At 38.2% G+C, this 144179-nt stretch overlaps 1 protein-coding gene across 11 annotated transcripts; it reads left to right on the top strand.

Moving 5' to 3' along the window:
• The first annotated feature begins 2832 nt into the window (after positions 1 to 2832).
• SLC6A15 (solute carrier family 6 member 15) lies at positions 2833 to 64249 on the top strand. 11 transcript variants are annotated; one of them, XM_084876614.1, is made up of 14 exons: positions 2833 to 3128; positions 4125 to 4444; positions 15667 to 16119; positions 21014 to 21171; positions 22507 to 22633; positions 25977 to 26158; positions 34628 to 34738; positions 39605 to 39846; positions 39975 to 40167; positions 42267 to 42459; positions 54208 to 54367; positions 55939 to 56101; positions 57156 to 57279; positions 63932 to 64249. In XM_084876614.1, the coding sequence occupies exons 3-14, from the start codon at positions 15864 to 15866 to the stop codon at positions 64063 to 64065; spliced, it is 2043 nt and encodes a 680-aa protein (XP_084732740.1). In that variant the 5' UTR covers positions 2833 to 3128; positions 4125 to 4444; positions 15667 to 15863; the 3' UTR covers positions 64066 to 64249. The 11 variants fall into 11 exon arrangements, with proteins under 11 accessions (XP_084732740.1, XP_084732741.1, XP_084732739.1 ...); XM_084876615.1 differs by lacking the exon at positions 63932 to 64249 and adding an exon at positions 57717 to 58799; XM_084876613.1 differs by lacking the exon at positions 63932 to 64249 and having other exon boundaries at positions 57156 to 58799.
• The last annotated feature ends 79930 nt before the right edge of the window (positions 64250 to 144179 follow it).

Here is a 144179-nt window from a genome sequence, read left to right on the forward strand (position 1 = left end):
TTTGCAATGTGTGGCTACTAACTGTACCTACATCATAGGGTTGGTGTAAGGAATAAGAAAAATAAAGGGTATAAATTATTCCACACATTGCAAATACAGTGTGGCCAAAAAGACCAGTCTTTTCCTTGCAGATTGAAATCTTCCAAGTTCTGCTCTTCCCCTGTGTGTGCTTCCTCCTCCCCCTCCCACACCACCACCATGTGGTCGTTTTCCGACTTAGTGATGAGAAAACATTCAGTACTCATTAGCTAAATATAGTCATTAAACATAAAAAATTTTAAGGGTCTTTATTGTTAAAAATTGCAAATGGATACTTTGTACCTTTGTGACAGGTTGTCATCCTTACCTCTTGGGTTTTTCATTCCCCCGCCCCTTCTTATTTTCAAAGGGATCTAACCCTTGTGTTAATTCTCCATTTTTTTTCCGCCTGTTAAAATCTGTACATTCACAAGAGAGCATGAAAAAATGAACTCTGAGGTGTGTGGATCTGGGTTTAAATCTCCATTCTGTCATTGAACTAGCTGTGTGTTGCTTTGCATTTTTTCACTGAGAATTACGTCTGTATAATGTCTAGATTAGGAGAACCACCTCATTAATTAGTTGAAGAGATTAAATAAGCCATTTTAAAGCTCTAGGTACTTTATAGCTATTTTCCCTTATTCCTCCTCATTGGTATCAGGACATAAATTAGTACTGGTCATGTTTTAAAATACCACTCGAATGTTGGAAGTTGGGCACAATTTAACACCGGTGGATCTTGATCGGCATCTAGAAGTGTTCAGCAATCTGGAGTAGATTAAATAAGCATCCAAGAGGAAACATAATTTTGAAAGGCATATTGGGGGAGGCAGAGGAGCTTGAAGAAACCATGTTCTCCTTGTCTCGGGACCTCTTGCTTTTTATTGACACAAACTGTCCTAAGGCAAGGTGGAGATATACAGTTCAAAGGGTAAGGTTTGTACAGAAACATTGTCAGATTGTGGAATAGACTATCAGCTGTTCAGGTGTTTGGCCAGAAGGAGGCAATAACATGTAGATTAAGATGCCCTGAGCTGTCTGGCAGTAAACAATTTAATGCATCCTTTTCAGGTTTGGGGAAATGCTTTCAGCCTGTCCCAACAGGTGACAACATATGTGACAGCCCTTGTTGAGTCCCCAAGTTCCATCAACCTTATGATGAAACTCTTGCAATTATGACATGCTGGAATTGGCTTCTGGCACCACTCCCCAAACACTTTGTGACTTGGTGCTTTGTGTGTGCCATTGAGATGAGTGTCAACGATCAATGCAAAAGAGTGAGGGGGGAATACTTGCAGGCAAGTACTAGTAAACCTTCTTGTTCCTATGTTCTCCATTCCTACAAGCATGCAAAAAAAGCTTTGTTTTCCACAGAAAATCCTAATTCTACTTATCTTCTTAATTCTCAGTTGCTATTGGTATTATTTCACTATATCTCAGTTTCAATATATAAAAAATATATGTATGAACACATTATTTGCCTGTCACTAATATGTGAAGTAAAAAGCAAATTATGCATGATATTCTGAAATAAGTTTATTGAAACTTATTTTATTTCAGTGGGACAGCAATCAGAGTATTTTTTACATATGGCAAGGAGGGGCAAATCAAATTTAATTAAAAAAAACTATTTTAAAGAGACTGAGAAAAAGCTCTCTTGAATGCCTTAAAAGCTAAGGATTAGTAGCAATGTTCTGACCTGAAATTTAGGTGTTGTGATTTCTTTCCAAGAGATTTTTTTCAATGCGTGAAAAACCTGTCTGAAATGGGTTTATTGTTTAATTCATTCATAACTGGGTATGGACTGTTAAAATCTGTGGGACTGTTGGAAGGCCTAGAAGCACACAGAGGTATTTTTATTAACCACCTGGAAGCGAAAAATATCCTTTACCAAGTCACCAAAGCTTTCTGCTACAATATATTTAAGGTTCACTTTGCATTTATTTCAAATTTTGAAAATTGGAGGGACATGAAATTTAATCTCTGGAGCATAAGCCATGCTTAGGGGAAGATTCAGCCATTTTCAAAAGGAGGCTAAGCTCTGTGCTCAGTGATGCATATTTTAGGAATTCTCCACATGGCTTAATTATGATTATGTCTTGTTTGCCAGAGAGGGAAGCCAGCCTTCACCTTGTGATGAGACCCCTTGGAGAAGTGCTGGAATAAGGGGCCAGATAGGGTGCGGATCAGAGCCAGAAACAGCCTTTCCTAAGGTGGCCAGAAGCCCTGAGCGCTGTCAGGCCAAGGCTTGCTGGAGGAAGGGCAGAGTGCCTTTCTTTTGCCAGAGATGTAAATAGCCGGCTTGGAGAGAAAGCTAGGGGGAAAAGGTTTCCTGAGTCATTCACTTCTTCTAGTCCCATTGCCAACTCTCAGAGAATATTCAGAAAGTGAGAGGTAAGGCCTTTTCTATTGTTACCCTCGCTGAGACAAAGGTGGGGGTGCGGGCAACTGGTGTCCACCCTTTCGGAGCGGGCTGGGGAGGACCTGGTGGCCAGGGATTCGCTTGGTTTAGCTTTGGGGAGGGCTCCCTGGCCCATCCAGCCCCGCCAGGTCCATCCAGCCCCACAGGGTCCAGCCCAAGCGCTGGGAGGACCTCCTGGCAGCTGCAGGGGCCTCCGCATCCAGGGGCGGTGGGATGTGGGGCGGGGAGGGGCGGCGCCCGGCCCGGAGCTCTGGCCCCCGCCTCCCGCCTCCTCTCCCCGCAGCCCGTGCACACGGGCGGGTCTGGCTCCTGGGCGCCTCCATCACACACACACACACACACACACACACACACACACACACACACACACACACACACCCCACACACTCCTGGGCGCCTCCATCACACACACACACACACACACACACACACACACACACACACACACACACACACACCACACTCGCCTCGCGCGCTGCATCTCGCGCTCCTTCCCAGCGGCTCACAGGCCCGGCGTGTCCCTGGGTGCCAGCCTCTGGGCAGCGACCCGCTACCCGCCCTGGACCCGCCCCTGGCAGCGGCCAGCCCGCTCCCTCCGCCTCCATCGCAGCCACCGGCCCCGACCGCCTGGCCCGCCGCTCCGGTGGGACGTGGAAGCCGCACGAGGAGCCGGTTGGACCCGCTAACGGTAAGGCTCCGACCGCCGGGTGGGGCGGGGGGGGGGCACCCTGGGCGCCGGGACGCGGGGGAGTCGGTGCGGGACCCGGGAGGCGGTGTGCCCGGAGGTGAGGGCAGGAGGGAGACGCCGGGCTCTGCGGGGGCCCCTCCAGGCTCTGCGCCCCGCACCTCATCCCGGCACCCGGGGCGGCGGGCGGCGAGGAGCGGGGCGTGGGGGGCAGGAAGCACGTGGGTGGGAACTGCCCCCGGCCTCCCCGAGAGGCTCTGGTTCCCAAGTCAAATCTGGGTTGGCCGAGGGCGGGGCCAAGTCGGGAGGGTCGCTGCGGAGAAAGGCGCTTCCGAGGCTCTAGGTGAGTTGGAAACCGACGCCGCGAGTGTGAGCGGCGAGGCCGGGAGAGGCCCCGCCCGGGGCTGTGCGCCCTCCCCGCAGCCGGCACCTCGGCCCGAGGCGCGCTGCCATCCGTGCCCCTCAAGGGAGCCTGTCCCGGAGCCGGGCGCGTGGCCACCCGGACCCACAGCCCGGCCCCGGTGCTCCCCGCACCCAGGATGTGGAGAGTGAGCCCGGAGGGTGGGGGTGCTGGGATTTTAGGAGATGACGGGGGGACCTGGAAACCCAGACCATTTCTGCGTTTCATTTTCAGGGCTGGTCTGCGAGTGGCCAGCGGACAATTCTGAGCCGAGAGAGCCTTTCATGAAGGCACTCCAACCAGCCTTATCATATGAGCGAAGGAGGGAATGAAGAGTGAATGGGAGGTCTCTGAGACAGTGGTCTCCCTCTGGGTCGCAGAGGCCTCGGGCCCGGAATTAGTTTCTTTTAAGCAGGGAAGCGGCGTTGGCCATGTACACCGCCCTAGGCTCTGGCTCTCAGTTTCCCTCCTTCCTCGCCCCGAACCCGGGAAGGCTGGAGGGGGACCCGCGGCCCGCACTGGGGCGCGGTGACGTCACAGTTTGGGTGCTTCTGCAAAGGACTGCGACCGTTTCTCCCCGCTGACCGTTTTCCTTCCAGGTCTTACAGGCAGACCCAGCCCCCAGTCTGCACCACCATTTGTGTGGCTCCCTATGCAGAAAACCAGAGGAGTGAAGGCTTTGCTTTATGCACTTGGTTTTTTAAAGCGGTTGTCCAGCCTCAGGAAACGTCATTCTCTGACCAAGCAGCCCCGCCCAGATCCTGACCCCGCCAGGCCCCCTGCTGCCAGAACTAGCAGGATGCTGATACAGACCTAATTGTCTCCAGAGCCTAGTACTGGGCTTGACTTGTAATAGCTTCCTAACTAGTACTCCGAAGCCTGGTTTTTCCTGGAAGGTACAGTACCAGCATTGCTCTCAGTAAGTTCAGAGTAGTCGATTTCATTTTTGTGAGTGTGAGTGCCATCTTTTACCCACATGTATCTTTGTTGCAATATATTATCCCACCTACATGCATATGCATGATTGGATATAATAACATATTCCTATTCACAGTAGATTTTAAAATAGTTTTTGAACAGATGGCTTTATTAACAAAAATCATAGGCATCGTCTGATACATGAAAACACGTAAGGTTATATGGCATGAATCTTAGATTTATTTCCAATTTTTCTTATAACAAAGTCCTATTTATTCTTCTAGATATATTTAGTGAATATTTTTAATTAAAAATTTATCTGCTTAAATATTAACTTTGATCAATAGCGATTCTCTCATATTTCTTGGTGAAAAACAAACTCTTATACTGGGATGCAGAATGCTTTTAAGTGCAAAATATCACTTGATAGAGGATAGAGCTGTTTTCAGTCTTAAAGGTCACTTTATTTCTTCGTGATTACTAATGTGTCCTTTCACATAAGATTAATGGATTATTATCTTTGAGTAGAATGCTTACCCTGGGAGCTTTACACCTATCAGACTGGTAAGGTAAAAAAGATTACTCACTGTACTGACGAGGTCAGAGGGAAACAGGCACTTCACATTGCTTGTGGTAGTGCACATTGAGACAACTGTTATAAAGGGCAATATTTACCAACATTATATCACAATAAAAGCACATACCCCTTGATCAAGCAATTCCATTTCTAGAAATTTATTCTACAGATATGCCCATACCAGGTAATACAAAGTTAGTTGCATGAACATTGTAGCAAATGATCAGGATTGAACAAATTATAGGATATACTCATACCGTGAACCATCTTTATAACCTCTTAAAAAAAGAAAAACATGCTATTAGAGCAGTGTTTTTCAACCTTTTTTGGGCAAAGGCACACTTGTTTCATGAAAAAAATCACGAGGCACACCACCATTAGAAAATGTTAAAAAATTTAACTCTGTGCCTATATTGACTATATATATAAAGTAATTCTCTTGAATAGGAATCAAATAAACACAAAGAAAGTATTTTATAATTACTTTATTATGAAATATTAAGTAAACAAAATAGTGAAAAATTATAAAATTCTTGTCTTGTCTGCACCTACGGCACACCAGGCAACATCTAATACAGCGGTTGAAAAACGCTGTATTAGAGCAAAAGTTTTTGAAGACTTTTTGAGTGAAAAATCAAGATGCAGAATTATGAATATTATTTGTAACATGGGTTTTCTCCAAATAGCATGTTATAGTAACATGTATAAAAGATGAAATAGGTTGGGTATGTGAGGAAAAAGCACATTAACTTGAATATACCTGTTATCTTCAATATACAAATATCTGTAGAGAACTTTGGTGCCTTAAGGGAATATATGTGGGGGGCTGGTTATGCTGGGGTGAAAGGTTGAGAAGATATATTTTTCACTCTATACCTTTAATACCATATTATGTATTAAAATATAGATTATAATTATTATAATGTGAAAACAATAGCAAATACCCTTGGAAGAATAGTATCCAGGCATTATATTTTGTGAAATGAAATTATTAAGGTAGAAAGGTGAGTATTTTAGCTCCATGATTTTTAAAAACTTATTGTCTAACGTTTTACATATGTCTCCTTTTTCTCCACTTAATTCCATGATTTTTATAGTTTCTGAAATTACAGCAAATTTTTCTCTTTCAACATTTTTAGTAATAAATTTACATTAGAGCAGCAGATGGGATCTTGTGTGCCCTTCAGTCACTCTTCTGCAATGTAACATCTTTCTTAAAGAATTAAATTTATTGAGGTGACATTGGTCAAGTCATATCGGTTTCAGGTGTGGGTTTCTATTTTGCAAGGTCTGGATACTGCACCGCGTGCCCACCACCCAAAGTGCAAATGTAACTTCTTGCAAAGCTATTCTACAACATCACTATTAGAATGTTGACATTGGCAGAGTCAAGGTACAGACCTGTTCTGTCACTATAAGGATTCCTCTGTTGCCTGTTGATAACCACAATCATTTTACCCCTGCTCTATCCCCTTAATTCCTTAATTCTTCATATTTATTATTTTGTCTTTTAAAGAATGATGTAAGAATGGAATCATACAATGTGCAATCTTATGGAATTGGCTTTTTTCCACTCAGCATAATTGTCTATAGATTTATCCAAGTTGTGTGTATCAGTAGCTCACTTGTTTGTATTTCTGAGTAGTACTCCAAGGTATAGATTTATCAATTTTTTAAGTATTCACCCATTGAATGGCATCTGGCTTGTTTCCAGCTTACAGTGATTATAATAAAGCTGATTTTTGTGTTATGGAACATAGGTTTTCATGTCTCTAAGATAAATGCCCAGGAGTACAATTGTTGAGTTAGATATTGTCTGACATGTTTAGTTTTCTTGAGAGCCGCACCATTCTACATTTTCTTTTCACCAAATTTTAGTCATTCTGATAGGTATGTAGTGACATCTCACTGTAGTTTTAATTAGCATTTCCCTAATGGCTAATAATGTCCAATGTTTTTGTTAGAAATACATGATTGAACTAGTTTCTTTGCATCCTTACTGACATTTTTTTCCTTACTAACATTTGGTATTATTATTAAAAAAATTTTTTTAGCCATACTGATAGGTGTCCTATAGTACATTTTTGGACAAAACCCATGTTACAAAGTGTAAGTTTGTGACTTTGCATTGTCGTTTATTAAAAAGATTCTTTTTCCTCTTTTTAAAAAATATATTTTTATTGATTTCAGAAAGGAAAGGAGAGATAGGAACAGCAATGATGAGAAAGTATCATTGATAGGATGTTTCCTGTACACCCCACACTGGTGATTGAACCTGAAACTCAAACATATGTCTTGACTGGGAATTGAACAGTGCCCTTCATAGGTCATAACTCAACCTTTAAGCCACACTAGATAGGCTCTTTCCCTCTTTTTGATTGGCCCTGTGATTTTTATTGTCTTTGTGCTTAATGCAAACATTTTACCTAATAAAAGAGAAACATGCAAATTGACCGCACCTTTTCTATACCCCCAAGCCCCGCCCACCAGCCAATCAGGGTGAGCATGCAAATGAACTCAACCAAGATGGTGGTTAATTTGGATATCCAGGCCAGAGCAAAGACTGAAGACAGTGTAGAAAGAAGCCAAACACCAAGTGCTTCTGAAGGGAGCAAAGCTGCGGAGAAGCAAGCAAGCAAGCAGGTCCAAGGAGAAGGAAGGGAAGCAAGTGGGGCAGCAACCACTGCAGGAAGCCCTATTGCAGGAATCTTCCTGCAATGGGCCTCTAGATTTACATAAGTGAGAATATAATTTATAAAGGTAATGTGTAGGTTTCACTGTATACTGTTGAAATATCCTACCTAATAAAAGAGAAATATGCAAATTAACCACCACCCTGTTACACCCACCAGCCACGCCCACGAGTCACACCCGCCAGCCATTCAGAGCGAGTATGGAAATAAACCCAACCAAGATGGCTACAGCCACAGAGGATTGGGTTTCTCTGGCAATGGAGGAAGCCAAGCTTTTTGCCTGCCCTCGCCAGCCTCCACTCCAGGCTACAAAGTTTCAATTATAGAAGGTTAACAAATCCAAACAGAAATAGCAGCAGCTATGGAGCAAGCAGTAGGCTTGGCTCCGCTCTAGGCCACAAAATTTCAATTGTAGAAGATACATAAATTCAGATACCAGGGCCTCCACTTGGGACTCCAAGGGATGTAGCCAGCCTGCAAACCATCACAGCCCCCTCACTCGGGCTGTCCCATGCCCCAAGGGAACACCCACCCTGATCCAGGACACCCTTCTGGACAAACCAGCTGGCCCTCACCCATGCACTAGGCCTCTATCCTATCTAATAAAAGAGTAATATGCAGATTGACCATCACTCCAACACACAATAGCTTCCCCCATGTGGTCAAAGATCCTGCTCCCAGATGGACAAAAGATGGCCACCACAAGATGGCCAGCAGGGAAGGGCAGTTGGGAGGCACCATGCCTGCAAGGGAGGGCAGTTGAGAGGGACCAGGTCTGCAAGGAAGGGCAGTTGGAGATGATCAAGCCTGCAGAGGAGGGCAGTTAGGAAGGAAGTTGGGGGGCAAAGAGGCTGGCAGAGGAAGGAAGTTGGGGGGCAAAGAGGCTGGCAGGGGAGCAGTTAGACTTCAATCAGGCTGGCATGGGAGTAGTTAGGGGGTGATCAGGCTGGCAGGCAGAAGAGGTTAGGGGCAATCAGGAAGTCAGGCAGGCGAGCAGTTGGGAGCCAGTAGTCCTGGATTATGAGAGGGATGTCTGACTGCCCATTTAGGCCCGATCCCGGTGGGATCCCTAGAGGGGTCCCAGATTGGAGAGAGTGCAGGCTGGGCCGAGGGACACCGCCACGCCCCCACCAGCCCCATGCACGAATTTTGTGCACTGCGCCTCTAGTTTTATAATATTTGTCAAGGTCATTATTTTAGTATTTTATCAAATCTTTTTTTTTTCTTTTTTTTTTTTAATTATCTTATAACTATTAACTTTTCAACACATGCCATATTCCTTGGGTCTTGTAATATTGTTCAAGATTTTGTTTTTATTCAGATAGTCTTCATATTTTACCCTATACATTAGCATTAGAAAAATATGTTTTATTTTAATCCACAATGAATTTCAGATTCAGGGTTCAGAATTGGTTCATAATTAAATAAATTTTTGTTCAATAGAATTTGAATTTATCCAAGTCAGAGATAATTTACTGTTTTTCTAATTCTTTATTATAGAATGATAAGTTTGTGGCAAATGCCAATAACTAGCCAGTGCAGTCCTGTCTATTTGAATCATCTCTCATCTCTAAGATGCAAGTGCCTGCCTGCTCTATTAAGTCTTTGCATATCTTCAGTGGAAACATTAATTAAATTTAGTATAGCATAATTTCAAAAGAATTTATAACAATAGTTTAGGAGCTAAAAAATCTTGAAAGTTGGAATAAGTTTCACAATATTTTATATTAATTATATAGTGAAAATATTCATAAGACAATCAAAACAAAAGCATAGAAAACTCCTATTATGGATATCAGGAATAAAAATGAAATATGCCTGTCAATTCTACAGATATTAAAAAAAACAAAAACCCTGTGAAATACTATGAATCACTTTAAGCCAATAAATTTGGCAACTTAGATGAAATGGACAAATTTCTTGAAAAATAGAACTTAATTTATCACAATGAGAAAAAGAAAACCTAAGTAGCTGTATGTTAAAAAAAAAAAAAATTGATTTTTAAATTTAAAGTATTTCCTAAAAGAAAACTCTAGACCCTGGTTCCTCTATAGGGGAATGCTGCTAAATATTCAAGATACAACTAATTCTTTAGATATTTGCACAACATAGAGTAGAAACCACTTAAAAACTCAGTCTACCCAAATTAGAGAAGCAAAATACAAAAATAAATAAGTAAATAAATACACATCCACATTCCAATGTATATAGTTGAAAAAATCTTTACCAAAATATTAGTAAATTTATTTCAGTGCAGTGCTTTTAAAAAATGTAATAAATACATTATTACCAAGTGGGGTTTATCCCATATTGAAAGATTGGTTTAAGATACCAAACCAATCACTTTAATACTCTGTATGACCAGATTAAGGAGTTATATGATTATATTATCAAAGGCAAAAACTGTGTCAAAATTTAACAGTTATTTATGATTCAAACAACAACAAACAAACCAAATTCACTGAACTAGGAATAAAAAGAAACTTTTCTAAATTCATAAAAGATATTTGTGAAAAAGTCTATACCTAACATTGTACTTAATAGTAAAATATTGAGTACTTTTCACTAACATTGGGGCATAGAGGAAGATGTCTGCTCTTAACACTCACATTCAAATTTTAGTGGATGTTCATACACTACAATAAGTCAAGAAAAATTAGTAAACAATCAGAAAAAGGTAAACTATATTTATTTACTGATGATATGTATTTAAAGATCCTAAGGGAGCCCAGCTGGTGTGGCTCTGTGATTGAGCATTGACCCAGAAACAAAGAGGTCACCATTTCAATTCCTAGTCAGTGCATGTGCCTGGGTGCACTCTTGACCCCTAGTAGAGGGCATGCAGGAGGTAGTCCATCAATGATTCTCTTTCATCATTGCTGTTTCTATCAATCCCTCTCTGAAATCAATAAAAATACATTCAAAAGTTAATAAAAACATACCGGTATTAAAAATAAAAATGTTTTAATAGTGGTAATTGAATATCCTGAGAAGTCTTTTCATTTTTCCTTCCCACTTCTGCTTACCATCCCTAAGAAATTTTATCTCAGTAATTTCTCAGACTTAACACTTTCACAGTAATTTTATTATGTGAAAACACAAATCTAAGCAAAACCTGTTATTTTATCATTTAGTATTTTGTGTTTTATTGCCTGAATACATCCATTTTAAGTTTGTTGAATCACCTTTATCTAATTGAAGTTTCCACTAATTGTTTCTCTAAACTATACTAAAACTAGTTGCTCAGTGCACAGATCCATGCACATTGAAAGGAAATTAATTAGAAGAAATATTTTAATATGGCTATTTGCCCTTTCTCTATAATAGAAGAGTTAACCAAATTCATGATTGACAATGACAGATCAAAACACATGTGTGCAATTGGTGCCAGAAAAAACTTTATATGTATCATGCACGTGCGAGTCAACTTAACCTTTTATATGTATAGATTTGGCTAAACTTTTTTCAGCCCCGTGAAGCACCCAACTTCTCTTTCAGGTAATTGTCAGCTATACAGCTGTAATTATCAACATGAAGAAGATTATTATTATAGATCATGCAGGGAGAAACAGGGTTAAATATTTATCTGCAGCCAAGTTTGATTATATTCTGCACATAGTCCAGCCAAGCCTGGAAATGGTGGCTGTGGGTGCCAGGTAATGACATCATGTAGCAATGCCTGGCTTCCTCTCCCTCGCAACTAGCCTCCTTGTAATTTCTTTAGCCCAGAAACATGACTTGCTTTATAGCCAGATTCAAACATTTTATAGTTTAACCAAATGTTTGTGTCACATGCCTCATCTCATTTGATCCTCACAGAAGTTCTGGAGTAGTTAGATAGGAGACTTGGTAGAATCCTATTTTCTCTTAATTAACTGGAAAATGAAGATTTAGAAACTTGACCCAACTGACAAGAAATAAGAAATGGTGGACCTTGAAAATGACTTTAGGTTTCCTGACTGCACAGAATATAGTCAAACACTGCTGCAGTTAAATATTTTACTCTTTGTTCTCCCTGCATGACCTACAATAATCTGCTTCATGTTGATATTTACAGCTGTGTTGTTGACAATTACCTGAAAGAGAAGTTGAGGTGCTTCATTGGGCTGGAAAAAGTTTAGTAAAATCAGAAAGCAGGTTTATTTAAGCAAGTTTATTCTATTTATAATAATAAAAGAATAATATGCTCATTAGACCAGACAGCTGAATGACCTTCTGGACTTTCTTCCGGACAATCTTCTGGACAACCTTCTGGATGAAGCCAGGGCTGTGAGGGCCAAGGCAAGCCGCCACAGTTGTATGGGCCAAGCCCCCTTGCATGAATTTCATGCATCAGGCCTCTAGTCTATACTAATAAAAGGGTAATATGCTAATTAGATAGGATAGACTGGATGTCTTCTGGATGTCCTTCTGGACAAAGTCATGGTGGTGGGGCCAAGACAGAGGTGGTTAGGGGCAATCAGGCTGGCAGGGAAGAGTAGTTAGAGGTAATTAGGCTGGCTGGCAAGGGAGAGTGGTTAGGAGCAATCTAATACACACACACACACACACACACACACACACACACACACTCTAGAGGCCTGGTGCATGAAATTCATGCATGGGAGGGTGTCCCTCAGCCCAGCCTGCACCCTCTCCAATCTGGGACCCCTTGAGGGATGTTAAACTGCCTGTTTAGACCCGATCCCAGTGGGTCTAAATGGGCAGTCTGACAACCCTCTCACAATCCAGGACTGCTCGCTCCCAACTGTTCGCCTGCCTGCCTTCCTGGTTGTGGGGGATGTGCCCACAACCAATGTACATACCCGGAATCGAACCCGGGACCCATCAGTCCGCAGACTGATGCTTTATCCACTAACCTCTTCTGCCTGCCAGCCTGATCACCCACTGACCTGGTCACCCCTAACTGCCACCCTTTGCTGGCTAAGTTGACTCCCACATGTATGATACATATAAAGCTCTAGCTGGCACCAATCTCATGCTTGTTTTGATCTGTCATTGTTGATCATGAACTTGGTTGACACTTCTATTATGGAGAAAGGGCAAAGAGTGATATTAAAACATTTCTTCTAGTTTCCTTTCAATGTGCACAAATCTGTCTACTGGGTCACTAGTTATTCTGTCTACTTCCATTCATTCACTTGACAGATAAGTTTAAGAATACATTGAGAATATTAGGTGGATTGGTAAAATACAATTATTCTCCAGGAAAAGTTTATGGCCTAGTAAAGAAAACAGATACTTTACCCCTAGATGTAGTATGTTTTTGTGTTTTTTTTTTTGAAATTTTAATATTAAACTGCAATGCTATGCCATATTTTTTTGCAACCACCCTGGACTAAAGCAGGAAGTAGCAGAGGGTAAGAAATGGAAGGAGAAAAAAGAGCTAAAGTTATTTTACTTGTAATATCATCAATATATTATCACTTTTTTAGAACTTTAAAAAGGAGCTCTACATTCATGCAAATATACACTTAACATCCCTTTCTGATACATTCAATTTTATAAAAATTGGCTAGTGTTGCATTATACAATATACATGTATAATTACTAATATTTTGGCATTTTTAAATAGGAAGTTGCATTTAAACTGTTTACATTCGATGTTTTTGTTTTTTTAACAGAAACTATGAACTTTAGTTTAATAGGAATTTTTAAATGTAGATATTGTCAAAGATTATTCTATGTAAATTGGTATTATTATTCATTGGATATGTAAAAAACATGCAACAGTGTCAAAAGGTATTATTTTTCATTTTGATTTTTTTGTTTTTGAATTTTCTTCAAAACTATAAATATGTAAAAAACATGCAACAGTGTCAAAAGGTATTATTTTTCATTTTGATTTTTTTGTTATTAAATTTTCTTCAAAACTATAAACAATAATTTCTGAGATAATATGGTGGAGGTTCATGAAAAACACTATCGTTCAAATTTTTCCTTTATGAAATGATGGGTATTTTTTACTGTAATAGAATCTCTAGTTTTTGATACATTCCTCAGCTTTCTATTTGTATGAAAAAAAGCAAAAGGAATATCAGACTGTTAACTGAGGAAACAGCATAAAGTTGATATAACTAGTAGAAGTTATGCAGCTGATAAATAATTGACTGAGGATGCAATTCCAAGTTTGTCAGATTAAAACCAATGCTGTTATCCATATATTAGTTAAATTACTACGTCAACAGTTTATCTTTAGATAATTCAATTAATGTAACTTTTAGATAATTTTTAAAAATATATATTTTATTGATTTTTCACAGAGAGGAAGGGAGAGGGATAGAGAGTTAGAAATATCGATGAGAGAGAAACATCGACCAGCTCCCTCCTGCACACCCCCTACTGGGGATGTGCCCACAACCAATGTACATACCCGGAATCGAACCCGGGACCCATCAGTCCGCAGACTGATGCTTTATCCACTGAGCCAAACCAGTTTCAGCAACTTTTAGATAATTTATGTCTTGCAACTCACAATTTCTTATCTTTCAGGTGTTTCCTTACAGCAAAACTAATTTGGAAAATTAGCTTATTTCAGTTATTCAATGGTTATATTTATTCAGTTAGCCAACTACTATTAATTAAGCTTTAGGGGGAAATAATGGAAATTAAAACTATTTTTTTCTCAAAACCTTTTCCATAACAAAACTTGTTGGACAGTTCTAAGCAGTCACCATGAGCAGTCTTGTGCTTTTTCTAGAGATGTGTCTATTATCTACATATAAAGAGCCAGGGTCTATAATGTTCAAAATGACCAAAGGCTCAACCAAGAGCATCTCCTTCTTCTGAAAAAGGCTTTACCTCCCCATCCCATTTAAGCAATTCTATCCTATATAATTTATATATACTAATAAAAGAGCAATATGCTAATTAGATCAGGTCAACTGGCCATCTTCTTGACATCTGACTTCCTTTCAGACAAAGCCATGGTGGTGAGGGCCAAGGCAGAGGCAGTTAGAGGTGATCAGGCTGGTAGGGGAGGGCAGTTGCGGGCAACCAGGTCATCAGGGGAAGGCAGTTAGGGGCAATCAGGCAGGCAGAGGCAGTTAGGGGTGATCAGGCTAGCAAGGGAGAGCAGTTAAGGTTGAGATCAGGCTGGCAGGGGAGGACAGCAGCAATCAGTAATAAAATGAGAGCTATATTTTAGTTAGAAATGAAAAAAAAGGAAGAATCAAGAAAAAGAGTCACAACAATTTAAAAATATATATATATATATATATATATATATATATATATTTTTTTTTTTTTTTTTTATTTTTATTGATTTTTTACAGAGAGGAAGAGAGAGGGAGAGAGAGTTAGAAACATCAGTGAGAGAGAATCATTGATCAGCTGCCTCTTGCACACCCCCTACTGGGATGTGCCTGCAACCAAGGTACATGCCCTTGACCTGATTCGAACTTGAGACCTTTCAGTCCGCAGGCCTATGCTCTATCCACTGAGCCAAACTGGTTTCGGAAACATTTTTTAAAAAGGAAGGAAGAGGGAGAGAGAGATAGAAACATCAATAATGAGAGAGATTCATTGACCAGCTACCTTCTGCATGCCCCTCAATGGGGATCCAGCCCACAACCCAGGCATGTGCCCTTGACTGGAATCCAGCTTAGAATCCTTCAGTCCCAAGGCTGATGTTCTATGCACTGAGCTAAACCAGTGAGAACAAGAGTCATGAAATTTTAATTATAAATGAATAGAGTATATTTTATGCACTGAGTTTGTCCTATCAAAGTGGAATTTTGAAAGAAGGAAAATGTTAACAAAAAGAAAATGTGTATGAAGCTCATGGGAACTGTACAATTCCTACACTTGTGGAAATATTAAGCTCTGAAAGGCCAACAATCATGTTTTATGTTCTTTAGAAAGATGTTTTATCCTATAAATTAATAAATGGTTTTGAGTAATTTTAATACTTTCCTCATTAAATGCTATCATTTTTAATTTAAAATTTTACAGATACCTGCAGCATATTGGACACACAGATCCAGGATCCATAAGACTTTATCACCTTGAAACAAGTATTTATTTGATATCGTCCTCTACCTTTTGTTTATATTAACTAAATTATTTTTTAAGAGAATTAACAAATTTGCCATAAGAGAATTTAAGAAAAATAATACAATCCGCACTTTTCAATTCCTAAAAATAGCAAGATGATAAAAAATGAATTAGAAGATGAGGTTATTGAATCTGCCAAAGACCTTTCCAATGAAGACGCAGCTGATGATGCTTTAAAGAAAAGTGAACTAGCGGTTGATGACCAAAAAGAGAAACATACAGATGCTAACATCACAGATGAAAGACGAGGTTGGACCACTAGGCTACAATACATCCTGGCCCAAGTTGGATTTTCTGTAGGTCTAGGAAATGTGTGGCGATTCCCATACCTATGTCAGAAGAATGGGGGTGGTAAGTTTTATTTTTTTCAGTGATACATTGCTGAATAGATTTTAATTGGTTATCTCAAATAGCTGCTGTTGTTTCTGGAGTCTGATTATTTTAGAAAATATGAATTTTATTATAAAGCTAGGGAGACTCCTTTGTTGAAAATGAGTTTAACTGTTTTCAGAATAGGTTTCCATAGAGCAGATGGCTTGCTGTGAATACACAAGGATTGATTTAAAGGTAATACATTCTCAGTGTCTTTCTGTGGATCCTATTAATTACTGACTTTTTAAACAAAGGCTGCAACTCTTGTGCTTGTGAGTTATTCTCTCTGGGGAAAAAAAACTAAACTTTCTGGTATAAGGCAATATTTATGAAGAAAAAATGTTCTTATTAAATCTGAAAATTTTAAGTTGTTTTACTCTCCATAAAAACAAAAATTACATATAATTTAAAGTGATTATAGTATTCAAATGCTGACCAGAACTTTAAAGACTTTGGTAGAAGAGATTTAATGGGATAATTATTATACACTGAGTGTCCATATTATTATGATCTCTGAATACATAATAATCTGGCCACTCAGTGTGTGTGTGTGTGTGTGTGTGTGTGTGTGCACGCGCGCGTGTGTATTAGAGGGGCCCGATGCATAAATTTGTGCATACATGGGATTGGGCCAACCTGGCCGGGGGTAGGGGGGTGGTGACATTGGCAGTTGGCCAGCCTGTCTGCAGGTTGAACTCCTGGTCAAGGGGACAATTTGCATATTAGCCTTTTATTATATAGGATATACACTGAGTGGCTGGATGATTATGAGTTCAAAGATCATAATAATCCGGCCACTCTGTTTAATACCGACATTCTTTATTCTTAAACTTGAGGTACATGAAAATTCGTGCATTTGGGAGGGGATCCCTCAGCCCGGCCTGCACCCTCATGTTGTCCAAGACCCTTCGGGGGATGTCTACCTGCTGGCTTAGGCCCTGTCTCCAAAACTGACAGTCAGACAATCCTCTGGCAGCCCAGGGGGAGTGGGCCTAAGCCATAGTCAGACATCCTTAGTGCTGCTAAGGAGGCAGGAGGCGGCAGGAGAGGTTCCCACACCCGCAACTGTGCTTGCAGCTGTCAACAGCTTGTGGCTGAGTGGAACTCCCGCTGTGGGAGTGCACTGACCACCAGAGAGCAGCTCCTGCATTGAGCATATGCCCCCTGGTGGTCTGTGCACATTATAGTGACCTGTTGTTCCCAGTCATTCTGCCCTTAAGGTCAATTTGCATATTACCCCTTTATTATATAGGATATCATACATATTTGGTTCCCAATTTTGTAGTATTTGGGGACAATGTTTTGTTTCAAAGAAAACTGTAAAGAAATTAGAATCCTTAGTTTTAAACAAAAATATATACATTTACATGATACTGTATTTTTTTGTATTTTGTGCATATAAATACCAGGGATTATTTAGCAAACATTTCTTAAAAATTAAGGGGGATGGACACATACAAAAGAATAGATTGTTTGTGTAGGACATACGCTTTACAGTTCACCAAAATCAAACTGATTGTTAACTAACATTTAGTTTGAAGCTTTATTATTTATATACATGGAAATTGTTAAAATAAGCATGGCTAAAAACTAAATATTTTATGTGCCTAATTTCAGTACCCAAAGGGTAGAAAAAATATTTTGGTATTTGACTCCAGTTTGGGATAGTTTTGTGGAGTGGACAAATATATGTCTTTATTTTTTTTATGTAATTGCCACCTACAAATCAAATGAAACAATATAACCAATGTGGAATTTCTTTTTAGCCACTAAAAATAGAAAAGATAAAAGTGTTATGGTGACAAAATAAGGTTTAAAATCTTGCTTATTAATTCAACCAGGCACAAAATAACAGGTTTGAAAAATTAGCCTGTTTGACAAATCTTCCTGAGAGGTCGGACTCAATACATAGTTGGTGATGCACTACAGATCACATCATTCCATGGAAATTGTGAGCCCCTTAGCTAGTCGGTAACATAACGTTAATTATTTACCAAATCAGCTATCAGCTGCTGTGCACTACCCTACTTTGGGTTTCTCAGAAATCACTTCATTTGTCAAGACTTTGAGAAGATGAAACCTAATTTTCAGACCTCTCCCCTTATGAGCCTTATTCATAATGTAAAGGAAGACAGTTTTCTTGACTGCAGAGTCAGGTTGCCGTCCATTTAATATTGTACAAACTCTGCCTTGATGAAGAGCTGAAAAAGAATTTTGTATTTTGGAATTAGCAAAATGTCTCTTCTTTCTAATTTTCATGTGAAAGTAGTCAAAATGCCCTTCCTAATCTTGTTTCCTTTCTTCATATCACAAATACTAGGGAGTGACATTACAAAATGCCAGTGGACTCTTCTCATTTCAAGATGGCTGCTAGAGTAGAAAAGATTTTGCTCAATATGCAGTATAGCATTGAGTCTTCTAGGTGTTCAAGTAATATCTTCTGGATGCTGAGTCAAAGAGCCTTACTACCTAAATCTTACTTATACATCTTTATATATATATATAGAACATATATAAAATATATAGTATTGATTTTTTACAGAGAGGAAGGGAGAAGATAGAGAGTTATAGATAGAAATTATAGATAGAAATATCAATGAGAGAGAAACATTGATCAGCTGCCTCCTGGACACCTTCTACTGGGGATGTGCCCATAACAAAGGTATATGCCCTTGACCAGAATCGAACCTGGGACCCTTCAGTCCACAGGCTGACTCTCTATCCACTGAGCCAAATTGATTAGGGCCTTATTCATCATTTGAGGCACTTTATAAATAATAGAAATAAAAAGTAACAAACCTAATGTAAGTTGATTTGTCTGAAAATATACTTAAAGAACAATGGTTAATAAGTAGTATAACATAGAAGCTACCAGCTCAGAGTTAAAATCAATTTGACTTTGAAGCCTAGCTCTTTCAGACATTAGCCATGTGGTCTTTTACAAGTTAACTTACTTTTTCTGGCTTATTTCTCACACCTGCAAAATGAGGGAAATAATGGCACTTACCCATTGGATTCTTGTAAGGAATAAATGAGTAAGTAACTACATGTAACAGGCTTAGAAATGTACCTGACAAATGGTATATAGTGATATTTTAGCCATGGCTATTTTTAATTTGGAGACTAATATTAGAGTAATTTGAGTATGTAATATAACTTCTAACATACATAACTGAGGGGAAATATCCAATGAGTCCAGTCTTAATTAATTCTCTTTTTTCTCCCCTGGTCATTCACTCATACATAAACCCATTCATATTCTAGGATTTGACGCAGGTGTTAAAATGCACTTTTATATCTTTTGGAAACATTTTCAGATTATTAGTGTCTGAATGTTACAAATCATTTTAGAATTAGAAATTTGGTAGTTCTGTTTTATAAACTATGCATCCATGCTTTACAGTATATACTCCTTTGAACAATCAATTCAAGTCTGAAAGACTGAAAGTTAGCCATAATACAGTAATTATTACTGAACACTGTATTAGGAAAATTCTTGCATATGGTCATTATTTCAGCACTAGATAAATAGTGAGGTAAATAATTTAAAAAAATATTAATATATTAATATTTAACTCTTCATCCAAATACCCAAAAATTTTGTATAGCTTCCCAAATCTATTTAATACCACTTAACACTTTTTAAAAATTGGAAAATGTAATAAATGGTCTTTTATTTAAAAGGGTAATTGGTACAATTGATTGCATAACTCACCTGACAGTATCTGGTTGGACAAAACTCCAATAAGAAATTTGAATGTAGGTTTTACAGGTTATTTAAGGAATGATTTGTATACATATTTTCATGTAGAAGTGAGTATTGGTTTCACATTTAACTATTAATTAATAGTCTAATATTAACTTTGTCAAACTGGTACATTAAAAAGTCACTATTTATATATCTTAATTTGCAATTTAGCTATAATGTATTTTTTAAGCATAGAAACTATACTAAAAGGATAATAGCATATATTTTATGATAGATATGAATTGTCTTTGTTTCTTTTAATCTCACCGTTCCATCCTAGAATTTTGGAAAATAAAAAATTGATTGTTTCCTAAAGTGTACTTTTTATATGAAATATATATGGGAAAATGACATTTCTCTGTGTTAGAGGTTATTTTATTTTTTACATTTTTAGTTGAAGCAACATTTCTTCTTTATTGTTACTTAAGAATATTTTAGTAACATAAAATTTCATTCATTTTAATTTATCTGATTTGGAGTACATGATTTATATCCATAGATGAATATGAATAAAATTTAATAAAGTACTTCATAACCATCGTGTGAATAAGATTTCCATGATGCCTGGTCCGTGTGGCATGGTGTTTGAGTGTCATCCTGTGAAACAGGAGGTCATGATTTCATCCCTGGTCAGGGCACATGCCCAGGATGCAGACTCAGTCCCCAGTGGGGGACATGCAGAAGGCAGCCAATCAGTGATTCTCCATCATCATTGATGTTTATATCTCTCTCCCTCTCTCTTCCTCACTGAAACCAATAAAATATATTAAAAAAAAAAAAAAAAAGATTTCACGAGTTTGTGAAACCTACTTGAGAAAATAATTAATATTAAGGAGTCAATTATTTTTATGAAAAATTAAGTTGTTTACCCTTTCATTAAAATGAAACCAAACTATTCATTGATACTTTTACCATAATTATTTTTTTTTAATCTGAATTCTTTGTAAAAGTCAAATTGAGGTTTCAAATACTAGAAAGTTTAAAGTAATAAAATTTCATTTTTTAAAAGTCCTTTATACTTATTATATATAGAAGTTCAAATATAATATTTTATGAGATAATGAGAATTAGTGTATTCTCTACTGTTAAAAATATAATGTATTTTATTTGTTCTTGTCTCTGTAGGTGCATATCTTTTTCCATTTTTTATATTGCTTATGATAATAGGTATTCCACTTTTTTTTCTGGAACTTGCTGTGGGGCAAAGAATTCGGCAAGGAAGCATCGGTGTGTGGAATTACATAAGCCCTAAATTGGGTGGTATTGGATATACAAGTTGTTTTGTAAGTTGCCTGATATACTATATGCCATATAAATTTTATGATGCTTGGATTTATATTATTTGTATTTAAATAAAATAGTTGACTGTGTATTTCTACTCAACTGTTTGATTATCTTTTTTAAAAACACAATGTACACATACAATATCTTTTTTTTTTTTAAATCAATCTTTATTGTTCATATTATTACAAAGGTTCCTCATTTCTTCCCCCCTCCACCAGGTTCCCACCCCATCCTCCGCCCCCTCCCCATCCCCCATTGTCCTCATCCATAGGTGCACAGTTTATGTTCAGTCTCTTCCTCCCTCCCTTTCCCCGATAGTAAATCCCTTTTCAGATAGTAAATCAATTACTTAGCATTTTCTCATGTCAATAATACCTCCACATGCCCAATGATACACTTCACACAAAAGACATTTCCAAATAGGTCAACCAGCCTCATCCAGGCCCCACCCAAGGCACTCACAGATCAACACCCCAGTGCTATATTAACTCAACACATCCAGATCTAAGCCTTCATCACTTGATTCAGCAGACCCTCAAGTTCCCGCAAAAGTTTCCAGCCATGTCTGAGAGGCAGCCGTGGGCAGGTACATGCGAGGAGCGAGCTGTTTCGGGCCTGGCTGCTCCGGGCCTGGCCTCAGTTGCTCTGGTTCATTCCACAACCAGCTGCTCCGGGTCTGGTCACTGCCGCTCCCGACCTAGTTGCTCTGGACTTGGCTGCTGCTGCTCCGGGCCTGGCCGCTCCCAGCCTGGCAGCCGCTGCTCCGAGCCTGGCCGCACCAGACCCGGCTGCTCCGGGCCTGGCCACGCGTGCGTGCGTGCAGGCGCGCAGCATATCTCCGAACCTTAGGCTTTTTTTCAGCTCCTCTGATTTTCCTTCTGGTTTTCTCTTTCCTTCTTGTTGTAGAATTTTCAGTCAGTCGACTACCTGTAGCTCTGGGCAATGTCCACTCTACATTTTAGTTGTATTCCATTGAAATTGTTGTGTGCTGCTGCGGTTAGATGTCTAGCCGAGCAGCCATCTTGGATCCTCTCTCAAAAACACAATGTACACATACAATATCTTAATAAAAAAATGGAAAAAACACTATAGGAGCTTTTACTAATATACAAATCAAGGTGAAATATATTAAAATAGTTCAATCTAATTAATGCATGTTCTTAAGACTGTGAGAGATCTTTTTTTTTTTTTTTTAGAAGAGATATTGTGTTTTAAATGAAAATAAAACGAATGAGATTTTTAAAATGTTAAATGGGGTCATATACATATCATCTCATTGTTTCAAATGAAGGAGCACCAGAGGTTTAATGTAATCATATTATTTTATTTTGCAGGTGAGCTTCTTTGTGGGTCTCTACTACAATGTCATCATTGGCTGGAGTGTGTTTTATTTTTCTCAGTCTTTTCAGTCTCCACTACCTTGGCATCAGTGTCCTTTGGTGAAAAATGCTACACATACTTGTAAGACATGGACAATATAATAATCTTTTTATATTTAATGATGATTATAAAGTTGGAAAAGAAATGAGTTTTCAAGATTTTAAAAAATAATGTAGAAAAAATTATTATCATAACAATTTTCCTCACATTTAGAATTGCCATACTCAGAGATAGAACTTGGGCACCATCTAAGTTTACTAGCTCTTCCCAAGTTACCTCTTCTCAGTTAAGTATCATTGGTGTACAATATATTACTCTCAGGTGTACAATGTGGTGACTCTCTGTAAGTTACTATGTAATAACCTACTAATTCTAGTAATCACCCGTTATTGTGCAAACCTGTCACAATATTATTGACTACATTCTCCTTCTCGAGTCCTTTTGTTGTGCCCCATGATTTTAGGTGAAATATGATTAACTTTGACAGTCTTTAATTTTGTACAACTCTTTTAATGCTTTATAGTTTTTGTTAAAAGAAAACAAAGGACAAAAAAGTTCTATTGAAGAAATTGTTTTTATTTCATAGTTTTTCTATCATTTATTTTTTATATCTCAGAATATAATAAACAATATTTCCTTATAGTGATGTCCAGTAAATATAAAATATGCCTAAAATTTTCTTGTAATCACAATTTAAAAATAAACAGGTGAAATATTTTATTTAATCCTATGTATCCAAAATGTTAACATTTCAACATATAATTAATATAAAATTATTAATGTAATAATCTGCATTCTATTTATCATACTAAGTCTCCAAAATTCTCTTTGTATTGTGTATTACAACACAGGCCATTTTGGGCTAACTTATTGCAAAAGTCACATATGATCAGCTGCCAGTGCTTTTGACAGCTGTGCCCCAATAAGATAATTCTGGGAGTGGAAGGGACTATACATTTAAAAAAAAAAAAATCTTTATTGTTCATATTATTACAAAAGTTCCTCATTTTTCCCCCTCCATTGCTCCCCTCCACCAGGTACCCATCCCACCCTCTGTCCTTTCCCCACCCCCCATTGTCCTCATTCATTGGTGCACAGTTTATGTTCAGTCTCTTCCTCCACCCCCCTCCCCTTTTCCCCAAGAATCATCAGTCCACTCTTCTTCCATACCTCTGATTCTATTATATTCAACAGTTAATATTGTTCATTAGGTTTCTTAATTCCCTTGGTTTTTAGATTCACTTGTTGATAGTTGTTCATAATTTGTTGTTCATAATTTTTATCTTTATGTTCTTCCTCTTCCTAAAGAACCCCCTTCAGCAATTCATATAATTCTGGTTTGGTGGTGATGAACTCCTTTAGCTTTTTTTAATTTTATTTGTGAAGCTCTTTATCTGGCCTTCGATTCTGAGTGATAGCTTTGCTGGGTAGAGTATTTTTGGCTGTAGGTTCCTGCTATTCATCACCTTGAATATTTCTTGCCATTCCCATCTGGCCTGCATGGTTTCTGTTGAGAAATCAGCTGACAATCATATAGGTGCTCCTTTATAGGTAACTACCTGCTTTTCTCTTGCTGCTTTTAATATTCTCTCTATGTCTTTAGCTCTTGGAATTTTAATTATGATGTGTCTTGGTGTGGCCCTCTTTGGGTTCCTTTTGTTTGGGGTTCTGTGCGCTTCCTGTACTTGTAAGTCTATTTCTTTCCCCAGGTGGGGGAAGTTTTCTTTCACTATTTCTTTCAATATGTTTTTGGTATCTTGCTCTCTCTCACCTTCTGGGATGCCTATAATTCTGATGTTGATTCGCTTGAAGTTGTCCCAGAAGTTTCTTCACTATCTTCAACTTTCTGGATTCTCTTGTCTTCTTGTTTCTGCAGAGGAGTGTCCTCTGGCTCTTTGTGTTTCAAATCTTTGACTTGATTCTTGCAATCTTCCATCCTGTTTTTAGGACTCTGTATAATATTTTTTATTTCAGACATTGTATTCTTTATCTCTAGTTGATCCCTTTTCATATCCTCATAGGTCTCATTTATTTGATCGGCCTTTTCTAGGAAATTCTTAAAAAACCTTATAAGCATGGTTTTGAACTCTATATCCAATCGCTTTTTGCCCTCCATTTCTTTCGTTTGTGATCTGTTTCCTTCTCTCTGCATTTTCGCAGCTTCCCTGAGTTGGTAGGGTGGCTTTGTGTGTTAAGGTGTCCTATATGGTTCAGTGGGTCAGCCTCCCTGTAATCTGAGGTGGACACTCTGTTGCACCCCTTTGTGGATTGTGTGTACAGCCTTTTGTAGTTAAATCTTAATTGTTGTTGGTATCACTGGGAGGAATTGACCCCCAGTCCAATTGGCTGCGAGGATCAGCTGTGTCTATGTTGGGAGATAGCCTTATTCAAAAGCCTCTGTGATCATCTTGGATGGGGCGGAATTTCAGGGTGGAGCCTACAGTCTTGGCTTCCTGTCAGCCCCACCCTATGAGGTTCCTGAGTCTCTTTTTTCCTTAGTGTCCTTTGGTACTAGGTGCTTTGGTACTCACTGCAAACACCTCTGAGAGAAAGGTGCCCTCGAGTTTCACCCACTACCAGATAGTCTAGTCTCTCCCCCTATGAGCCCGGAACTGGGGTTCAGTGCAGTTGGAAGTGGGGTTCAGTGTAGTCCAGAGCTTTTGTCTCCTTCCCACTAGGGCAATCCAGTAGCACAGTCAACAGTCTGTCCTCTGCACGAAATGTGCACAACTCTGGGACTCTGCCTTTTGCGGCTCCCCTGAGTTTGTGCCTTACAGCCTAGAATCCCTCTGTATGAGCCTGGGACCCCAGGTCTCACCCAGAACTGGCGTTCAGTGCAGTCAGAACTGGGGTTCAGCACAGCCCGGAGCTTTTATCTCCTTCCTGCTAGGAAACGCCAGCCAGGCACTCAGCCATCCCCTCCTCTCCAGCTCCATTCTCTCCCCAAGTGTGGACTGTGTCTCCGTACCTTAGGCTTTTACAGTTCCTCTGATTTTCCTTCTGTTTTTCTCTTTCCTTCTAGTTGTAGAATTTCTAGTCAGTCTACTTTCCTGTAGTTCTGGATAATGTCCACTTTATATTTTAGTTGTACTTTTTGAAATTATTGTGTGAGGCTGCAGCTAGTCATTTACATAAGCCGCCATCTTGTTTTTTTCAGGGACTATAAATTTTATATGTTTTAATTACTTTGATAAAAAGCTCATGTGTTTTTATTAATAAATGTGTGAGAAGAAATATCAAAGAGGATACATGTCTGTTGACATTTCACTTTTTGCAGTTGAGTTTTTATTGTGAATTTAAATGCTTCTGTAGAATAGTAATACTTTCCTAGGAAATGTTGAGAATTGATTTATAGGCTTATTGGGAAAAAAATTCTTATTACTCTTTATAAACTGAAATTATTGTGTTATCTTTTTTTCTACAGTGGTAGAGCCAGAATGTGAAAAAAGTTCTGCCACCACCTATTACTGGTACAGAAAAGCGTTGGATGTTTCTGGTTCCATTTCTGAAAGTGGGGGCTTAAACTGGAAGATGACCATCAGCTTGCTGGTTGCCTGGTCCCTGGTTTGCTTCGCTATGATCAAAGGCATTCAGTCTTCTGTAAAAGTTAGTATCTTAGAGACCCTCCTGATTCTGTAGTCTCTGTGGGTAAACTGCAAGTAGTGCTTCATTCTACGTAGTTAAAGATTGATTAAAAAAATGGTGCTTTTATGATGTTTACATTAATAAAATGACATAAGCAAAGAGATAAGTATTTTATACCGAAATATAAAGAAATGTATGATCTTTTCTTATTTCATCAAGAGTTTTGAAAATTTTTTGTCAATATCATTCCCCCCCCTCTATTTATTGAGTTTACCCTAATATTTTGGTTCTCTGATTATCAATTAGTTCCAAAATTGGAAATTGGGGAAAGTGGTAGAATAAAGAAATTTTTCATTTTAGTTGTCTTATATCAATTATTTTTCTCTATTGTAGTTATTCTAAGGAATGCTTGCATAAGATATTTTAATATAGTCTCTAGTGTGGAAGGCTTCTTAAAGATCTGAGCAGCACTAGGTAGTTATGATAATCTCCACAACACACTCAGAGTAAATGTAAAAGACTAAAGGGCATGCCTTCCAGAGCAAATGGAAAATGTTAAATGACTGTGGTTGAAAAAGACATTAGAATTCTAGAAACTTCAAATTCTTCTTCTTTTTTTTTTAAAAATAAATACATTAGGAAAGTAATTATTATTCACTGTTTTGGTTTTATATTGCACTTTTTCATTATTACCGTAATTGTTTTAATGCTCTCATATCTCCTGGCTGGGCCATAGCAAGAATTTATTACTGAGTCTTCTTTGCCTTTAATAATCCATCTCTACTATTCTTTTTTCTTTCCAAATCATAGATCAGATTATATATCTTTCCAAGCTAGTATATTACCAATCACCAGCATATACCAGTAAAAGTGGAGATAATAGAAGTAGTAGTGATAAATGATGAAGGTGAAGGTGACTCTCACAATGATCAGAGCAAGAACAATAACAGAAGCCAATATTTATTGCAAGTGCTTTTTGCTCTAGGAAATGTGATAGGTACATTATATATTTTATCCCATTGAATTCTAAAGAAAACTGTAAGAATTAATTACTATTCTCAGACCTTCTTTACATATATAAAGCAATTTTGAGAAATCATGTAATTTGCCCAAAGAATCATGGCTAGTAATTGCTACCTGGAGTTACACCTAGCTCTTGTCTAAATGTAGAGCCCACATTATTTAATTGCAATTTTACAATGCCTCTCACTGCCACCACCCAAGGCTTTCCTGCACCTCGGGCTGGCCCTGGGTGGCTGGGAGGCTGAGAAGACTGGGGGACTCTGGAGGCAGGCACCCCAGTATGGCTGAGGGGACTGGATGCCAACTTCTTGTGGTGTGGGCACAGCCAACTTTAAGGGTGTGGCCGTCAATTAGCATATTTTCTCTTTTTTTGCTGTGGGTGCCATCATCCTTTGACGATCAATTAGTATATTTCCTCTTTATTAGATAGGACTAGAGGCCCAGTGTATGAAATTTGTGAATGGGGGTGTGTGTCTCTCAGGCCAGCCTGCAAGCTCTCCAATCTGGGACCCCTTGAGGGATGTCCAACTGCCCTGGATTATGATAGGCAGTCGGACATCCCTCTCACAATCCAGGACTGCTGGCTTCCAAACTGCTCGCTTGCCTGACTTCCTGATTGCACATAACTACTTCTGCCTGCCAGCCTGATCTCCCCCTAACCACTCCCCTGCCAGCCTTTTTGCCCATAACTGCCCTTCCCAGCAGGCCTGATCACCCCTAATTGCCCTCCCCTTCAGGCTTGCTTGCCCCCAACTGTCCTCTCTTTCAGGCCTGGTCCCTTCCAACTGCCCTCTCCTGCTGGCCATCTTGTGGTTGTCATCTTGTGTCAGCCATTGGACAGCCAATTTTGTGTGTTGGAGTGATGGTCAATTTGCATATTTTTATTAGATAGGATAGATGCCTGGTGCATGGGTGGGAGCCAACTGGTTTGCCCTGAAGGATGTTCCAGATCAGGGTGGGAGTTCCCTGGGGCATGGGGCAGCCTGGGCAAGGGGCCTGTGGTGCTTTGCAGGCTATCCATGCCCCCTCGTGACCCAAGCAGAGGCCCTGGGATCTGGGATTTATTTATCTTCTATAATTGAAATTTTCTAGCCTTGACTGGAAGCTTGAGCTGGCCAGTGTGTGTGGAAAGCTTGGCTTCCTCTATCGCCAGAGGAAACCCAAGCCTCCTATTTGCAGCCATCTTGGTTGGGTTAATTTGCATACTTACCAAAGAATCATATTTCACGATTTCATTTCTCAGTTCTACAAAGTGTTTATTTTCTGGAAGAGGTAGTCAATCATTCATTCAATCATTTAATACTTATATATTGATTGAGCACCTATTATGTACCAGGCACTGAGCTTGTTCTGGAGATAGATGAACAAAGCAGACAAAATTCCTGTCCTCATGGAATTTCCAGACTAGTGGCAGAGGAAGACAATAAACATATTTGAAACATAATTTCATTTAGCAAAGCATAAAATAAAGTGTTGTAAGGAGAAAGTGTAGATTTTTACATATGATGAGGTAGATTAACCTATTTTTAATAATAGTAGGCAAATATGTTGTATGATAAGATTATACCCATATGATTAAAGATAAATAATTTGACTTCAAAAACACCATCCAGACACCCCACTCCTGTAAAGAGCTGGCTTAGGATTTATCTTAAATCTCAGAATTTAATAATTAATGTGTGTGGTGTGAGTGTGTGTGTTTTATCTCTGAACTACTTAATACTACTTTAGCTTTTAAATTTTGGGCCATTATTTTTTTTCCATGTCGCATTAAATATAATTTTTAAAAATATATTTTTATTGATTTCAGAGAGTAAGGGAGAGATAGAGGCATCAATGATAAGAGGGAATCATTGATCGGCTGCCTCTTGCATGTTGGACCAATTGCCCTTAATCAGAATTGAACCTGGTACCCTTTGGTTCACATGCCGACCTTCTATCCACTGAGCCAAAATAGCCAGGGCTAAGTATAAAGTTTTATTGTTCCTTTTAGGAAGCTGTGCTAGAGTCTTTACATTGAATACAAATCAGGGTCTTTAAGAACTCAAATACTTCTTGAAATAGTAAATGAAAATTGAAATGATTCTGACAATATAATTAGTTCTTAATTTTAAAAATACTTCAGAATAAAGATGAGTTTACTTTTTCGAAAATGTATGCATAAAGGAAAACTTAACTTTGTATAAATTCTATACAATTTTTGAGTATTTATTATATATTACGAATTAATGACTATGAAAATATGAATAGGGCACAGTTTTGTCCTCATGGAACCCATAATTTAATGGGTGAGACAGATAATTACAACAGAATAAATGCAATAGTAGAGGAATATAAAAATATACATGATAGGCCATTGCCGGGTAGCTCAGTTGGTTTAGAATGATATCCCAATATGCCAAGGTTGTGGGTTCAATCCCCTGTCAGGGCACATACAAAAATCAATCAATCAATGAATGCATAAATAAGTGGAACAACAATAAATTGACTTCTTTCTCACTCTTTCAAACCAATAAATAAAAGTTTTAAAAAAGTATGAAACAAATGACTGCATAAATAAGTTGAACAACAAATTTCTCTCTCTCTCTCTCTCTCTCTCTCTCTCTCTCTCTCTCTCTCTCTCTTTCTCTCTCTCTCTCTCTCTCCTCCCCCCTCCCTCCCTCCCTCCCTTCCTCCCTCCCTCTCTCTCTCCCTCTTTCCCTCTCTCTCTTTCAAATCAACAAAAAATTCAAAATTTAGAGGTAGTTACTGAAATTAACATGGATTTGGGGGACATTTTCCTAGAGAAGGTAACTTTGGGGCTAGAGTATGTGTTTCAGGTGAAAAAATAATGGATGCATGGAAAACAGCATGTATAAAGCACAAAGATTGCTGAGTACACATATCTTTGTGACTTTTACATACAACTTGTGCAGCTCTTGAGAGATGAAACTTGAAATGTAAGTTGACTTACATTCTAACAGCAAATGGACTGTTAGAATGATTGGCTATTACATAATAAACAATGTAGACCATTTGAGGATCTTTAGCTGTGCATTGACACCATCAAATCTTTAGAGAGAAATCTTTAGAGAGATCATTCTAGTATAGTTGATGGATTTCAGGAATGAAGGAAAAAATCTGGAGGTTAGATAACCAGGAAAGTATTCCAACTGATGGAAATAATGAGATATATGTCTGAATTCAGTGGTAGAATCAATAATTTTGCTTGATGTGTTGGTTATAGAACATGGACAAGAGGGAATTATTATGGGTTTGATTAGCCTGGATAAATAAAAGTACAAGAATAGTCATTTTTTCTCTTAGTCTCTAGTTTTCAGTTATATTAAGAACACGCTGATAATGTGTCACAGTTATTAAAAAAAAAAAATCACCTATTCAGACTACTTTATTATGTAGCTTTCATTTTCACTTTTAAAGTAAGTTGATAAAGAGCACATTAAACAGAGAAAAAAATAAAGTAAATTGAATTAATGATATTAGTGAGGCAGCAAATTTGAGTTCTGTTAAAAAAAAAAACTCTTTTGCAAAGTAAATTCTTACTTTTGGCTAGCATTAAGATTTGTGAAGAACAATCATTAAAAAGAAGAGCTTTAATTCAAGTGAGATCAAGACTAAAGTAGATACATAAACTGGCAAATTTAAAGAATGCTAAAAGTAGGCAAGAAGAATAAGAAAAAGTACTCCATCTGAAGGCATTCTGATCTCAAGGAATTAGGGAATTAAACCAATTTGAAATAATTATAAAATTATGCTTTATTATAACTAATTAAATTTAAATATTGATTTTTAAGTATGTTGAGAGTTTATTCATAACTGGAAGCCTGGTGTATGACATTTGTGCACTCAGGGGGTAAAGGGATCCCTCAGACCAGCCTGGGACCTCTAGCAATCCAGGACCCTGAGGGGTCCTTAGCACTGCCACAGAGGCGGAATAGGATCCCACCACAGCTGCTGTGCTTGTCAGCCAAGAGCCTGGCTTCTGGCTGAGCAGTGCTCCCCCTGTGGGAGCATATTGACCACCAAGGGCAGATCCTGTGTTGAGCTTCTGCCCTCTGGTGGTCAACACACATCATAGCAACCAGCTGTTCTGCTGTTTGGTTGATTTGCATATTAGCATTTTATTATATAGAACTAGAGGCCCAGTGCACAAAATTTGTGCACAATGTGGGGGTCTCTCAGCCTGGTCTGCACCCTCTCATAATCCGGAACTACTCAGGGGGTGTCTGACAGCTGTTTTAGGACAACCCTCTCACTATCTGGGACTGCCAGCTCCTAATTGCTTGCCTGCCTACCTCTCTGATCACCTCTAATCCCTCTGCCTGCCTGCCTGGTCATGCCTAACTGCTTGTCTGCCTGCCTCCCTGATCACCCCTAACTGCTCACCTGCCTGCCTGATCGTTTGTAACAGCTCACCTACCTGCCTGATTGCCCTTAACAACTCGCCTGCCTGTTGATCACCCCTAACGATGTACCTGCCTGCTGATCGCTCCCAACCCCTCTTCCTGTCTGCCTGATCGCCCCTAACTGCTCACTTACTTGCCTGATCTCCTCTATCCACCCCTGCCACAGCTTCATCCAAAAGGACATCTGGAATGACATTCAGGAGATCGTTCAGCTGACTGGTCTAATTAGCATATTATGCTTTTATCATATACTAGAGGCCAAGTACACAAAATTCTTTCACAGGGAGGGGTGTCCCTCAGTTCGGCCTGCACCTTTTCCAATCCGGCACCCCTTTAGGGATGTACAACTGCCATTTTAGGCCCAATCCCGCAGTTGAACAAATCTCTCACACCCTGGAATTGCTGGCTCCTAACCACTGGCCTGTCTCCCTGCTTTCCTGATCACCCTTAACTGTCTCTGCTTGCTGGCTTGGCCACCCCCTAACTGCCCCTCTGCCAGCCTGTTTGCCCCTGTAACTGCCCCCCCTGCCACTCTGGCCACCCATAACTTCCCCCCTGCCAGCATAATTGCCCCCTAACTGCCTCTGCCTCAGCCCAAGCCACTGTGGCTTTGTCCAGAAGGATGTTTAGAAGATGTCCAGTCTAATTAGCATACTACCCTATAGACTAGAGGCCCAATGCACAAAGATTCATGCAAAAATGGGCCTTCATTTCCCAGGCTGCTAGCAGCACCTTTGTTCTGTCCAGAGCCACCTTTCTGCCTTCTCATGCTGCCCAGAGACCCAGAGAGGCTGGGGTGGTGCAGAATGCCTGTGTGTGCAAATTAACCCTCCATATTTGGTGGGTTAATTTGCATGCTCACTCCTGATTGGCTGGTGGGAATCATGAAGGTATAGTCAATTATCATGTTGCTATTTTATTAGGTAGATAATTTTTTTCTTAGGGTATTCCCTATGCATGTAAATATAAGTGCAATTAAATGCAATTTCTAAAAATAATATATACAATTTAAAAGTAATAAAAAAATGCAATTAAATAACAATGGGTAGAACTGTAGAAGTACAAATTACAATATTGACTTGAACGTTATTTGTCTATAGTTATTATTGGATTCAATATTTCTTACCTGCCCTACCCAGGTTTCTCCTCCATTCTTCCCACCATCCCCTCCATTCTTTCCCTCCACAGATACATATTGTACAGCTTCTATGTGCCAGCAATTACATTAGGTGTTTGGGTTATGACAGTTAACAGGAGATAAAAGGCCCCTGACCTCACAGAGCTTATAATCAAGTAGGAGAGACTGGAAATTAACAAGCAGACATGAAACAAACAATTTCAACAATGCTGAGTGCTATAAATAAACAAAACAAGATATTGTCACAGATGGTAAATGGGATGTAGGGGAGGACAGTTAGGGATATTGGATGGAAAAAAAAACAGCTGCTTTAGATTGGTCTGAGCAGACTTCCTGGAAAAGATAAAGTTGAGGCATAAATAGCAAGGAGAAAACTCCTGTGCATATAAAGGAGGTGACTGCAGCCCTGCTCTGGCCTCAAGCTTGAAGAGCTTGGTCTTAGGACAGGTAACAGAGTTCAGTGGGGAGTGAGCGGTGGGGCAGGCAGCGAGGGCTCTGGTGTAAGACTTTGCAGGTCCAAGGGAAGAATTGTGATTTTATTTCAACTGTATTCAAAGTGGTTAGGGGATATGCTAAGCAGGGGATGAACTAATCCAAGTCATCTCTGGTTAAACACCTGAAACCAGTTAGGAAAATATTACAAAAAGTGCAGGACTACTTCTGAACCTTTAACTTCAGCCATTGGATGGATGGGGTGCCATTTACTGAGATGGAGGTGAGTGAGGATGGGTCTTGGGAAAATTGAGAAGTTACCTTCTGAATCTGAAAAATTTTAGAGACCTACTAGGCTTCCCCCTGGAGATATCAAGGGTGAAGTAAATGTCTGGATAGGATATTATTTTTCTGTAAAAAACATTTGCTTAACTTAAAGCAAAACTTCTGAAACAGATGGTTTTTTGTTTAAGTTCCTTGGAAGATTTAAAAGGGACCATTCTCTAGTCCAGAAGCTAGATAGAATCATAGTGAAAGTTTGGTTAATGAAAAAAAAAATGTTATTTTTAATATAAAACAATAAAGTAGGAATTTTTAAGGGAATTAGTGCTTATTTATTTTTCTTAAATATTGTTTATTTTCCTATCTAATAAAAGAGTAATATGCAAATTGACTATCACTCCAACAAACAAGATTTCTGCTCCCATGTGGATGGACACTAGATGGCCACCACAAGATGGCCAGCAGGGAAGGGCAGTTAGGGGTGACCAGGCCAATAGAGGAGGGAAGTTGGGGGTGACCAGGCCTGCAGGGAAGGGCAGTTGGGTGGGGACCCAGGCCTTCAACAGGGAGAAATTGGGGGGACCTGACCTTCAGGGGAAGGCAGTTAGAGGTGACCAGTCCTGCAGGGGAGGGCAGTTCGGTGTGACCAGGCCTTTAGGGAAGGGCACTTAGGGGCAATCAGGCTGGCAGGAGATTGGTTAGGGGGTGATCAGGCTGGCAGGCAGAAGCAGTTAGGAGCAATCAGAAAAGCAGGCAGGTGAGCAGTTGGGAACCAGCAGAACTGGATTATGACAGGGATGTCTGACTGCCCGTTTAGGCCCCATCCCAGTAGGATCGGGCCTAAACGGGCAGTCAGACATCCTTCGGGGGGTCTCAGATTGGAGTGGGTGCCAGCTGGGCTAAGGGACAAATCCCCTGGGCACAAATTTTGAGCACTGGGCCTGTAGTATAAACTATAAAGAATCTACTCTATTCAACTTACACAAGTAAAGGAGACTGAGTAGAAATTTCTTATTTCTTAGTACATCTCAAACAAGACCTTTAAGTCATTAAATCAAGACTAATCAGCCATTCTAAGATGGCTATACAAATTATTAATCAGTTTATTAACCATATAAAAATAGTAACTGCCGAGGTATAGAACAGAGCACAATCTGAACTATAAACAAGAATATGTCTCACTTATTTTTGTTTCTTTTTTCTTTGCAGATTGTGTATTTTATTACTCTGACTCCATATGTGGTACTTATATGTTTCCTAGTCAGAGCACTCTTTCTAGAAGGTTCAATTTATGGCATCCGCCACATGTTTACCCCTCAGGTATGTACTTTGTTTGTATTTAAGGTTTATGATCTTGAAAGCATTATGTTTGTTGTTAAAATTTTCCCACAGTTTGATTCCAGGGATAATTGTTCTAATACACACACACACACACACACACACACACACACACATTAGGCTTTCAAAGTATAGCTGTTATGTTATCTAGCCTAGATAAACCAGAGCTTCATTTACTTCAATTATCTCTATCTAGCTCCAATTTTAAATGTACCATTTTAGTTCTACATTAAGGCTGTCACTATTGAAACTTTAATAATTTCTCTTTTATATTAGATTAACTTCCAATTTTTACACTTGTAAATTTTAGAACTTTTCAATCTTTATTTTTCTCATATTTCAGTGGGTTCTTAACATTTTATGGCATAGACCCCTTTAAAAAAAACAATAATAGAAACTTCTTACCAGAAAACATATTTATTTGCTTAGTGTCTCAGGAGGTGGACAAAACATACACAATCCATGGACCCAGGTTAAATCCCTTCTCAGAGAAAATCAATCTTGTATTGTTTTGAGATTTTGTACTTTCTAAAATAATATTTACCTGGCGAGTTTGAGAAGTTCTGTAACTTTTGTAAATAAATGTACATGTTAGGAAAATTCTCATTTGATTTCATAAAAGGCTCAGCACCTCAGTATGCTCTGTCATTTAGCTTAGAGCTGAACTCAATGCTGGGCACATTGAACATGCACAGCAATCTTCGTGGACCCGTTATTTTGATTTGACAGGAAAGGAAACCAAGTTTTGAGATGTATGTTTACTTGGTTAGTCACTGAAATGAACTTATACCTCACTGCTACTTTGATAATACTATTTAAGGCAGATACTGAGTTATTAAAATACAATTTCAAATTTAGGTCAGCAATTGGAAGTTATTTGAAGAATGATCATGGTGTGAGATTTGGGCAGAAGATACTAGTTTCCCTAGAATATTTGTCAGTGTTGTAGCTTCTTTGATACTGTGTAAAAGGGGCTGTGATTTTTAGGTATCTGGTTCTAACTTGGTATTCATTCTCTAGTAGTGAAAATATTGACATTGGTCTCTGGTCTTCTTAAGTGGTTCGTAAGTCCTGTTTGACATTTATCATTGTTGGGACACTTTACTGAGTAACTAGTTAAGATCCGTCAGTTTTAGCTACATTGTAATGCAAATCACCTTCAAATGGGATACACCTTAGGGACCAAAATTATTTATAATATTAAAAAAGAAAAGTGTCCTAAGTTTAAAACAACTAACTAGCTTTGGTATGAATTTCTGGCATTTCAACTTTTTCTAAGTTAGCAATTGCTTGAGACATAATTCTAAATTATTGATTTAAATTTAAATTGATTTAAATAGATATTTGGGAATTTAAACACTTAGTTATGGAACTTTTTACATGGACCCTATATTCAAGTCTGCAGCATTATTAACATTCTAAAGCAAGTCTATGGATTACATTAAAATATAGTTAATTCTTTGTTCAGCTCACTTTTCATTGACTGTAGATAAGATTTTGTGTTAGTTCACTGTACGAATGATAGTTGATATAATAAGAACAAGAAGGTGTTAATTAATTTTAATTTACATTGCTTGTATAAGGAAAAAGCACCTAAACACATGAAATATTCTTTAAACTGTGAATGGAGATTTAGTTCCTGAATTAGAAGTATAGCAATCTGAATAATGTCCTTAGTAAATAAGTGCTTTCTGCCATCTAGTGGGCGAAGTGGAGATAGGCAGTTGATTGTAGTATTTTAGTACATCAACACAGAATTACCCTGTTTCCCCGAAAATAAGACAGTGTCTTATATTAATTTTTTCTCCCAAAGTTGCGCTAGGTCTTATTTTCAGGGGATGTCTTATTTTCGGGGAAACAAGGTAGCAAGATAACAAGTCAATAAACATTATGCATACCTCAGTTAATTATACATACATTATAAATATAGTAATTATTAGGTTATGAAAAATCCATAAATCTTAATAATAATAACTAAAATTAATTGAGCAATAAATTCTAATATTTGAGAGAACCATGGATTTTGTCATCTCTGAGTGTGTTTACATTTCTGTTCCACCCTAGAACTTCTGTGCAACCTTAGGCAGGTTCCTTAACCTTTTGAATATGTAGATAATAACAGCAACAATTTCATAGATTATTGTAAATATTAAATCAGATAATGTATACAAAGTGCTCATCAATGTGCCTGCCACTGTCGTCTACATATGTTAGCAGCTGTGGAGCAGTGAGAGTGTGGTAGGCAATGTGGCAAGTTGTATGTCTCATTACTCCCATGACTCAGCTGAGGAAGCAGCAATAGAAAGGACAGGCCACTTACCCTCGGGGGCACTGCTCAGATTATTTGGGTTATTCAGTGGCAGAACCTGAAACTGTCTATGGACCTCATGTTCTTACCTATATTTGGCATTGCTCCCACAAAAGGCAGTTTCATCCCAATTGAAAAAAAAAAAAAAAAAAAGGCAAAATGCCAGTTAAAAACACTACTGTTGCTAAAATCTATTTTAACTATTTATTGTGGTCTTTGGCATAAATGTCTAATTTTAATTGTTCCATTTGAAAGGTTTGATAATTATTTAAGAAGTAAAGCAGAATTACTTGAAATACATGCTCAGCACAGATTCAGAACTTCAGAACTTTGGATCTGAGGGAGTCTTAGATACGATATGAGGTGTGGGCAGAAGTAGGTTTAATTTACCAGCCAATTTTACTTAAAAAGTAAATCATAAGTAGGGATCTGAAATGATAGCAATAATAATAATAAGACAAGTGAATAATACAATAGTCCTATCTAATAAAAAGGTAATATGCAAATTAACCATCACTTCATCTCAAAGATGGCTACACCCACTGCCCTCAGACCCCAAGTCCTGGGGGGTGGCTTTGAGAGTGGGCAGTGTGAGCGGCCTGGCAGAATGCTTGCTTCATTGATGCAGCAACAAGGCAAGCCTTCCACCCCTGCCGCGTATGGCCTCTGGGCAGCACGCATGCGTGGCCTTCTACATGCAAGCTCGGCCAGCACATCCCTCCCGGGTGTCCCTCAGGCTTGTTGCTTAGGTTGTCTTTCCTCCTGTGTCTGAAGGGAGGCTGAGGATCTGCCATTGTTGGGTGTTACTGTCCTGGGACCACAGCACCACAGGCTGCAGGGCGCTGGCACCCTCTGGAGCTGGGCGCTGCTGTGGGGAGCTGTGCCCACTCTCTGGGATCCACCTGTGCTGGAATGTCTGGGGGAGGCAGCTGGGAGCAGACAGATCCTGGGCTCTGGGAGTAGGGGGTGGGTAGGGAGTAAGCTAGGGAAGAGGAGATCAGGGCTATTCATTCCAAAGGATCTCACTCCAAGGCTTCATTCAAATGCAGAGAGCTCTCCCGTGATGTCAGAGCTTTGGACCTCACCTCAGGCTTCTCAGACTCCCTCACTCTTAGGCCACAGCTCACCAACTTCCGGGAGGAAGGATGTTTGAGAAACTGGCCTATGTGGGTGGAAAAGGGTACGGGAGCATCCCTCTGTTCACTTCTGTCTGTTTTCTCTTTGTAAATCCCATTTCTGGTTTTCTACACTCTTTCTAAGGGTGACCTGGCTTTTGACAGCACAAAAAGACTCCTCTAGTTTCACAGCAGACCTCATGGGCTGATTCTGTTCCCTCACCCTCAGAAACCAGCAGGTGTATACGTCATGTTCATGTAAAAACATTCAAACCAGTAGACAACTTTTATGAGTTTACTTGAGCCAAACTGTCCACACTTGCCAGGAAGCAGAATCTCAAGGGGTTGGGACAATGATCCAGAGAATGGCTGTTTTTTGCTTTGTTTTATTCATTTTTCTTTTTTAAAATTTAATGTATTTTCTTTGATTTCTAAGAGGAAGGGAGTGGGAGAGACATAAACATCATCAGTGAGAGAGAATCCCCAGTCAGCTGCCTCCTGCACATCTCCAACTGAGGATCAAGCCCACAATGAGGCCAGTGTCCTACCCTGGCCATGGAGAGCCTCTGGGCAGCAGGCGCAGGGCAGCCAGGCCCAGCACAGAGCAGAGAACCAAGGGGAGTGGGCCTAGGCCACCAGGGCTCCCAGATTGGAGAAGGCTTCCCTGAGGGCTCCCGGATTGGAGAGGGTGCAGGTCAGGCTGAAGGACTCCTCCCCACTCCCAGTGCAGGAATTTCATGCACCGGGCCTCTAGTTAATAAATAATGACACAAGATTAAACTGAGTTTTGCATACTCACAACTGTGAGCCTACTTTTGCCTACCCCTGTAGGTGCATTTCTCTAATTATGAAAAGAAGGCTTTCAGGGAAATCTATTTGAATGAATGAATAATATATGAATTAATACATTTGTGAATATGAAAAATATAAATAGTTTAACTCTACCATACTCATCATTATTATTTGCTTTGACTACTAGACTTCCACCAGAAAACACAAAATAGGGTTTTAGCTAAGTAATTATTTAACTTTTATTGATAATCGATTTATTTTGCTTTGGATAGAAAACAAAGACATAAATAGGAAGTAATTGAAAATAGTTCACTTCTCTTTTAAATAGTCCTTTGATGATTTGTCTTAAAGTATTTAAAACAAATACTTTTGTTTTAAATTTAGATTTCCATGTAGATAGAAAATCTCCATGTAAGTACCATCCTCATCTGTAAGCTTGATAGACTCTACAGTGTTTCTTGTTCATATTCCTTGTTTCATTTTCAAATGAAAAAAACTATTTCTAATTAAGGACATATTATCTCCCTGATTTAAATATTATGATGATATATTTAACCAATACAACTAATTCCATGTAGATTATTCTGAAATATTATTTTGAAGCTGTTTTCTATTATGTTTCATTTTAAACAGCTTAAAAAAATGTTGGAGGCCCAAGCCTGGAGGGAAGCTGCTACTCAGGTGTGCTTAGCACTCGGCCTGGGATTTGGTGGTGTCATCGCCTTTTCAAGCTACAACAAGGAAGACAACAACTGCCAGTTTGATGCTGCGCTGGTGCCCTTAATCAATTTTTTTACTTCTATCTTGGCCACATTGGTGGTGTTTGCAGTTCTGGGCTTCAAAGCAAACATTGTAAATGAGAGATGCATTGGAGAGTATGAATATTTATTACCTTTAGCTTTCAAATGCACAATTATATAAAAATTACACACACACACACCCCCCCCCGCCAAAAAAAAAAAGCATTTTTAAGTGTTCATTAACATGTTGTTCTCTTTTTCAGAAATACTAAAATGATTGGCATATTTTTGAAAATGGGCAACATTTCTCAGGCTATCATTCCCTCTCACATCAACTTCTCAGCTATTACTGCAAAAGGTTATCACGAAGTTTATGACATCATTAAAAGCGCGAAAGGGGAGGAGTTTTCTGCTCTTAATCTACAGTCCTGTTACGTTGAAGATGAGCTAAATAAAGTTAGTACCTATGTTTAAGCAATAAAATAGGTATCATTCAGTTAAAATATTTATTCTCCAGAAGAGATTTTTGGCTAGGAAAATGACCATGACAGTTTTAAAATTTACATTTTTTTTTTTAAATATATTTTATTGATTTTTTACAGAGAGGAAGGGAAAGAGATAGAGAGCCAGAAATGTCGATGAGAGAGAAACATCAACCAGCTGCCTCTGCACACCCCCAACCGGGGATGTGCCCACAACCAACATACATGCCCTTGACCAGAATCGAACTAGGACCTTTCAGTCCACAGACCGATGCTCTACCACTGAGCCAAACCGGTTTTGGCAAAATTCACAATCTTTATTTCAGAGGACAACTTTCTTAAATCATTAAAGGTTTCCTTTACTTTGAAAAGCATTGATTAATCCACAGTAATTTAAAATATGAATATAAATGAAGTGATTTTTATCACATCAAATGAAATCAGTCTGATACATTTCCTTGTATAATATTTAATATAAAAACTGTATTATGATTAGCACATATTGCATGATTATTTTGGTACATTAATGATTGTTGGCCATTTTAATAATTGTGTTCAACAAGTTATGATGAAGTTCTTTTTCTTAGCCAGTGTAATATATTTTAATAAATATAAAATAGGTGAACATTAATACATATTTTTGTATTGCTTGTCACATTATCTCTGGATTGTCAAAAATAAAATGTCATAGAGAAATTGCCATTCATCACTTGATTTAAGATACTTGAGACTTAAACACAAAGAATCATATGCAGGATGATCTTGCTCATATGTAGAATCTAAATAACAAAATAAACTGATGAACAAAGTGGATCCAGAGACATAGAAGCATGGAACAGAGTGCAGAATCTGGAAGGGAAGGCAGGGGAAGGTGGATGGGTGGGAACTAATGAACCAAAGACCTTGTATGCATGTATGCATAACCCATGGACACAGACAAAAGGCTGGGGGTAAGGGGAGTGGGTGGGCTTGAAGGGATCAATGGGGGGGACATATGTAATACTTTCAACATAAAGAATCATTTAAAAACAAACAAAAAAACATACTCCTTGTTCAGCAGAGTGAAGGACACTCACAGCTGTTGGGTTGGGGGCTCCTATGGCATGATTATGTCACTTCCTGATCCCATGCCGCCCTCTCACAGAGCATGCAGCTTTGGGAAGGAGGGCTACTGTGGTCCTTGGTCCCCTGTGCCCTGCTGACATCAGGTCTCAGGCTGGGTCTGATCTACCTTTTCACATCCCCTCTTCACTCCTAGTGATTTTCTGCTAGGACCCTGCTTCCAATCTTCCTTGAGCCAGGCATCCAAGGAGTGGCATGGTGGGGTGGGGTGGGGGGGTGTGGAACTGTTACAGAGCTAGTCAGTCAGATATACACGTCAGGATATGTCTGAACATTAAAAGAATCCTGCAGGAAATTATGGATAAAGCCATCTATATTTATAAAAGTCTGATATGCTAAGTGTCTGACCAATTGGCCTACTGTTTTGTAGACTGTTGGACTAGTCGCGATGATGCATACTGATCACCAGGAGGCAGATGTTCTGACTCATAGGTTAGCTTTATGCTGGGGTCCAGTCAATCAGGGCTGGGCAAGATAGGCTGGACATGCCCTGGAGCCTCCCAGTGGTCCCTCCCCAGCTGGCCAACTCCTGTGTCCCTCCTTGGCTAGCTGGGCCCCATTGGCACTGATTGAGACTAGGCAAGATGGCTTCAATCAGCCCCAAACGCTGGCCAGGCAGAAGGACCCCCACACACGCACGAGTTTGTGCACCGGGCCTCTGGTCATTAATATAAAAACCTTGAATTCTGTATGGAAAGACAATTACTCTCTTACCCTTTAAAAGTATTTTGTTGTTTTTAAATTCTGATTTATTTGTTTTCTTTATGAGGTAACACAATCAACTTGTTAGTTGAAAGGCACAGTTCCTTAGGAGACAATAAGATTCTGCATATTTATTTCCAGTCCCCCCAACCAAGGCATTATTTAGAGTTCCTCATCTTTGTAACTGATGTTTGTAGCCATCACTTAAAATTGCTCTGTATTCATTTTGCTATTCTGTCTATTTTACAGGAGGTCCAGGGAGTTGGTTTGGCTTTCATTGCCTTTACAGAAGCGATGGACCATTTCCCTCTAGCTCCCTTCTGGTCAGTGTTGTTCTTCCTCATGGTAATAAATATAGGCCTCAGCAGCATGTTTGGAGTCGTCGAAGGGATCATCACGCCTGTGGTAGACAGTTACAAAGTGAGGAAAGAATTGGTTACTGGTGAGTTTTTATGTATTTGACTTTCCATTGATTGATATAGGCCATTTTACTCTTGGTGAGAGATCAGAAGTGGAAATAGGAATGTGTTGTTTGGGGTTTTATTAATGTCTATTTGTAAATATGTATTACTATTATTTGTTATTATATTTATAAAACTGTATAATCACATAATTATTTAATGTATAATTGCAAATATTTTTAGTGTTTACTTATTATTCTAGAGGCCCGATGCATTGAATTTGTGCACTCAGCGGCCAGGGTTGGGGAGGGTAGATGTCTCCCTCAGCCTGGCCTGTGCCCTCTTGACCTTCAGAGGAGATGTCCAACTGATAGCTTAGGCCTGCTCCCTAGCAGTCAGACATCCTTAGCACTGCCACAGAGGTGGGAGAGGCTTCTTCCACCACCTCTGTGCTGCCTGGCTTCTGGCTGAGTGGAGCTCCCCCTGTGGGAGTGCACTGACCAACAGAGGGAAGCTCTGCATTGAGTGTCTGCCCCCTAGTGGTCAGAGGGCATCATAGAGACCATTTGTTCAGTTGATTTGCATGTTAGCTTTTTATTATATAGGAATGCTCTTTATTAATAGTGATGTCATCATGAATTACTGGCACTAGAATAAAGTCATAACTTGTTCATGTATTAATTTTTATACAAGTCAAATAGTTAACTATAACAAGTCTCAGAACCAAAATTCCTTTTCCAGAAGTGTGTAGCCAAAATTGATAAATCTAAATTTCTAGTGTAAAATGGCAGTTGTGGTCTACTAGCAGTTCATAGCTCTAGGTAGGAAAACAAATAAAACAACTTATCAATATCAATGTTAGTTAATAAGCCAATCAGCAAGCACTTTAGTAAAGTACCAGTTTTGTACTGCATTTGAGGGACATAAAAGATATGAGAAATTATAACAGAGAAACAAAGATATAGGCAAGCCCTTTCTCCAAAATAATAATAATAATAATAATAATAATAATAATACTGTTAATTAAAAGCAAGCTGGATGGATTACAAGACTTGTACCATGTAATATACTTATAGATAGCATAATAGAGACTTCACATGTTATACAAATTAAGAAGAACCAAAAGTCATCTAAGTATATGCTTGAACTGACAATGAAAGAGATGGAAATTGAATTTGAAAGAGGAGAGGTCTTCTCACAGGAGGTAGCACATGTAGAGATAAAGCCAACAGTAAGGAAGCCAACCAGATGAACATGCAAGAACAGTGTCAATAAGTGATGCAAACATAAGTTGGATAAAAAACATGTAGGTGATCTTGGATGCTGTGCAGCGGTGCACAAGCTTCCTGAGGCTCTGTGTTTAGCTCTGAAATATGCATCAATAAGTCTTTTATGTGTCAATAAGTCTCAAATATATACCTTTACCACTTACTGCTCTGCTAAGAGTGTCTGTGTGTGTAAAACAATTTAAGCAGTTCCTTAAATATTGATACTAAATATTCTCCACTCAGCTTAAAATAATGAGAAACTTCTTTATCTTTGTCAAAAGGCAGTCTCTACTTCTTTAGTTTCTATTTCATTTAAGGCTATCAACATTCTTCCTGATGTGCAGGCTAAATAACACCCATCTTTGCTGCTTTCCTGGTCTTTGCCTATATCCAAAGCCCATGAAATAAGAGGGCTTGCAAATTCAGGAAAAAGCAACAGTGTGGAGGGAAAAACACACACTGTAGTGTCTACTGCCTACTGAGAGACCTATTTGGGCAGAGCACAGGAGATGCACTCTCTTCTCCCATTACCTGTCTTTGGGATCTTACTTATATTCAAGTTACATTTGACCCTGATGAAGCATTCCTCCATCAACTTTGCCAGATGTGTTTTTTGTCTTCTCTAGTAGAACAGTGCGATTTAAATAAGCCAACCCCCATTATCTTTTCATCTCACATCTCCAGCAAAACTCTGCCTGTACCACCTATCAATAGATACATTTCTTCATGTTTGCCTTATACTGTGGTGTAATTAGGAGAGAGGCTATGGGTCATATTCAAGCTCTGCTACTTCCATCCTGAGACTTTAAAGTACAATATACTGTGACAAGCATTTAAACATTTCATTATATGATAGATTCCAAGTACACTACATGTTACTTCTCCTTTTCTACTCATATGTTTATATATATATTTGCTTATGTATGGTGCAGCTCATAACCCTAGCATAGTGCTTCAGAGACGGCCTAATATGACCCATACTTGTTGAGATTGTTAGGAAACCCCATCTTCAAACCCAGGGGTTTCTGTGTTCTTGCCTTCTTTTGCTTTGGCTCACCTCTGTTAACTAGAACACAGTCTAGAACACAGTCATCTATTATTATTATTTTTTTTACTGGGTATTTTATTTTATTTATTTGTTTTGCTTTTTTTTATTGAGTTATTACTTATTTTTCCTCATCCCCCCATTACCTTCCCAACCCATCTCCCCCAACTCATGCCCTCAGCCCCCTGTTGTCTGTGTACACTGGTTAGGCTTATATGCATGCATATAAGTCCTTTGGTTGATCTGTCTCCCATATCCCCTCACTCCCCTAACTTCCCTCTGAAGTTTGACAGTCTGATTGATGCTTCCCTGTCTCTGGATCTATTTTTGTTCATCAGTTTATGTTCATTATTTCCCATAGATAAGTGATATCATGTGATATTTATCTTTTTCTAACTGGCTTATTTCACTTAGCATAATGCTCTCCAGTTCTATATCTATGTTGTTGCAAATGGTAGGAATTCCTTCTTTTTTAGTGCAGCATAGAATCCCATTGAGTAGAGGTAACACAGTTTTTTAATCCACTTATCTGCTAATGGGCACCTAGGCTGTTTCCAAATCTTAGTTATGCTAAATTGTGCTGCTATGAACATAGGGGTGCATATATCCTTTCTAATTGATGTTTCTAGCTTCTTGGGATATATTCCTAGAAGTGGGATTACTGGGTAAAATGGAAGTTCCATTTTTAGTGTTTTGAGGAAACTCCATACTGTTCTCCACAGTGGCTGCACCAGTTTGCATTCCCACCAACAGTACATGAGGGTTCCCTTTTCTCTGCATCCTTGCCAGCACTTATCATTTGTTAATTTGGTGATTTGTTGATTATAGTCATTCTGACAGGTGTGAGATGGCACCTCATTGTTGTTTTAATTTGCATCTCTCAGATAATTAGTGACTTTAAGCATGTTTTTATATGTTTCTTGGCCTTCCTTCTGTCTTCTTACAAAAAGTTTCTATTTAGGTTCGTTGCCCAATTCTTGATTGGATTATCTTCCTTTTGTTAAGTTGTATGAGTACTCTTTAAATGTTGGAGTATAAACCCTATTGGTCATAACATTGGCAAATATATTCTCCCATTTAATGATCTTTCTTATTATTTTGTTGATGGTTTCTTTTGATTTTTATTTTGATGTCCTATTTGTTTATTTTCTCTTAATTTTCTATTGCCTTAGGAGCAGTATCAGTGAAGAAATTCCTTTGGCATATGTCTGAGATTTTGCTGACTGTGGATTCACCTGGTATTTCTATTGTTTCCAATTTATGTTTAAGTCTTTTATCCATTTTGAGTTTATTTTTTGTATATAGTAAAAGTTGGTGGTCTAGTTTCATTTTTTTGCATGTATCTGTCCAAATTTCCAACACCATTTTTTGAAGAGACTGTCTTGACTCCATTGTATGCTCATGCCTCCTTTGTAAAATATTAATTGGGCATAGTGGTTTAGGTCAATTTCTGGGTTTTCTATTCTATTTCATTGATCAGTATGTCTGTTCTTGTGCCAGTACCATGCTGTTTTGAGAAAAGTAGCTTTGTAATGCAGCTTGATATCTGGTATTGAGGTCCCACCTACTTTGTTCTTCTTTCTCAGGATTGCTGTGGCTATTCGGGGTGAATTTTTGGAGAGTTTTTATTCCAGATGAATTTTTGGAGAGTTCTTTCTAGGTCTGTGAGATATGCCAGTGGTATTTTAATGGGGGTTGCATTGAATCTATAGATTGCTTTGGGTAGTATGGACATTTTGATGATGATAGTACCAATACATGAACACAGTATGTTCTTCCATCTGTTTACATCTTCCTCTATCTCTCCTTTTTTTTTTTTTTTTTTTTTTTTTTTTTTTTTTTTTGGTGTCCTGAAGTTTTTTGCAATTATGTCTTTTACCTCTTAAGTTTATTCCTAGGTATCTCAATGTTTTTGGTACAATGGTAAATGGGATTGCTTTTTTAGTTTCTTTTTCTGTAAGTTCACTATTGGTGTATAAAAATGCCATAGATTTCTTGGCTTTAATTTTGTATCTTGCTACTTTGCTGAATTAAGTTATTAAGTCTAATATTTTTTGATGGAGTTTTTAGGGTTTTCTCTGTATAGTATTATATCATTGGCAAATAAGGACAGTTTTACTTCTTCTTTTCCAATTTGGATACTTTTTATTACTTCTTCTTGTCTGATAGCAATGGCTAGTTCTTCTAGTACTCTGTCAAACAGAAGTGGTGAAAGGGGGCATCCTTGTCTTGTTTCTGTTCTTAGGGAAATAGTTTTAGTTTTTGTCCATTGAGTGTGATGCTGGCTATTAGTTTGTCATATATGGCTTTTATGATATTGAGGTATGATCTTTCTATTCCCATATGGATGAGAGTTTTTATCAAGAAAGGGTGTTCGATATTGTCATATGCTTTTTCTGCATCAATTGATATAACTATGTGATTTTCCTCCCTCAATTTGTTTATGTGATGCATCACGTTTATTGGTTTGTGGATATTGTACCATCCTTGCTTCCCTGGGATAAATCCTGCTTGGTCATGGTGTATGTATGATCTTTCTGATGTACTGTTGGATCCGATTTGCTAGAATTTTGTTGATAATTTTGGCATCTATGTTCATGAGGGATATCCTATTTAGTAAAAGAGTAATATGCAAATTGACCATTACTCCAACACATAAGATGGCTGTCCCCATCTGGTCAAAGATGGCTGCCCTCATGTGGACACAAGATGGCTACCACAGGATGGCCAGGGAGGGAGAGGGCAGTTGTGAGCTATCAGGCCAGCAGGTTAGGGCAGTTGGGAGAGACCAGGCCTGCAAGCAAGAGAAGCTGAGGGTGATTAAGCCTGTAGAGGAGGGCAGTTGTGGAGGACTAAGGCCTACAGAGGAGAGCAGTTGGGGATTGACCTGGCATGCAGGGGAGGGCAGTTAGGGGCAACTGGGCTGGCAGAGGAGCAGTTAGGCATTAATAAGGCTGGCAGGGGACTGGTTAGGGGTAATCAGCTTGGCAGGCAGAAGAGGTTATGTGCAATCAGGAAGGCAGGAAGGGGATCAGTTGGGAGCCAGCAGTCCTGGATTGTGAGAAGGTTGTCCAACTTCTTGTTTAGGCCAGATCATACAGGGATTGGGCCTAAATGGGCAGTCAGACATCCCTCTAGGGGTCCCAGATTGGAGAGGGTGCAGGCTGGGTTGAGGGACACACCCTGCCCCCTGTGCATGAATTTTTTGCACTGGGCATCTATTGAAGAGTTAGCCTATAATTCCCTTTTATTGTGTTGTCTTTATCTGGTTTTGGTATTAGGGTGAGTCTGGCTTAATAGAATGAGATTGGAAGTGTTCCTTCCTCTTGAATTTTTTTGAATAGTCTGAGGAGGATAGGTTTTAGTTCTTCCTTGAATATTTGGTATAACTCTCCTATGAAGCCATCTTGCCCCAGGCTTTTGTTTGTTGGAGGCTTTTTGATGATGGCTTCCATAGTTATCAGCCTATTAAAATTTTTAGAATCTTCCTGATTGAGTTTTGGGAGGTTGTATTTTTCTAGGAATATGCCCATTTCCTCCAGGTTGTCTAATTTGTTGGAATAGAGTTGTTCACAGCATTTATTTATTTATTTATTTATTTTTTAACAATCCTTTGTATCTCTGTGGAGTCTATTGTTATTTTGCCTCTATCATTTTAGATTTTGTTTATTCGGGTCCTCTCTGCTTCTTGGTGAACCTGGCTAGAGGTTCATCAATCTTGTTTATCCTTTCAAAGCACCAGCTCTTGGTTTCATTGACTTTATTTATTTATTTATTTATTTATTTATTTATTTATTGGTCTCTATGTCATTTATTTCTGCTCTAATCTTTATTATCCTCATTCTGCTGCCTCTGGGATTTTCTTGTTGCTCTCTTTCTAATTATTTCAGTTGTAGCATTAGATGATTTATTATCATTTTTTCTTGTTTTTTGATGTAGGCTTATAGAGCTATAAACTTTCCTCTCAGGACTGCTTTCATTGTGTCCTGTAGGTTTTAGATTGTTGTGTTTTTATTTTCATCAGTTTCCAGGATGTTTTTAATTTCTTCTTTGATATCATTGGTAAACCCAATCAAGATTTAATAATATTCTATTCAGCTTCCAAGTGTTTGAGTTTTGGGGATTGTTCTTATTGTAGTATATTTATATTATGTGATCTGAGAAGATGCTTGGTATGATTTAAATCTTCTTGAATTTGGGGAGACTTTGCTTGTGACCCAATAAGTGGTCTATTTTTGAAAATGTCCCATGTGCACTTGAGAAGAACGTATATTCCTTGCCTTTGAGGTGAAATGTTTTTGAAGATGTCAATTAAGTCCATCTGGTCTAGTGAGTCATTTCGGATTGCTGTTTCTTTGCTGATTTTTTTTGTCTAGAGGATTTGTCCAGTGATGTCAGCGGTGTGTTAAAGTCCCCTACTATGATTTTATTGTTTTTGATCTCTCTCTCGATATCTTCCAGGAGGCTTTTTTTTTCTTTGTTTATTTGTTTTGTTTTTATGTATTTGGGTGCTCCTGTATTGGGTGCATATATGTTTACAAGTGTTATATCCTCTTGTTGTATTGATTCCTTTAGTAATATGAGGTAACCTTCCTTATCTCTTGTTATGGCCTTCACTTTGAGGTTTATTTTGTCAGATATAAGTATTGATATCCCAACTTTTTTTTTCATTTCCAGTTGCCTGAAAGATATTTTTCCATTCCTTCACTTTTAGTCTGTGTGATTCTCTTGTTCTGAGGAGGGTCTCTTGTAGACAGTATATATATATATGGGTCATGTTTTTTTTTTTTTGTTTTGTTTTTTGTTTTTTTTTTAATCCATTCAGCCACTGGATGACTTTTGAATGGAGCATTCAGTCCATTTACATTTTAAATTATTATTGAAAGATACTAGTATGTAGCCATTTTTACTTTTGAGACTGTGTTCCTCCTTACCTTTTTGTTTCTTCCCTTTACAGCATTTCCTTTAGCATTTCTTGCATTGTTGGCTTGGTATTGAGAAACTCCCATAGCCTTTTTTTTTTTTTTTTGTCTCTGAAGCTCCTGATTTCCTCTTCAATTTTGATTGATAGTTTTGCTGGATAGTGTATTCTTGGATTCAATCCCTTGCTTTACATCACTTTGTATATCTCCTTCCATTCCCTTCTAGCTTGATGTGTTTCTATTGAGAAATTATTTAATAACATGATGGGGGATCCTTTGTAGGTAACTCTCTGTCTCTCTCTTGCAGCCTTTAAGATTCACTTTTTGTTGATAACATTTGCTATAGTAATTATGTCATGTCTTGGTGTGGGTCCTTTCAGATTCATCATGCTTGGGACTGTACTTGTGTAACTTTTTTCTTCCCTATATCAGGGAAGTTTTCTTTCATTATTTCTTCAAATACATTTTCTAAACCTTTCTGCTTTTTTTGTCCTTCTGGAAGCCCTATGACATGTATGTATTTCATTTTGCATTGTCCCAAAGCTCCCTTAGGCTCTCCTGTTTTTTAATTTTTTTGTTCTCCAGTTGCTGTTTAGATTGGGCTTGCTTCTATACTTTATCTTCTAACTCACTAATTCGTACCTCTGCTTCTTCTAGTCTACTGTTGAAGCCTTCCATGGTGTTTTTGATTGTCGCTATATCATTTTTCATTTCTTCCTGATGGTTTCATAGGTTGTTGATTTTCTAGTCTATCCAGTGTATGAAGTGTATGACCATTACTCTGAATTCTTTTTCCCCCCAAATTTAAAAAATCTTTATTGCTCAGGTTATTTCAATTGTTTCTCCTTTCAGCCCCCATAGATCCCCTCCATCTGGTTCCTACCCACCCTCTCCCTTTACCTCCCCCCCCCCATTGTCCTCATCCATAGGTGTAAATTTTTGTCCAGTCTCTTCCTGCAACTCCCACACCCTTTTCCCCTGATAATTATCAATCCACTCCCTTTCTTTGCCCCTGATTCTATTATGTTCACCAGTCTATTCTGTTCCTCAGATTTTTAATTCACTTGATTTTTAGATTCACTTGTTGATATATATATATTTATTTATCATAATTTTTATCTTTACCTTTTTTTCTTCTTCCTCTTCTTAAAGAATACATTTCAGCATTTCATATAATACTGGTTTGGTGGTAATGAACTCCTTTAGCTTTTTCTTATCCATGAAGCTCTTTATCTGCCCTTCAATTCTGAATGATAACTTTGCTGGGTAGAGTAATCTTGGTTGTAGGTTCTCACTATTCATCACTTTGAATATTTCTTGCCATTCCCATCTGGCCTGCATAGTTTCTATTGAGAAATCAGCTGATAGTTGTATAGGTAACTAACTGTTTTTCTCTTGCTGCTTGTAAATTTCTCTCTTTGTCTTTTACCCTTGACATTTTAATTATGATGTGTCTTGGTGTGGTCCTCTTTGGATTCCTTTTGTTTTGGTTTCTGTGTGCTTCCTGTACTTTTAAGTCTATTTCTTTCACCAGGTGGGGAAGGTTTTCAGTCATTATTTCTTCAAATAGGTTTTCAGTATCTTGTATTCTCTCTTCTTCTGACACCCCCATAATTCTGGTATTGGTACGCTTGAAGTTGTCCCAGAGGCTCCTTACATTATCTTCAACTTTCTGGATTCTCTTCTATTCTTGCTTCAGCAGAGGAGTGTCCTTTGGTCTTTGTATTGCAAATCTTTGACTTGATTCTTGTGTTCCTCTAGTTTGCTATTAGCTCTCTGTATAATATATATTTTTTTTCAGTCAGTGTATGTTTAATTTCTAGTTGTTCCTTTTTCATATCCTTGAGGGTCTCATTAAATTTATTGGCCTTTTCTAGGAAATTCTTGAAAAATATTACAACTGTGGTTTTGAACTGTATATCCAGTCTTTTGTTCTCCTCTATTTCTTTTGTTTGAGATCTATTTCCTTGTTTTGGCATTTTTGCTGCTTTCCTGAGTTGATAGGATGGCTTTGTGTGTTTGGTGTCCTATATGTCCCAGTGGGTCAGCCTCCCCACTTACCTGAGGTAGACACTCTTGGTGCTCCCTTTTGTGAACTGTGTGTACAGTCTTGTTGTGGTTAAGTCTTGAATGTTGTTGGTATCACTGGGAGGAATTGACCTCTAAGCCAATTGGATGTCAGTATCAGCTGTGTCTCCTCTGGGATACCTTCTGTATTGGAGACAGTCTTATAGGATCAGACTTTCAAAACTGCAAAAGCCTCTGTGCTCAGCTTGGATGGGGTGGAGTCTCAGGGCTGAGCTGACAGTCTTGGCTTCCTGTCAGCCCTGCTCTTGTGTGCGAGTCTCAGACTTCTGCCTTCCGCGACTCCCCTGAGTGAGTTTCTGTCTGACAGTCCGGAATCGCCTTGTAAGAGTGTGGGTGCCCCAAGGGCTCACCCAGAATTGGGTTGGGTCTAAGTAGTCTGGAGCTTCTGACTCCTTCCGCTCTGGAGCAGCTGCGGCAATCCACTGTCAGACCTCTCTGTACGCACTCACTCACACGCTGCGGCCCCTGGTTCCCCTGAGTCTCCTAAGTCTCTGTGTGCCTTTCTTTAAAGTCCAGATTCCACCAGTATGAGCCTGGGTCCATAGGGGTTGGGGTTTAGTGCAGTCGGAACTGTGGTTCTATGCAGCCGGGGGTTTCCTTTCCCCTCTCGCCAGCCAGGCACTCAGCTGCCTTTTTCTCTGTGTGCAAGACTCTCTACCTCAGCAATTTGAGGCTCTCCTGTTCCATGAGCCTTTCTCCTTCTTTATAGTTGTAGATTTCTCACTCCGCCAGCTTTCCTGTGCTTTTGGATGATGTCCGTTCTGTCTTTTAGTTGTTGTTTTGAAATTGTTGTGCAAGGTGGCAGCTTACGTGTTTACCTAGGCCACCATCTTAGTTTCTGCTCAACTCTGAATTATTTTTTTTTCATGTTGCATGCTTCCATTTCACTTATTTCCTTTCTTGTTGATTTCTCATTTTCTTTCCTCTGAGGGTTGTATTTTTGTCTCCCTATTCTATCACCAGAAGGTTCCAATGTCAAATTGGAGGGGCCTGGGCCACGTGCAGTGGAGGTTTTGCATCCCCCAAGTGTCACTGAAATGCTTTGACACCAAGACATGTGGCTGCTGTGGGTAGGTGGGAGTCACACTGCTCTGAATCAGAGTCACAGGTGCTTAGTGTGGCCTTGTGTGTGCACCTAGAGTCAGGGACCCTGCTTGTGCCACATTGAAACAGAGAAGCCATTGGCATGTGCCAAAAATCAAAATCCCCTAGTGCATGTCAGGAGTTCAAGACTCTCTATGTCCTCAATGAGAATTGAGTATCAGAGTCTCTGTTGCTTGGTGCTACCTTGCACTGAGAATGAGGGTTCCTGTTTTCGCATGTGTCAAGAATTGGAGGGCAGTTGGGGGGGACCAGGCCTGCAGGAGAGGGCAGTTGGTGTTGACCCGGCTGACAAGGGAGGGCAGTTCAGGGTGACTGGGCCAGTAGGGGAGGGCAGTTGGGAGCAACCTAGCTGACAGAGGAAGATAGTTAGGTTCAACCAGGCTGGCAGAGGAGGATAGTTAAGGGCGACCAGGCTAGCAGGGGAGAGCAGTTAGGGGCAATCAGACTGGGAGGGGAACAGTTAGGCATAGATCAGGTTGGCAGGGAAGTGGTTAGGGGGTGATCAAGCTGGTAGGCAGAAGCAGTTAGGGGCTCTTAGACAGGAAGGCAGGCAAACAGATGGGAGCCAGCAGTCCTGGATTGTGAGAAGGATGTCTGACTACCAATTAGAGGGATATCAGATTGGAGAGGTGCAGGCTGGGCTCAGGGACATGCCCCCTTTCCCTGCCCCCCCGCACCCCCCTCCCTCCCCCGTCCGAGCACGAATTTCATGCATCAGGACTTTAGTTTTATTATAAACTACATTACTCTCATTGCTAATGCAGAAATTCAGAGCTTCCAAAACTATAAAATGCTGTTAAAAGTGGGAATGATCACCCAGTCAGTGTGGCTCAGTGGTTGAATTCTTGGTCAGGGCTCATGCCCGGTTTGTTGACTTGATCCCCAGTTTGGGGTGTGCAAAAGACAGCTGATCAATGATTCTCTGTCATCATTGATGTTTCGATATCTGTATCCCTGAGTAAAACATATTTTTAAAAATATAGAATGACCTATGAAAATTTTCTGCTTGAAAAGGTCACTGCTCTTAATAAAGAGAAGAAAGGTATGGGGATTTATACCTTTAAAATCTTCACAGGTTTAACTCATTTATTATTTGTGCTTGGTAAGTAAGTTTACCCAGAATAAGGGAGATAGCTGTATTATTATCTAACAGTGAATTTATATTAAATCTGTGTTAAATCCAGGTAACTACTACCACTATGTAATATTCCACAATATTAGGAAAGTTATTGCCTTTGCACATTATTGACAAGTTATAAAAGTATAAACAAAATTGTATTTTGAATATAATAATTCATAATACAATTTAAAATACTTGATTCTGAATAAGGGTTTAATTTTTCATTTATTCCTTTTGTCCAGTTATCTGTTGTTTTCTGTCATTTTGTATTGGCCTGATATTTGTACAACGCTCTGGAAGTTACTTTGTTGCAATGTTTGATGATTATTCTGCTACGCTGCCATTTCTAATTGTAGTCGTTTTTGAGATTATTGCTGTATCCTTTGTCTATGGAGCAGATAAGTAAGTATATTTTGATCTCTATTTTGGAAACATCAATTGACATTATCTATTTAATTTAGAAGGGGAGAAAAATGATTAGAGGAGAAAATGCCACAAACAAAATATTTTGAAGCTCTTCTTTATTTAACAATTTTAATAAGATTTATTCACCTATCAGGTAATAAGATTGAATTGTGTAGTGGTAATGTAGTCTAGGATTCTGGAGCTTTGATTTCCTGCTGGTTTTCAAATAGAAAGGTCCAAGTTCTAGTGGCTGTTTTCCACAAACCTTATTGTTTTGAGTTATTATTGTTATCTAAGTTTTACACATGAGAAAACTCAGGCTCCGTGAGATACCAAGTGACTTGCTCATCGAACCTGCCCAGAGACAGACCTGGGACTCATAGTCTTTTCTGCGTAGCTCCCAGCCTATGCTTCTAATTACTTTCTAACCTGTTTCCTGAGAGGAGTTTCATTTTTATGCTACATAATGCCTGTGGAACAGGCCAATATTGGGAAAATACAGTGTGTCCTCCAAAAATGTATACACAGTTTAATAGCTGAGAGGTGAGTTTTGAGAATGAAATGTATTTTAGTAAAAACTGCCTTTATAATTATTCAAAGTGTGTGTATACATTTTTGGGACACAGGATATCTACTCTGAGACATATATGGCATTTGATATAAACAAACGTCATATTTATATGGAGTCATTCTTTGGATTCACTAGATACCTTTAACCTCTGAGTTACATACCTGCTTGATGTGAGAAGTATATATATTTGCTGTGAGATAAAGCATTAGAGTAATCTCAGAAGAAAAATATTCCTGGAGACATTTTTGGCAAAATATTGTCCAATTTCTTTTTAAGTTGCTGTCTTTAGTGAAAACATATAGACTAAAACAATAAGATCATGAAGCTTGTTAGAGGTCTGTGTAAAGTAAGAATGTGTGTTAAATGAAGAACAGAGCCCTCCTACCCAACACAGAGAGGAACATATTGACATTGAATAAGCTTTGTGAGAATGTTTTTATTACTGTCAAAAGCTCCAGGTAGGGGACCTTCCATTTTATAGTCATGTGCTAGACAGAAATAGTAGCAATAGCTGTCTGACATGCACTTATTCTTAAATTTCATAAAAATACTTTGTGGTGACTATAGCTTCCATGTCACATAGAGAATGTGCCCTACCTGTACAAAAGGACTTAGTATATTAGCTGTAGAGCCAGGACTTTAACTTCAAAACCAGCCATCAGTACACTATCAAGCTACCTACAAGTTCTAACCTGCATTGTATAGAAATTTGATAAAGCATTGCTAGTGCTGTGTTCATAGAATAGGAAGTCATCAGTAGAAGAAAACATTTCAGTAGTTAGCTAAAGAGTGCTTTACCTAAATAAAAATTATAGTATGTATTTAACTGGTTCCATTTTACTTTATTTGTTAATTTATGCCATCTTACAGTGTAACTTTTTGATAAGCATAAAATGCTATATGGTATCATGTCTAATTCCCTGTCAAATCATTGGTCTAATGCACATTTATAAGATAATTCATAAAACTGAGAGATAATTATCTTCTTTTTATTTAGATTTATGGAAGACCTAAAAGATATGATGGGCTTTGCTCCCTACAGATGTTATTATTATTTGTGGAAATATATTACTCCTTTAGTGATATTATCACTGCTAATAGTTACTCTTGTGAATATGATATTAAGTCCTCCTGGCTATTATGCATGGAATAAAGACAAGGTAAAATACAAAATAAGGAAGTTTTTATCTTTTGCTTTATTCATAGTATATTTTACTACTTAATGATTGGTGTTGCTTTTATGCAAGGATCTTGAGATTTATGTTTTGTTCATTCCCCAAAATGTATGTTTTTCTTAATACATTGTAGATTAAATCAAATACTAATTTGGTTCTCGTTAAGGTAGCTTTATTCATGTCACCACATAGATGAACCAATTATTATTAAATCTTTAACTAGAAAACATTTTGCTCAAACCACTGGAAATACTTTCCTTTATCAATGTATTAAATCATATACCAGATATTATTTTCTGATGAAATGATGCATTAACCATATAGATATAATGTAAACAACTATCAAAATAATATTTTGTTATAACTATTTAATATTAGCAATAAGTATTTCAATTCTGTCATCAAGCTGTATTACCTATATCATAGCGCAACCATTACATATAGATGGGATGTTACAAAGTTAGAGTGCTTATTTTTCAGAAGTATCCCTGACCTTTATTCTATGATCAATAATTCTACATAATAATAACAACTGAATTCATGACTGGCCATAAACAAGTCTGTTATCCTTCAACAAAACCCCAGAAATGCAATAAGATTTAGATTTCAGAAAGTTAGTCTGGCATATGTAATAGGTATCTATTGCTTAATGACAAACTTCCTCCTAAATGTCACAATTGAAAGCAATGCTGGTTATTATTTCTTGGGTGCTGTGGGTGAGCTGGATGAGTCTTCTTGTCTGAGCTAACTCATACAGCTGATTAAACTCAAGAGCCAGTTTCTCTCTGTAAATTTTCATTCTTGGCTTCTTCCAACTAATAATATGACTTATAGCAGCATTCTGTGAAACAGAGCAGAAATTGCAAGGCCTTTAAAGGTCTAACCTTGAAGTTGCTTAATGTCACTTCCATGCCATTGTGTTGGCCATAGTGTGTCACAAGAACAGCTTGAATTCTTTGCTTACAAACCTGAGACAAATATTTTTTTTTCCATACTTGCAGGGAAAATCAGTTATTAATACATATCTTGGTGTTAACAGGCATCTAAGGATTTTCTGAAATTTCCAGCGTGGGCAATGGTTATCTGTATATCTGTGATAATCCTGACAATACTCCCCATCCCAGCTGTCTACTTCATTCGTTGCTGCAAGGACAATAATTCCGGTAATTTAGCCTCTGTGGCCTATAAAAGAGGAAGGCTACTAAAGGAGCCTGTAAACTTAGAGGGAGATGATGCAAGCCTCATTCATGGAAAGATACCAAGCGAAATGTCATCTCCAAGTTTGGGTAAAAATATTTATCGGAAACAGAGTGGATCACCGACTTTGGATACTGCTCCCAATGGGCGGTATGGAATAGGGTATTTGATGGCAGATGTGGCAGATATGCCAGATATGCCGGAATCTGACTTGTAGCTGGGGGCAAGGGGAGTTGGCTCAGTGGGTTTTATTTTAGTTAATTTCTATCAATCAGCATTGGCTTCATGAAGAGAAGCCTTAGGCTTCACTCATCAGAGGGCAATCTCAGGTGTTCCTTGGCTGTGATCTTGAACACTAACAGTGAGTGTAAATTCAGCTGGTGTATTCCTTTGTATTTTTCAGTTTACATCTGCACAGGAAGAGTGGCAGACAAAGCTTACAGCAACTGAGGTTCATTTTTGTCGGAATTTAAAAAAAAATTTTTGGTGATTTTTCAAGTAATTCTTTCTCTAAAAACAAACAAACAGGTGTTACCTCAGTTTCTAATAATTTCTGGATGTAATGGCGTTTGCAATTCAAAAATGGTGTACCCACTTTCAAATGCATGTTTGCCTTCAGGGTAACTCCCAATGAGCAGCTCTGTAAGTTGGTGCCTCTCAGCACATTTCTGTGACTGTTTTGTGTAGATAAGCTGTACTTATTTTGGTTGCATTGCTACCTTGTCAGGCAATTAGTTGAAGAAAACTGCAAAATATTTTCTTATGTGATTGCTGTATAGTGCAATAGTATCAAAGAATAAGAAGGCACTAATATTGGGATGAAAGGTTATATTCAGGATCATGTGTATGATGGTTATATATTTTGTGTGAAATATGTGTGAAAATGATGTGTGAGTCACTTAGCACTCTCAAGAATTATGCAGACTCTGCATTTTCCTATGCCATGTGCCTACAAAACCTACTTGATGTTTATTGTGGATTCAATATTACTCATAGTATATTTATACAATACACTTGTAATATAGATGTATATTAGTATTCTAAGTACTGATTTGAAAACTTGAAGCAAGATGGCATTTTATTTCATATCTTTCTGTTTTGCTTCTTTTTTATGCAAATATTAATCCTTTTTTAAGTGATTGTTAAAATTGTATGGCATTACATTTTAAGCTACAAATAAAAAATTAAAATTATATTTGTTTTTCACATTGATTTTTCTTGTATCACTTGAACTGGATTACTTTGCATTTCAGTCAGCACTTAAGAGTTTCATCATCATTAGCCTTATATTACAAGTAGGATCAATATCTGATTAACAGAGTTACCACCACTTTGGAGACAACAGGAAGTAGGTTATTATGGTGAAATGGTGTTTGGATGTGGTCCACAATTGTTGAAAAAAAATACTTGTAGTCTCCCAGGAAACCCCATGTACAGTTGACAGCTTGCTGGTCAGTATTGTCTTTCAAGTATAAAAATTATGATGATTTTTATGAAATTGTTGTATGAAATTACATGAAGCAGGAGAAGTCCACTGAGTACCATCTCATTAAAAGGCTTTTATTTATAACTATAAAAAAATATATCCGTTATATTTTTTAATTGATAGATAAAGCAACAAAAATGGAAGATAGTACCACATCATATACATTGATTTCTTTCTGCCAATTATTTTTGGTTTGCAATAGACATATATTATAGACTGCATCACAGCATTTAAAATAGAATTCCAGCCAAAACCAGTTTGGCTCAGTGGATAGAGTGTCAGTCTGTGGACTGAAAGATCCCAGGTTCCATTCCAATCTCAGGCACATCTTGTGCAGGAGGCAGCTGGTCGATGATTCTAGTTCTCTATCCCTCTTCCTTCCTCTCTGTAAAAAATCAATATAATATACTTAAAAAAATAGAATTCCACTAGTGATTAAAATTTTTAGTTTTTTGCTTTACATATTCAGTATATTTTGTATCTCTTTAAAAATATTTTATAGTAGGCAATAATGCACCTAATACAAATTCAAACATTTCAACAATGCAGTGTGAATTAATTTCCCCCCTAAAATTTCTTCTAGCCTCCTAGTTCCCTCTTTGAAGGCAGCCCCCCATTGCCAGTTTACTACTTACCCTTGTGGAAATGTTCTATAAACACATATTATATAACTGACAGCATTTAGTATTCTTTCTTCTGAATCTTATTTATTTCAATGAATAACTTATTTTGGACAGTGTTTCATATGAAGGCACATAGATCTGCTTCATTCCTTTAGAAGTTGAAATAACATGCATTTTATGTATCTTTTGTGCTGAAACAATATGTTTATAAGCTACCCCAATATTAAAAAGTTTATAGCAAATAGTTTATTTGCCAGCCTTTAACTTATCATGATATATTGCCAAATAAGCATCTTTTCCCCCACTCCTTCTCTTGTCACCTGGCTTTTAATTACAGTTTGGATACTTGCTTTCCACTAGGGAATTAGGTTTCCACTTGTCTAAGTTTCTATTCACAGAGTGGTAAGAAAAATATAGGAAGCCTTTTTTTTGAGAAGGAAGAGAATCTAAACTGTTTCTTATGCCCTCACTTGGCAGATGAGGAAACTGACCATAGAAGTTAAAGCTGAATAGATAAGATCTCTCCTTTTTGTTTATTTTCATTAGTCAGTTTCTTCAGCTATCCATTTATTTATTTATTTGCTCATCATTTCTTTCAGCTTCTATTCACCAAGAATCTATCTTATTCTTAATGGTAAGCCATGCACCACTGTAAATAGAATATGAATTATCCATCTTTTCCCCAGCTTATCTCCTTCCTCGCCAACACCCCTTACCACCATTTCCCAGGCAGGGTAGTATCTAATGAATGAATGAATGGTAGTATGAATTATTCATCTCTGCACTCTAAATTTGAGGCTACTTATTTTTGTATGACTTTCCACTACTTCTGTAAACTATGGTGTAAACTTGCTCCTAAACATAACAAATCCAAGTATTGTGTAGCTTCAAATATAAAGGCAGCCTGGGAAGTGTGGAGGAGGGCTAATAGAGTGGAATATAAGGACAACAGAGAAAAAATTACTATTATATATTAGAGTCATAATGAGGGAGTCTAACATATTGGTGGAATAAAGTCTTAGGATGTAATTTTATGAAAGTATACTTGCATTTCCATGTGTGTCTATTTATGTGCATTTTTAGGCAGAAATTTCTTTTTTTTTTATCAAATATTCAAATGTGTACATGATTGCAGAAAGTTTAAGATCAAGATACAGTATTATTAATTACTAGAGGCTTAGTGCATGAATTCATGCATGGGTGATGTCCGGCCAGCACACTCCAATCTGAGCTGGATGAGGTGCGCAGAAGGTTGGTGGTTGAACTCTCAGTTGGTCAAACTCCTACCCGAGGAGATAATTTGCATATTAGCTTTTTATTATTTAGGATAATTATGCTTTTGAGTTACCTGTGCCCTTTCTGTATATTTTAAGCATACTGAATTGGAATCTTTTTAGGATTGGATGCAGGCATGGATATTAAAAACAAAACAAAACATATTGTAATATTTATTTTTAGTTAGGTACCATGGGTATGAAAAAGATAAAAAGAAGTATAAGTAAAGTATGAACCCCAGTTGTCTTGAAAGAGAAAGAAAATGTGATAACTGTGATAATGGAGTAAAAATAATTTGGTGGATAGAAGTGAAATTTATACCGTATTTTCCAGCGTATAAGACGACCCCCAAATTTTACAGTTAAAACATAGGTTTAGGCCTATATTCGCTGTATAAGACTTCCCCCCACTTCCGAGGCAATACCAGTTCTTTTTTTAATAGACCGCCTCTCTGACTCTGGCCAATCTGGCTTTTTACTAGAACACAGTGTAGCTTCCGGTACAGAACATGTATAATTTGCATGCATAAAAAGCCTGCTCGGATTGGCCTGAGTCAGAGAGGCGGTCTATTAAAAAAAGAACTGGTGTTGCCTCGGAAGTGGGGGGTAGTCTTATGCAGCGAATATAGGCCTAAACCTGTTTTAACTATAAAATTAGGGGGTCATCTTATACGCCAAAAATACGGTAATAAACCCTTTAAAAGTAAAATATCTTTCTCCTTTTGATTTTGTTCTTGTCAATGTTTCCTGAATAAGCCCAAAGAGATTCCAATTTATCTTGATTGACTATGAATAAAATCAATAGCAATTGCATGGACTTTTCCCCCATACACTTTAATTTTAAATTTTTTGAGCCATAATGTATTGACAAAAAGGGAAAAAAACCCATAAAACTCTAGAAAACTGTTGGAAATATTAAAAATAACACTTTTCTTAAGCTGTCCATTACTGAGCATAGCACATTTTTACCTTTATAACTTAGAACGGAAGTAAAATGTTCCATATGCTATTTTGCCTCCAATGACTAACTCCAAAATTGGCTGATTTACTAGTTATCCTGATATGCATTCCCACCTAAAACATTGCCTTAAGAATGCTTATCATGTGGAGGTAAAAAGAGAAAAGGAACTGAGACGTTATCTTGTCCTAAAATCAATGTCTTTGGAATTCTACTAATGTGTTAGCACACCACAGTGATTCCTGGCACCATCACCAAAACACACAGATGTATGTATTACCACACCACCTCCACCAAAAACAAAATACCTGATTTATGTGAACAGCAAGAACTGTGCCATGTGGTGCCTATGCAATGCCATATGTGCCGCCATGAACATAAAAGGAGCCATGCCTGTAGATTAATGGTGATATCTCAGCTGCTATTCTGTTTCCACTGATGGCCTTTTCAGGGCATATTCACTTGGGTACTAAGGAAGGTAAAGGTTCTTTAGAAGGGATTAACATATTTCTAAGAATACAATATTCTCAGTAAAAAAACAAACAAACAAAAACACATTAAAAAGGTTGCAAAAATATCTCATTTTACTGATCTTTAAAGGAATGCTTATAAAACAAGCAAAAAAAAAAAAAGAAGAAGAAGAAGAAAAAAGCAGGACATGATACCCCAGAGCAGTTGTCGGCAAACTGCGGCTCTTTGGCCTCTTGAGTTTTTAACAAAGGCCAGCTTAGGAGTACCCTAATTAAGTTAATAACAATGTACCTACCTTTATAGTTTTAAAAAAAATTGGCTCTCAAAAGAAATTTCAATCATTGAACTGTAGATATTTGGCTCTGTTGACCAATGAGTTTGCTGGTCACTGCCCCAGAGCACCCCAATCTGAAATGAATGAGTAAAACTTACATTTGTGAGCATGGTAGCAATGATGGCATTCATTTTATCTGTTCATCACAAGCAGTTACCTATATTATTATTATTTTTAAATGGGTTTTTATTGATTTTGGAGAGAGGAAGGGAGAAGGAGAGAGAGGTAGAAATATAAATGATGAGAGAGAATCATCTATCAGCTGCCTCCTGCATGTTTCCTACTAAGAATCAAGCCTGCAACCCAGGCATGTTCCCTGACCAGGAATCAAACCTTGAACTCCTAGTTCATTGTTTGATGCTCAACCATTGAGCTGCACTGGCTGGACTCTACCCACATTATTAATCAGATATATCAAATTCATAGATGCGGAGGCCTGGCCTATATTTGTTTCTCCAAAGAACTCTCTTTTGTCAGTAATATGTTTTTTTCACTGTCATTTTAAGGTTTGCTTTATTTGGGTAAATTTTAAATGATCAAATTGGGAGAGTTGAGGTCAGTTAGATCAATAACTGGTAGAATTAGGCAATGAAGATAGTTTTTCTGAGCAGCAGAGGATCTTGATGGTCAAATTTCTGGGGGGCGGGGGAAGCAAGTAGAAATTTATTGATTGTCTGCTTTCTTAATAGACATTTGGGAGAATTATTTTAATTAAACCTTTTTGTAAATACTATATAATAAATAAGTAATATGCAAATTGACCATCACTCCAACACACAAGATGGCTGCCCCCATGTGGAAACAAGATGGCCACCACAAGATGGCCAGCAGGGCAGGGCAGTTGTGGGCAATCAGGACAGCAGGGGAGGGCAATTAGGGGTGACCAGGCCTGTAGGGGAGGGCAGTTGGGGACAATCATGCCTGTAGGGGAGCTCAGTTAGGGATAACCAGACTGGCAGGGGAGGGCAGTTAGGGCAACCAGGTTGGCAGGGGAGGGCAATTAGGGCCAATCAGGCCAGCAGGGGAGCAGTTATGTGTTGATCATACTGGCAGGGGAGTGGTTAGGGGGTGATCAGGCTGGCAGGCAGAAGCAGTTAGGGGCAATCAGGCAGGCAGGCAGGTGAGTAGTTTGGAGGCAGCAGTCCTGGATTGTGAGAGGCATGTCACAATCCCAGTGGGCAGTCTGAGGTCCCTCAGGGGTCCCAGATTGAAGAGGGTGCAGGCTGGGCTGAGGGACAACCCCCCACCCCCCTGCTCCCCCTTCCCCCAGCACAAATTTAGTGTACCGGGCCTCTAATAATCTTATAAGAGATTTAATCATCTGACTATTTTTTGTTGTTGCTATATAAAGTAATGCAATGTCAATGTAGAATACCAACCAACAAACCATTTTAATAGGGAGGGGCATGTAATAGGCAAAGAATCACAGTTGTTTTATACTTATTCACATGGAAAAGAGATTTTTCTTACAGACCCTGGAAAACTGAAGAATGTGTCGCCAGAAGGAAATCAGGGGTCAGAGACAAAGATACCTCAAAGCCCAGATGAGCCAGACAATGAAAAGAAGATACCTGTTATGCGTGGACCAAACGTAGAACCTCTCTGAGAGGAGGCAGCATCCTGGGGTTGTCTTTGCAAGGACAATGATAGAAAGAAGGCCCCGGGAACTCCCTAGAATTAGATTTTTTTACCCAACCTCTAACCTTATAGAAGCACTGGCTTGAAATGAAATGTCAGAGCAGTCTTTTCAAAGTATTACACCTGCTGCTCTCTGGGAGATGGCCAGTCAGCTGCATAATAAAAAGCACCACAAAGATTCAACCTTGTCTCTACTTATTTGACTCTGGTATTGATGGGCAGCAAGATCTTTTTCAAATTGAAATCCAGTTTCAATTTGAAATAGAAACATTTACTCCCATTTTTTTAGCCAGGTATGGTCACCAATAAAATGATTCTAGAACTAAGATTCAGTAGAACAAATCTATTTAAATAATATGTATTTTATTATCATATGGAATTTATTCTATACTTTATCTTCACCTCACAGTCATATCTAATATCCATACAGTATTGAGGGGATTTTTTCATTCAAAACTTTTTCACTTTGATTTTCCCCCCGACCTCTTCATAAAATATTTATATTCAAACAAATCCTAATTCAAACAAGTTACCCAAACAAATCCCATTTCACAAGCTACCTTCCTACTGAAGTTTACAGATGGATTACAATAACAAAAACAACACCTTTTTCTGTCATCACTTTGTAGTTTATTTACTTCTTTTCTAGAGTAGAAACTGCAGTTGTCTATATCCTGAAAATATTTTAATTTTTCAAATGCAATTTATTTAAATAATGCTGTTAGAACTAGTTCTCTATTTTCAGGCAGTCAGTAAAATGCCTCTAGGATGGGATTGATTGATAAAATAATCACTTTTGGGGGGTATTTTTTCCCACAAAAGTATGCTTTATAATACATACAATGATAATGAGCTCTAGTTTAGAAATTTTTTTCCCCTTGATTTTTTCCATGAAATGAAAACAACAAACAAACAAACAAACAAACAAAAACACAAAACTTGACATTTCACAAGCAGTTTTTTTCATGGGGATTCAATTGTTTATGATTAAGGCATAAGTATTTATTTATTTATTTTTATTTTTTTATTGATTATGGTATCACATAATTGTCCTCATCCCCCCATTCCCACCCCAAACCCCTCCCTACATATGCCTCCACCTCCTGTTGTCCATGGCCTCTGGCTGGGCCCATATGCATGCACACAAGTCCTTTGGTTGATCTCTACCCCTTACCCCCACCCTCCCCTACCTTCCCTCTGAGGTTTGAGAGTCTGATCGCTGCTTCTCTTTCTCTGGGTCTGTTTTTGTTCATCTGTTATGTTGTTCATTATTTCCTCTAGATGTGTGAGATCATGTGATCCAAGAAATGCCCTTGTACGAACCTAAACTGCAACAAGCCATAATGGTTATGCTGAGAGGCAAATGAATCAGTCTGGCCTGTAGTGAGTTCCTTTCTGGACCAACAGTTCTTTTGAGTCCCAATTTCAATGTCAAATAGTTCCTTTTGTGTACATGCCAGCCATGATATTTCAGATCCGGTTGGTGGACAAAAGGTGGTGATGCAGGACCTACCATCTCTGGCTTGGTCCTGGGCATTCTTCAGCAACACGCAGCTGCTGTCTGCTGGTATGGTGAGACGTCGTCAGCATCTTCCATCTGTGAATTGTGTCTCTTCTGTCTTCATGGCTGGAGCACTTAAGTCTATTCCTGTTACAGGATTCCAGATGGTCTCAGAGTTGTTTTCTGAAAATATACAAACATATTCTCGACCAAAAGTTAATAAAGGGATATTTTATTTAAATTTGACTTGGGATTCTTTTTCATTTTTTCCCCCCCAAATAATTTTCCTTTGGCTTGTTTTGACACCATGTGTCTATTTTCATGGGTACCTTGCTGTTATAATGTTAAAGCCATGAAGGATATTTTTTGAAATAGGAAGAGAATAATATTTCATTAAATGATGCTATTTCTGAGTGAAAATAATAATGATGATTTGCCAATAGTCTGAACAGAAATTTGTTTTTACATTGTTGTTAAGGTAATTGAAAAATAATTTATAAGTTTTTGAGTCTTATAGAAAAAAAAAGTACTACCTGTATATCATTAATAAAAAAACAAAGCGGTTTTAGTTTGTTCAGAGAAAATAGGGAGGTATTTCCAGCAAAAGGGCTTAACTGTGTGAACCAGACAGAGAACTGGACTGTGGGTATTGCTGCTTTAGCCTTCACTGATCAGCCAGGCATGGCAACCCTGACTGCTCTTATTGATTAGCTTCAGGGCTGACTTGGATCTTGTGCTGTCCAGGTTTTAGGTTTGTCCGGTTGGTTTCACACAAAGAAAATACTAGCACCTGTCACCTTAGAGTGTAGCCAGCACTAAGGGCAGCCCCATCTTCAAAGCACTAGGGAACAAGTTGACAGAGGGTTAATGTCTGAGCATAAGCTATGGGAAATCTAGAAAAATGGCCCTCACTTGTCATTCATGTTGTAAGAAGCATAGTATGTTTCAGGTAATAAGGATTTTTTTTTTTTTTAAATAGAGACTCGGCTGCTGAAAATTAGAGTCCAAACTTTTGAAACAGTAAAATAATTTCATTTAAGAGCTCTAATTTTAGGTCTGGGCAGCTAGATATAGAGAAATTAGCTATTGCATCCCCAATTCTATTAACAGCAGTTAAGTTAGGTGTTTAGAAGATTTACCTGGTTAGCCCTAAACTTAAGGTCAACTTGATTTCCCTTGGCTCTTTCCTCTCTCTCCTTGCCCATGTTCAGGTCTCAGTGCTCTCTAGCGCTCTTCTGTCCTCTTTGCCTTCTCCTTAATTCACATCTATTAGTCAATGATAAATGACTGGTAAAAGTTTTAGGTTTTTAGTTCTATTCCCAGGGACAACTGCCCCATTTGATAGAGAGTACAGTCTCAAATCAGTGCCCCCTTTTAATCCAGGGAGCCCCAGTGTGTGTGTGTGTGTGTGTGTGTGTGTGTAGGCAGGAGTGGGGGTGGAGGTGGGGGAGGGGAGTTAAGGGGGAGTGGCAGTAGAAAGGGCTCTGCTCCACTCCATTCCCCCTGTATTCAACTTAAAGTGGCTTCACTTTTTTTTTTTTTTATAAAATATATTTTATTGATTTTGTACAGAGAGGAAGGGAGAGAGATAGAGAGTTAGAAACATCGATGAGAGAGAGTCATCGATCAGCTGCCTCTTGAACACCCCCTACTGGGGATATGCCCGCAACCAAGGTACATGCCCTTGACCGGAATCGAACCCGGGACCTTTCAGTCCCCAAGCCAATGCTCTATCCATTGAGCCAAACCGGTTTCGGCCACTTTTTTAAGTTTTCATGTTGGGTAAGATTTCATTAAAAATGAATCCCAAGTTTACAAAAGGCAATATGCAAATATTTCAATTTTACTTATATGAAATATATATAAAATAAGAACTCTTTGATTTTGAATTCAGATTTATATTTTTCTTAATATAAGCTCTACCATTTATTAGTATGTAACTCTGGACAATTTATCAAGCCAATCTGAGCATCAGTTCCTTATTTGTAAAATGGATTCTACTAATATATCTACCACCAATAGCTATTATGAGAATTAAGGAAGATAAGATAAAATGCTGAATATAGTTGCTGGTCCATATTAAGTGGTAATTATATTCAAGCATCCTTCAAATGCTGAAGATGATCCTTTACAATCTTGGAACTTTCCAAAATACTTAAAAATCAAACCACGTAGAAGTATTTTCCTATATGTAAGAACAGCTGTGAGATGCCAAGACAAATTAAGCCTCTTAATTTATAAATGGCTAAGGCATTATTTACTTCTATTTCAAATACATTTCCTAAGCCAGTGCTATGTATAAAATGCAGCCAATTAGAGAAGCCAAATATGTTACAGGATCTAACCAATGAATTCAGGGCTGAAGAAAGAAAATGTAGCCCAAAAGTCAAGAGTCAGAGAGTTAGGCCCACCCTGCATGGCTTAGTGATTGGGTATTAGTCCATGAACCATGATGTAACTATTCAATTCCCTGTCAGGGCAATTTAATTCAATCACCAGTGGGGGTGTGCAGGAGATAGCTGATGATCAATGATTTTCTTCCATCATTCACTAGAGGCCCAGTGCATGAAATTCGTGCATGAAGGGGTTGTCCAGGACCTCTTGGGGGATTTCTGACTGCCAATTTAGGCCTACAAGGATTGGGCCTGAACAAGCAGTCAGACATCCCTCTTGTAATCCAGGACCACTGGCTCTTAACCACTCACCTGCCTGCCTGCCTAATGCCCTTACCTGCCCTCCCCTGCTGGCCTGGTCACCCCCAACTGCCTGCCCCTGCAGGCCAGTTTGCCCCCAACTGCCCCCCCGTGCTGGCTTGGTTGCCTCCAATTGCCCTTTCCTGCTGGCCTGGTCACCCCTAACTGCCTCTGCCTTAGCCCCCTACACCATAGCTTTGTCTGGAAGAAGTCCAGAAGATGGATAGTAGACCAGGTCTAATTAGCATATTACCTTTTTATCAGAATAGATAGATTATATAGAATAAGATTGTTTAAATGGGGGGTAAGCCTTTTTCAGCAGAGGAGATGCTCTTGGCAGACAAAAATACATAACCCCTATATCTAGACTGATAGCCAGCAATATACACTATCCTGCCAAACCAGTTATTAAAAAATTGAACTGCTTTCTTACATATGAAATAGATATTGTCCTAAAACCCCTCCTCGGCCCCCACCTTAGGTTCTGCCTTAGTAGTTCACCCAGATTAGGTTCTAATTGATTCATTTCTATGCCAGTCAGTGTCAAAAGCTCTACTTCTTAGGCAGCCACTGACTCCTCGCAATTCACCCAGATTTGGCCATGATCAGTTTCTATGCCAGTCAGCGCCAAAAGCTCTGCCTTCTACACAGCCATTGGCTCTTGTGGGAGATCCATAATGGGCCTGTCTTCACGTTGGCATCAGCCCTTTAGTCACAGCACCAGCCCACTACCAGTGTATCTCTGGCGGCCCCGAGAAGCGGCACCTCAGGTCTGTGCTGGCGGCCATTTTTCATTCTCATCCCTGACCCAGCCTTCTTACAGTGCCAGCTCCATAAGGCAAGCAATTGTCTTATTCATTCTTTTTTTTTTTTAGACATATTTTATTGATTTTTTACAGAGAGGAAGAGAGAGGGATAGAGAGTCAGAAACATTGATGAGAGATATTGCCTTTTGTAAACTTGGGATTCATTTTTTTTTTAATTTTTTTATTGATTTTTCACAGAGAGGAAGAGAGAGGGATAGAGAGTTAGAAACATCGGTGAGAGAGAATCATCGATCAGTTGCCTCTTGCACACCCCCCACTGGGGATGTGCCCACAACCAAGGTACATGCCCTTGACCGGAATCAAACCCGGGACCTTTCAGTCCGCAGGCCGACGCTCTATCCACTGAGTCAAACCGGTCCCGGCCTTGGGATTCATTTTTAATGAAATCTTACCCAACATGATCAGCTGCCTCTTACATACCCTCCACTGGGGATGTGCCCGCAACCAAGATACGTGCCCTTGACCGGGATCGAACCCGGGACCCTTCAGTCCGCAGGCTGATGCTCTATCCATTGAGCCAAACTGGTCTCGGCGTCTTATTCATTCTTAGTTCACTCATAGAATTTACCTGTGTCTATGCATCTATGCTACCACTGTATGATGACGGATTGCATGGTCATTTCGGTTGTCATGGTCACTGCTTTCTTATACATATATAGATGTTTCTATCTCTCCTCCCTTCCTCTCTAAAATCAATAAAAAATATATTTTAAAAATAAAATAGAGAGTTAAGGAAGGGAATCAGAAAACAAAAGCAAATGAAAGAATGAGGTTTGAGGGACCAGAGCTTTGAATAGAAATACGAAAATCTCCTTCATATGGGGGTAGAAATGGTTTGTTGTATTAGTTCAAATGAATCAGATCAACCTGGACCCTCTCTGCATTCTATAAAGATAATATAGCCAAATGGTAGGGGGATATATATATATATATATATATATATATATATATATATATATATATATATATATTGAAAGCAAGTTGGATGATATATGTTGACAAATTCAGATCTGAGAATCAAGAGAGCATCAAAGGAGGTGGGTGACTGGGTTACATGTCTAAATTCATTCAAAATGTGATAAAAAAACAAAGCAACATGTACTAATAAAATAACATACAGCCAAAGACCACATTCTGCTAACAGGCTGCCAATTTATAATCACATTGTATAAAATATCTCCATTATTATTACTATCACCGTGGAGTCCATATAAAATCTTGGGAATGGCATGGCCATGGAATATTTCTTGATGGACCATTATCTCAACAGGCAAATAAGAAGACATGGGAGTTAATTTATGAAAAATTTTGGGTGCTGAGACAACTGTATTTACCTAAATACATAAACATACAGACAATTCAGAATGGGGAAAATATGTAAAAATGTCCTGCAAAATATAATGACATCTGTATTCATAAGTCAACTGCCTGGTCCTTGGTAAATTCTGGAGTGCTCTGGAGTTCTCCTGGTATGAAATCTTAAAGACAGAACAAAGGCGTGAGGATGTGTTGTTTTCTAAGTGTGCCATAACAAAGTACTAAAGGCTGGGTGGCTCAATAAGAGCAGAAATCTTTCCTCTCACAGTTCTGGAGCTAGAAGTCTGAAATCATGTCATACTCTCTGAATGTTCCATACCTTTTTCTTAGTCCTGTAAGACTAAGAAAACAGGGACACAGGGAAACATGTGTCCTGGGTTCAAATGCCATCTCTGTAACTTAGTATCCAAGTGACTAATTCATATACTTCTCTATGCTTCTTTTTCCTTATCTGTATATTAGGGAAAAAAACGTTGGTGTTCCTTGACGTGCAGATGCATCACACCCATGTCTACCTTCACTGTCACATGGTACTCTCTCTTCACATGCCTATGCCTCTTCTTAGAAGGGTAGCAGTCTTTTGTATTAGGGCCCAACATGACCTTATTTTCATTTGAGTTACAAAAACCCTATTTCCAGATAAGGTCACATTCAGAGGTACCAGAAGTTAGGAAAGTGTATATATATATATATATATATATATATATATATATATATATATATATATATATATATATATATATTTTGGAGGGGTGAGGGGGAAGCAGATTTCAACACACTAAAGGGAAGTTGCACCTGCATTCCTTTGTGTTCAACTTTTTCTTGACATACTGTCCAGACTGAACTCCATTTATCCCCATCCTTTCTTTTATCGTTAGCTAGAATCAACACATTTTTCAGTTCTCAGTTTAGATGTTATTTTCGTTGTGGGGCCATTTGTCCTGTTTTGTGCTCTGATTATACTTGGACCAGCACTCATTCCACTACATTCAAAATCTCTGTTCCCCACATTAGCCAAAGGTTAAATGCTTTGTTTTATTTAGAACTTGTGGAATCAGGCTATAGTCAGCTCTCTGTCATCCCCCAAGGGTTCCTGGATTGCAAGAGGGAACAAAGCAGGCAGAGATACCCCAATGGTGCATGATCTGGGCTGGGGAGGGACATGGGAGGGCTCCAGGGTGTGTCTGGCCTGTCTTGCTCAGTTCCAATCAGCTGGATCCCACCAGCAAGCTAATCTACTGGTCAGAGTGTCTGCCCCCTCATGGTCAGTGCACATCATAGTGAGTAGTTGAGCTGCCTTAACATGTCATTAGCATATTACCCTTTGATTGGTTAAATGGTCAACCAGATGGATACTTAACATATTAAGATTTTATTATATAGGATTATATCTTCAGGACTTAGGGTTTGATACAGAATGGTTATGCACATTTTTGTGGGGGCTCAGGGGTAGGAAGAGTAGAGAAGGAAGTATTGAAAAGGGAAGAAGCATTAGAGGAGAATAAAAAAGGCTTTGTCAGATGCCCACACTCTTATTAAGTAGGATCAAACCAGACTATCAATTCAATTTGTTAAAATGATCTAAGAAGGGATGAACTGACAATATTTGGGTTTCTTTTAGGAGTCATGGATTGATTATCAGTTTTGTTGTTTTTTTAAATAAATTATCTTGGTTAGAGTACCAGTAGACTTTTAGATTGAGAAACAGGGAAACATGTGTCCTGGTTCAAATGCCATCTCTGTAACTTAGTATCCAAGTGACTAATTCATATACTTCTCTATGCTTCTTTTTCCTTATCTGTATATTAGGGATGATATAGCACTTACCTCACACGTGTGAGAATCAACAAATAATCTTTTCTATCAAAAAGAAGTTTAGACAGCTGCCATTTTGGACTGCATAACTTGGCAGCAACCATGTTGGCTGCATGGCTTGCAGCTTCCTGTGGGCCACCATCTTGAAACAGTAAAGTCCAACCCCTCTCCTTAAATTAGCCAATTGCAAAAGACTGGGCACCTGTTGAAACCAGTTTGGCTCAGTGGATAGAGCATCGGCCTGTGGACTGGAAGGTCCCAGGTTCGATTCCGGACAAGGGCATGTGCATTGGTTGCGAGCACATCCCTTCTAGGGGGTGTGCAGGAGGCAGCTAGTTGATGTTTCACTCTCATTGACGTTTCTAGCTCTCTATCTCTCTCCCTTCCTCTCTGTGGAAATTCAATAATATATATATATATATATATATATATATATATATATATATGTTAAAAAAAAAAAAAAAAAAGACTGGGCACCTGAGCTCCAATCAAGATCAAGGGACAGGTCACATATATCAGAAATTATATAGCCGAGCAGCCCTCCAGCTCAGTGTGTGAGTGCTGCCAGACCATGTGTGCGCAGACTACTACTACAAAAAAATAAAGATATTGCTTTGCTGCCTGGCTCCCAAGTATGTTTTATATTGTACCAGGACCCCTGAATTTGGGGGCTCTCCTTGTATATGATTAATGTGAGAATATTGTGGGTGAATATGTGTAGAATGCTTTTTTACCTAGAACAATGCAAATGAAATAGCACATGCTATACAGAACTATTATTTCAACATTTTCTTATTTTATTCAGCTTTTTTTCATATGGATTAACCAGCCATGGTAAGCAGCTATTTTTTAAATTCTAAAGTGAGTTTTTTATCCAGCATAAACTCAAAAGCATATATTTCAGTGTTTTTTTTTTTTTTTTTTTTTTTTTTTATGAAATATACTATTCTAACTCTGGTTCAAATTCAGAGAACACTATTTGAGAAATAAATTTGTGGAAATTCTATGTTGATTAATTTAAAGAGAAAATCATACAAATAAAAAATCTTAAATTTTGTTCTGTTCTAAGGAAGTTAAGTGACAAAAAATAAAACATTTAATTGGACAGAATAGAACACAAGGAATTAAATCATATTTTAAAACATTTTTCTCTCCACATTGAGAAGTATAAAAATCTGAGTGTTGTAAAAGTGTCTTCCATAAGAGGGCAGTAGCACATTTCGATAACAATGCAAGGTTTTCAAGTATTTTCATTTACGACTAAGTTAAATGACATTAATAATTGGTGTTTCAGATGTTGTATATTTATGTAAAAATATTGTTCTTATGGCTTAAAGCTGTATTTTTTTACACATTTATTATGATGTAACTTTAAAAGAAAAAATATTTGTATGTAGAAATACAATTTGTATAAAATATAAAAATACCAGCATAATTGTTTATTAAAAACAAAAATACAAACAATAATCACAAATCTTGTTTTCTTTAATAAAAGCAACCATAAAATTAACATAATGCTTTGATATTCCAGTAGCAATTCTGAACATTAGTAAAATATTTTGAGAATACTTTTCTCTTGTTAAAATATAAGTAGCTAAAATATATTAGCCAATTTTTCCATCATTGTATTGACACTGAAACAGGAATTTTAGGGGAATATAGACAGGCTTAGAGAATTTTTAGAATTGGGTCAATGAAAAACACAGGGTACAGATTGGGAGAAGGTACATCTCCATAACACAAGGAAGCCAGATGCAGTTACATTTCCATAAGACTAGGAAGCAGCAACAATTACATTTACATAAGACAATAGAGCTGAAAGTAGCTAAAAAGGTCTATTTACAAAAGAAAGAAGAAAATAAAAAAGAAAAGAACAATGAGGGAGGAGGGCATCACTTGTCCAAGGCGGTGTTTGACCTTTGAGCCCAGGAGTTGCTATAGTAACCGGTCTAAGGGAATAATGATGACTAATCAGAGGGGATATCAGGCACCAGGATCTGCAGCCTTTATAAGCCATAGGGAAAAGGAACTCATTGGGACCCTTTTCCCCTCCCCACGTGGGTGTCCATCCTGTGGGACTCTTTCCCTCTCTCCATGTGGGAGTTTGTGCTTGTTCTTCAATAAGTCTCCACCTTTGCTATACCACTTTCTGTCCATGGACAAAGACTCCCCATTCCAGTCCTAAAATTCCGTTTCATCACTTATTTTGTGTGTGTGTGTGTGTGTGTGTGTGTGTGTGTGTGTATTAGCCAGTGTAGAATGCCATGAAAATAAATAAATCAGAGTACCTTTTTGTAAGAGATAATATAGCAAAATAAATGTATTCACACTATTTTATATAATATGCTCACAAATATAATATGTGATATTTTTTACTGATGTAAACTCATAATGTTTCTTAAGAGAAATCTCCAGGTAGTGTAAGGATATTTGTATGATCATGATTTTGGGATACGTACTTTTTTTAAGAACTTAAATCTGAGAAATGTAAATGAATTGAACCTCATATCAATAATACTACCCCAAATACATTTAATCAACAACTAACATTTTTTTTTTACTAAGTTCTTATTTTATGCCAAATAAAGTTCACAGCAAGAACTTTGCATTTCTGATGTAAAGTTTATTCTTCACAACATCCATAGGAATTAACTATCTCAATGTTATGAGACCCTTTTTATATTGTTAACGAAAAAAAAAAAACCACATTGAAACCTGTAAAGAATTTCTGTGAGTTTATTTGAGCCAAACTTTCGACATATGCCGGGAAGCAGAACCTCAAAAGATTGAGATAATGCTCCGAAGAATGGCGGGTTACATTTCTTTATTTATACACCGAAATCAAAGGAGGGACATAGGTGGGTTACATGAAATTCATTGGTGATGGAGTAAGGAGGTGGGAGAAAGCAAAGCGGTGGGAAACTCCTGGGATTGGATAAAAAGTAAAATGATGGACGTGTACTCAGGTGAGTGCAGGAACAATTAACATGATAAGGAACGAATTTGAGGCATCTGTCCAGGCGCCCACCACATTTGGTTGCTCCCCAGGGGCTCCAGGAAAAAGGGAAGTTACAAGTTACCCAGACATCTCACAGATGTGTTATCTTAGAGGCAAAAAGGCAAATGGGCTCAGTAAAAAGATCAAAGTTGATCTTTGTCTGGGAAAATATATCTGGGACATGACTACCTACTATAACCTGTTAGATATTTAATTTTCAAACCATCTTTTGTGGTTATCTTAAGTCTCTGGGTTTGCAAGACTGCCACACAGGCCTTCCCTGAGCTTGTCAGGTTAGCATGTGGCTCTTTTCTTTCACAATACTTAATGATTAAAATCTGTTGACTAAGGTCACAAGCTACTAAGTGGCAAAGTCAGGTCTCCAGGAACAGAGATTTTAACTGGTTTGATGGAATAAAACATCAAAATTTCACACATTTGTAAAAACTAGGTAGTCTATCTTATATTTATACTTTTGACCTGTGTGTCACTGTGTAAAATAGAGTCCATTTTAAATATGATTGCATTTGAGCTAGGACCTAAGAATGAAATTGAAGTTATTAAAAGATGTGGTGAAGTCTCCTCCCCTCCCCACTTTGATTTCTCTTTTCCTCCTGAAATACTGATACATGCAAATTAGGGAGGTGAAGAAAATAAGCAAATAATTTGAAGATAATGGAGTTACAAACATAGAAAGGGGTGACTAGAATTGGAGTTAGCAGTGCAAAATTATGATTTTTAAAATAAATTGTAGATAAGTTGGTATAGAAATAGATATAAATGTACTAGTATATCTATTTATAAATGTATATCTCTCCACTGAACAGCCAATGAGTAGTGATGTACCATTTAGCACAAATAGCACTGACTGCTTTATTTACAAACACTAAAATGTACCAGGGCTATTTATTTACAAACACTGTTCTCCGCTAAAATGTACCAGGGCTAGTCCAGGGCTTGGGCAAGGAAAATGAAATATAGTGGCAACCATATTTTGGTAAAAACTGCTGTTTGAATTTTAACCCTGCTAAGTATGGCTCTTGCATCTGATTAAAACACTGGGTACTTACCTCAGCTTCCAAGTGAAGACCTGGAGGCTGAGGCAATTTTCCCTTGCCTGGGACCAGGACCACAGGAGATTGATTCCCACTGACTCAGTAGCTTCAGGGATAGAAACTGTAGATAACCTTTAGAGACTAACCGCTGAGCTCTGCTTCTGTGTTATGGCTATCACAAGATAGGGCCACATTCCAATGTCCAGCAGGATGTGACTGGGAACAAACCCTGAGGGCTGTCCCCAGTCTTTAGAATTTAGTCTTTAGGATTTAGGAACAACAGGAAAATTCTTGCCGTTTAAACCTTTAAAAGGAATTGCCTACCCCTGAAACAGTGCAGTCACGTGAGACCACCTGTGTGTGGTACTCTCGTGGCTGTCCTGGCCAGTTCAATAAGTCCTTGCCTGCTTTTTTTTTTTTTAATTAATTAATCAACCTCTGGTGGTCTTATTTTGAACCCAGGGTTCGACCCCACAACAGAAAATACAAGATGAACTTGGGACAACTCCATGGGCTGGGAACAAGGAAATGCTAAAAGAATGATGGAGATGTGTCAAAAGGATACAGCAACAACTTTGAAAAGGCTTCCACTGACCAAATTTGAGAGAATCTAACATCAAATAAATAATAAAAGTAACAACTGTTAATACATTGAGTAAACCAGAAATTCAAGATCCATGCATATAAGTAACCATGCATTAAGTTGAAGAGACAACAAGTTCTTTAAATAAAAGGAATGCTGAAGTTGAAAAATCAGCATTGGGCAACTTTTATTTATAAATATGCAAGCATCATGAATGGATGGAAAAAATTGATGAGGATCAGAATATTTACAGAGTATCAAACTATATTTCCACCAAATACCTTTAAATTACTATTAATAAATACATTAGGTAATTAATTCTGCAATGTAGAAATCAGGGAGTGTTTTGACCAAACCAATAAAGGCTAGCATCACCAGTGAAATTATAGTTAACCACTTTGTAATCCTATATAATAAAGAGCTAATATGCAAATGGTCATCACGCCCTCATACTGTAATGCCTTAATGGCTCAGACACTCAACACTGGGGAAAGAGGAATGTTGACCAGCCTACGGCCCTGCAGATGGACGAGTTGCCCGCCCCTTGGTACTGGGTCCCAGCACCTGCAGCTGAGGCCTGAGTATAGCTGCCTGCCATGGTCCCCTGTGGCTTCAGCCAGCCCTGGTGAAGCTGGCCTGGGTCCTGGGTGCCTGTAGCCAGCCAGAGGGAGGGAAGCCTGGGTCCCGGGTATAAGGTGAGGCAGAGGCAGTTAGAGGTGATCAGGCCAGCAGAAGAGTAGTTAGGGGTGATCAAGCAGGCAGCCAGAGGTGGTTAGGGGAGACAAGGCAGGCAGAGGTAGTTAGAGATAATCAGGCAGGCAGAGAGGGGTTAGGGGTGATCAGGTAGGCAGGTAGGCAAGCGGTTAGGAGCCAGTGGACCCAGATTACAAGAGGCAGTTGGATATTCCCCGAGGGGTACTGGATTGGAGAGGGTGTCGGCCGGGCTGAGGGACCCCCCAAACATGAATGTTGTGCACCAGGCCTCTGTACAATATAATGAGAACATGCATCCATGTGAAAGGTACACAGGGTGACTGCTCTGTAGTCTTTAAACCTATGAAATACATGAACTACAAGGAGAGACTGAGGAACACCATCAGCTTAAAAACACCTAATGAGACATCAATTAAGTACATCATAAAACTCTGGGTTGGATCTTAGTTCTTTATAGCAAATTATTATGGATTTTGTGGATTAGGTTTGTTGAATTTTCAGATTGTGATGATTTTACTGTGGTTATGAAAACAAGTGTCCTAATTTGGACAAAGTATATAAGAAGCCTTCGTATTACCTGGTGATTTTTATGTAAATTAGAAATTATTTCAAAGTATGAAGGTTTCATAAAAGCAAGAGGGAGGAATTCACTGGGGAGAGAGAACAATGAATGCCAAGGAGCTAAAGCCGAGAAGGAGGTAGAGACAGGAGGGCGGGGTGGCTGAGCATAGGGAGGGCAGGGGCGCACTGAATGCCAGGGAAGGCTTTCAGAAGTGTAAGGAGCCCTGTCTTGCTGGCAAAGGCCCTGGGTTTTATCACAGAAGAAAAAAGAAGCCCTGGAAATTTTATAACATGATCTGATTCATGTTTTAAAATTATACTTTGTGTGCCAAGTATAAATTGGACTGAGGGAGAGAAGAGGGGAGGAAGAAGTGGAGAGCAGGAGTAAGGGGGCAGGTCTGTGGGTGGGAGATGATTACGACTTAACCAGAGCGGATACAATGCAGATGAAAAGGGAAAGGTACATTTGAGATATATTTTTAGTTAGAGCCTGCAGCTAGAGGCTGGTGGATCGAGTGAAAGAATTAAGGCTGACTGTGAAGGTCTCTGTAAAATAAGGGTACATGTCAATGATACATTTTGGTATGTCTCAAAGTACATGTATAGCATAGGGTCTTGCATATGTAAAATATTCCATGTATATTGCATATATGCTGATTGATACTTTTTATATCATTTGGAAATCACTGAAAGTATGGACATAATTATAGGATACTGCTTCTATCGTGAATGTTTTATGAGGCACTTGTACCTTGAAGCATTTTAAAGTCTTAATGTAAGCTATCAACATGATTACCTCTATCATTCTATCACATTTTAGATAATTTAGTAGCAATTCCATAATGGTTCAGCACACCCACTTCTTAGTTGCTACCTGATGGTGCATAGAAGTACCATTAAAAGTAATTTTACAAGTGACTACTAGACTCCCCAAACAATACAGTATTTCAGTATTTTCTGATAAATGTTTATCTGATTATTCCCCAAGGATCCCAGGGACTAGGAAACCTTTGCATTCATTTCAAAGACTAATCAACAAATATTGATCTCTTCTGCCTTCTCTTTTGCTTCCTTCTGCCTCATCCATCTCTATCATGTCACTTACGAGGAAAAAAGTATGGGATAGAATGGTATATTATTCAGAGGTCATTCATCCTAGATTAATCTGATACAGGAAGGACATTTAAATGGATAACAAGAGGCTTTCCAAACCATTGCAAGAGCCGAGGATGTGGTGGTGAAGGAAACACTTGGAGAAAATGAAAATAAAACAGGAATCGTCCCCAGTGACCTCAGCTGCCTGAAGCCCTGGGGCGGGTTATTTTCAGGAGGAGTCCAGGAAGCCCAGAAAGCTTCCACTAATGATCTTACAGGCATGGACACTGAAGTGAATAATACTCAGGAAGAATTCAGTGGTGCTAAAAATACCCTTCATGTGCCGTTTGCCTGCTGATGTCCACACACCTGGCAGCAGCTGCCACAGGTTACTCACGCCTCCTCCTTCCCTCTGCCTTTCAGCTGGTGAAGGAGTCTCGAAAATGTGGCTTTTAGTTTCCTTCGCCTGGAGTCTTTGAGAAAGCTTTGAAGGGCAGGAATGACACAGAGAATCAATAAATAATACCTATCATAGGAAGGAGGTGCTATTCTTTCCTTGAGCTCGGTATACAAATTAATGGCTTCTTTCTCTGCACTTGCTCTTTGTCAGTTGAAGGTGAATATTTTTCTCTTTAGTTTTCCTGAATCTCTTATAGTTGTATAATAAGAAGCAAAATAAGGAATTTGAGAATATGAATTTAGGATTGCTCATATTTTTGTCAAGATGCCACAGTTAATTCAGTCACTTTTTGTTTTGTTCTACTTTGGCAAATATATATGGGGAACAAACAATGGGATTGCAAACCCAAAGTCATTATGTATGTCATAACTTAGTTCAGAAAACAGCACTTGGTTTAATGACAATTTGTATGATTACCCTTATAGATCGCTTTTATTCTGGTGGAAAATACTTATTGACTACTTAAATGTGTCAGTAACTCTATTAATTTTGGGGGACACAAAATTAATAGTCACTGAGCTTGTGCTGCTGGCTCACAGCTGGCTGAAGTTCTTTACCTGGTAGTAATTTAAATGTTTATTCCTGAAGGGAGTGGACCTGCCTCATTTGTCTGTTTGTTTGTGGGCTTATTTGTTCATGTATTTGCTTTTTTTCTTTTCAATTGCTTTATGAAAATAATAAGAGGAGACCCTAGAGAATCCCAGAGGTTCCAGGCACACTGCCCCCCCCCCCTTCCTCGCAAACTGTATGGAAGCAACCACAATTTGTTCTTACTAATTATGATCTATTACCCTGGCCTATCATCTTTTGCCTCTTGCTTGCATGAGATGAGGAATACAAAATGGCAGATGCTGTTTTAAAGGCCATTGCTCGAAGGCTGTGGTGCACTGGAGCAGATTCACATTGACTCCCAAGCACTGACTATGTGAGTTATTTCTCCACTCTGTGTTCAGGAACATCATTTTGGATGATGGAAGTATTTACACCACAGATATCAGCAAGTTCTGCAAGGCAAGGCCTGTATCAACTGTGGCTTCATGCTGAGACCGGTTTGGCTCAATGGATAGAGCGTCAGCTTGGGGACTGAAAGGTCCCGGGTTCGATTCTGGTCAAGGGTATGTACCTTGGTTGCGGGCATATCCCCAGAGGGGGGTGTGCAAGAGGCAGCTGATCGATGACTGTCTCTCATCGATGTTTCTAACTCTCTATCTCTCTCCCTTCCTCTCTGTACAAAATCAATAAAATATATTTAAAAACAAACAAACAAACAAAAACTGTGGCTTCATGACTGATTATAAAAACAAGTAGTGTAGCAGCTCTACATGTTTTCTCCAGCATGTTGTGTGTGTGTGTGTGTGTGTGTGTGTGTGCGTGTGTGTGTGTGTATGACTTTGCCCCACTTTTATCCTCACCTTTATTATTATTTTTTTTAAAGAATTGTCAAGGGTCACAAACTTTATATGTATATCTTTAAGTTACAGAATATTTAGTGGGACCAGGCCTGAGTGTGGAGAGTACAGTAATTAACAATATCTAGTGGTGAATTCTCTGGCCAACTGGATGTTGTGTTGCCCTTTTTAGGATGTATATGAAAACACCTTCATCTGTCAAAAAGATCACTGAATACTTTTAGGTGAAAGCATGAAATTGATATAGTCGTTATGTGGCATTCTGACCCGCATCCTAAAAAGACTGTATAAAGGGGATGAGTAGCAGAAAGGCTTCACCATGCTGGTAATTAATCTGTTTTCTGCTCTGAGATGCTGGTGCTGCTCCCGACAGCCCTATCCTAGCTGCACAATCTGGGAACAGCACTTAGTTCCAGTTTCCAGCCCTTTAAAAACACATTTCCCCAAACAGCCTCATTATGTCCCCTCAGATTAATCTGTTCTGGTTGAGAAGTTTCTCCTTAGAGATTTGGGCTCATCTCTGCCAAGCTCTGAGTTCCTGAGTACCAGCATCAGCCAGGCAGTATCTTTCATCCCAAGGCCCAGGTTTCAGCTCTGCTGAGCCTCTTCTCCCTTCCTAAGCGGACTGAGAGCTCCTCAGAAATCTCACCCGCACCCTCCCCCATGCACAAATTCATGCACCGGGCCTCCAGTAGTATTGGTGGGCTCAAAATATATGTATATTTTTCACAGACATCACAAAGATAGTAAAGGGAGTAAGCAGCTATCAGGGTCGTTGGCCTCCCAGGATAATGCTACCACATTTTCAACAGAGATGTACACATGTGAGAGGTTAAACTTTACTGTTGGTATCTTTCCCCCATTTATAAGACTCTATTGAGAAATGGTAGTAACTAGGACATTTAAGCATAAAAGGAAGAATACTAAATCTGCACACTGAATATGGATTCTTTCATAGTTTAATATGGGGAAAAATGACTTTTATGGGGTCACTGTTTTAGAGGTAGACAAAAACAGAGATGAGATCATTTCCTAGTATAGGACACATTGAGTTTTTTATTATATGATTTTCAAACATACACAGGGAAGATGTAATATATATACGCCAAGTGACCAGAATGACCGAAATGACCAGAATGTGCACTGTGGCTGGCCAACCTGCCTGATGGGGGCAGGGCCGGCTTGCCAAACTCCTGTGGCCCTTCCACCAAGCCATCCTGGCTACTATTGGGCCCCCCCACCCCTCTTGGGGGAGGGCCAGCCATACCCTGCCTGTGCAAAAATTTGTACACCAGGCCCCTAGTGGTATAATAAACCCTTATGTATTCTGTTCACCTACTTGAATAATTTTAAAGGATTGGCTTATCTTTTAAAATATATTCCAGAACTACCTCCCCACCACCTGGAGTAATTTAAAGCAAATCTCAGACATCAGATAACTTTAATTAGAGTCACCAGATTAATATTAAATATACTATATTTTCTATAGGATACTTTGCGTATCATGTAGATACCAAAGTGTTCTCACTCACATCTCTACTTCTTTTCTCAATTCCAAAACTATACACAGAGGGTTATGAGTCAGTGAAAAATAATGCTAATTGCTATGCATTTTCCAAGCATCTGTCCCTTATGAGTATTTTCCTCTACAAACAAAATCCCTTTGTAGAAAAACTAAAATATCACATTTACTTTCTTTAGACTAGACAGAAGCAAATTAATGAATGAGAGTAATATAACAATTTATTATTTTCCTGCTGGTAGCAATCAGTTTTCCAATAGGTCAAGAATGAGAAAAGAGAGAGGGTGGTTTCTAAGTTCTGTACATATTCACTGCATTATCTTTATTTTCCCATTTTATTGTGGACAGAAAAGACATCCTCTTAGACTAAGTCATGTATGAAATGTTTGCCCCTAGTATTAAAATTAGATGTGTGATGACATGATAAATGTTAATTTCTGCACATAAAAGTCTTTGAAAGATATAAATTTTTGCCTTTATAACAATTGTTTTCAAACTTTACAGTGATTAAAATTATTTAGGAAGCTTAATTAAATGATAGCTTTCTGATCTTAGAAATGGTGATTTAATACCGTATTTTCCTGTGTATAAGACGACCCCCTAATTTTACAGTTAAAACATAGGTTTAGGCCTATATTCGCTGTATAAGACTACCCCCCACTTCCAAGGCAACACCAGTTCTTTTTTTAATAGACTCTGACTCTGGCCAATCTGAGCAGGCTTTTTTTCGTTTCAAAAGTCATCTCATACGCCAGAAAATACGGTAAGTCTGAAATAGATTCAGCAGTCAATATTATTTTTTACTAATATCTCTTACAATCTGAATGCAAATATTTGTGAAATTTACTATGAGAAATATTTTTTTCACAGATTTTAAAACATATGAAATAAATTTGACTCGTAATTGAAAACAAAAAAACAGTGTAGAAAGAATATATTATGTTTTATGAACTCATATGCACAATTTCACTCTACCTAATGCACATATGTCAAACACAAGGCCCGCGGGCCAAATCCAGCCCGCCAGGCCTTGCAATGTGGCCCGCACCGCGCTGTCATCACTGCACTCCGCTGTCAGTTTATGACATTGTCAGTTTATGACTGTTCAGTAAACCATTCGGCCCGCGATTTAGGCTGGATTTTAGATTTTGGCCCCTTCTCTGATTGAGTTCGACACCCCTAACCTAATGCTTTTAGCTCCAAAATTCTATGGAACACCTGGATCTGAAGAATCTTGCTGCCTTAGATCCACCACACAGGAATATAACATTTATCTTCCTTCCTTTCTTCCTCAGAGTCTCAATCTTTATACTCAATGAACTAAAACTTATGTTTGAGAGAAAAGACTAGCTGCTCTTGAAGCAGAGGAGCGCAAAGTCATGACTTAATAAAAAAGATTTAACAAAAATGAAAATACACAAATTATCATCTCAATAAATTTTCTTGCCAGATGAGTAAATCTACTGGTATTGATATCCTTGATCACTATAACAATGTTCATACCACTTACAATTACCATTTGGCATAATTTTGATTTTTTTCTAGTTATGAAAATAATTTATAAGCATCATAGAAATTTTGGAAATAATGAAAAATTATAAAAGTAAATAAAATTATTCCTAATTTCAGCATCTGGAAATTATGAGCTTTTTCTAAACAGTCCTATAATCTCTACACCAAACCTTTTATGTTTTTGTTCCCAAGCAGAATCCTGAAAAAACCATAGATCAAACAATTTCAGAAAAGAGACTAGTAAGAATAAACATGACATAATGGAGTCTGGAAAATAATAATTGCAGAGATAGTTAGGTGTGGTTTTTTTCTTGCCTGAAATCATTGAGTTTACCACAGGACACTGGCATGAGTGCCCATTTGCACTTAGTGGTCAATATGGTTGATCTCTGAGATAATTAATAGCTTAAAGCAAGTTGGATTTAATAGTTTATTTTTTAAAAGCAATGCAATTTATCTATATTTTCAAGAAGTACCAGCACTTAAATATAATACTGGTGGATTTTTAGGCAATTATTACATATTATCTTTTATATTAGTTTGTTTATTTATTGTCTCTTTAGCATGTTCCTGTATTTTTGGCTTAGATCCTAAATCCTTATATCTAGACTAGCTCCATTCAAGTCTGTTGACATCCTCAAATATTTTTCCACTTCTGAAGTTTTACTGAATCAAAATCTGCAAGGATTAACTTTTGAATTCTATACTTTCATTAAATAAAATGAGTAACTTTAGTGGCTAAGTTTTGGAACTACTGAAATAGTATGAAAATATGCGGGTGTCACTAAGAAGTTGTTTCTCTTTAAAAATAGTTTTTAATGATTTAAACATTCTTGTAAGTGACCTAAATTTGTATATTTCTGGTATTGCAATGGCTACATTTTGAAAAAGAGATTTGATAACATTGTATAGAACTGCTAAAATAAGGCACCAATAATCAATCAATAATCAGTTTCTTATCTCCCCAATTTCCATGCAACTCAAGGAAAGTTGCAACTCATATTTTTCTTTTACCAAGATAATTCACCAAAAGTTTTCCTTTTGCCTAAATTATTCAAACTACTTTAATACCATATTAAAAAACATTCATTTTATTTTCATCTCTGCTATCAAAGCTATGTATTAGACTTTTTTTTAAGTTAAAATAAGGACAATTTAACTTAGTTGTAATAAAAAAATTCTGTAGTTATAAAAATGGAGAAATGGGGGCATTTCCTTTTTAATCTTATGTATGACATTGAATAAATTTACAGGCGTCATGTATTCTCTTCCTCCTCCTATGCCTCTTGTACCAGTGAATATTCAGAAAAATGTGGAAAGAGCTAGAGAAAAGAGTTATTTCAGAAGTGTGCACAGATAGATGGAAGATGGTTTTACAATGGTTAAAGAGTATGTTTTCCGAGAGGCAATCTTACACTTTTGTCTTTTTTAATTATAGCAAGGCTGAAATAAAATATTGGACATAAAAACTCTCTAAAATGTAGAAAAATCATGACTTGTTTTTAAATAACACATTTTTACACGCATTAAATTTTATCTAATGAAGTTTAAGTCAAGTTTGAGTTTCAAAGATGCAGGTCATTTTTAAACTCAATGACAGCATTCTAATGCTCTTTGCAAATTATTTTGCTTATTTTGCTCTTCTGAACCAATTACTTGTTTTGTTGATTTGTGGCTCAGTTAATGATATTTCATTATTAGACGTGACTCCTACCAGCAAGTGATAGTCTTTAGGATACCATACAAAAGAGGACTAAATGTCATTTAACAAATCAGCCATGCCATTTTCAAATGAACTTTCTCCCATGGCACATGGACTTTTCATGGAGAAACACCATTAGCTTCGAAATTAGGTATTAAATAAACTAACCAGTTTTTCACCCTCCTGCCAGTGCAGAAAAAGATGTGATTCATCAGGAATAGCTTCAATTCATCATCAACCACAGAGAATATTGCAATTTGCTATTTCTGCAAGGTATGCATTTTCAGATGTGATGTTTGAACCAGGATTATGTCATCTTTATTATGAACCTAAAGAGAAAATTTTTCTTTGATATATTTATTTTGTCTCTTGGTAATAGTTTAGGGATTTGTGAGACTTTACTCTGAGAGTATCATGTGGGCATAATTACATATAGTTTTGAAGTCTATTGTTTTTTTTTTTTTGCTGGATATTACTGCCTTTAAGACTACATAATTTCAATATGTACATATACATGTAAATATATTTTATGTACATATATTTGGAAAATACCCTAAATATTTCCAATTTATTATTATTATTGTGTGTGTGTGTTTGGCTTAATCCTCACCTGAGGATTCCTTTTCCATTGATGTTTTAGAGCTAGTGGGAGGGCAGAGGAGAGAGAGAGAGAGAGAAAAAAATATTGATGTGAGAGAGACATATTGAGTGGTTGCCACCCAAATGCGCCCTAACAGGGCCAGGGACAAAGCAACCCAGATATGTGCCCCTGACTGAACATCAAATCACTGGCCCTTTGGTGGGAAGTCTGATGCTCTAAACACTGAGAACACTGGCAATGGCCTTCCAATTTATTTTTTTTTAATTAAAATATTTTATTTTCTTATAGGCTATTTTTGCTTTTAAACATTTACATGTACAAAGAAATTCACAGCCCATAATATAATACTGATGTCTACTCATTGAAAACAAAAAGAAAAAAAGAACAAAATAGGAGAAAAGGTTACATTGATGCCAGATCCTGTGAGATATACTCCCTAATTTCTTTTTTTTTCTGTATGAATTTGATCATATTCAAATTTTATACATGCAAGAGGGCCTGCTCATATTTCAAGAGAGAAGAGGAATTTTCAATTTCAAGAAAGTTTCAGAGAAATATTTTTTAAATGTTTCACCAATGAATTAAAAAATAATATTATAAAGGTATCAAATTACATAGAATTACCATGATGGATTTCTGGTCACTATACACTATTTTACAAATTGTTTCCAGCTTATAAAAATACTGTGAGAAAGCAGAACAGATTTACACAAGAAGTCCCATGAAGAGTTTCTGTTGGAGAGATTATTTTATTCCAGTTGCCTACATTTACTTCCAGCTAAGAAATGGGTTTGCAGTACTGGGCTATATCTGCACAGATTAAATGCAAAGAATTGAGAATGGAGGCAGTGATCTAAAGCAGTGCATCTCAAACTCTATGTGCATACAGTCACTTGAAGCATTTGTTAAAATAGAGATTCTGATTCCACACTTCTCTGATTCCACACTTCTCTGAGCTTCTGCGTTTCTAACAGTCTTTGAGACAATGCTGATATTGCTGGGGCCACACGCTGAGTAGCAGGGATTTAGAGCAGTGGATCCTATAACTGCCTGTCTATCAAAGTTAAAAACAAAAACGAGTCCCAGGCAATATCCGAGTTCTGAATCTAGCTCACTTAATTGGGCCTTTGCTATATGTGATATTATTAAGCTCCTCCAGTGACTGAGTCTCAGCCAGGATGGTGAGCCACTGACTCAGAAGAAATGATTTATCTCGCAAGAGCGCACATAGAGAAAGGGGTGTGTTGGGAAGTATGTGTGTAGGGATTGGGGTGCAAGTTTTTTAGAGGTCAGGAGAGAGAAGGAGAGTTCCGTTTTGAGCAGGTGAGCCTCCCAAACTCAAACATAGGAATACTGATTTCTTTCCTCCCAAACATAGGAATACCGATTTGTGAAGCAAAAATAATTTGACACATTGACACAGTCTCATTGTTCAGAGCTAAATCCAAAGAGGTCTGAAATCATCTACTTCTCTTCCCTTGCTGAACTCTGCTCTGGTCATACTGGCTTCGCTGCTACTAGTATTTCTGAAAATCCCTAAGAAACCACTTCCAAAATTTTGCAGTAGATGTTTCTTCATACTTATCCCAAGCCTTGGCAGATCTCTTGCCTTTTTCAAGTATTTGACCAAATACTTCCTACTCAATAAGCCTTCCTGACATCCTATTCAAGTGACAACTTTCCATCAGCTCTTATTTGCATCACTTTAGTACATATCACATTCTATCATATTACTTATTTGTAATTTTTATTATGTTATTTTAAATTTTTATTTTAGAGAGAGAGAGGGAGAGAGAGAAACATCAACTGGTTGCCTCTCATATGCACCCCAACTAGGGATCAAACCCACAACCTGATTTTGTGCCCTCACCAGGAATTAAACCTGTGATCTTTCCTTGTATGGGACACTCCAACCAAGTGAGCCACTCTGGCCAGGGCATGTTATGCTTACTGGTTATTTTTGGTTCTCATTCTCCTCCACTGTTATTAGAAGGTAGTGATGGTGGGAATTTTTGTTCACAGATATCACCAAACTACTAGAAAAATTCCTACCCCATAGTATATGCTTCACTAATGAATAAATATATATGAACTCAAGTATCACTTCAGATACTTGAATTACCTTCAAACTTCTTACTCTAGTCACTCTTTATTATAGTAGTCTACTAGTGGCCCAGTGCACAAAATTCATGCATGGGGGGAGAGAGGGGTGTCCCTCAGCCTGGCCTGCACCATCTCCAATCTGGGACACAGCGAAGGATGTCCTACTGCCAGTTTACAGGGATCAGGCCTAAACTGACAATTGGACATACCTCTTGCAATCTAGAATTGCAGGCTCCTAACTGCTCACCTGCCTGCCTGCCTGCCTGGTTGCCCCTAACCACTCTGCCTGCCAGCCTGCTCGCCCCCAACTGCCCCATGCCACTGGCCTGCTTGTCCCCAAATGCCTTGCCTGCCAACCTGATCACCCCCAACTATCCTCCGTGCCAGTGTGCTCGCCTCCAACTACCCCCCCCCCCACGCTGGCCTGCTTGCCCCCACCTCCCCTCCCCACTGGCCTGCTTGCCCCCAACAGGCCACCATGCTGGTCTGCTCACCTCCAACTGCTCCTCTTCCACTGGCTTGATCACCCACAACTGCCCTCCCCTCTTGGCCTCCAACCACCTCTACCTCGGCCCTGCCACCATGGCTTTGTCCAGAAGAATGTCCAGAAGGTCTCCTGGAAAGTCTCCCAGTCTAATTAGCATATTACCCTTTTATTAGATAGGATAGAGGCCTAGTGCATGGGTGAGGGCTGACTTGTTTGCCCTGAAGGGTATTCCAGATCAGGGTGGAGGTTCCCTTGGGGTGTGGGCCGCCTGGGAGAGGGGCACGTGGTGGTTTGCAGACAGGCCACATCTGCATGGGGTGAGGGTCCGCAGGGGGGTAGGGGGAGGGCGTGGCCAGCCTGGGTGAGGGGCTGATGGCTGTTTGCAGGCTGGCCAGGGCCCCTAGTGGGGACTCTTACTCCATGGGGGTGGGGCCAACTTGGGTAAGGAACTGAGGGCAATTTTCAGGTTGGCCATGCCCCCAGGCGACCCAGGCCTCCAGCCCCTCCTTGAGCAGAAGTCAGGGTGGGCTGGAAGCTTGGCTTCCTTCATTGTCAGAGTCAACCCAAGCCTCCTACTCGCTCCAGCTCTGTGGCTGCTGCCATCTTTGTTGAGTTAATTTGCATACTTACTCCTGATTGGCTGGTGGACATAGCAGAGGGATGGTCAATTTGCATGTTTCTCTTTTATTAGTGTATATTATATTACTGTATTCTGTATTTTTAAGCCCTCTGTCTCTCTATAGAACATATACATATATAATTTTTATTTATTTTGCATTTATTAATTCGAACATATTATAAATTTTTTAAGGATAGTGACAATTTTTCACAGGTATTATTGAGTAAACATAACACCTCCTAGCACAGAGGATAGGGGTAATAAATATTTGTTGACTCTTTAAAAATCATTGGTGGGGGGAGGAGGAAATAAAGTTATCCCTGCATTACTATAATGTAGTGAATAATTTGTTTTACATTTCTCTGGATATAAAGCATTGTCTGATGGCTAATTTAGTGCTTTTTTATTCAAGTGAGCAAGGGCAGACAAATCAGTTAGACATTTATTCCCAACATTTATGCTATGATCTTTTCACCAAGCAAAATGTACAGTGTAATTATGTCCAATTGGTTTGCTTGCCAAAAAGCACCAGGTATTTAGATTCTTCCTCCCCCACCATATCATGTTCTTGGCTCCGAAAGATGCTTATTCAGAGTTCTAATGAAGAACTGGCACCGCAAAAAGCCTGGTTCAGCTCAAGGCAAATTCACACAGCTGGCTAAAGTAATCACATGGTGAGATGCTGTTTTACTGCTTAAATATACTTGTGGTCTATCGAGAGCTCACTGTTTCACAGTTGTTTGCATTTGACCCAATGGGAGGGTCTATATTTTCCATTATACAGCATTTTAGCAAAGCTGCAGAGGTCACCCACCCTGAGATGGCACACAGGAGGCACTGATGCCCAGATTTCCCGACAGATTTGAAGCTGGTATCTGTGTGTTCCTTACTGACCTCGGTCATCCAGTTGTGAATGTGTTGATTTACTTACATAGTTCACAGCACAAAAGACCATACTCAAAAGACCCCGAGATAATTGTGCATTTGTTGTTCCTCTTGATGTAACTATAAACACAAGTAGGTAGAAGAAGGGAAAAGAGCTTCCAATTTCACATTGGAAATTCAATGGTATTAGTTTCTAAAATTACAATAACATTTACATCAAAACATTAATTCTATAGTTGACAAGTCAGGAGCTAAATACAGATAATTTTTTTTTTAATCTCTTGCTAACCCTCTTGCTTAAAAATGAGTATTCACTTTATTCAGTCATTCATTTATTAATTTACTCAAGAATATTTACTGAATTATATAAGGTATACAATGTTGTGCAAGGCACTTTGGGACAAAACTTCAATAGTTCTAATCATGCATTATCTAATAAGAAAAAATAAACACAGAAAAAAGGACTATGAATGTGGTGATTATAATAAATTTAAATCAAATTTAACCAATATTTACTAAGGTACCTATTTTGTGCTCACATTATCACCTTCACATGCATACAGATCATTATTAGTTGGTTTGACCAATTCTTAGCTGTACACTGTGTACAGATGAATGTTAAAGCTATAAACTACATTTAGAAAAATCCTAGAATATTTAATGGATAATGTTGTGAAACCATACCCTATAAAACTATTTATTTATTTATTGCAAAGAGAGTAAATAGTAAAAATGAGTATAGGAAAACATCAATTAAAGTTTTGTATTTGGAATATATTCTTTGCCAAATTGTGTTAGGATTTTGTTGTGGTTGTGGTAGAGGAGGGATTATTTTTTTTTTTAAAAGCTTAGAAACCTTATCCTATATAATAAAAGCCTGATATGCAAATTGTCCCTTCAGGCATTCATTTGACTGAAAGCTCAACCACTTGCTATGACATGTGCTGACCACCAGGGAGTGGCTCAAAACATAGCAGGTGTAGGTGATGTTCTGCTACCTCTTGCTGGCTACAAAGGGGTAAGGGTGACAGGGACAGAGGTGCAGTGAGAATGCAGGGTGTCCACCAGGCTTGCTCTCACTACTCCTGTTACCCTCCCCCAGACGTCAGGGCTCACTTGCCAGAAAGCCCGCCCCCCTCCCAGTGCTCAGGTTCCAGGCGCCTGCGAGGAGCTCACCCCACACCCATGGGGCCTCCTCTGTGTGATCTGGGCCACAGCCTCCAGGACCACAGGGGCTGGTTGGGCTCCCTGTGGGTTCACAGGAGCCAGTCGGTAAGGCATGCCAGGAGAGAGTGCGCTGCCTGCCTGGCTTCCATGAAGCACCGCTGGGCGGCTCAGAGGCCAATGCTGCACCCTGGCCCACGGTGTCCAGCCATGCTTACTGAAGCTCTGGGTGGGGACTTGGGTGCCATGACTCAGGTGGAGGTACTGCCCAGAGCACAGAGGTCAGCTGGGACCTGCCCTTCCACACCAGATGTTTGCGGTTCAATTGCCGATCAGGCCTAAATATCGCACTGGGCCTCTAGTGGAGTCCCACTTCTCAATGGACTCACTTTAGCCCTCACCCCAAAGGCAGATATGGGAATTGCATCTCTTTTGAATTATGCTGCCAGTTGTGCAGAAACTCTTTTTAGGCTGACACGCATTCTGATATACTGTGGTTTTGTACTCAGGCGGATCAGAACAAAATCTCCTGGCCTGTCTGCCTTCCCAATTGTGTAATTATCAAGGAGAAGGTGGTTCATAAGAACAATGCTTAGCTCCCGTGGTCAGTCTGGTTGAGGCAGATCAAATGTCTCATGATCCCCATCATTTGGAGAGCAGGCCAGAGTAAAGTTGGCCTCTAAATTTAAAACAAACAAAAACCAAACAAATGAAAGCAAGCCCCACTGACCTTAAACTTCTCCAACAGTGGTATTCTACCTCTCCACCTTTTTGACTGGAACATATTTTGGAAAACTGTGTTGGGGTTCTGTCCATATCCCTTTATAGGAATAGTCTTTTTCAAAGTAGACCTTGATGGACCATTAAACATTGTCTAAATATTTAGTTTCTACAGAACAGGAAAGGGTCCATCTGCAAATACTTTCCCATTACTAAGAAATATTTCAGAGATTCTGGGATGCTATTGGTATTGGTGGGATGTTTCTCCCAGTGTGAAATTAATCTTGCTATTGGATCTTTAAACGATCATATTAACTCCTGAGAGTTGGGCAGGATTGGAATTTTGTGAAGCAAGGTTTTGGTTGTTACTATTAATTTGTACTTCCAGCATTCAGACAACTTCCGTCAGAGTGCTAGAAATGCTGGAATGTGGGACAGAGCCCAATACAAAAATAAGTTTATTGTGTCCCATGACTTTTAAACATTGACATCATCAATCTTGCTGATGAAAAATTCATAATTATTTGACACCAGGATCTCCCTCTATTTTATATATAAACACAAAGGTTTATATATAAACACTAAATTTAAAAAATATATTTATAACTATTATATAAATCAAGGGGAAGTTATATACTGTTCTGTTTGGTAATTTGCCAAGAATATTTCATATTGTGGGAAATAAAATAAATAATAGTAATTCCAATGATAAGAGTTAAGACAATATAATATACACAGTATGGGTCAGCATTTGTGGTTATGAATCCACTATTATTATTCCACATATTAGAGGGCTGGTGCATGAATTTGTGCATGGGTGGGTCTGGCCAGCCCACCCCATTGAGGGCCCATCAGGCTGGGCCAGCTGGAGGAAGAGGCCATGGGCAGTTGGCCAGCCATTCCCATCCCCGATTGGGGTGTTGGGGGCGCATCAGAGGCCAGACTGGTGGGGGAGGCGGGGGTGTGGGAAGATCAGGCTGGTTGGCTGCCACAGTGCACGTCATAGCCACAAGTTGTTCTGGTCCTTCTGGTTGTTCTGCCATTCTGGTCTTTGGGCTTTTATATATATAGATAGGCATGAGCCTCTGACTGCTTTGTACCATTTAGTATAGACTTGCCTGAGCACTAACACAGGGAAAGAAAGCAGTGCTTTATTATAATTTTAAAAATATTTATTTCACAAATGCCCAAATTTAGGCTATAGATTAATTTTAACTGTGTACAGGTAAGTTTATTTTATCTACGCATTTCATTAGAGAAAAGTAATGGAGTATTAGAAAATGATAAAAGGAAATTTTATATATTTGAAAAAATTAAAAAATCACAGTACTGATTCAGCAAACATATTTTTTAAAGTTCCATTTTCCTATTAAAATCATCGGACAGTTCACTCTTGCTACACATAAAATCTGATAGAGAATACCATATTTTCCGGCATATAAGACGACTTTTGAAACGAAAAAAGGTCAACCGAAAATCGGGGGTCGTCTTATATGCCGAGTATATCCTGAAAAACGTCTCGATATGCCGCTAAACAAATTTTCCAACTCGATCCCACACCAATCACTGCAAGGCTGCTCAGACCGCCTCTCTAACTCAGCCAATCCAAGCAGGCTTTTTATGCATGCAAATTATACATGTTCCGTACCCAAAGCTACACTGTGTTCTAGTAAAAAGCCTGCTCAGATTGGCCAGAGTCAGAGAGGCGGTCTATTAAAAAAAGAACTGGTGTTGCCTCGGAAGTGGGGGGTAGTCTTATACAGCGAATATAGGCCTAAACCTATGTTTTAACTGTAAAATTAGGGGGGTCGTCATATACACCGGAAAATACGGTACGTAACAATGGATATAGGTAACAATAAATTACGACAAAATAACATGTGTGGCTGCCATAAAGAAGGGGGAAAAAAAATAGGCTAGCAGAAGCACAAAGGAAAGAGAACCTGTCTTGAAGGATGAATAGGATTAACCTGTAGGGCAAGGAAATAGTGAGGAAAGATCACAGGTAAGACCAAGTATATGAAGTTTTTAGGAAAAGGTTGGGAGAGGGAAGGGAAAAAATCATTTTGGTAGATAAAGAGTCAATGTTTTGCTTTAAAATTTTTGGATGAACACAGATCACAGACCAGAATAGCATTTTCAGCTTTACAGATAAAATATTAATAAAATAAAATAAATGCAGAGAAAAACTACTGAAAAATGAGACAGATCATTTTCAATGGGACTAAACTATGTGAAAAGTGAATATAACTATTAGGTTATTTAAAATTAAGAATATGTGCATGCTTTTGTAACAGAAATAAAGAAGTTGTGTTTCAAATAATTGTATTTGATTAACATCCCAGGCCAATTGAATGAGTAGCACCCCTGCTTTCTACATTTCCACTTAGTACCTACTGGGTTTATGACTAGACTAAAAACATATTTTAGAAACCCAAATTTGTCTGGCTTTAATCACCTTTGGTGCCTGGACTATGCAGAGACAGTCTGGCTCACCCATGAAGAAACCAACTGCATTATGGCCATGTTTATAAGGGTAGAGTCGTTGAGTGGTGGAGAGTACAGAGTTGGAGCCTGTGGTAGGCAGAATGACCTCTCCCTCCCCCAAAAGATGATGGCATCCTAAACCCCAGAACTTGTGAATTTGTTACATTGCATGTCAAAGAAGAAATAATGTTGCAAATAGAATTACGATTTATAAACAACTGCCTTTAAAATAGGGAAAATATTCTGGATTATGTAGATGGGTCCACTATAATCATAAGCATCCTTAGAATTGGAAGAGGAAGGAAGAAGACACAGAGCCAGAAGAAAGTGTGCCAAGGAAGAGGTCAGATGAGATGTAATGTGTGAAAGGCTGAAGACTAATAGGATCAAATCCCAGAAATGCCTCAGGGTGACTGTGTAACTTTGGACAAATTGCTGAAGTTCTCTTTTCCTTTATTTCCCATCTATCAAGTACAGAGGATGGTGGTAATAGTAGATGCCTTAAACTATTGGGTTATTGCTGGGATTTAGTGAGTTATTCAAGTGCACTTTTATAAATATCTAAGACTGTGCCTAGCACTCAGTAAGCACTACCTAAATCATCGTTAGGATTATTCTCTAGTGTTGTCCATCTACGTAATCTGTGGATGCAAGAGGAAATCTCTGTAGTAAGGGTCCTGAGATTCTTCTTATCTGCCTGGTATGCCTCTAAGAATCCTCTTGCCTTCTCCCTCTGATTGTGGGTCTGTGTTTAAATGCCACACTGCCACTGAAGCATGCTTGACTGCGCACTATCAGCATTTTCTAACTCCCTATCTCACATTTTTCCCATTGCATTTATCATTTATCTGCCGTATGAAACATATATTTGTTTTTGTCAATCTTCCCCAATAGAGTGAGGGCAAGGACATTTTTGTTCACTGCTGTATTCTTCATGTCTAGAACACCAGCTAAAATAGAGTGGGAGCTCAAGCAATATTTATAAACTCATGAAAAACACTAATCAGATTTCTTACTGCTCACTCTTTTAGGTTGTATGCAGTGATTTTCAGATTTCAACTCCAATATTTTTTAGCATCGGATTGCCACAGGGCAAGGACTTGCTTAACTAAATCACAACATCCCTCCCTCACTCCCATCACTGCTTCTTTTGCTACTGCTACTGCTGTACACTCTCTTAGCTTCACTTCAACATTGCATTACCTTTGCTTGACTTGAATTGCCACATCCTGCACTCTACATCTGCTATTGAATAAGAATTACATGTGTTTTTGCCACCTGGTCTCCTAAAATATGTCAGGTTTCATGCTTTTCTTTTTGATTTTTTTCCCCACCAGGATTATAAGTCTCAGTGGCCACACATTAACCCTTTGGCTTGGGCAGAACTGCCTGTACACACACTGGAACATCCATTTTACAATAGTTTCCCAGGCTTCGTAATCTATTCTACCTGCCTTTTGATATCTACTAAGGGAGATACTTTTTTTTTTTTTTTTTTTTTTTTTTTTTTTTTTTTTTTTTTTTTTTTTTTTTATCACACTCTGATAGCTTTGACTGGGACAACAAAAGTTCCCATGTAGAATTCTGCTGGAGATGGTTTCCCCACAAATAAATCACCATTTGTTTTCTGTAATCTCTTTCTGCATCTCATTTTTTACTGTGAAGGAGAATGACCACGAACTTTGGGTCCAACATTTTGGATTAGATGTCAGGCTTTGACAGGTGTGAAATCAGCCTATTGCAGCTTATCTTCATTGGTCCAGGTGTTCCCTTGTCTTGGGTCTGCTTCTTATATCCCCATGGTTCGTCTCTCTGCACTATTTAACTCTTTATGATCCTTTGCTTCTCAGCTCAATCATTTGTTCAGGAATGTCTTCCATTAGTCTCCAAATTCAGTCAGTTAATCCCTTAGAACACTTCCACATGATACTACTAAATTACTGGATGAATGAGATCTATTGATTTTTCCCTAATTAGTGACCTTGATCAACATCAAGATTCTTCCTGAGTACCTGTGTTGTTTATTCAAAAGAAACATTTTCTTTTCTTCTTTTTCTATTGAGATTGCCATGGCTATTGCCTCTACAACCCTTTAAAAATCAGGAGAGACTATTCTCTCACAATATTGGCTTCTCTATTTAGTAGCCTCTCTTTATCTTAGGTCTTAACCTTAAATTCCCAATTCCTAATTGAATCCAACATCCAAGCAGGCCAAGCTTGAAAGTTGCCTTCCATTCTTTTGCAAGAGTTTATGCTTTCTCCCCAGTGATTTTCAGGCTCCCGCCCGCCCCCCACCCCCCCACCCCTCACCCCCCCACCCCCCACCCCCCCAGGGATTCAAAGAATAAGAACTGTACTTTGTCTTGTTTGTTTTTCCAGGTAATAATAGGCTTATAATTATTTTGTTAAATTAATTGAAGGATCCATAAATAACCACACAACTAGAGAGTACCCAGTCACCAGATTAACAAAGAAACAAATAGAACTAGCATTTCAGAAATCATTATATCCATGTATGGGAGCCCAATACTATCTCAGTTATAGTCAGTTTGAGATAATGTGTTTGTTACAGATTGGGTGTAGAGGGCCGCCTGAGAAGGCACATGGACAATCCTTTAAGTTGTTAGCTGAGCCCGAGGCACTGGCAGAGCACCTTTGTCCAGGTGTCAGCAGAGGCGGGTCTAGATATGTAAATCCAGTAATGCTAGAGCCTAGTTAAGAATCCAAATAAGCTCCTTTGACCCTATAAATAAACCTGCGTGGATTGGGGGGTAGTCTTTGTTGCCTCTCCATCAGAGAGATGGTGCCCACCTAGCGCCCAGCTTGATGAATCTATTTCTGCCTCCATGCCTCTTTCTTCTTTCTTCTAATTTCTTAATCCCCAGCTCCTCCCTCAGGAACCTATCATTTTCCATGATGGACACGGAAAACAGAGAAACAGCCCACTGCAATTGGGAAAAGCATAAATTGCATCTAAATATACATAATTTTTATTTAGTGATGCCTCTCAGTGCAGGAATTGAATAGTAAATAGAATTTTTGATCCCTCGATAAGTTTAAAGATTTCATTTAAATAGACTTCTAAATACACAGAACACATAACTTGCTATAAAATTCAATGTATAATTACAGTTAGTTACACAGGTTATTTACAAGTAGGCAAATACACTCAGGCAAAACTTGATTACAAAATTTAGTGTGTGTTATTGTTATTATTATTGAATTTCATGCACTGGTGTCCCTCAGTCCCGCCTGTACCTTCTTCAATTTGGGATGTCCGACTGCCATCCTGTTTAGGCCGGCAGTAGGACATCTCTCTCATAATCCAAGACTGCTGGCCCCTAACTGCTCACCTGCTTGGTGCCTGATTGCCCCTAACCTCTTCTGACTGCCAGCCTGATCACCCCTTAACTGCTCCCCTGTCAGCCTGATTGATGCCTAATTGCTACCCTGCTGGCCCAATGGACCCCAACTGCCCTTCCCTGCTGGCCTGTTTGCTCCCCAACTGTCCTCCCCTGCTGGCCATCTTGTGGTGGCATCTTGTGATGACATTGTAGTGCAATGCCACCTAGGCTTTTATTTTATTATATAAGACTAGAGGCCCAGTGCACAAAATTCGTGCTTAGGGGGGGATGTAAGGAGGTGGTGGTGTCCCTCAGACCAGCCTGAATCCTCTCCAATCTGGAACCCCTCAAGGGATATCCGACTGCCCATTTAGGCAATTGGACATCCCTCTCACAATCCAGGACTGTTGGCTCCCAACTGCTTGCCTAACTGCCTTCCTGATTTCCACTAACCGCTTCTGCCTGCCAGCCTGATCACTCCCTAACCATTCCTATGCCAGCCTGATTGATGTCTAATTGCTCCCCTGCCAGCCTGTTTGTCCCCAACTTCCCTTCTCTGCTGGCCTGATCACCCCTCACTGCTCTCTCCTGCAGGGTTTATCACCCCTAACTGCCCTCCCTTGCAGGCCTCATGACTCCCAACTGCCCTCCCCTGCTGGCCATCTTGTGGTGGCCATCTTGTGTCCACATGGGGGAAGGATCTTTGACCACATGGGGGCAGCTATCTTGATCTTGAGTGTTGGAGTAATGGTTAATCTGCATATTACTCTTTTATTAGGTAGGATTATTCACCCAAGGAAATTTTTTTTTTTTTTTTTTTTTTTTTTTTACAGAGAGTGGAAAGGACGGGGAGAGACTAAGAGAAGAAGAAACATATATGTGATTCAAATAGATTGGTTGCCTTCTGCATGCATCCTGACTGGGACTGGAATCAAACCCATGACCCTCAGTCCATGGGCTTACACTCCAACCACTGAGCCAAACCAAATAGGGCTAGTGTGGATTATATTTAAGATAATAAATTGCATTTGAATATTATTTATAACATTTTTAAGAAAACAGCATATGTGCTTTTTCTTTAGTTCATGTTTTCAGCTTTTTAATATTCTTATTGTTAAAATTTTGTTTTCCCTTTCTCAGAACAAGAACAAAACATCTTATTAATTATTAAAATTGGCTAATCTTTTGAAAAATTATTTTTGTTTTAAATCTGAAGCCTTAAATATACTTTGCCATTCCTTTGATCTTGTAGCAATAATGTGTTCACTGTTCTTATTAAAAATGAAAAATAATGTTTAAATCTGTAGATTTAGGTGAGACTTTGATGAGGCAAAAGGACACAGGGAATATGGGTCTGAACTACTAATTTTTCTTCTCTCTGTCTCTCTAGAGGAGAGGATAACTGCAAATTTGTCACATCTTGTTCTTGTGGATTACTGAGAAACAGGAAAGGGCGGTTGCAGTGATTAAACATTGGGCAATCTCTGGGTGAATCTTCTAGAATCTAGATCCTGGAAATATGGCGTTGAAAAGTTGCAGATGAGAGGGTGACACACACAACTTACCCTTCTTCTTGGCCCAGCCTTAATTTTAACTCAGTAGGCTTTAATATGAATTCTAAGCAAATGCATTTTGGAAGAAGATCCTGTTCATTCTGCTGTTTCACCACATGCCTCATCCTTCACTCTTGGATTGAAAGATTACATGCTTATAATGAGGATAGAAAAGTTGATGGCCCAGTAGGCATGGCTCAATGGTTGAGTATCAACCTATAAACCAGGAGGTGACAGTTTGATTCCCGGTCAGGGCACATGCCTGTGCTGTGGGCTGTGTGGGGCATGCAGGAGGCAGTTCCTCAATGATTCTCTCTCATCATTGATGTTTCTATCTCTCCCTTTTTGAAATCAATAAAATTATATTTTTAAAAAAAGAAAACTTATAAGTACTCAATAGTTTGCCATATTTATAAGTTTTTAATTGCAAGTTCCACTTCCTTGTGTATTATATACTAATAATTGTAATGGTAATACTATAGGAAGCACTGTTGTAAGCACTTTACACACACTAACTTTACAATAAACATATGAGGTAGCATTATTATCCCCATAGTATAGATATAAAGCTGTGGCATAAGGAAGTTAAATAATTTGTCAGAATATTTGGAGACGAGAGTTAAACTCAAAAAGTCTGGTCCTATAGCTCAGTAGGCTTTTCTCTTTGCAGCATTCTATACTACACACACACACACACACACATATATATATATATATATATATATATATATATATATATATATGTTGCTTTCTATGCAATAGAATCTGTTAGACTAGTTACTAATTTACATGCAGACACTTTCTAATTTTTAGTAATAGTAATAACTTATTTTAATTATTACAAAAAAGAAAAGGAACATTTGAATACAATAATTTTTATTTTGTCTTTGAGAGTTTTTTTACCCTAGCATCTTTCTATGCTATGTTTTCTTATCTAAAAGTCAAACTGAAGAATAAAACAAAATATTTATTACATAGTTTATCTACTCTAGGTAATGGCTCTAAGGCAGATCCATAAATCAAATATAGACAGTACTTACTTGGAAATTTAAGGAACACATGTTAAATGCCAAGATTTTTTTTTTTTTTTTTTTTTCTGGTAAGAACCAAAACTCTCTAAAGGTCTTTCAAAATGGAACACTTTTTGTTTTATTGTTTTCATTATTTGACTAGGTTTATTCACTTTTACAAGTTCAAGATAGAAAATTCCACTCAATTCTCTTAGGATTAGGAACTTCTTTAATGTCACAGGCTAAAATATATGTATATATTGCTTAATATAACTTCATTCCAAATATATCTTAACCACAGGTTCTCATGAAAAAAAAAAGTGTGTTTTTTATTTAAGTTTTATACATGAGACAAGGAAAATAAATATTTTATAATAAAGATAAACTTTGAAAAGCAACAAATGTCAAATGGTATTCTATCAGGTTTTTAGTGAGAGCATATCTTTACACTGACAAATTCCAATTTGTACTTTTTGGAAGAGGTGTATTTCAAGTACCATTTATTTCAACTTGTTATAAGCCATTTATCTTTGGTGAATATCTTTCAAAATTATATTCTAACCAATTTAATCTTAATTATTTTTTCCAATTTTAACTATAGATATCTGTTTACTGAGCACTTACCTCAACTAGACTTCACATTTAAGTGGCCTGTGACAGGCCTTTAGATTGTTAGAAACATGTTCTGTAATGTTTTTCCTCCTTACGAACATTCTTTCTGACCAAGCTGGTTCTGATTTGTATTTCATTTATTTGTATTTCATTTTTTTGCCCTTTAAACTTTTTAATCTCATAACTTCCCATTTTCTAATTCTTTCCAAATGCCAATCTTATTGTTTTTTTAAATATCATTTTTGTTTTTCATTTTTATGGTTGTGTTCTGTTTGTTTCTCTGTGTCTATCATTCTTTAGTTGTTACTTTTTTCATTTTAATAACTCTTCTTTGTATAGTACCTATGCAGGTAGGTATTCAAAAATATTGACTGCTTGATAGAATCACTGCCAAAACTAATCCAAAACAACTTTTGTATATGCTAAAACATTCAGACATTTAGTTAGCTATATGTGGGGAATCACTATGATTATCTTACCAGTGTGCTATGCAACTGAAACCAACACAAAATAATATTGAAAGAAAACTGTAATTGAAAAATAATTATTTTAAACTGGGAAAAAAGCTACATTCAAAGTTCATTCATAATAATGTTCTCACAATGTTGTTTTGGTTTTTAAAAGTTAGAAAAATATACATGTCCAATAATTACTAGTAATGCTTTGTTGAATAATTTGTGTTATAATTCAATGATGGGGTAATTTTGAACACTTAACAATAATGTTGAAAATCCATATTTTTGTTTGACATGGGAAGATGATTACTATATAACATTATGTTTTAAAAATCAGGTTCGAAACAAACAAAAAGAAATTATTTTATTTGAGAAACTTCTAACAAATGATACCAAGAGAACAAAAAATTACTAAACTAAATGTGCATATGCTCCTATTCTCATTGTAATAACTCAATAATTTATCACACATAATATTACAAATTTTAAAGTGCATAACTGAGTTATTTTTTTTAAATGAAGAGTAGCTCAAAGGGAACATTATTAAACTTATTTACATGCTATTACTTTAATTATGTTAACTTAATATATTACTTAACATAAGATTTTTAAAAAAATTATAGCATATTTGTTTTCCCGTGACATGGTAGTGTAAGAGATAATATAGATTTTAGAAAGAGATAATGAAGGCTGCAGCCTGCAAGGTGAATTGGATTGGAAACAAAAATATGTCACAAGGAGGCTGAGTAAAGGAAGATGATAAGAAGTGAGAACTACACATTCTGTGTGCATCTCACCTGCACACCATCTCTATGCACTCACTCTGATCCCTTTGAAAGAGGAAATGGACTATCCATTATCTTTTTGTCCCTGGGGACTAGCACAGTGCATCACATAGATGTCCAAAAGATGTTAAAGTGTTCTGAATTCTTACCTTTATTTTTCCAATTAAAAAATAGTTTAGCCGAAACCGGTTTGGCTCAGTGGTAGAGCGTCGGCCTGCGGGACTGAAAGGTCCCAGGTTCGATTCCAGTCAGGGGCATGTACCCTGGTTGCAGGCACATCCCCAGTAGCGGGTGTGCAAGAGGCAGCTGATCGATGTTTCTCTCTCATCGATGTTTCTAACTCTCTATCCCTCTCTCTTCCTCTCTGCAAAAAATCAATAAAATGTATTTTAAAAAATAGTTTAAAAGACAACTAATTTATTAGTCAAGGTGATCCTGTTTTTTTCATTGTAGGAATGTATAATATACACCTTAGTGGCATACATATCTTCCTAGAGATTATCTATTGGATTGTACTATTTAAGTAGTACTTAAATTATAGAAGTACTTTTATTATAGAAGATGTGAATTGGAACCACATGTGTACGGATAGGATGAAACAAGCGGCCTGTCTCTAGCTCTAGCTCTAGCGCTGTGCCCTTGTTCCCTGACACTGATGTGTACATTCCTAAGTAGATTCTTCCTTGAAGCCTAGGCTTCTCCTTTCCCAGTAGTGTTTGGACCAAATTTGATCTATCTTGTACTATATATTTCTCAAAACCACGATTTATTACCAATTCAGGTATTTTCTTCTGCTCACATTCAAATGTACCGGTGATAGAAACAAAAAAAGAATAGAGAAGGATCTTAATGTTCTTAATATGAGATAATCTTGTACATATTCCAAGATAGTACGGTTTTATTCCTGTACCCAATCAAACCTTCCTTCTCACAGCTCACTCGCATAGATATTTATTGTTTTATCTGCTCTACATGTTATGGACTTACTTCTACTTCCATTTCTTCTTCCCATTTGTTTATTGCTTATATAAATCAGAATTTGCTCAGGAAAGCAGATGCTATTCTATATATTTCAAGATAAAAGATATAGTACAGCATTAGAGGCATGCACAAACATGGGCAGATTTGGGGTCAAGCTTAAAAACCTCGGTTCCGAAGGTCAGGGTCATGGAAGATAGCACGCTGAAGCTCAGCAAATGATAACTTTACAAGAACTTTCCAGAAAAATCTTACTATTCTCAAGATTTTCCGAGAAGCACAGTAAAGTGAGTAGTTCTTATTTGGCATTATGTAAATGATCTAAATAATATAAAATGGGTTTTACCAAAACCCACCGTGAGTCAGTCTCACACCTCCCAATGCATCAAGCCACAGCTTCCTCCAGAGAATAGAGGCATCCCTTCTCCCAAGTGCTGCTGAGTTCTAACCCATAACCACACAGGGAAGTAAATTCTGGAAAACGTAGTTCCTGGATCTCTTAAGTAATACAGAGAAGACGTTAAAAAGTGAATAAAGTGGATGATAGTAAGTCCTACAAGTGATGCTGTGGCTTATTAACTTTACATACTTTAAAACTCTATAAAAAGCTAAGAACCATATGATTTTACTCATATGTGGGATATAAAACTGAAACTTATGAACACAAATAGCAATGTGATGATTGCCTGGGGGTGGGGAGAAATGAGGTTCTAATATGAGGTGACAGGAGAAGACTTGACTGGGTGGTGAACACATGGTGCTGTATACAGATTCTATAACTTAGAAATACACACATGAAACCTGTATGTTCATGTGAACCAATGTCACCCCAATACAATTTAATTTTAATAAAAAGCAACACTATTTTTTATTCTGCCCAATTTCAATATTACCTGGTCTTTCAATATTACCTGGATTTTTATGCTTCTTTCTGCTTCTTCTTTCCATCACAGCATCCAAAATTTGTGCAGGTGTACCTTTATTTCCAAAAGTAGTGGTCCTGTGTACAGATTCATGCACATTGAAAGAAAATTAATTAGAAGAAAGATGTGTGTGGTAATTATGCTACTGCAAAAAATTACATGTCAGAATAATATATATACCGTGTTTCCCCCAAAATAAGATATCCTCTGAAAATAAGACCTACTTACAGGTTTCCTTCTGAGTGAAATATAAGGCATCCCCCGAAAATAAGGCCCCCCCTAGGCTAAATATGAGAGATTTGGTCCACTGATTCTGAAAGAAATGGAGTCACAAGAAATTCACCAGGAAATTCAGGAATTGGATTGTTATGATGAAGTTCCAGAAGATGATGACATGATTGTCATTGAATAAATGAGTAAATTCTTGATACTGTAGGATTCACAGTTTGTCTGGTTTGTGTTGACAACTACCGTACTACCATACCGTATACAGGTAATAAATTTCCTTTATTTTCATTTAACAATAAATGTGTACCATATTCTTCTTCATGGAAAAATAAGACATCCCCTGAAAATAAGACCTAGCGCATCTTTGGGAGCAAAAATTAATATAAGACACTGTCTTATTTTTGGGGAAACAGGGTATATTATATAGTATATATATTCTATTCTATTCTATTCTATTCTATTATTATATTATATTATATTATATTATATTATATTATATTATATTATATTATATTATATTACATTTTAGAGGCCTGATGCATGAAGATTCGTGCAAGAATGGGTTTTCCTTCCTTTGGCTACTGACACTGCCTTCGCTCTAGCTGGAGCTGCTTTTCTGCTCTGGCCCAGAGCTGCCTTTATGCCTTTCTGCCTTCCCACACTGCCCAGAGGCCTGGAGCAGTTGGGGCGGTGTGGAATGCCTGTGTCACTGCCATGGTGATGATGCAAGCATCCTGCCCCATCCCCAGCAGCTCGGCACTTGCCAATGCAAATTAACCCACCATCTTTGTTGGGTTAATTTGCATACTCACTCATGATTGTCTGGTGGGCATCATGAAGGAATGGACATTTTTCATCTTACTCTTTTATTAATGTAGATTATATATATATATATTGTGTGTGTATGGATATATATGGCTATAATATATTATATATATATTATGACACACACCGACCTTCAAGGGCATGTGTTCAATACAGGAGCTGACCCCTGGTGGTCAGTGAGCTTCCACAGCCAACTTCCCATAGTTGGCCAACCTCCAGCAGTCCCTCCCTCTGGCTGGCCAGCTCCAATCAGCTCTAATCATTGGCCTGTCCAAGGGACCCCCACCTGTGCAGGAATTCACGTACCGGCCTCTAGTAGTATTATAAAATTAAAACATGTGATTGGTGTCAGCAAGAGCTTTATATGTATCATGCATGAATGAGTCAACATTTATTTTTAAATTGCCAGTGCGCATCATATGTACCAGTCAGTCAGATGGTCGGACGTACATACAGTTGGTCACTTAGCTTTTTATGTATATTAATTTTTGTGTAACTCTAAATTAATTTTTACTTTCTAATACAAATTCAAAGATATTAAAATGAGTTCTGTTTTCATGATTATGTGAGTTTCAGTTATTGTGGATAACATCTGTTTGGTTTGGAATTGCTCTTTGAAAGGGAATATTTTTAGAGTTGAAGTAAAAGTGATTATTTTTCTTACATCCGATAGTCATTTAAATAATGCCAATTTAACTTCTTTTCATATTTGGACCATTGTTTTGTAGGCATCTCTTTTCTACAAAATAAAATTTTCAATTTTCCTGCCTCCCTTTCTTTTTTTTCCCCTATCCTCCTTTCTCTTCATCTCTCTTCCTCCCCCCTCCCCCTTCACCCATTTCATCCCCTTTCTTTCTTTCTTATTTTTTTTTTTACTAATCTGGAAAAAATAACATACTATTTTCACCAAATAACTAATATCTCTAACTTCCTATTCATTCTAGTGTCAGGAAAAATTGTAAGGAACTTTGCAATGTGTAAGAAAGATTCCTGGAAGTACCATCTAACTCACCCTTAGGGGTTATCTATGCCATTTATTGTTTTTTAGCTTTTTTATAGCCCCAAGTTGTAGAAAATGTATAGGAAAGAAAATAATTCATGTCCATACAAATATAAATAGATTTTGTTACATGGAATGCAATCAATTTATTGTCATGTGAATATTGAACAGTGTTCCATTTAAAAAATATATTTTATCATTTTAAAAATATATTTTTATTGATTTCAGAGAGTAAGGGAGAGGGAGAGAGATATAGAAACATCAATGATGAGAAAGAATCATTGATTGGCTGCCTCTTGAGTGTCCCACAAGGGAGATGGAGCCTACAACCCAGACCTGTGCCCTAACTGGGAATTGAACCGTGACCCCCTGGTTCATAGGTCCATGCTCAACCACTGAGCCATGCTGGGTGGGCTATTTTAAGATTTCTGATTACCTATATATTTATGTATTCTTTGAATTAGTTGTTAAATTTTATTGTTTACTCCAATAATTAATTAGAAAATACAATTGTTGTCATACCTTCATTTTATGGTAGTTAAGTGTACATTTCAGTTGATTGGGTGGCAACCCTTTGATGGAAAGGTTGCAGGTTAAATTACCAGTCAGGTCATATGCATGGTTGTGGGCTTGATCAATGGTAGGGGGAGTGTAGGAGGCAGCTGATCAATGTTTCACTCTCACATCAATGTTTCTGTCCCTCTCTCTTTGTCTCTCTCTAAAATCTTAAAAAATACCCAAAAATATTATTTGACACTATCAACTTATTGATATCCATTCCATTACCTTTTATGAGGATACTGTTCTTGGATCCCACCAAATACTTTTTCTAAATTGGAATGACTCTAGACTCACTGCACAGCTGTGATCATGGATTTTTTGTTTATTTCCTTGAATTTTATTTTTTTACTTTTTTGGGGGGGGAAGTTGGAGGGTAACCACTATGTGCAGTATCTTTTTTTGAAATTGAGATTGAGTGCACTATTTGTCATAAAAATGTTTATTTTCTTCTTCTAAAATAGTAGTTTTTCTGAGTAGACTATTCTTTATTCAAAATTCATTTTCCTCAGAGCTTTAGGCATTGATCTAATGTCCTCAACCATCTGGTATTCTGTTGAGGGCATATTGTCACTTTGATTCTCATTGCTCTATCATGATCAACATTTAACTTTTCTCTCTCTTTGATAGCCTTTAAAATCCTCTATATTTTCTTTACAGACTGATATTTCATAATGAAAAATCTTTTATTCATTTTTGGTTGCCACTGTAGGGACCCTTTAAACTATCCAGAATCATCATATTTCTAATTTTGGAATATGTTCTTTAATTATTTTTATAATCTTCCCAATTGTGTTTGTTCTCTCTTTTTAGAATTTTTAACTCCCAAATTGTTGCTTTAAAGTGATAACCTGTTTCTGTTTTATGGGACAAAATAGTCTGACCTGAATATCCCTAAGGATGATTGATTTTTTAAAAGTTATTTTTGTTCCTGAATTATTTATTTTGTATAGGAAAAATTGTTATATCATTTCAATACTTTATACTTCTGGCTTTCTTCATATGCCTAGTGATCTTTAATACTTTCATTATATTTAGAATAACTTTAGTTGATTATTCTTTTTTTCTTTTTAAATACATTTTATTGATTTTTTACAGAGAGGAAGGGAGAGAGATAGAAAGCTAGAAACGTCCATGAGAGAGAAACATCGACCAGCTGCCTCTTGCACACCCCCTACCAGGGATGTGTCTGCAACCCACGTACAAGCCCCTGACTGGAATCAAACCCGGGACCTTTCAGTCTGCAGACCGAGGCTCTACCACTGAGCCAAACCAGTTTCGGCATAGTTGATTATTCTTGGTGAAGGCATAGGTTTCCATTGCAAGTGTGTATTTGTCATTTTCTCTCTCTGCATAATGCAGAGCTAGCCTCTTATGTGATGGAGATTCAAATACCTGTCTGGGGAGGCTTTGCCCTGAGGCATAAATGCTCTGTTTTTCCCCATTTCTTTCATTTCTTTAGAGAACACATTTTTTTTTTTTTTTTTTTTTTTTTACTGAGTACAAATACTCATATGCTTGTACCTAAGAAGAAGCAAGGCAGTAGAGTAGATGAATTAGGGGGAAAAAAAAGTAAGGATACCACTTGCCTTTTAAACATTCTTTCAATTTACCCTCTTAATGTTTTATTTCTTCTAATTCTCCATTGATTTCAAGTTCAGAGTTCCTTAAAGGTGACAGGTTCACTCCTGTTTTTTTTCTAAAGGCCTTTCCTGTACTTTTTTTTTTTTTTTTCTGTTACCTCATTCACTCTATTAAATTATCAATAGAGGTGTTTTTTTTTTTTTTTGTTTTTTGTTTTTTTTTTTTTTTTTACTATTGATGCTCTAGAATTAAAAACAAAATCTCTGCTACTGATGATTTCTGTGTTGTTTTTATTATTATAGAATATAGATATATATTTAGATGAGGGAGTGAACTTGTGTCGTGGTTAACTCACCTTAGATATATATTTAGATGAGGGAGTGAACTTGTGTCGTGGTTATCTATATATTTTTTTATCTGCTTACAATCTTTTCCTTTTGGGAATAGCCTCCTTAACCTATTGGAGTTTTAATCCAGTATTTGGACCTATGTCACACAGGCCATGCACATCATTCCCTTTCACTTAACTCTAGTGATTGACTCCAGTAAGGAACATATAACAAGTTTTAAGCTAGAGTTATCCCAAGAAAATTTTTTCCATTACTTTAGAAATAGTGTCAGCCTAGAGCAACTAGTGGCTATTTTTGATAACATAAAGAGAGAAACTCTGTGAAAATAGATTTTGCAGGAAGAAGAAAAACTGGAGGATGGAGCCAGACAGAGTTCTGGTGATTTTGTTTGTGTCCCTGAATACAGTAATATCTGAATCTATATTTTGTCTTTTATAGTTCCAGGAGTCAATTAGCTCTCTCTATTTTTCTGTAAGAAAAGTTGTTCTTTTTTCATTTGTGTCTTATGAGTTCTGATTACCACTGTTAAACATACATGTTTAACATGTATGAACAATAGGACTCAAGTAACTGTCCTGAATAACCTGTATTTTTATTCACCATTGAATATGACTTTCCTTGGACAAATATAGTCTCAAAGATAGCAGAGAATTAAGTAAGCTGATTGGTTAGGGGCTTAATCGCAAGGAACAACAATAGCTTGTAATTATTGGAATCTAGGTCAGTGGTTGGCAAACTCATTAGTCAACAGAGCAGCAAACTGCAGCTCATGAGCTGCATGTGGCTCACGAGCCACAGTTTGCCAACCACTGGGTTAGTTTGTCCCCAAAATTTCAATTAATCATACTTAAAAAACTGTTGCACATGTATATTTGTTCAAATAATACAAAAAGAAAAGTCTCTCTTTTTCCAAACTACTTGATTTACTCATACTTGTTTTTTTAATGTACCCAAGATATTGATTTCAACAACCCAAATTAATAAAAAAGAAAAAGAAACAAGATTCAACGACATTATGTATTTCATAACTGGGTGCAGATGGGCTGATGGAAAGCAGCTAAAACACTTGTCTGGTAGCAGAGTGTTCCCATAGGAAAGTTATATTGAAAAATCATTCTGTGATATATTCTAAACACATGCACACTTGCCCCCCATTGATTCAATTTTAAAGAAAAATGAAAATACTTCCAGCTAACTATAATAACTTGGAAAAAACTGGGTATCTTGCCATTTAAATAAATAACTATATAAATGTTTGGCAATTGGTCTATCACAGTATATTGAGGGATAATAAAAGCTATATGTAAAATCTCTAACTTTTAGTTTCTTTAGACTTTTCTTATTTGTTGACTCAAAACATCATAGGTAATAAAAATAAAACCTATTTTTAAATGAATGTTTTGGGTACCAGGAGAAAAAGAAAAACTTATATAACTAATGATTAATAACATAAACTTTCTATGAGGAGCAATTGGTTTCTAAACCATAGACATACAGGTAATCAAGTGAAGACAATTTCTTAGAATTTTTTTTTTTAAGTATTGAATTTTGGCATGAAAGATATCTCATGGGGAAACATATCATTTAATTAACGAAGTTACCAGAAAAAAATAAAATGAATTAATTTTTAAATATTCTTATGAACTAAAAGAGCAAATTAAACATCATCCCTGAGCCATCCTAAGAAACTGAACTACTATATAGTAAAATTGTTTCTGCTTTACCAACTTAGAATAAATGTTTGCATAATCATATGTAGCTAAAGTAATTGCAAATTAATGCTCTGGGTTCATGCTCAATTTATATGACTGTGTCTTATTTCATATTGTGTAATAAAATTCTCATTTTATTCCTCATCAAATTTAAAGATTTTAGCTTAGAGCAAATGGAAGAATTACATTGTCAAAAGCTGAGCCCATCTGTACCCCTGGAGGTCATCTGGCTTCATTATTTATTCTGCTGAAGTGTGTGAGCCAAAATGTAGGTTTTTAGAACTTGAAATAGTTCATATATATATATTTTTGGGACCATATTTATAGTTTTCATCATTTTTACATTAAAGAAACAGCCCTAATGTTGGTAACAAAAGGGTATCTTCTCCTTGAAATATAGATGTATATTTTTAATATTTCAGAAAAAGAAGTTAAATCAAAGGGTATCAAGAATACATATGATACATGGATCCAGGGTTTTATTTTCTTCTTTGATTTTTTTTTTCCATTTAGAGAGATTTTGTACATAAGTAAAATGTCCCTCTCCATCTACTCTTTTTTTCTTAAATTTATGGACTGGCCCGATAGCATCAAAGGTATAGTTTTAAAGATAGGGTTTAGTAAACGAGTACATTATTAGATGGTTATAGTTTTGTATATTTATTAATTCATGAATATGTCATAATAAGAAATCACCTGAGTCATATATAGTCATCTTTTTTTGGCATTTCTGTGATGATTTTCCAATATTCCAGTGATAACATTTATTAATACACATTCAGAAACCTTACTGGGTCAACATTTACTAAGCAAGTCTAAAATACTTATCACAAGATAGCAATCTTGGGTGAAGGTCAAGATGGCAGCTTAAGTAAATGCACAACCACATCAAAATTATAACTAAACTGCAGAACAACCATCATTCAGAACCATCCGAAATCTGGCTGCAACTAGATAATTAAAGAAGAAGCCACACTGAGACTGGTAGGAAGGGTGAAGGCGAGGTGAGGGCTGGTTTGACATCAGGTATGGTGGGTTTTTAAATCTTGGGTGCAGAGGTCACTCCTGAAGAGTGAGGGGTACCAGCCCCACTGTAGCCTCCATCAGCTCAGGGGTCCAGTATCAGGAAGAAAAGTACTCATAACTTTGAGCTGTGAAAACCAGCGGGGATTTAGGCAGAGTTACATGGAGACTGCCAGGGTCCCAGGCAGTTTCCCTTAAAGGCCTTAACAGGGACTTACTCAGACTCACTCCCTCTTAGCTCCAGTGCTGGGACAGCAGCGTGAAAAGAACCAGGGACATATAGAAGGGAGTTAAATTGTCTGGCATCAGGATAAGAGCTGGGGGCAAAGCTTTCTCTAATCCAGCTCCATATCCCCACATTTAACACATTGGGATATTCATATTAAAGCCTTATCAATATCTTCTATCTTCATAAGCTTAAGAACCTTACATGGTTCAAATAGAATTTTCTTTGACTGCTAATATGTAAGTGGTTAAAATTGTGTTTAGTTATTTTTAGTCAATCAATGTAGCTTCTTAAATTGATAAAGCTACAATTTATAGAAAAAGTGTAAAATCAAGTGAAAACTCAGTTGTAGCTTTTTAGAGTAAATCTATTTGTTGACCATGTGCTCTACTAATCTCTCCACCTTCCCAGTTGCCATTGGGGGCATTGCATTTTTAGTGTCACCAGGAATAAACAATCAGCCACCAGTGGAACTGTTGTCAAAATAATATTCATTCTTTGATAGGAGATATCATCTTAATATTCTGATACTAAATCTATTTCTTCTTGGAATTTATTAGCTACACACTAAGAAAGTACAGTGCTTACTTTCTATAAATTAGAGGTGAAGGGGAGCTGACTATGCTACCCCAGAATATACCACTTTGGCATATTAATTATATTGAATTAAATTTTACTTAAGAAACAGCAAGTGCAAGGAAGGACACTCTGACCTGCCTTGATCCCCGTGAAAACAGGAAATCAATTTCCATGAGAAGGTATTTTCGCCACACCAGAAAAATAGACAGCATCCTTATCACCAGAGATAAACAATCCGGGGCCCAGAAGCTGAATAAACAAACCTTGTTATGTCTTCACTAGTTAGTTACCTAAAGTCCAATTTCCCTTTTTAGTTAATAATTCACAAATCCCTTGTGAGTTTGTTTGTTTGTTTGTTGTCTAAGAGATATAATAAAGGCTACCTGCTTTAGTCACTTTAGGTCTCATTTCTATGAGTTCCTGTAATTACAAAATTAAATTTGTTTTTCTCCTGTTAATCTACTATGTAAATTTAATTATTAGAAAAACAAACAACCAAACAAACAAACCCAAATGGGAAGGGAAATTTTTCTCCTCTACAGGAGAAAAATGTGTAAAAAAATAAAGCGTGTAGAAAAGAGTATTTTTCACAGGGGCGATTTAAGGAGATCTTTACAATTAATAAAAAAAATTCTCTGGTCATGAGTCAGTTAACAGTGTAGTGTTAAAAATTAAACCGTATTGTTTAGGAGAAAGGAAATGATTTTGCTATTCAAAGTGCTCTCCACAATTTAATTGTGCTCCTACTCTTTACCCTGCCCTATTATATTCGTGTTCCAAGAAAAGCTGAAATTATTTATTAAAAATAATATGCACTTTATAGGCATTATTTAATCGAGTCTCACATAAATAGAGTGTGGTGTTGTTATTATGCTATTTTTAAAAGTGAAAAAAAAAATCAGGCGTTAGGAGTTAATAGCTTGATCAAAGTCATCTGCTAGAAGTTGCAAAAGCTGAATTTGAAACCAGCCTGCTTGTGTTTAGAGCCTTCGTTATGAACATAATCTTGTTGCCTTTTAGTTTTATTTGCTGTCTTAAAACAGGATTATTTAAAATAAAGTAGCTACTATGCAAGTTAATTTTTTCTTTATAGAATGACATCATAATATTGCCCAAAGCTCATGAGAGTGTAACCCATTCCAAAATTAATAGTACCTCATAAAACCTGGCACTGTTGTGTCAAGAAAAATGGTAGTTTTCCAGTGCATATACTTTGTATGTTGCTCAGCTTTTAAAATTTTCACCTGAATAAAAAATTATAGATAGCTGTTTAGAGGAAAAAAAAAAGATAGTTGTTTATTGATTTGAGCTGCTCTAATGGTAGAGACACCAAAACACTCTTACCATTTTTCCAGTTATAAACTTCAAATAAGTTATATGTGACTCTGTAAGAATCAATAAATGTTCTATTATCCTAAGACTAGGGGTTCAGTGCACAAATTCATGCACCTTGAAAGGAACTGTGGCAGTGGGGCTGCAGTGGGCACAGGGTGGGTCCTGGCCCATCCTCCGCACCCCTGCCTGGCTCCTCTCGCAGCAGCCTCTGGTCCCCTGTCTGCTGGCATCCCTGCTCCCACATGCTGACGATGTGGAATAATTGGGGCCAGCACCAGCAGCTGGTGCAAGTGGAGCCTGCACTGTCAGCAAGTGTGAGCGGCAGCTCTTTCCCCAATAGCCCCTCAGGAGCAGCAAGAGGTGGAGAAGCCCTCATGGGTAATTGGGGTTTGCAGCCACTGCTCACACCAGCTGACAATGCTGAGCAGTAGGGACTGGTGCCAGTGCTGGCAGTGAGTGTGAGCACTAGCTCTGGTACCAGCTGTGGGTATGAGCGGAGCCAGTGTCAGTAGTGGGTGTGAGTGGTGGCTCAGGCACCAGCAGCAGATGCAAGCAGGGCAGGTGCTGGCAGCAGGTGTGACTGTGGGGTGGGACTGCAGCACACGGGAGCAAAGAATTTTCAGTAACCACCAGAGGCTCGCCCTGATGACAGTGACCAGCACCCAGCCTTGGTCTGGTGCCCTTGCTCACCTGCTCTACCACCCCACTGCGGCCAACGCCTGCCACGTTCCATGCTCTGCCACCTGCTGCTGATGCCCACCATGTCCCCACACTCGCCCTCTGGTGGTCAGTGAATGTCATAGTGACTAGTGACTTGTGACTAGTTGTTCGGTTGTTTCACCATTTGGTCTATTTGCATATTAGCCTTTTATTATATAGGATGTAATGCTTAAGAATCTTACAGTTCACATACCGTTCTCAATCTCAAGGTGTTGATTATTAATAATGGAAAGAAATCTGAATTAGAGAACTATAATGGATCAAGTAAATAAAAGCAGACAAAATTTTATAGAGAGCTCGGTTTTTTATAATCTTCTTGAGATAAATTTATATTTTAGGAATTTTTTTTCTTTTAATTTTTGAGGAAAATGGACCATGTGAAAATAATATCTGAAATGAGTGCAATTATTACTAATTAATAAATTTAACAAAAGTAAAGCATGTCCTATGTTTAATAACTACTTCATCTAGTATAACATATGCCAACTCCTACTGTATTTTTAAACATGGAAAATCAATTTCATGTTGATTGATCATGAATTATCTACTTTAGGCTCATATAGTTGATGCTTTCTTGCCTACTGCCCTTAAGTTCTTAATGAATCAAAAATATCATGTTTACACAGGTTTTTTTTTGTTTTTTGTTTTTAGCTATACTTATTTTTTATTTATTTTACTTATCTTTATTGTTGAAGGTATAAAAACAATCCCATTCACAGGCTCTTTTATATCAACTACCTAGAGTAGCACTGTAAGAACAAACAACCTCTCCTCTTCCTCATTGCCTTCAGCTGGGCAGTTGCAAACAACAGCCACATGTGAGTGCATCTCCATGCATGTTGGCCAGACTGGTATCCAGATTGGCAATGCCTATTGGCAGCTCTGTTGCTTAAAATGAGGCACCCAGCCCAATGGGTAGATACCAAGTGACAAGACCATTGAAGGGGGGATGTCTCCTTCAATATCATCTTCAGAGGTAAGCATGTGCCTACGGTCGTAGTCTGCAAACTGCGGCTCGCGAGCCACATGCGGCTCTTTGGCCCCTTGAGTGTGGCTCTTCCAAAAAATACCACGACTAGGCGAGTCTATTTTGAAGAACTTTAAGTTTGAAAAATTTGGCTCTCAAAAGAAATTTCAATCATTGTACTATAGATATTTGGCTCTGTTGACTAATGCGTTTGCTGACCACTGGCCGAGGGCAGTGTTTGTAAACCTGGAATCCACAGTCACTGCTAGTCTACATTGGCACCTATTGTCAGCTCTTCCATGCTGAACAACTAGTCACTATGACGTGCACTGACCACCAGGGGGCACGTGAGGGGACATGGTGGGCATCAGCAGCAGGTGGAGAGTGTGGAGCATGGCAGGCAGTGGGGTGGTAGAGCAGGTGAGCGGGGGCGCCAGACCAAGGCCCGGTGCTGGTCACTGTCATCAGGGCGAGCCTCTGGTGGTTAGTGAAAATTCTTTGCTCCCGTGCCCTGCAGTCCCACCCCATGGTCACACCTGCTGCCAGCACCTGCCCTGCTTGCACCAGAGCCACCATTTGCACCCACTACTGGTGCCAGCCCCTCTCGCACCACAACTGGTGCCAGAGCTAGTGCTCACACACACTGTCAGCAAACAGCACCCGTCCCTCTTGTTAGGCAGTGTCAGCAGGTGTGAGCAGTGGCTTGACGGGGCACCTCGGGCCAGGGACCTGACACTGTGCTTGTGGGGACCTGGTGGGGGTTGATGGGGACCTCAGGCTGCTCCCTCCACCCTGCACCAGGCCAGGGGACCTCAGGCCATGCCCCTCACCAAGCAGGGTTTCATGGGGGACCTCAGGCTTTGCCCCCACCCCGGTGCCAGGCTAGGTGACCTCAGGCCAAGACCCTGCCTCAGGGCCAGGCCTGGGGACCTCAGGCCACACCCCTTGTCTGGTGGGGCTTGGCAGGGGACCTCAGGCTGTGCCTCCCGCCTGGCAGGGCTTAACAGGGGACCTCAAGGTGGGACCCCCAACCCCAGTGCTGGGCTGGGGACCTCAGGCTTCTTCCCTCTCCTGGGGCCAGGGGACCTCAGGCCCGTCCCCTGCCCAGCAGGGTTTTACTGGAGACCTGAGGCTGCGCCCTCCTCCTGGTGGGGACTGATGGGGGACCTCAAGGCATGCCCCCCTGCCGGGCAGGGCTTGACATGGGTGGAACCGGGTCTGAATATAGCCCAATTGGGGGCGGGGGGCAGCTGGTCTGGGTCTTGCATGATTTTGAGGCACACATGGGTGGGTGAGGATTTTACTCTGGGGCCCGTGGTGCACCCCAAACTCTGACAGGAGGAAGATTTTCATATACATTTTACTATTTTTTTTTCATCTCTGACACTTTTATTATAGAGAAAAAGAAAATAACAATATTAAAATATTTACTAAACAATAATTAATCCCCTTTTAATGTGCATGAATTTTGTGCACCTAATTATTAGTATTAACTATAAAATAAGAAACTGCAGACCAACAACAACAAAAGACAATTAAAATTATATAATTATCTTTAGCTAACTTTCCCCAAATTATTTGGCTTTGGACTTCAACAACTCCCCTTGGTTTTTGTGTTAATATTACTGGCTACATTTCTGCTTTAATAGTCTGTAGAGCACATTTTAGAAACTTCTGTAGAATTCAGACATATGTCAATTCACAGCAACTATAAAGTGGTGGTGCTTTAATTGTTTCTACTTAATTTGAAATAATTAGTTGATTTGGATAAACTTGGTTAGGTTTATTCCTTATCACATATATTTTAAAGTAATTTTTATTTTTTTCTTAATCCTCACCTAGGATATTTTCCCATTGTTTTGTTTATTTTGTTGTTGTTGTTTGTTTTTTAGAGAGAGTGAAATGGAGAGGGAGAAGCACACAGAGAGAAACATCAATGTGAGAGAGACACACTGATTGCTTGCCTCCTGCACATACCTGACCACCAGGGCTGGGAACAAGCCTGCAACCGAGGTACATGCCCTTGACAAGAATCAAACCCAGGACGCTTCAGTCTGCAGGGCAACACTCTGTCCTCGGAACCAAATTAAAACAATTTTTCTGCCCTTGCTACAAATGCCCTCAATTCTCATAGTTCCAATACAAAAAAATTTTTAAAAGACTATTTTATGCCAGACATATGTGAGGACTAACCATTCACACTGAGTCATGTACATATCTGATTCAAGTGTTGAATGGCAGATGACTTATGGGTCAATATTAAATTATACATGTAAGAAGTTCTCAAAAATGCTTGACACACTGAAGAGATAAAAAACCAGGCAAATGGAATAGAAAATAATACTTTAGATATCGGTTGAGCTTTATAGAGCAAACTTTAATTTTCTTGCCATGCCAAAAATGACAGCTCTGTGCTCCTAATATTTAAAGCTTGTGTGTGATAGTGAACAAAATATTTTCTGAGATGAAATCTTGCCTGATTTTATCATGATCTAGGGTCAAACCTACGAATAAAAGTATTGCTTATAATGAAAAGATACCCAGTTAAATTTTACATGAGAATTTAAAAATTGGTTATTTTTTTTTGTAAATTTTTTTAAAAAATGTCACCTCTGCCATTTATGTGGGAATCTAAGAGGCTTTTCAGAGATTTACCATTTAAGGTCTCTTAATTTTGTAAGCTTTTATAGTTAGAAAATTTGATTTTGGTTCAAAAGTCAGACCTAAATTAATTTAACACAAAATGATTAAAATAAGTGTAGACAAACAGGGAAGAGAATTTAAACCTCTTACCAGAGGCTTACTACTCTTAGCAGAATAAAAACATTTGACCACAATCATTAAATTTATTTATTTAACTTTTATTAACATTAATGCCTATTACTCTAGTGGAGCCTATGTAGCTAAACTCACATTTCACTCAGTAGCATTTGAGGGAAACAGGCAATACTACATAACATTAAAATCTCCACTTAGTTACTAGCGAGTTAGTAGTCATTTTAATTAAAAAAATAATATAATTTTGAGATCTAGAAATTTATTCTTAAGTTTAATTAGGGATGTGCTCTCTTAAAAGTAAAAATGTCTAAACAGTATTATTTATGAAAATCAACAAATGAAATACTAGAAATCATAAAAGTGAGATTTATTGTGATATAGTTAGAAAATGAAATGCCATATATCCACAAACATAAAGTGTTCAAATAATACTAATGGCTTATGGAAATTCTGAAATATATAGTTTTATTGATTTCAGAGAGGAACGGAGAGGGAGAGAAAGGTACAAACATCAGTGATGAGAGAGAATCATTGGCTGTATCATGCAAGCTCCCTACTGGGGATTGAGCCCCCAACCCAAGCTTGAGCTTTTAATCAGAATCGAACCTGGGAACCTTCAGTCCCCAGGCTGACACTATCCACTGAGCCAAATTGGTTAGGGCTCTGATGGTATACTTTTAAAAGAAAAAATGATAATAAAATTATACATGATGAAAGTCTCATTTTTAATTGTGAAATGATTATGTTAATAGAGTGGATACTTGATATGCAGACAATGAAAGGTCAGTGCCCAGAGTTACTGCTTCATAGTCTTTCAGAGCCCATGCATTCCTCTGTGGGCCCCCCCAGGGAGGGGGGGGGGAGAGAGAGAGAGAGAGAGAGAGAGAGAGAGAGAGAGAGAGAGAGAGAGAGAGAGAGAGAGAGAGAGAGACTTCTTTGTTCACCTGGAGTTATGTATTCTCAGGCTTGGGAGGAACCAGAAGCTTTTTCAAAATAAACAATTAGCTTCCCAAACTTTCACAGGCTTGCATTGGTTTCACCCCCTGATCTTTTCCCCAGTTTAGACTAGCGGGCCTGGATGGTCCAGCACCTCTCCCTGTGACATTTTGACTTCATTGCACATGTGCTTACCTTGTTCTATTCCTTCCCTATGTGTTCTGGGGGAATGGACTGATGGTTTACTGGTAAAGTGTCACAGAAAGCCAAAGAAATACCAAGCACGCTTCCTAGAGAAAGGGAGGGACCCCATTTATTAACACGAGTGGACTCCCAGAATAATTTCCAAATCAGAGTGAAGAAACATGCAGAGAGTCTGTCTATATATATCCCGCCGGGGTCTTTGTCTTGCAGATATGGTTCTGCCCCCTTCGTGGTCCTGCAGGAAGGCCCCCAGGTGTCAGGCCACATTTGATGGTCCTGCATATCAAACACCCACCCCCTAGGCAGCGCATTGTTCACACTTCCATGGCCTCTGCATTTAGATAAGTTCTGCAAGACCAGTTTCCTCCTCAAAAGCAAACAGTCCTCTGATTCCCCGCTGACTATGCTCAACAATATCTGACTTCCCTCCACTCTCTTTTCTTTATTAACTAGCTAGCTATGGCGGAAGCTTAACTTAATATTAAAATAAATCTTTTGATGCAGGAAAATATTCTAAACTCAAAATGTTTTTAAAAATTCAGTGGCATTCCATATGAAGAAATGCTTATTTTTACGGAGATGACAACTTATATTAAAAACTTATATCATAGCTCACGTTTCAAATTTAAAATTCTGCACCAGTTTAACCTGCTCTCCTTGGGATTGTTTTTCTCCCCTATTATGCAGGTTTCATTGTATTTTTCCATTAGTGAAGCAAGCAATGACCCAAAGAATCCATGCGTCTCAGACATATAATTTCAGAAAGCAGAAACGACATCATTGATTTTCCTTCCCAATTGAAGTGCTATAAAAGAGAGAAGAGGATATAGAGATTCTGTATAAAATAAAGACATGTTTTAGTGTATGCAGCAATTTGCTCTCTGGTTCTCACCGAAGATGGCTTATTCATTTTAAAATAAATTTACCCCAACATCACCTCTTCCTTTCTCATTTGCTCACACATTGTTCTTTCTTTGTAAGGGAGGGGAGGTTGTTTCCCTTTCAAACCTTACAGTTCCCTCAGTTCATAGATTCTTCCTATTCTCTTCAAATTAGCCATTTTTTTTCTGTGTTCATCTCTCTCTCTCTCTCTCTCTCTCTCTCTCTCTCTGTAAAAAAGAAACCTACACAGTACAAACTTTTAATATTCAAACTTTTAAGAACCACAGTGTCTGTTTCTTAGTTACCTCAGGTATTGGAGTTTACCAGATATTCTGCCTCTGAAGGCTAGAGAACACTGTCTTTTCAGTCTTTGATAACAGTTTCCTTATGCCCACCAAGTGACCACTAAGTCAGTGTAGTAGTTTAAGCTTTTCTTACATAGTACTGAATGTTTATGTACCAATCTCCACCAAAATGAGATAAATTAAAATGTGGTAAAAGAATCTCCAAATCTCAGTGATTTCACACATGCACACGTATGAACTTCTACACACAAACACAGCTTTGAAGCAGCAATTTTAGGGGAATATAGGCAGGCTTAGGGGTTTTTTAGAAGTGGGGTCCAGACTGGGAGAAGGTACATTTCCATAGCACAAAGGAGCAGCAACAGTTGCATTTACATAAATAGGGGAACTGGAAGTAGCCAAGAAAGATCTATATTTACAAAATGCAGAGAAGGAAGCCCTTCATTCAGATAGAAAAGAAGAAAGCCCAGAGGAATGGAAGGACCATGAGGGAGGAGGGCCCCACGAGTTACTATAGCAACCAGTCTAAGGAATAGTGACCAATCAGAGAGGATATCAAGGCACCAGGATCTGCAGCCTTTATAAGCCATAGGGAGAAGGAACTCAGTGGGGCCATTTCCCCCTCCCCATGTGGGAGTCCATTCTGTGGGACTCTTTCCCCCTTCCCACGTGGGAGTCTATACTTGTTCGTCAATAAATTTCCACCTTTGCTATACCATCTTCTGTCCATGAATTAGACTCTGGTGGACAAATATTCTGGTTTCTAGTCCAAAAACTCCATATCACTAATATGTAACATAAAATGTAATATCCTCTTCTAATTCTCAAATATAACATACATACAGTTGACCACATAAACCAGCTCACTGCACATGCATGAAACAGTGATTGTGAGACCATCGTCTATGATGTGTTCTGAAGTATGATAGTAATCATCTCAGGTAGAAACTTTAGTTGTTTTTTTTTTTAATTTAATAAATCTTTATTGTTCAGATTATTACAATTGTTTCTCCTTTTTCTCCCCTTAGCTCCTCTTCACCCAGTTTCCACTCCATCCTCTGCCTTTACCTCCCCCCACTGTCCTCATCCATAGGTGTATGATTTTTATCCAGTCTCTTCCTGTACACCCTACACTCCTTTCCTCCTGAGAATTATCAATCCACTCCCATTCTATGCCCCTGATTCTATTATATTCATCAGTTTATTCTGTTCCTCAGATTTTTAATTCACTTGATTTTTAGATTCACTTGTTGATAGATATAAGAATACCTTTCAGCATTTCATATAATACTGGTTTGCTGGTGATGAACTCCTTTAGCTTTTTATTATCTGTGAAGCTATTTATCTGACCTTCAATTCTGAATGATAACTGCTGGGTAGAGTAATCTTGGTTGTAGATTCTTGCTATTCATAATTTTGAATATTTCTTGCCACTCCCATCTGGCCTGCATTGTTTCTGTTGAGAAATTAGCTGACAATCGTATGGGTGCTCCTTTATAGGTAACTACCTGCTTTTCTCTTGCTGCTTTTAATATTTTCTCTTTGTCTTTTGCCCTTGGCATTTTAATTATGATGTGTCTTGGTGTGGTCCTCTTTGGATTCCTTTTGTTTGGGATTCTCTGCATTTCCTGGACTTGTAAGTCTATTTCTTTCACCAGGTGGGGGATGTTTTCAGTCATTATTTCTTCAAATAGGTTTTCAATATCTTGGTCTCTTTTCTTCTGACACCCCCATAATTCTAAGGTTGGTATGCTTGAAGTTGTCCTAGAGGCTTCTTACACTGTCTTGAAATTTTTGGATTCTTTTTTCTTTTTACTTTCCTGGTTGAGTGTTTTTGCTTTTTTGTATTTCAAATATTTGACTTGATTCTTGTGTTCCTCTAGTTTGCTGTTGGATCTCTGTATATTATTTTTTTTATTCAGTCAGTGTATGCTTAATTTCTAGTTGGTTGTTTTTCAGATCCTCAAAGGTCTTGCTAAATTTATTGGCCTTTTCTAGAAAATTCTTGAAAAAGCTTATAATGTGGTTTTGAACTCTATATCCAGTATTTTGCTTTCCTCCATTTCTGTAATTTGTGACCTGTTTTTTTTGTCTGCATTTTGGCTGCTTCCTTAAGTTGATAGAGTGGCTTTGTGTGCTAGGTGTCCTATAGGGCTCAGTGGCTCAGCCTCCCCAGTTACCTGAGGTGGATACACTTTGTGCACCCATTTGTGGACTGTGTATACACCCCTGTTGTAGTTAAGTATTGATTGTTGTTGGTGTTACTGGGAGGAATTGATCTCCAGGCCAATTGGCTCTAAGGACTCACTGTGTCTACAATGGAATAACTGCTGCACTGGAGACATGCTTATGGAGCAGAACTTGTTTCAGTGGGGCTTTGGTGCTCACTGAGTCTGCCTCTTGAATGTGTCACTTATGGAAGTGAGTAGTTGAAATCTGATGTCGTCTCACACTAGATACACTAGCTTCTGGATCTCCAATGGGGTGTAGTTCAGCCACTGTTTGAGGCCACTCACTAGGAGCTACAGTGAGAACTATAGTTTTCTCCTCTCTGCTTGGCATTTGGAGGTTTTGGAGCTATCTGATTAGAGCTGCAGTTTGTTAGGTTTAGCTGCCATAAGGCATGCCATTTATATGCAAAAGTTGCTATATGGAGCTTGGATGGATTTGTAGATTGTGTAGGGAGGGGTCTCAAGGAGTCACTAGGCTAGGGTGTGGCAAACAGTTATGGCTGCCAGTCAGCCATTTCTGCATTTCCACATTTCCAAGTCCCCATGCCCCATGCCCCAGCACAGTAAACAATGATTGCTGGGTGCACCTCTGCAAGAAAGTCACCCTCACTTTCCGACCTGATGGCAGACAGTCCAGCTTTTCCCCGTAGGAGTTTGGGTCCCCAGTGTCTCCTCTGGAGTTCAGAGTATTTGGGAGCTTGTCTCCCTTCAGGTTGAAAACAGCAGCACAGCCAGTCGCCCACTGCCAGCCCAATTCATGGGCCTCCGTACCTCAGTTTTTCAACACTTGTGCATGTCCCAATGCTCTTTTCTCTTTCCTTCTAGTTGTAGAACTTCCACTCAGCAAGCTTTCCTATGGTTTTAGTTGATAGACGTTTTGTCTTTTAGTTGTAGTTTTGAAATTGTTATGCAGGGCAGCAGTTTAAGTGTTTACCTATTCCATCATCTTGGTTTCTCTAGTCAAAACTGCAGTTTTTAACCTGAACTTTAATTTTACTATTTGGCTTCTGTAATTATTTGCTTGCTAAAACAATAGAAGAGTTATTTCGATTTTCTGAACTTATGTATGCTATCCCAATAGATTAAATACTCCATTGATGGTGGTTTGAATATTTCATTGATTGTGATCTCACTGGTTATCTAAGCACATTCTTCTGGGAACCAGGACAGCACAATTACCCTAAATTGTTTCAGTAGCTACAGATAATCAGTTTTGGTTGACTCAGTGGTCCCAGAATCAGAACAGCACAATTATCCTAAATTGCCTCAGTAGCTACAGATAATGCACTCTGGTCCTGGAATGTGGACAGCACAATTATTCTAAATTGCCTCGGTGGTCCCAGATAATGTGTTTCTATTGATTCATTGATCCGTAGACCCAAAACTATAATTAATCTTTATAGATAACTAATTTGCTCAATTTTGCTTCTGTAACTGCTTTGTACAAACCAGGTTCCTCATTCCAAACCCAAAGATGTAATTGATACTTTTGTGACATTCTGCCATATAAGCCAGATGCAGCAAGCTTTTCAGCTCTGTGAGATCTGGAGCACTTTTACCAGCCTTTAATAAATGACTCCATAATTCGACTTCTTGAGGGTTCCTATGTGAGATTGGGGTACAATATAACAGTTCCTCTGGGATATAAGGTGGTGAAACCTCCATTATTTGGGCATCACCAATCGCTGTGACAGATGGTAAAGAACACATCAAGGCATATACTAAGGCTTGAGAAATACAGCCATATTTTGTGTCCATTTAACAAAAAAATCTTTATTTTGAAAGTATTACAGATGTCCCCTTTTTTCTCCCATTAACTCCTTCCTCCCCACTTCCACCCCCTCCCTAGACCTTCACTGCACTATTGTCTGTGCCCATGGGTTATGCATCCATGCATATAATTTATCTGGTTAATCTCTCTCCCAGCCCTCAGTTTGTTGTATCCTTCTATGTTTTTGGATCAATTTTGTTCATCAGTTTATTTTGTTCATTAGATTCCATATATAAATGAGACATATTTTGTGTTCATTTTTCTTCTTTACTACACAAGTTGACTATCAATGGGTATTATTATTTGTAAGAGTCAATAAATATCACTCTAAAATTGAGTTTAGAAACAATTGAGCCTAAGACATAGGAGTATGATTAAAAGAAATGGCTCAACATAGGGTCAAAATCACACTCCCTAATATGTGTCCCTAAACTGAAAGTCTGACTTCCCTGATGAGCTTGAAACATAGATTAACAGGAATGCAGAAGAAGGTAAGTATTCTCTCTTAAGGGTAGAGAAAGATGTGTTTTTATTGTTTTGTTTTTATATTATGTTAGTGTATAATTTCAGCAATTGCCCTTCTCAAGACTATGTAGGAGAATTTCTCTAGAAATGTAACCATGCAGAAACTCCATTACTTTAATGTGATCCTTTCTCCTTACTGTTCTTGCATTCTCTTCCATAATCATTAAGCCCTCAGGACATCAGATTCTGGTCAGCATCAAATTGTTTTAAGAACAAAGCCTTAGATCTGTTGGCCACAGAAGGAGTTTTATCAAACTAGAGATAATATCTTGAGAGCAGTTGTGTTTCACCCCGCCTTCCACCTCCCCACCCCCAATTTACTAAAGGGTAAAGACCCTAGCAATAGCACTCTCATCAAACTAGACAGAACTACGCCATAGTTGACATGAGGACCTCATATGAGAATCAACTACTCCTTACCCTGGCCCCAACCAATAAGTAGAGTCCATGTCTCAACACCCTTAATCACTATGATTAATAATTTTTCCCATATATAACTCATACCTTAGAAACCTTCGGAGAAACAGGGTTACCTATGCTTCCAGGTTCGAAACCATTTTCTTTAATAAACCTCTACTTTTTTTGGCTGAAAACTCCTGCTTATATTTGACTGGACTTTGATGCATGCAAGTGAACATACTCCTTTAGTTTGATAACAGAAAAATCTTATGAAACGGTTTAGGGATCAGAAGATCTGGCTTTAAATATCACATGCACAAGTAGTTGCTTGGAGACTATGAATGAGTGGGAGATTCAACTGCCGTGATGTGTGGACAGAGGTATGTATATAAGCATCCTAAACTAGGGATGAGGGAAAATGCCTTGGGGGCCTCACCAGATCCTTGCAGGACGATTAGAAAAGCAGGCCATTAGTAAATATAATTTTTCCCTGCCCTGTAGATAGGTCAAAAGAGGTTATCTCTGATAATCTCTTATGGACAAGGCTTCTAAATCAAATTCTTCTAGGTAGGGGAGCGGGCAGAAGTTTCTCTTGAGCCTGAAGCTAAATTTGTTTTTATCTCAAAACAATCTGCATACCATAGAGCCACAGCTTGGGTGATTCTTTTGGAATCCCACAGTTTAAATCTGTTGTCACTGACTAATTGTGAACATTAGGCAAGCTGTGCTATTTAATTTTCCTTGAAAACAGTCAGGTGTCAAAATTGATTGCTTATGATATGACACTATGCTTCACATCTTACGGACATTATCTTACAACCTTATACAAATATATCCTTTTCTGCAGATGAGAAAATAAGGCTTATTGAGGGCAAGTTATCTTCTTGAGGCCATAATCTTAGTAAATTTCAGAATTAAGATTTAAATTAAAGCTGATCTGATACCAATTCTATTTGGGTTACCAGCTGGGACCTCAGTTCTTCTTGAGGGTGCAGAAAAGATTGTAAGGTCAATAAAGATGTAAGTAAAGCAAAGTGGGATTTGTTGAAGATACACTCCAAGTGAGGAGTGGGCCAGTTGAGAGAGACAATAGCCCTGTACTCCTGGGTTACATGGTTTAAAAGAGGGATTTTCTGGATGGAGACTTTGATTTGCATTTATTTCTTCTTACCCATAATGCATACAGAAAAATCCACAGTGTGTGGGGTGTCAAAACCAAAATTTTATTATAATTAGTCCAGGACCTTAGAAAGGTCACATTGAGGTCATGTTCTTCTCCTCTGAGCTTGTGCCAAGAACCATCTGGTTCTGAACCTGCCCACTGGCTGTCTGCTGGCTGCTGAGCCACCCATAGAGTGGTGGTCTGAAGGCAATGTTGGTCCGACCCCTGTTCAGGACCCCAGGGCAGGTCCCACCCCAGCCGTTCATGTTTAACTGCCTACCTAACATTTCTCCCCTCAAGTTATCAGAACCCAATTGTTTGGGGACTTTTGAATGAAGACCACGCTTGCTGCTTCAAGCTGATCTGGGATCTTTGTGGGGCTTTGGGTTACCATACTTGCTAGATGTCGGCTAAAGCAGGTGGTTGCCAATGTCCATCCAGAGACCCAAAATAAGAAGGGTGTTCCATGGGAATGAGGGCTTGTTATCCTTCAGACGGTACCATTTGGAATTGTATGGCTGCTAAAAAGAAGAAATTAATTGCTTTAATAAACTGAGTAACATGGATCTAAATATTAGTAGTTGTTGGGACTCTCCTCACAGGTTCTTGTCCTACAAAGTTTGAAGAATAAAATCCATGGACTAAAGATTTTAAGCAAAAGTGTGAAAATTTATTTCAAGAATATACAACACCCTCATCCCCCGGGGAGGGGCCCCCAAAATGAGAGAGTCCTGCTTTCTCTCTTCCAAAATGGAAAAAAACCTGTCCAGCCAGTGTCTCTGTCAATGAGTTTATAAATGCTAGCAGCTTCTTTGCCCATTTATTCCACTTTCTAATTGGACCCTTCCTTATTTTATGTCCCCCCTGCTTTTCCTAATTGGCCACTTTCCCCTTTTTTTCTGCAAGGTATCAGTTCCAAAGTTTCAAAGCTCACCTGGTGCCCCCCTCTTCTTCCCTTTTTCCTGTAACATTCTTGTAAATAATCTGATGGCTTGGAGCTGTCTTTGCCAGTCACTTAGGCATTCCTCTCCCATGGACCCCCCTTTTCCTCACTTCCCCTCCTCTCAGTATGAAGATGATTATGGGTGCAGCAAAGGGAAGCATGAGGGAGAGAAGCCAAGATTTGCTATTCCAAAGAAGTCCACAGCAGTCTGTATGTTGCTTGCCCTTTCAAGGATATCTTGTATGTTTGGTTGTATCTATCCTGATTTATTTATTGTTTAAGATACTTCTATTGATTTCAGAGAAGAAGGGAGAGAGAGAGAGAGATAGAAACATCAATAATGAGAGAGAATCATTGATTGGCTACTTCCTGCATGCCCCCCACCGGGGATCAAGTCCACAAGCTAGGCATATGCCCTGATAGAGAATCGAACTGTGATCTCCTGGTTCATAGATCAATGCTCAACCATTGAGCCACATTGGCAAGGCACAAACCATTTACTTTTGAGTGTCCTTGGGTTAGAGAAGATAGTGAAGCGTGGGGTTCGAGGTGCAGATTTTTCTTCTCGTGGGTCCTTGTTCACAAAGATGAAAAATAAATTCAGGGACTAATAGATTTCCCAAAAGAGACCCGCTGGGGAGAGATTCCCCAAATAGGAAAAGCTTGCTCTCTCTCTCTCTCTCTCTCTCTCTCTCTCTCTCTCTCTCTCTCAATGGGAAAAATCTAAATATAAAAATCTGTCTTATGTCCCTTTGTCTCCGGTTTATATACATTGCAGTTCTTTGTCTGAACCGGACCCTTTTTAATTTGACCCTTCCTTAATTTAGGATCCGTGTGCTTTTCTCATTGGTCATTCTGCTACACAGTATCAATTTCAAAGCTCAAAGCCCACATGATGCCCTCTCTTTCTCTCCCCTTATCTTGCAACATTCCTCTCTCCTCTGTGAAGATCTGTTTCCTTTTGCCCAATATTCTATGACTTTTCTTTATTGATTAAGGTATTACATATGTGTCCTTATCCCCCATTGCCCACTGCACTTCCACTCCCCACTCATTCTCTCCTTCTCTCCCCCTGTGTCTGTGCCCATTGGGTAGGCTTATATGCATGCATATAATTTCTATGGTTGATCTTTCCCTCTTTTCCCCACACTCCCCTACCTTTCCTCTGAGGTTTGATGGTTTGATCTGTCTCTGGATCTGTTTTTGTTCATCAGTTTATATTATTCATCTTATATTCCATAAATGAGTGAGATCATGTGATATTTATATTTCTCTGACTGGCTTATTACGCTTAGCATAAGGGTCTCCAGTTCCATCCATGCTGTTACAAAATGGTAAGAATTCCTTCTTTTTATAGCAGTGTAGTGTTCCATTATTCTACATTTTTTAAACCACTCATCTGCTGATGGGCACTTAGGCTCTTTCCAAATCTTAGCTATGATAGATTGTGCTGCTGTGAACATTGAGGTGCATATATCCTTTCTGATTGGTGTTTCTAGTTTCTTGGGATATATTCCTAGAAGTGGGATCACTGGGTCAAATGGGAGTTCCATTTTTAGTTTTTTGAGAAAACTCTATATTGTTCTCCACAATGGCTGCACCAGTGTGCATTCCCACCAGTAGTACATGAGGGTTTCTTTTTCTCCACATCCTCACCAGCACTTGTCATTTGATGATTTGTTGATGATAGCCATTCTGACAGGTGTGAGATGGTACCATATTGTCTTTTTGATTTGCATCTCTCAGATGATTAGTGACTTTGAGCATGTTTTCATATGTCTCTTGGCCTTTCTTATGTCCTCTCCTGTGACTTTTCTTTATCCTCTGTTAGTAATGTATGTCTTCCTCCCTGCTTATCCTGTGCCATTTCTCTATCTCTGTAAGATAAGCATTTTGGTATCTCCAAGCCCCATCTATGCATTCCTATCCCATGAACCCTCTCTATTCCCTAACTTGCCTAGCTTGTCTCTAAAATTCCTTTCTTTATTTTATATATATATATAATATATAATATATATATATTATTGATTTTGTACAGAGAGGAAGGGAGAGAGATAGTTAGAAACATCGATGAGAGAGAGTCATCGATCAGCTGCCTCTTGCACACCTGGGGATATGCCCGCAACCAAGGTACATGCCCTTGACCGGAATCGAACCCGGGTCCCTTCAGGTCACAAGCCGATGCTCTATCCATTGAGCCAAACCGGTCTCGGCTAAAACTCCTTTCAATAGGATTGACTATGTGGCTGTTTAACCATCTATCTCAGCTTCCCCATTCCACTTGTCCTGGAATTTTCCTAGCTTTTACTGTGTGATAACAATCCCAGTGCTATCAACGACCATACTAAAAAGAGACAGTTTTCTTGATTGGTAAGTAGAGGAAGTAGCCCTTGCCAGTGTGGCTCTATGGTTAGACATATGCCATGGAACTGAAAGGTCAAGGGTTGGATTCCTGGTTAAGGGCACATACCTGAGTTTCAGGTTCAATCCATAGACCCCCATGGGGGTACTTGTGGGGGGCAACCAATTCATGTGTTTCTCTCAGATCAATAATGTCGATCTCTCTCACTTTCTCAAAAAAAATTAATGGAAACAATATCCTTGGGTAAGGATTAACAACAACAAAAAGTGAAGGCAGTAATTGTAAGCAGAAGAAACTAAAGTTATAATAAGAATATGTTTGGGAAATTGAGGATGAATGAAAGATTCTGACTGGAGCAAATGCTCAGTTACTGGAAATATTTATAAAATTCTTTCAGGTATGGATTGTCTATAAGGCGAGACTCTGTGATAGTGATGTCCTTTTATGCAGTTGGGGAGTTAGTCCTACCAAAGTAAGCTTTCAGGCTTTATAGACAAACAATGCATAGTTTATAGTAATGGCTCCTTCCACCTGGGAACTTAGCATTTAATTATGTCTAATAGTCCCAGTCACTTTTTGGAGAAGATATGCTTTCCAGACCCTTTCATCATTTAAATGTGAGGGAACTGAAGTGACTGGTGGGATGGAGCTTTAGAAAGACAGCCTGGGGTGACTGAGAGCAAAAACACATTTTAAGGCAACTAACTGTATTGGATTATGTCAACATTATGATGATTGTTTTATACATCAAATTGTCTTATAAATAAAGTTGCCTTTATCTCATTTTAAAAGAAACTTCAATAAAAAAACCTCATTAAGCTCATGCCTTCTATCCTAAATTCTATACTTAACACTTATAAATTGAAATGAAGAAAGAGAATGGTTTTCTATCAAAGCTATGTAAGTGGATGATATATAAACTTGAAGTCAGGAATGGAATTAAAATATGCAATTCTAATTTAGAGAAAATTTCCATTAATGACCTAAAAGGACATCTTTAATGGATTATACACCTAGCTCTTCCAAATTAAGATATAAAGCACACAATTAAAATGCAAAATTGCCTCACTAGAAAGTCAATGAATTATAAAGCATTCACTTTACATGGTACCTGTTTTCAATCTAAATGCTTCCAATTTTATTCCAATATGCTATGTCTTTAGAGCAATATACACATCTCATATAAAAATTCACATTCATGGAGAGGGACCCACCCCCAAAAGTCATGTAAAACTGAACCAATACTAGTATTAGCCAATTCTGCCTTTAAAAGAGATAAAAAAAAGGTAGTGATTACATAATTCAGATCAGTGGAGTAAATAAAAATATTTTTACTCATAGAGCCTAGTTGTCATAGAGCCTGGCTAACAGAGTAGATTATAGGTCTGACATTTTAATGTCTTTATCTGCATGGGATGTTCAAGGTTGGCATCTGATATAGGTAATCTATAGTTTAATAAGACACGTCAGTGAGTCTGTGCATCCAGCTATAAGAAATGGAGAACTAAACTTCTCCTTTAAGTAAGTGAGAGAAGTAAGTGTGTGTGCAAATAGCAGAATTGGTCAATGGGTCAGACTCAGAGGAATGGTGATACACAGTAGAGAAGAAAGAATGCTGAGCAACAGGGCAATTAGTTGGAGCTCAGGCACAAGATGAACTAGAAAGAAATCTCTATTGGTGAAGTGGCAGAGTTTTAGTTTTCTTAAATTAAAAACTAACATTTTTTAATGGAAAATATCAAACATAGGCAAAATATAGAGAATACATTAATGAACTCCCTGTGCCTGTCACCCAGTTTTAGCAATGACCAATCAGTGGCCAATCTTGTTTCCTGTACAAACCTGCACACATTCTTCCCCATACTCCTTGAATCCTCTTAAATCAAATCTCAGTCATCATATAATTTAATTCATTAACATTTTAGCTCTAAAATATAATGGCATTTCTAAAATTTACAACCATACCATTATTATGCTCCAAAAATGAGCAATACATTCTCAAAATTAGTGAATATCCAGTTGCTTATATTTTTCCAAGTGTCTCATAATTTCACTTTTTAACAGTTTAAAATTGGTTCTATGTCCAAAGTTTTATATCTTTTTCAATCTTTCTCTTTTCCTTTACTATTTGTTGAAGACAAGGTCATTTTTCCTTAGAGTTTGCCACACAACAGATTTGGCTGATTGTATATCTGTGGTGTTATGCACTTAATTTCCTTCTATTTTTTATAAATTGAAAGTTAGATGCAGAGGCTTCATGAGATATAGGTTTGATATTTTGGTCAACAATAGTTCACAAATTGTATTTTGTTCTTCCATCAGTTGAAAACTATTCTACTGTTGACTGTTTTCTATGTTAGCAGACATTAATGTATACATTTCCTACATTTACTATTTAATTAAAAGTTGCAAAAGAATGATATTCTAATTCTATCACTACTTCTCAATTTATTATCAGGACTATTTATTTAAAGAGAAACTTGGAACACATAAGACTATCATTGTGGACATTTAATTTTTTTTACACATTTAATAAATTGAATAATATTTAGTAAAATTAGTATCAGTTAACTGATATTTTGCAAGGGAGGTCGAAAAAAGTTTACCATGTTCTATCTTTGTACAATAGAACCCAATAGGAAAGATAGTGACATGATTCATAACTAATATTTTAGCAAAAGGAGAAGCTTGGAGACAAAAAGACTAATAAAAATTAAAGCCAAATTTGAGATCCTGCAATACAATGAAAGGGCAGAGAATGTCGTGTGTTGCTTGATGTGACATAATTTGAAATGTAAAGGACACATGATATCTTGGTAAGAATGTCTAGAATCAAAAAGAATATTTTCCAAAGCATAAATGTTGATAGGAATTTTTATATTTTCATGTTATAGTGTTAATTTGTATTTATAATTAAAATCCTCAAGTGATCAATTACTTTTGGGGTCCCAAAGATATATAAAACTATACTAATTTATTAGTTGATTTACTAAGTACTTAGTAATACACTAAGTACTTAATAATTTGAGTACTTAGTAATAGACTAAGTACTTAATAATGTACACCTTTAACTCTACTATGTTTTTAAAGTATTAATATTAAAATTCTTACAAGTTACTTATTTGTAATAGCTATATTCCTTCCCTTTGAGACCTTCAACTACACTTTGATCATTGATATTTCCAGCTGTGACACCAAAGCAGAAAATGAAGACAGAAAATAACTTCAGTTTGGTTGGTTCAATTGAAAGCCCATAATAAAAAAATTAGAAATGTGGGATATTAAGTGAGTACATTTATTTTCACCTTATTTTTTTAAGATGTTCCTTTAGAAGGCATGTGTTCATTAACAATAACAGCAATAATAAAAGTGAGGTCTGTGTCTTTATGCTGATTGGAATAAAAATGTCATTATAATCTTGAGAGATCATGTTCCTATTTCAAGTCCCTTTATGGAGAAAATGAACTGATTATTGATTATATGAGTAAAAAGGATACTCTACAATATCTTCATAGCTCAGCTAAACACATTATTTGTAATGGGCTGTATGAGCCAGAGGAAGGAGGAACTCCTTTTGTCTATTTCTCACACTTCACCAAAGTTATTGTCTCCTCCAGGGAAGTTGAAGTCTCCAGGGCTGCTGCAAGAAGGGCAGAATTTATATCTATTGGCATGTGAGCAGCAAATTTCTTATCCAAAATCCTATCACTATATACCATTTCCTGCTCAGTGACAATAGTAGTTCAATCCTCCACATCATTGATCATATTATATTTTGCAACATGCCTGTCAAATGGTAAAGTAAAATATTATCTATTTACTCACTTAATCAAATGTTTCTGTATCATGTGACAAGTCCCATACTAAAATTGATTTATTTTCTAAAGGATCTTGTACGAATGCAATTGGGTTGATTATCAAGACAGAGTTATATGTAGAGATGTAAAATAAATAAATAAATAATATATAGGTAAGGCACTTACCCAGGATGAGGAGATAACCAGATGAAGAAAGGGAGCAGGAAGAAGCAAGCCATTCTAGGAAGAGAAAGTAGCACATGTGAAGTAAGGAAATGTGTACATCAGAGGATCTCAGACATTCTTGTTTGGGCACTTAAGACATTGGTCATTTGTAATATGACCAGTGCTTCCACCTTATCGAAATACATGGACTCAATACACTGCAACCAGAGAGGATGGGACCACATGGACTGGGCTATTACATTGCTAAGAGACAATTCATAAAATTTTCAAGTGGAAGAATCAGAAAGCATGATATGTGATATAGTATTTGTGGAATATCATGTGCTATATATACATGCTGATTAGTTTTCATATCTCTAGGAGAGAAACTAGTAAAATTAAATATTCTTATGTTATCAATCATCTTAGATATAAATGAGAAAGGGAGGTCAACTTGTTAAAATGAAACCCAAAGTCAACTTTCTGAATATGGTCTTGTAACAGAGTGGATGGCCTTATTTCTCTGAAATAATAAGATCTACTATCAATCGAGAAAAAAAAATTGCACAGAAGAAATATCTGATAGTCTGTATCTTTGGTACAGAAGTAAGAAACATTAAAAACAAACATAGGACTTTTGGTCAAGGAAATAAATGCAGTATTCACATCCTCCCACCACCACTTCAAAATTACAACTCAACTATACAACAATCATCATTCAGAGCCTCCCAACATCTAGCTGAACAAAAGCCCTATAACTAAGACTATAAAGAAGAAGCCACAATGAAATTAGTAGGAGGGGCAGAGACCCCATAATGTGCTAGTCCCACACCACGTGATGCAGTTAAAAACTGGGAGGGATAGTTTAAAATTGTGGAGGTCCCCGCTGAGGAGCCAGGGGTTCAAGCCCAGACCACGGTACCCAGGCCAGTGTTCCAGTGCCAGGAAGAGAAGACTGGGTGGGCAAACCAGCAAAGATAGTGGCTGAGTTAGATGGAGGCTGCTGGAATCTTAGTGGGTCCTCTTAAATGAGCCTCACAACCTTACTCAGACTCACTTTCTCTGAACTCCAGTGCTTGGACAGCAGTTCCAAAGGTGACAAGGACATAGGGGGATGAATATATGGCTCTGGGGTGAAAGTTGGGGGTTGTATCTTTCTCCCAGACAGAAGTGCCAGCAAAGGCCATTGTTCCTCTGCTGAGCTGGCGGGCAGGCACCATATCTGAGTTTTCATCAACTTGGTTAACACTGTTCCCCCTGTCCTGATGAGTTCCTGAGACCTGTCCCATGCCACTTCGGGGTCCTACCTAAATGTTTCCAGTGGCTTTTCCATACAAACAGCCTGTCTTGGCTCATGCTTCAGACTTTCCTAAAATATGCCAAAGGTTCACTCACATACCCCAAACAAACGAATCTGGCTTGCTAAGTGGCCTCAGGCCCAGCACTAGAGGCAGCCCGCCTCGATTCACAGCTTGGCCTGTCCCATGCACTTCCAAGCTTGACACAAGTAGCAGCCACCTGCAGATCATTTTATAGCTCATGCAAATGGCCCCCAGCAGGGCACAGATGGTGGCTGACCTTGACTTGTATCGCCTGGGAGACCCCAGAGCCAGCACACCTGGTGGTGAGCTTCAGACCATATTGAAGCACCACTCAATTATTGTACTTCCACAATCACCACACTCAAGAGTTGCACTCATCAGGCACCAGAGCCCCACTGAAGCCAATCCTGCTCCATGGGGTCAGCCCCTGCACAGCGTCTTCTCAGGCATAGTCACCATAAAGTCCCCCAAAAGACATTGATAAAATTGCACTGGTTCAGTATTTTTGAAGATATAGGGGAAAATGATCAATACCTATGGGACACTCCAAGGGGGAGGTATGGTAAGCAGTTTTAACTTTATTATTTTTTTTATTACCTTTGAAGCAAGATATGGAGAAAGAAGTAAGTCAATTCAAGATTAATTGACTTAATCATACAGTTTGCAAAAGTTGCATGTGGTCCTCCACAAACTCCTTTTACCTTTAGAATTTACCCTCAGTCATTTTTATGGCACTCTCACCACAGCAAAGGTACCAGATGAAAGGTTTGCTGCTGCAGTTAGGAAAACATATATAGAAGGCATAAGATTGTGAGAGATGTGAAAACAAAGAACATTTTATCATTGAGTGACAGTCTTTATGTGCAATAGTCAAAATTTTCCATTTTTCTTTTCTGAAATACTTTTCAGTTCCCCGGTTTTTTGTTTTATTTTGTTCTAAGTTGGAGGTGCTGGTATATATACTTTTGGAGATTTTTATTGTGCCATAAGAAACTATTTCTGATAGAGTTGAATATATAGATGTTTATTAGGGTGAAAGAGGTGACATGCTCATGTGTAGGTTTGTGTGTGTATCCCTCATTTCAACAATATTTATTGAAGATCTAATATTTTCCAAGTCTTGTTCCAAGTACTGAAAATAGAGTAATAAACAATAGAGAAAAAAATCTCAGCTTAATTAACACTTGCCTATAAGAGACGATCAATAAACCTTGGACTCAATCTTGAAGTTGCACTTGCCAGCAAAAGAACAGAATTTAAAATTTTACCATACATTGCAATAGACTCTGGCAGATGAGAGAAACAGCTGAATTATAGACATAAACAAAGGGATATAAGACAGAACACAAAAAGTTATTGAATGTTCTTCCGGGTATATAAGTGAGTAAAAAATAGCCCTTATCTTGAAGTATTTATAGTCTAATGAGGTCACAGGAGACACAAAACAAATAGTTTCAAAATTATATACTAAATGTTACCCTAGAAATAAATTAAAATGACCTGTGTAGTCATGTTCACAGAAATGTATCATACCTTCCTATTAAGTAAATAGCAGATGGCATGCTTCAGATTTCTGTGATAATTTCAATGAACAAGTTAAGCTAAACTTTTAGGAAATATAAATATGTGTCAGGCTTTATGCAAAGCCATTTACATGTCATCTCATTGAGTTTTCACAGCAGACTTTCAAGAGTTTATATATGTATAAAATATTAAATATATGCATAGTATATATAAAACCATTTTAATCCCCAAAACTGGTTTGGCTCAGTGGATAGAGTGTCAGCCTGCGGACTGAAAGGTCCCAGGTTTGATTTCGGTCAAGGGCATGTACCTTGGTTGTGGGCACAATCCCCAGTAGGGAATGTGCAGGAGGCAGCTAATCAATGTTTCTCTCTCATCGATGTTTTTAACTCTCTATCCCTCTCCCTTCCTTTATGTAAAAAATCAATAAAATATATTTTTAAAAAACCTTTAATGATGAGAAAATACAGAATGATTTAGCCTCTATTTCAATATTAAACAACTAATACTTAGAAGGTCCATTTAACTCTTAGATTCTTCTTTTTCTACCACAAAAATCTGCCTCTCTGCAAGGCTTTTTTATTCTCAGAATAAATTTTACTATCTTATTTAGAGAGGAAGATAATAAATACTAAAGAATAGATGAGAGTCTTTCTTATTGAGTTCACTGATACTCATGCTTAAGAGCTAACAGTTTAGTAACTTACATGTTGTTTTCATTCTATATCAGGAGTTTAATCTATTAACTAAATATGGTTATTCTTTTTATAAACATATTTATGCATTCTATAAATCACAGGAAATAGTATAGTTTGATATTCTGTCTGAAGAATCCCTACTGAGTATTTAAATGAAAATGTTGGGGTTCCTTCAGGCAGGTGAAAGAATACTGTCTTAACACGGAGTGATTCTGTCTCTAAACACTTCATTTCACACTGAAAACCTAAAATAAACATATCACTTAAGACTGCACTGATAACCAAAATATTTATTCCAATGAAATCAACTTATTTGGTGACTGATGGATATCATCTGCTAGCTGAATATCTTACAAGTGATGAAATGTAAGTTTCTTTCTGCTATAAAGACAAATGCTTATCAGCTTATCAGTTTCTAAAGGACTGAATTCTTGAAGCTGTATAGGCTGTTTATATATATATATATATATATATATATATATATATATATATATATATACACACACACACACACACACACACACACACACACACACACACACACACCGTGTTTCCCCGAAAATAAAACATCCTCCGAAAATAAGACCTACTTACAGGTTTCCTTCTGAGTGAAGTATAAGGCATCCCCCCAAAATAAAGCCCCCTTAGGCTCTGTCTCAGAATGAAAATTAATTTACCATAAACAGGTCGCTAGGGCCGCCCAGACTGGCATCTAGAAACCAGTGATGTTATGAGGAGTCCTGACGTCACTGCTGTGTGGAGTCAGAGCGGAGGTCTGTGTGAGCTGTGAGCTCTTTGTGGGAGAGAGGATGAGACTTTCGCAGATGCGTGAAGAAGATCAGGAGGATTAGAGCAGACAGGACACTGCAAAGGTGGTGAGTACTAGTCTGTCTCTGATGACACTACCTGATGCTCGCGGCTGCCCTCATGATGACTGAAGGTTCTCAGTCAGTGGCAGACACTGCTCCAGCCCAGATCCAGGCCCCAGCAAGCCCAGTGACAGTCCCCAGGCAGGCCCCAGGGGGTAAATGTCTGATAAAGGGGTAGGGGGGATGTCTGGTGAAGGTGTTCAGTGGCACAGGGGTGGGGGGAGGGGGGTCACTTAAAATTACACAGGAGGATCAGAGGGGGCAATCAAAATGACACTGGAGGATCAAAAAGGTTTACTAAAATGGTAATCCCCCCTCTGATCCTCCTGTGCCATTTTGATTCCCCCCCCTCTGATCCCCCCTGTGTCATTTTAAGTGATCCCCCTCCCCCCACCTTGATACCTCAATTCCTTTTTTTTTTTTTTACTCCTAGAAATGAGCGCAAAAAGAAAAAGCTACTCCATGGAGTACAAGAAAGGAATCGTGGAAGACTCTTGGGGCCAAAATCTTACTGCTTTCTGCAAAGAGAAGATGTTGAGTATCCGATTGGTCCGAAAATGGCGAGCAGAGTATGGTAACCTCATTGAACAAGTGGACAAGGGAAATGCTAAAAAGCACAAGTGTGGATCAGGTCAGCAACCATTATTTTCTGAGCTGGAAGACCTGATCTGTGAATGGGTTGTTGACAGGAGAGCAGAGGATTTGGTTGTGAATAGGGCTCAGATTGAAGAATTTGCCTTTGCAATGGCACCACAGTTTGACATAGCTCCTGAAGACTTCAAAGCATCACAACACTGGCTGGATAATTTCCTTCAGCGAAGTGAACTATCTTTAAGAAGATCTACAGCATTGTTTAGGTTGGAAGATACTCAAGTTATTAAGCGAGCACTTGCATTCAAGTCCTTTATTGATGATGCTGACTTCTCTAAATACAATCTTTCCAACATGATTGCTATGGATGAAACTGTAGTGTTTATGGGCCAATCATCTCAAACAACAATTGAACAGAGGGATGTCTCCTTAGTGTGCATTCCCTCCACTGCTTATGAAAGTGCACGTGTTTCCTGTATTTTGGCAATTCATCTGGATGGCACAAAATCCCACCTTTAATCATTTCTAAGGGCAAGAAGGAAAAGATTGAACGTGTTTTGGGCGTTTTTATTCTTGAAACTGTAAAAGCCTGTGCCACACAAGCAGTTATAAGTAAGTGGGTCGATTTAATGCTGCCGCTTGTTATGCGAGGGAGCCAAAGAGGTCTGCTAGTCTGGGATGCAGCCAGCACTCACCGCGCTAAAGACATGAAGACATTTCTTCAGGAAAGAAAAATAGATCAGATAATGATTCCTGCAGGAATGACGGCCTATCTCCAGACTCTTGATATTGCAATAAACAAGCCATTCAAAGACAATTTGTGCATGGAAATTAATGACTACACTGAAAATAGAATGGAGAGAAATCAACGTGGAAACTTTGTGAAACCTAAATTGCAAGAAGTTGTGACTTGGGTGAAGAATTCATGGGAGAAAATCACTGACACTTGCATTGCAAATGCACTGTGAGCAGGCTACCTTGACAAGAAGTACTCATTTAAAGACAGTGCTATTGCTAAACATGAGAGATTTGGTCCACTGATTCTGAAAGAAATGGAGTCACAAGAAATTCACCAGGAAATTCAGGAATTGGATTGTTATGATGATGTTCCAGAAGATGATGACATGATTGTCATTGAATAAATGAGTAAATTCTTGATACTGTAGGATTCACAGTTTGTCTGGTTAGTGTTGACAACTACCGTATTACCATACCATATACAGGTAATAAATTTCCTTTATTTTCATTTAACAATAGATGTGTACCGTATTCTTCTTCATGGAAAAATAAGACATCCCCTGAAAATAAGACCTAGCGCATCTTTAGGAGCAAAAATTAATATAAGACACTGTCTTATTTTTGGGGAAACAGGGTATATATATATATATATATATATATATATATATATATTAGATAAATTTTAGGCACAGTTAGATTAACATAGTTCTTGGTATTTCCTTCTCCTGGAAGGAAAATATAACATTTTTTTGTTGTTTTATTTGTTTGATTTTTTTCTAAAATACATTATCTATAATAATAAAAACATAATATGCAAATTAAACCTGACAGCCGAATAACTTTCTGGACATCATTCCAGACATCCTTTTGGATGAAGCTGTGGCAGTGAGGGCCAAGGCAGAGGTGGTTAGGAGCAATCAAGCAGGCAGTTGGAGAATTAGGGGCCTCAGGCAGGCAGTAGAGTGGTTAGGGCATCAGGTAGGCAGGCAGAGTGGTTAGGGGTGATCAGTCATGTAGACAGAAGATTGGTTAGGAGCCAATAGTCCCAGATTGCGAGAGTGATGTCTGTCTGCATAGGCCTGATCCCACAGTCAGACGTCCCCCAAGGGGTCCTAGATTGTGAGAGAATGCAGGCCAGGTTTAGGGAACCCTGTACCCCCATGCATGAATTTCATGCACTGGGCTTCTAGTTATACAATATTAAACTAGTTTGACTTATGTTGAGAAATATACAATAGCATATGCCATGAGTCATACTGCTTATGACTCATGGTGTATTGGTTAATAATGCAGATTTTTGTAATCAATGAAAACAGAATAATTTCAAGAGAAATATCTAAAGTGCTTTATTCAAAGTATTGTCCATCGGTAGCTACACATTTTCCCCATCTTTCAGGTAATTTGTGAATACCATCACAATAGAACTTTTCTTGTTTTGAGGCAAACAATTCAGAGTCTCAATTTTCCACTTTTTGTACTGTTTGAAGTGCTGTTCAGAAAGTGCATGTGCCATCGATTAAAACAAGTGGTAATCTGAAGGAGCAAGGTCTGGTGAATACGGTGGGTGGGTTAATACTTCCCAGGCAAGATCTTTTAATGTGTCTTTAAGTGGTTTTGAAGTTGTGATGGTGCATAGTCATGAAGCAAAATTACTTTGCTGTGTCTTCTGGCACTTTCTGGTCATTTAATGATCAAAGCATGGTTCAGATTGATTATTTGTTGTTGGTAACAATCAGTATTAATACTTTCACCTGGTTTTAGAAGATCATAATATACCACACCTTCCTGATCCCACCAAACACAGAGCATTGTCTTCTTTCTGAAACAATTTGGCCTTGCAGTCGATGTTGAAGGTTGGCCTGAATCAACCCATGATTTTGTGCATTAGGAATTTTTAAAATAAATCCACTTTTCATAACGAGTCACAATTTGATATAAAAAAGACTTTCTTTCGTGCCTTTGAAGCAACATTTTACTTTGTTCAGTTGATGTGGCACTCATTTTCTTTCCTTTAAAATATTTCCCATTTCTTGTAAATGATCCAAAATTGTTTGCTGAGCAATGTTTAATCTTTCGCAAGTTGTTTTTAAGTTTGACATGCATCTTCATCCAATAATGCTTCTAATTGTTGGACTTCAAACTTTTTCGGTTGACCTGGATGCTCTTTGTCTTTCACATCAAAATCATTACTTTTAAAGCATTTAAACCAGTGTTCACAAGTATCATGAAATGGAACATGTTCACCATAAGCTTCCCAAAGTATTCAGTAGCACTTTTCTTCAAAATAAAGTAATGAATTAAAACCTCCCACAAATGCTCTTTTCTTTTTTGTCACGAAATTTGACCTTTTTAAGCATAAAAATATCTAGGATGTTAATAACTTCAGCAAATTTGACATATGAAGTTTTGAAGCTTGTTGTCAATACAACAAAATATTATACATATCAAATTGCATATATATCAACACTAGAGGCCTGGTGCAAGAAATTTGTGTATGGGGTCGGGGAGTGAGTGTCCCTTAGCTCGGCCTGTACCCTCTCCAATATGGGACCTCTTGGGAAATGTCTGACTGCTAGTTTAGGCACAGGGTTTAGGGATAAACCAGCAATCAGACATCCCTCTTACAGTCTGGGACTGCTAGCTCCTAACCACTTGCCTGCCTGCCTGTCTGCTGATCTCCCGCTAACTCAGTGCTCTAAATTATACAATTTTAACTATATGTTCCCAAAAATTCTAGTTTAGCACTTCTTAGTTGGGATTCAGGAATCTGTATTTTAACAACTACACCAGGTGATTCTCATCATGAGAGAAGTTTGGGAAACACTGCCCTAACTGATTCTCTACAGCCTGATTAATGCTTAACTGCTCTCATGCTGCCCTAATCTCCTCCAACTGCCCTTCCCTGCAGGCCTGATGGCCTCCAACTGCTCTCCCCTGCTGGCCTGTTCACCCCTAACGGCTCTCCCATGATGGCCTGATCATCCACAACTGTCCCCCCTGCCAGCCATCTTGTGGTGGCCATCTTGTGATGACTTAGGGTGGCCATCATGTGATGATGTTTTGCAATGCCACCTAGGCTTTTATTATATAGGATATGTGTAACTTCATGTATTTTTTAAAAAAATCCACATTATTAACTGGTACACCTAATATTATTTCTTTTGCCTTTCCATTTTTCATGTTAACAAAGATAAATTTTATAGACAAATTGCCTCTTTCTAACCAATGCACTTTAATAGAAGATTAATTGTGTTATATACAATGCAAGTGCCAATTTAGGGGGCATGGATTTTAGAGAAGTGGGTAGAAATGTTCCACTGACAAAGCCCTAAAATTGAGAAAATTGTGAGAAGTCAGTTGTTTGTGCAAAATTTGGACATTAGTGAACACAAGTTATTTCAATCTGTGCTGTGGTTGGCAAATGTTTGTGATAGGATCATGGGTATTCTGCTTACAATAGAAACATATATTTAAGGTAGAAAAAGCATGATAGCTAAATTTTATGTGATTTATATTTTTATCTTGTCTGTACATATCACTCAGACATTTTTTTTTTAAGGAATAATTTTTCAGGAATTTTGATTAAACTTAAATATAAAAAATGCAAATGACACCAGGTAATTACAAAAGTAAATAATAGAAATTTAAATTACTTTCATAAACAGAACACTTCAAAGGGAAGTGAAATAAGATTAAATACTTAGAGACCACTGAGAAAAAAAACCTGATTATAATACATGAGTTTTGGCTTAGGTGGTAGAGATCTCATTCATGAAAAGCAGTACTATAATACCACATTATAAAGGGGGAAATGTAGGATATACCTGGTAAATTTTTAAATGCTCATAGAAGATTTTAATGTAAGTAAAAATATACTGGTGAGTGCAAATATACTCAGCACCTACAATGTTCCACATGCTTCTCTCATTTCCACAATGACTTTTACTAGAAGCCATTGCTGTTCCCATTTTATTGGGTTCCATACACAATAGGCACTTGGTAGGAAATGAAGATGCAGGACCACTGAGATAATCCCACGGCTTGCCCTCACATGGTTTAAGGTTGAGAAGAAATTAAGAAACAGAATTTCAATTCCAGTGAAGGGCGATTGAAAGACAATAGAGGATGAATCGTGTATATAAGACCTATAGACAAAAGGAGGAGCCAGGAGAAAAGTATGAGTGAACATTGCTTATTCCAGACAGGGAGAACATATGAAAAAGCCTAGAAGAAAGATGGAGTATGGGGATATTTTAAAGAATAAGTAGATCTATTATTTGCCA

Source organism: Pipistrellus hanaki (assembly GCF_964339955.1).
Source record: "Pipistrellus hanaki genome assembly, chromosome: 3".
Lineage (NCBI taxonomy): Eukaryota > Metazoa > Chordata > Mammalia > Chiroptera > Vespertilionidae > Pipistrellus > Pipistrellus hanaki.

What these genes read in the sequence shown, in the direction of transcription:
- SLC6A15 (XM_084876613.1), top strand. Translation starts at nt 15,864, where the DNA reads ATGATAAAAAATGAATTAGAAGATGAGGTTATTGAATCTGCCAAAGAC. An exon ending in TTGAAGATGAGCTAAATAAA is followed by an intron (nt 40,168 to 42,266) that starts GTTAGTACCTAT and finishes TCTATTTTACAG; the next exon opens with GAGGTCCAGGGAGTTGGTTT. An exon ending in TTTGTCTATGGAGCAGATAA is followed by an intron (nt 54,368 to 55,938) that starts GTAAGTATATTT and finishes CTTTTTATTTAG; the next exon opens with ATTTATGGAAGACCTAAAAG.